Source organism: Talpa occidentalis, unplaced genomic scaffold (assembly GCF_014898055.3).
Source record: "Talpa occidentalis isolate TD23 unplaced genomic scaffold, MPIMG_talOcc4v2.1 talOcc4.16, whole genome shotgun sequence".
Lineage (NCBI taxonomy): Eukaryota > Metazoa > Chordata > Mammalia > Eulipotyphla > Talpidae > Talpa > Talpa occidentalis.
This window is the reverse complement of record NW_023601653.1, coordinates 35790291-35934469: the sequence shown is the minus strand read 5'-3', so window position 1 is coordinate 35934469 and position 144179 is coordinate 35790291. Positions and strand designations below refer to the sequence as shown.

Below are 144179 nucleotides of genomic sequence, written 5' to 3'. Positions count from 1 at the left end.
GCTCTGGTGAATTCTCTCACCCTCCTGCGCTTCTGACTGTACCCAGTGCATGTATAAACAAAACAAACAAACAAACCAGCAAACAAATAAATAAAGCATGCCTCTATAAAAAAAAAAAAATTTATTAAAAAAAAAAAAAAAAAAAGGTAAGATCCTGACTCTTCATCAGAAGTAAAATGAGTATATGTTAAAGATGTTTACTTCATTATTTACTAAAGCAACCAAGCAGATATTATAACCATTTCAAAGTCAAACCCAGAGAATAGGATTTATAGATCAGGAATATTGAAATGAATTTATGGGCCTCCCCGGTGGCGCAGCGGTTGAGTGCTGGGTTGCAAAGCTGCCCGCAGCCTCTGCAGCGCCAGTTCGATCCCCGGCTGCTCCCCGGCCACTGGAGGAGGGTCCCACATGGCGCGCAGACCTCTCCTGCCGCCCGCTGCTCCCCTCAGCAGTGTACTTCGGTCCTTCTGCCTGCTCTGCTCCCTGCTCTGGCTCTGGTGAATTCTCTCACCCTCCCGCGCTTCTGACTGTACCCAGTGCTTGTATAAATAAATAAATAAATCTTAAAAAAAAAAAAAAAAAAAAGAAATGAATTTATAAATGGATACAAAACTGACTTTTTCACATCAGGTGTAAGTTACCCATTTTACCAGGTAGAATTTGTTTGCAAATGTAGAGTCAAGAATAATTTGCATGCTCTTGCTTTATTACAACATACAGACTTGTGAAATATCCTGTTTACTTCCTCAGAGACTCCAGCATTCATTGAAAGGATATCCATTTGTCTCTTTCTTATATCAAAATCTTAACAATTCCCTTATTGTCTTATTGACTCAATTATTCAACAATCTATGAAAAGTTGACATCTCCAAAGCCATTTATAAGATGAAGTGGGGATAGCTATTACAGATACCTTGTATTATCTGTCATTGTAAATTATGTCAAAGATCTTTGAACTGAGCCAAAGACCTTTAGACTGGGCCAAAAGTAATTGTTTTAAGAACCATTAAGCAAACAATTGTTTGAGAAGTCACCAGGAACATGAGAACTGATGATTGGAGATTTTAGGAGGTAATACAGTCAGTTCCCTTTTCATCTTTTCTAGAGAATCAGTAATTATGTATGCCCAAGAATAGTTTGATGTTGCTAACATTAACTAATCAACACTTTATCCACTTAGCTTTTTCCTTTCCTCCCATAAAACCTCCCACTTTATCCCTCCTTGGGGTACATTCTAGGTTTTCTACTTGAATTTGTGTGCCTCCAAATTATAATTCTTTGATCCCAAATAAATGCTCCTTGCATTTTTAATGACCTTTTAAATTTTTAAGTTAACAAATTGTACATTTTTATAAAGTGAATGACTAATGTGACTTGTTAACTGGAATGAAAATCTTAATGATAGTTAGACAAAGATTTTATTAGATAATCAAAGTGAGATTTCAACCTAGGAAGCAGTCTGACAGATTTTTACTCTATGAGAACTGTTCCAATAATTACAAGTTTGAATTTAATTTATTTAAGTAGGAGCGGTAAGTCAGTGCCATTAAAAGTATAATTATTTTTGACAGGGGTCTTCTGGTTCTAAGTTATTTCAACCTAAAGATATGTTGGTACTATCTGTGTGAGGGGAAGGCAATGCTGGGGTTTAATCTCTTCATTTCTAAAGAATGCACCATGGAAATGCAAAGGCTGGGTCTCCATTGTTAGAATTTCTTTGTTTCCTTAGTTTTAGTGGGGGCTGAAAAGACTGACTTTACCCACAGGAAGCAGGTTTTGCATGGCCCTTTCACAGACTTCAAGTCTATGCAGATGGTTTTGCTCTCTTATCTGCTAGAACTCAGAGGGATTATTCCCAGAATATTTTACAGTATTATATTATTCCCAGAATATTATACAGTATTCGCAGGTTAAATGTGGGTTTGATGGAAGCTTTAAGTAGAAAGCGTAGGATGGAAGTTTCACAAGACCAGAAACCAGAGGTGGGGGGTAAAAAAATGATAGAGCAGTCAGTAAGGTGGGTATGAAAGTTTCACAAGGTCAGGAATTAGATGTGGGGGCAGAGAGGATTATCACTCATCACAGAAGACCACCCCAACCAGACACAAAGTGATATTCCCCAAAGTGAATTCCACCAAAGAACAGCAGATAGAACACCCCATACACTGATAAAATGCAGCTCTTGCCTCAAGACTGCATGTTTATGCCTATACAAATCTTTTTTTTTTTTTTTTAAATAAACTTGCTGTGTGCCTCTGAATGGATACTGCCAAATTCATTCTCAGAGGGACCCAAGTACTCCACACACTGAACCCCAACACATACACTCATGGGCATAATGCTGGAGTCCACCATTTTTTGCTGGGAAAGTGACTACACCAAGGATCAGCAAACAACAGCCAAGAATCAAATCCACTGCTTGTTTTATATAGGCCTTAAGTTCAGGTTTTTAAAAAAAATTGTAAATGATCAAAACAAAAGAAAATAAAATTTTGTGACATATGAAAATGATACCACAATTCAAATTCTGGTGTCCATAAAGAAAGTTTTATTAAAATACCACCACATTCATTTGTTTACATAATTCTACTGATGCTTTCGTACCGCACAGAACTGAGCAGTTGTGACAGAGACAGCATGGCCTGCAGAGCCTAAAATATTTACAATAGGGTTCTTTAAGAAGTAGGTACTGAAAGGTTCAGCGCGGTAAAGAAAAGGAGAGCCAGGCTACATTTCTCAAAGGGAGGGAAAGTTTATTGCGCCCCGGGGGGACCTCACAGACCCAAGGCGGGGGTCAGTGGAGTCGCGCACGTTGTTAGGGAGAAGCAGGGTTTTATAGGGTGAGGAGAGGTCAGGTGGGTAGTTGGGCTCGTATGGCGGGAAAAGTTTGTAGGGCAGGTGGAGGTTCTTTGTCTGAGATGAGACTCGTAGTGGGAGGGGGGAGGCTCATTGTCTGAGTCCTCCAGGCAGGTATCCGCATTCCTGCCCCCCAGGTGGGCTTCCTGGTTGGCTCCTGCATTCTGGCTTCCTGCATGGACCTTTCAGGTACTATTATTGCCCCCATTTTACTGATATGGAAATTGAACTCTAAGCAATGTGGAGAAGGGAGGGGGGATTCTCCCTTGCTCCTAAAAGGGAGAGCCTCTTTTGGTTCTTTGAGGCTGGCAGATAGTCAAATTAACATCAGACCGACTGACAAAAGGGAAAAAAACACTCAAAGTTTGTTGATAATATATACACCTCCAGTAAGCATAGGAAAAACCCAGAAGTGAGTAACCCACCAGAATGGCTTAAGTCACTTCTTTAAATAACTTCTCTGAAAGACAAAGAGTGTTGTTGAGGGAAAAGGAAAGGCCATTTATGGGAGATTACTAGGAAGGACATTAGTAAAAGGTCTGAATGTTATACAGATTTAAGTTGCTGCTTTCTCTATTGATAAATCTTCCTGGTAAGAGTTAAAAGTATCAGATCTTCCTGGTATCCTGAAGGAAGTTTTTCCTTTGTCCTTGTAAATGTCTCTTGCAAAAGGGCCATTTCCACCCAGCTTTCAGAGTCCTTCCTAGGAAATAATCCTAAACCAAAGAGACAGACTATAATCATGGGTCACTTACGAACTGCTTTCATGTCCCACGAATGGCCCCAATAGGCTATACCATCTAGGCTTGTATGATGATATTCAGTGACATTCACACAGTGATGGGCTTGCCTAAGGATGCATTTCTCAGAATGTAGCTTAAGACTGTACTTTGTGGAGTGCAGATTTTGTGCCCTCACAGTAGGTCAATAACTTAGTCTAGGTATCTAGGTACAGGGTAGAGTTGATTCAAGCCTCAAGGTCTGACTGAACAACTATCCACTTATACTGACTACTGTGTGGAGGGTACCCACCTTCAGTCAGGAAATAAAATCACTTTTACTGAAAGAGACCAACTTAGGAGCTGAAGGAAGGAACAAGAACTCCGCTAAGATCCCCACCTCCACTGGCCAGTTATTTTGTCTTGTTTTATTTAACTTAAGCTAATTTGATTTTGTTTTCTGCCATCAGAGACAGAAAATATACTGATGAAAATGACATCAGCATTTCCCACTAGATGTAGGGGAATATAGAAAAACTAGAAAAAAACTAGAAAAAAATATAGAAAAAGTAGAGAAAACTAGAAAGTACCAAGGACTAAAGTGAAAACAAAGGGAAGGAATTTTTAGCACAACATCAATCCAGGAATAATTGTTATCTGACTTTCAAGTGTCACCCACTCTACTGGATGATCTTTGTTTGATTTCTTTGTATTTCCAGCAGGTTGCGATAACTTGCATCTGTTGGATATCAAGGAAATCATTCTGTACCTCTTTTTTCTTTTAGGATGGCAAATAAGCAAGCATCAGACAGCTTGATATGAGACAAAAAAGAAGTTTAGTAATAACATGTATGTCTTGTATACGTGGGAGAGACCCAACATGACTGAACAACTCACCATGTGGCTTCAGAAGCCACTTTCAGTAGCTAACCAAGAGAGCTTGGAAGGAAAAAGGGGAAGGTGAGTTAAAGAGGATACCAAGAAAAGCACAGTAAACTAAGGTATGCAGATTTAAATGTGTCCTTCTCCAATGAAAAAAGAGGAAATTTAGGTCTTTCAGTGCAGTGAGGGAGAGACCCTTATAGAAAGAAATTTATGTAGGCCTACCCTGGTGGAGCAGGCAGTTGAGCACCGCACCGTGAAGCTGTCCGCAGCCTCTGCAGCACTGGTTCGATCCCAGCCGGCCAGCGAGGGTCCCACATGGCGCAGCAGACCTCTCCTGTCTCTCCCTCTGCTCCCCTCAGCAATGTATTTCATCAGTCTGCCTGTTCTGTTCCCCACTCTGTCTCTGGTGAATCCTCTCACCCTCCCGCACATCTGGTCTGTACCCGGATCTTGTATAAATAAATAAATAAATCTTTAAAAGAAAGAAAGAAAGAAAAAAGTTTATGTATATATGTCTTTTTCAAAAGCAGTTTACACCCAGCCTTCACGGCTCCTCTCATGAAATCTACCTTTTGCCAATGACATATTTTGGGATGGCAGAGTTTTGCTCCCCCATATTTCCTTTGACTTTTGGGTATTTGTGCCTTTTCCATGTTGGTTATAGAGTACCTGCGTGGTCTGGATAGGATCCATGGTTGGTCCATCTGTGATGTGGCATTTGCTACTTATAGTTTAATTATGATTGTACTATGTCAATGATGGTGCAAAGACCACAAATGGGCTAGGGAAAGCACTTGTTAAAATATAAAAATGTTATTAAAAGTCATGGGTGTTTCTCTTCTAATCAAATCAAATTATACACGTGTTTAGATTTAAAACACTAACTTATTAAAATGAGGCCCCAATTATATATCCCTTTCACAATGCAGGTAGTTCTCTAGCCACAATTATCTGTTGTTACAAAATTGCACACGCAAATAATAGCACCCACAATTGTCTAATTGTAGGCTGAAGACAGAGGGCAAGCGGTTATTTGTTCCTCAGATGTCTGATGTTGCTTGTTATTAGCTGGTTGAGGCACAAGCGATGGCACAAGCTGTATTGCGCCCACGGAGGGTGAGTGCCCAGGTGGCACGCCCACTGGGCCTGGGCTCCCAGAGCAAAACCCCTTTACCTCTGCAAGCTGTGCTTCTCCTCAGAGACACCTTTTATCTTCCCTCTCAACCTTTCACTTAGTACTAGCTTTCCTGCTTTTTAAGTCTCACTTCATCTGTTTTAACTTCTTCAAGAAATTAAAGCTCAGCTTTCAGCTTCTAGGATATGTTTGTTTTTAAACTTCATTTAATTTTAAGTTATTTTCTTCCTTTCTCTATTGCCACTTTTCTCACATGGAGTAAGATCAGAAACTTTCCCTTGTTGGGCCTTCCTGGTGGCACAGGGGTTAAAGACAATGCTATCAAGCTATCGCCAGCCACTGCAGCACAAGAGTTTGATCCCCAACCAGCCAGGGAGCTACACACATGGCTCAGCAGACCTCTCCTGCCTTGCCTGCTGTGCCCCTCAGCAGTGTATTTCAGTAGATCTGCCTGTTCTGCTCCCCACTATCTGTGGTGAATTGCCCCCCCCCAGATCTCTGGCCTGCACCCCAGTTCTTGTATGCATAAATAAATAAATCTGTTTAAAAAAAAGAAAAAAAAAGAAACTTTCCCTTGTTTATGAGAGTAGTGAATATGGAAGAGATACATTACTCTTTGGATGGAACCAGTATTAGGTTCCATTGGCTTTGAGGGGACCAAATTAGGAATCCAAAGGAAAAAACTCTAACAATAGAAAGATAAATCATATAGAAAACAAAACAGGGGTCTGAAAATCATGGGCATTCCTGTGGCAGAGTTTGTGTAAGGAGTTTTGTTTTTGAGGTGATGTCACTATTACTCATCCACACGGCTGTGTGGGAAAATAGAGGGCATGCACAAATAACAAGAAAACAAGCATTCTAATTTGAGCACTTTGTTTTTTCAAGAGTGTAATCATTTGTTGGGAAAAAAAAATGGCAGCAGCTCTGAATTACATGACTTACTGAACAGATATGTAGAATCACTGAGATTAGAACTTTGATTTTTTTACTGGCTTGTCAGAAAATGCATCATGACTTTTCTGACAGCTCAGTACCTTTGTTTCTGGAGCACTTGCTCCTTCCCTGCCTGCTTATCTCTAGCACTGCCAAGATATGGTAAATCCATCATAAAAAGTCACTCAAATGGTAAACAGTCCTCTTTCTTTTGATATACTCTTAAGATTTCTAGCTAGGAAGTCAAAATCCTGGCACTTAATTTTCTTTGCTCTCTACTCAGAATTATACCTCTTTTTCAATCAATTGCAATGAAATAAAAATGTCTGGGAGTGAAGTTCCTTGTGTTAAATGTGCTATTTTTTAAAAAAGATTTATTTATTTATGCACATAAGAGCTGGGGTACAGGCCAGAGGTGGGGTGTGTGTGAGAGGATTCACCAGAGACAGAGTGGGGAACAGAGCAGGCAGACTGATGAAATACACTGCTGAGGGGAGCAGTGGGCATGGCAGGAGAGGTCTGCTGTGCCATGTGGATCACCTCCCTGGCCAGAGATTGAACTTGTGTGGCAGTGGCTGTGGACAGCTTCATAGGTTGCATCTTAACCCTTTGCGCCACCAGGGAGGCCCTGGAGTCATTCTTTGTGCATAAATATCATTTGTGGAAAATAAGTCTCTTGCCTGTCTCCTGACAAGAGAGTCTAGGAAATGCATTGTATTTTTTATCTATTGCAGAGGTTGGCAAACGTTTTCTGTAAAGGATCAGATATTAAATATATTAGAATTCTTAGGACTATGGTCTCTCTCACAACTATTCAACTCTGTTGCTATAGATGATACAGAAACAAATGAGCAAGGGCGTTCCAATGTAACATAGTTGAGGATATGAGATTTGAATTTCATAAAATTTTCACATGTCACAAGATATTCTTTTGATTTCTTTCAACCATTTAAAAATGTGATGAAATAAACTGTCAGATTGTTGACAATAATCTAACAAGCAAGAGCTTAGTCTATAAAAGAAAGCAAAGTTTTATTTGGGGTCTTTAGGAGACTTGCAATCCTTCCCAAAATCACAGACCTGGGAAATGTTGTAGGTACTTTGATATGAGAAAAAAATTACAGGTTTATATAGGCACAGCTGCCTCCTAGAGATAAAACAATAAATTCTTTAAAGGGGGAAAAGCAGGTAAAAGGAATTGAATGTGCATGTCTGTGCAGTAATGGATTGCCCCAAATGAAGCTGGGATCTGAAATAGCGTTTGCTAGTTCCTGTGAGAAGTCTACTGTTTCTCCAAACTCTGCAGATTCTAAATGTTAGGGTACCAGTTTAAATGGAGTAATGTCTGAGGTTGTAAACCCAGGTTACTTAGTGGGCAGATGTGGCAGATAGCATAAGCGCCAGCCCCCTAATGGCCTCTCCACTCTATTTTGGATGTCCCTTCTATCAATTTTGATTCCATGATTACAACACTTTGCTGTTTTTTTCAACAAATTGTTGAAAAAAAACATTTGTTTTTGGGTAAAAGGGTATCCACATGCAAAGTAACAAAGTTGGACCCTTATATCATATACAAAAATTAACTCAAAATAGGTCAAAGATTTAAATGTAAGTGCTAGAAAACTTAGATAAAAACAAAGAAAAATCTTGAAGGTGCCCAAATTAGAAAACCCTAAGAGAGAGCACCTTAAGATACCTTTAAGGAAATGCAGAATTGGGGCTTCCCTGGTGGCACAGGGGGTTGAGATACAGGCTTTCCGCAGCCACTGACGCAAAATTTCCATCAAGTTTGATCCCCAGCCAGAGAGGGGACCCTTGTGACCAGCGGACCTCTCCTGACTCACCCAATGCTCCCCGCAGCAGTGTATTTCAGTCAATCTGCCTGTTCTGATCCCCTCTCTGTCTCTGGTGAATCTTCTCACCCCCTGCACCCAGTTCTTGTATGCATAAATAAATAAATCTTTGAAAAAAATGCAGAATATTTTGAGCTAAAAGCAATGAAGTCATCTGAGGCTGAGGAGAAGCTTCTACCTTTGCCTAAGTCCTTTGCCCTTCTCTAATCAAAAAAGAGATGGTCATGTACTAAACTACTGCCCTTTTCTTAATCAGAAAAATAATCACTGCCCCCCTGCCATGGCCTAGATGAATGTAGTTTTTTTTCTTTTTGGTGGGGGGAGTCTCATCTAGCTGCAGGTTTATCAGTGAACATGCTTTCTCTAGCTAAAATCTCACCTCTACTCACAGAGTAAGGATGAGGTAACCCTCTTGTTGTATGTCATGTAAAGCCCCCTTTAACATCCCAGGCCCCCAAATGTGGGATGAAAATACTCATGGTTTGCTCCATTACTCTTTAGAATTTACAACCATGTAGATTATCCAGATGTATTTTATTAAATTGTTTTTACTTTGCTGATCCATCTGATACTGTTTGATCACTCAGCCAGTCCAAGAAGAACCCAGAAGAGTATGGGATATTTTCCTTTGTGACCTGACCATCTTCATTCTATTAGATTGTCAATGAATTTTCAGGTGTGACACCAAAAGCACAAGCAACAAAAGAAAAATAGATGAATTGGATTTCTTCAAAACTAAGAACTTTTGTTCCTCAAAGGACATTGTCAACAAAGTAAGAAGGTAACCCTCAGGAAGGAGAAAATACATACAAATAATGTTTCATAAGAGATTAATACCCAGGGCCTCCCTGATGGGGCAAGGGGTTAAGCACTGCACTATGAAGCGATCCGCAGCCTCTGCAGCACAAATTCGATCCCTAGCCGGCCAGGGAGTTACCCACATGGTGCAGCAGACCTCTCCTGTCTTGCCCGCTGCTCCCCTCAGCAGTGTATTTCAGTCAATCCACTGTTCTGCTCCCCACTCTGTCTCTGGTGAATCCTCTCACCCTCCACACCTCTGGCCTATACCCCAGTTCTTGTATGCATAACTAAATAAATCTTTTTAAAAAGAGAGAGAGAGAGATTAATATCCAGAATATAGAAAGAGCTCCTAAAACTTCAACAACAAAAGGACAAAAGATTTGAATAGACAATTTGCCAAAGAAAATATACAAATAACCAATAAGCACATGAAAATATGTTCAATATCACTAACTCAAAACCACGGAGAGGTAGCACCTCACATCTATTGGGATGTCCACTATGATAAAACAAAACAAACAGGAACAAAACAGACAAGAACAAGCATTGGAATGCTTGTGCACAGTTGGGAAAGGAAAATGGTGTAGCTGTATGGAAAATGCTGTGACCACTCCTGAGAAAATTTAAAATAGCACTTATATATGATTCAGCAGTTCCCCTTTTGGGGGTAAAAGAATTGAAAGCAGACACTTGGGCAGGTATTTGCACATCTGCATTCATAGCTGCATTATTCACAATTGTCAAAAGTGGAAGCAACCCAGGTGTCTGTTGACAGAGGAATGAGATGAATGGATAATACATACAATGCAATTCAGCCTTAAAGAGGAAGGAAATTATGACACATACGACAATATGGATGAACCTTAAGAACAATGATTTAATCAGTCATGCTTCCATAAAGGAGGCACCATAAAAACCCAAATGGACAGGGTTCAGTGTCTCCAGGTTGGTGAATATGTGGAGGTGCAGGAGAGAGGTCACTCAGAGAGGAGGACATGGCAGCTCCACAGCCTTTCCATAGCTTGCCCTTTGCATCTCTTCCCTCTGGCTATTCCTGGGTTTATACTGTTTTTATTAAGCCAGTGATTTAAGTAAAATATTTCTGAAGTCTGTGAGCTGCTCTAGCAAATTAATTGAACCTGAGGTGGGGGTCGTGGGAACCTCTGATCTATAACTAGAAGGGCAGGAGTGCAGGCAAACACTTGAGCTGGTAACTGGCATCTGAAGTGGGGTTGGTGGGGATGTTGGAGCAGTCTGTGGGACTGAATATTTAGCTGGTGGGATTTGACACAGTCTCCAGGTAGAGAGCATCAGAATTGAGTTGTAAGACACCCAACTGTTGTCTGAGAGTTGTTTGGTTGTATGTGAAAAAAAACGCTGCATGCAGTGAATTTCTTGATCAGATAGATCTCTTTAGGTACTTACACTAGTCAAGTTAACGAGACAGGAAGTTGGGGAGAAGGATGCCGGAGTTGGGGGAAGACGGCAGTGGGAAGAGATTGTTTGACAGGGACACACTTTCAGTTCTGGAGATGAATGGTGGTGATGGTCGCACAACAACTGAATGAACTTAATGCCACCCAATACACTTAAAAATGGTGATGGTGGTAAATTTTCTGTTGCGTGTATTTTACAATTAAAATAAAACAAAAGATTCCACTTCATACCCATAAGGATGGCTATTATAAAAGCAAACAACAACAACAAAAAAAGGCCCACAGAAAATAAATGCTTGTGAGGATGTGAAGAAATGGGAACTCTTGTATACTGCTGATGGGAATGTGAAATGATGCAAACTATGGGAAACAGTTTAGAGGGTCCTCAAAAAGTTCAACATAGGGGCCTCCCTGGTAGGGCAAGGGGTTAAGTCTCAGCACTATGAAGCTATTGCCAGCCACTGCCGCACGAGTTTGATCCCCTGCCAGGGAGCAACACACATGGCGCAGCAGACCTCTCCTGTCTCGCCCGCTGCTCCCCTCAGCAGTATATTTCAGTAGATCTGCCTGTTCTGTTCCCCACTCTGTTTCTGGTGAATCCTCTCACCTACCTGCACCTCTGGCCTAAACACCAGCTCTTGTATGTATAAATAAATAAATCTTTCAAAAAAAATCAACATAGAATATGTTCTGGCAATTCTACTCCTAGATATGTATTCCCCAAAGAATGGAAAGCAGGACTTAAACAAGTACTGGTACGCTGATGTCCACAGCAGCACTTTTCCCAATAGCCAAAAAGTGAGAATAACCCAGATGTTCTTCAACAGCGGAATAAATAAACCAAATGTGTTATATACATATAATGTAATATTGTATCCCACAAACAGGAATGAAATGCTGATACATGCAACTAAATATGATGGAACCTGAAAACTTTATGCCAGGTTGAAACAAGTCAGACACAAATATTGTGTGATTCTACTTATCTGGGATTACCTACACTAGGCAAATTCAGAGACAAAGTAGAAGAAACATTGCTTGGAGCTGAGAAGAGGAGAGATTTAGGGAGTTATTGCTTAATGGGTATAGAATTTCTGTTTGGGATGATGAAAATGTTCTGGAAATAGTGGTGATGGTGGCACAAAATTGTGAATGAACTTAATGCCGCTGAAATGTATACATAGAAATGCTTAAAGTGTTTCTAGTTCACAAGCCAAACAAAAATAGGCAGTAGGTTAAACTTGGTTCATGGTTGTGTGTAACTTTCCAATATTGTTCTATATACAAGAAGACAAACTAGCCAAGGTCTAGAATGAGTGAGCCGATTTATTATGGTAGTGACCTCAATGGGTGAATTCTTCCTACTACTCAGGTTTTTGTGCTTTTCTGGAGATTAAAGTCCCCCTGCACAAATCCCAAGAAGTTCTTCCGCTTATCACTCCTCAAAACTTCTCCACATTCCTGGTGATTATCCTGTTTGCTTTCACCCCAGGCAAAGCATTCTTTTGTAAGATGGATTTTTCTCCTGATTCTATGTTCCCCCATAACTTCTATGATTCTTACTCCATTAATCATCTTTCCTCTTCTTTCTGTCTTTCTTCTAGCGGCAGTCTGTCCGTACTTCCTCTAATGGGAGAGAAACTTGCACGTCTCTCAAGCTATTACTTCATCTCTTATTCTTTACACTGTATAATTTCTTTTACTACAATGAAAGTGAATAACTAAAAAAAGAAGTAAAACAAAGGTAGACTCATTTGCCATTAGGTTGTTAGAAATAAATTACATTTTAATACATATAACCAGAACAACAACAACAAAAATGGGAAATACAAAAATTGAGCATCTTGCCCTTGAAAGTGTACTTACAAAGGATTAATTGAGGCAATCACTACTACTTTCATAATTTTTAGTTATTCCATGGTTTAAACAAAAATTTATGAATGAAATGTTATTCTCCATATTAGATGTCTATAGCCTCCCTGGCAGTGCAAGGGTTAAGACAGCGCTATCAAGCTGTCGCCAGCCTCTGCAGCACAAGTTTGATTCCTGGCTGGGCCAGGGAGAAACCCACAAGGCGCAGCAGACTTCTCCTGCCTAGCCCGCTGCTCCCCTCAGCAATGTGTTTCAGTAGATCTGACTGTTCTGCTCCCCACTGTCTCTGGTGAATCCTCTCACCCCCGCCCCCACCTCTGGCTTGCACCCCAGCTCTTGTATGCATAAATAAATCAATCTTTTTTTTTTTTTAAAGATTTATTTATTGATTGATACATACATACATACAAGCACTGGGTACAGTCAGAAGCGCAGGAGGGTGAGAGAATTCACCAGAGCCAGAGCGGGGAGCAGAGCAGGCAGGAGGACTGAAGTACACTGCTGAGGGGAGCAGCGGGAGGCAGGAAAGGTCTGCGCGCCATGTGGGACCCTCCTCCGGTGGCCGGAGAGCAGCCGGGAATCGAACTGGCGCTGCAGAGGCTGCAGGCAGCTTCGCAACCCAGCGCTCAACCGCTGCGCCACCGGGGAGGCCCAATAAATCAATCTTTAAAAAAAAAAATGTACACTCAACAATGCTGTTCATATCTACATTTAAGAAATGAACTAGCTTGTTAAGGCTTTTAATAAGACGAGTGAGCTTGCTTGCTAACTTTCTAATCTTGGTTGGGTTGATGACAACACAGAAACTGTAGAAGTAAGGCATAAAAACTGTTTCCATGTTATGTTTTAATAAAACTCATATAGTAGAGAAACCAGCCTCATAATGGTGTTTTAACAGAATGGAAAAAGATATTTCAGAGTAATTTGAGAAGCTTAAGTTATTCATTTTAAATTTTTATATGAAATGGAGCAAAATTTGTTGTATATCCTTCATCAGTAGCCAGCCCCAATAAACCTGTCCTCTGAAATCATAATGAAATTTAAATTAACTTTCTATGAAAGAAAGGAATTTCATACCCATGAATTTCCTATGTTTAGTTCAACTGACTTTTGTAGGGAAATTTCTTGATACAGGAAGTGGTATGTTGATTTACATTCTGGCACAAGTTCCTTAAATTGGGTAACTAATTCAGAATGTTTTCCAGTCATTGCAGCTGTGCCATCAAAATATAATCCTACACAAAATCTGAACCCCAGACATATTTATGAACAATGTAATCCTTTATAGTGTGATACAGTTCACAGTTGTGTTTATTGGCCACAACCCTGAGAAAAGAAAAGAACTGTTTCTTCCTATCACTGTCCTGTTTAAATCATATGCTACTTATGCATTCATTGAGTTAAATGAAAAAAAATTGCTTTCTCCCCCACCTTTTTCTATGAGTTAGCATTCCACATTACTAATTGCCCAAATATGTTTCACAGGAAAATGGCATTTGAACTATTATTAGCAACTTTGTCACAGCATCACCAAACATTTCTTTCTTTCTTTCTTTTTTTCTGTTAAGATTTAATTATTTATTTATTTATGCATACAAAAGCTGGGTGTAGGCCAGAGGTGCGGGGGTGAGAGGATTCACCAGACACAGAGTGGGGAGCAGAATAGGCAGATCTACTGATACACACTGCTGAGGGGAGCAGAGGCGAGACAGGAGAGGTCTACAGTGCCCTGTGGGTTAGCTCCCTGGCCGGGGATCAAACTCAGGCAATAGCCAGCGGTGATAGCTCTGAGACTTAACCCCTAAGTCTTAACCCCTAAGACTTAACCCCTCGTGGGCCACGAGGGAGGCCCACCAAATATTTCTAAGCCAGCATTCTGGCTTAGAAAGCTTTGCATTCTTGTCTTCCTGCTGTATGTATGCTTGGTCTTACCCTAAAGTTGGCTTTACGAGAAGTGGGCAAAACACCTGCTTCTGTCGGTTTTTAATTCATACTCTTTCTTTCAAATTATCTTTCTTCCCTGATTTCTACAAAAGTCACTGAAGTTTTGATGGTGTCATTGCTTCAATAGCTGGTATTTTTCTACGAATTGTCGTTTAGCATTTCATCAATTATGGCTACAAATTGAACACAGTATACAGGGATCAACTCTCCATACATTACCTTACTTTAGCTAATGAGTTAAACTATATATGTATATACAGTACTCAGGGGCCAAGTCTAAGATGTTCATGCTTATATAAATTATATGTATAATATTTTTATATTACTTTTATAATCATTATTTGATTAAAAATAATCAAATAATTTATCTGATTATTTCAGGTAACAATAGTAACTAATATACATAAATAAGTACATGAATAAAATACATAGGTACATTAAATAATAAAAGTATGTCTTTTCTAATGAAATCAGTCTATGGTTAAAAAAAAGTACTATACTCTAAATAGTGACCTAGATTTTCTAATAAAAACTCAGAGGACTTTTCTGTTTGTGTTTAATTGGGCTCGGATGACAGAGCTTTAAGTTTTTGTGGCTGAATATTTAGTAGTGTTGACAAAACTGAAGTTGATTTGATTAAAAATAAAGAATGATAATAAAAATAATGTTAGAAAAATAATTGCTTTTATGTATTTATATCTTACTCACTTTCAGATTATAGTTGACCTTAATATATCCTATGTTATAAGTGATCCTGCTGCCTGTGATGCATACAAGCTAGTAATCTGAGCTTCATGCTCAAAAGCTCTCACTCTCCAGAGCAGAGGGATTTCACTTATGACACAAGGCAAATGATTAGAACCACTGTCTGATTTTACTGGGGGGAATCCACAATTCAGCTGGCAGTGAAAGGCAGAGGGAATCTGAACCACTAAAATGAGTTTAAGGGAGACCAGTTCTCAGCAGTGGGTGGGTTGGGCCTGGATAGTTTTCACAGGGTCAATTCATGGGAGACCCACTTCTCAGAGCTAAGTTTCCAGCAGCTTTCACCAAAACCTGAAAAAGTCTTCTGAGATACTGTTATAGAGCAACCCCGATATTAAACGGGTTCCTGGCTGTGGGTCCTCACCCGCGCGCTTTAAAGGGACTTATGAATACTCTACTACAGACACACGCAAAAGGGTTAATAAAAGGTTTATTTACAAGAGAAAAAGAAATAAGGAAAATGTGCAACTCAGGGAGAAAATAGGGAAATAAAGTCTTTAATGCGTCCTACCCGATCCGACGACCTGGAAACCCCAAAGTCACTCTCAGAGCTAGACGGACGCCGCGAGCTGGCCGAGGGCCCCAAAATGGAGAGACCCCCAAAGCCCACGTGTCTGCCTTTTGTATCCACCTGGCTGCTTAACCCCACCCTCAGGTCCCAGCCACCTTCCCTTTGGTGGTGATGGGATTTGGAGTTCCCAGTGTCTTTGGCTTTGACCTGGGGTGGGGGTGGAGTCCACAAAGCCTGTATGGAATTTGCTTTGGGACTGCCTTTTCCCCCTAACAATACCACTGAGCATGGAGTCCATGAAGTCTCAAGTTGAATTTATATTTACACTACTTTTAGATGGTATATTATCGAGAGCACTATTGGCTAGGCTTTTAATCTGTCCTTGCTTTCACACATCTGTTTGTTCATCTAGTGGTTGTTTTTTAATTACTAAACCAAGTCACTCTGTCTCAATTGTTCCCACTGCTATATCAGTCAAGGTCATTACAAGATGAATATATGTAACAAATCTATACCACAGTGACACACCACTCAATTTCAAACATCCCTATCTGACCTTTATCCTGTTTTAATGAAATGATGCACCAATGTTAAATTGGTACATAAATTTCTGAATGCTTACTTTCAATTTATGTCCTTATCCCACATGGTCCAGGTTTGCAGACAGGCTGTGGACTTTTTGGAGGTGACCTTCTTGCCTACAATATTGCTCAAGGTCATTTCTGGTTTTGGTCACATTTTAAATTACAATTTAAAAAGCTTTCAACTTATAAATCTTTATATTGCATTTACAACCACTTCTAATAGAGTGTATTTGCAACTTAAATAACCCTGTAAGCATTTAAAATTGCAATTATACTTTAAATAGATTTCTTTTATTTTGGCTTTATGTATCTGGTTATCAAACAATCACATACTTACAGAATTCTTGTATCCTGACTAAATTAAATTAACAAAAAATGGTTAAATGTAAGTTCTTCTAATTATCCCATTATTGTTTATAATCTAAGTAAAATTCTCCTACTCCTCTGAGGCCTAAATCAAATGAACTCAAATAACTCTTCCTAAATTGGAACAACGACTTGCCAGATACCTTAACATGCCAAATTCTTAAGTCCTCCAAGTACTTAAAATACCGAATATACACAGATTATTCTAAGCTTAAAATTAAAGTATAAATAATTTGACTTTTATTTACTTCATCCTTTCTATATTTAATTACAAATCTTTCCAATGAGGAAATGATCATGTGCTTCCAAACCATCGTTGGTATTTTTGACTCATGCCCTGAAGTTTCCTACTGAACCCAGAAAGCTTCTGTCTAGATCTCAGGACTTGGTTCTGCTGAATCCTAATGGGTGCCCTAGAGTGTAAGTCATATGAGTAGTAGCCCTAATAGGTGTTAAAATAAAATTCATCAATTTAGAGATTTAATTGTCTTTATTAAATGAAACATGAATTGGGCAACTTTCCATCTAGCAGGGAAGTTAAAAATGCTGCAAGGGTTTGCACAAAGTAGAAGGTTTTTATAGTGAGAAAGAGGGTAGAAGGAGGTTGTTACCAAAAGAAAGATTGCTTCAGACAAAGCCACCTTCCCTATAGGGAAGGTAGCAAGTTAGCTTGTTAGTGCTTATTAGGAAACTCCAGATTAATTGATTTAAAATTACCCTTTTAGGAAAGACTAAAGCTATAATTAGGTTAGATATTAAGTCTGGATGGGGCCTCTACATTTTGAGCCTGCTTTTTCTATTTTTAACACAGGGTCCCATACATTGAAAAAAGAGTGTCATAGACCTGGTCCCTGGTTTTTCATCCTACCACTGTGTAAGTCTTCCCTCTGTTATTGGAAATCTGTAACTTTTCTAAAATTATAATGATTGCACAAGATCCTGATGTCATTTTATTTCATTCTGTTGATCTTGAGGGTTGGTCTAATTGGTCCTAGGTAAAATCATGCTAACAACAAAGCAAAGGAAAGTTTTAGAGGGCAAAAACAAAACATGAAACCATTTAAATTTCACAATAAAATAGTGGAATTAAATACAACTTTATGGAGATACCCTAGTTTTAAAAGATACTCAATTAGTTTTAGGAACATAAAATAATCACAGGTAAAGAAATAAGTAAAAGTTCAGTTAAGTGGGCACAATTTGAGACCACTTGAATTAGATTGTATCATCTAGTGAAATTATAAGCGTAAAATTAAAGGGTAAAGAGAAAGCAATGTTTACTTCCTGGTGCACCATCAAGGACATGAAACTCAGTATTTAGCTACATAAACTTACAGCTGTTACCTGAGCCCAATTTAAGTCAAATAGGAATTTGTTAGTAGAAAATTGGACTCACTATACAGAGTACAGAACATTCTAGTTTTCACCAGTTATTTCATTAGAAAGCACACATTTTATGTATTCGATATTCCTATTCATTTTATTTATCTACTTATTTATTACTCATTAGTTAGTATTCTTATCTGAAATAATCAATGACTTCATACAAGTTTAATTTGCAGATCTGTCACAGAACAGTCCAACATAGGTTGGGTTCTCCTCCACATTGTCGTTTGAGGATACAAGTTTCTTATATCCAGAGTATTCTATTGACTCCTCTATCCTTTGCCCTCTGTAAGCTTCAATGACCTTACCTGTAAAATGGAGACACTAAGGCATTTCAAAGAGATATGGGAAATAAATATCTATTTCCCTCATTTGAATTTAAGGTCAGTGAGGTTAGAAAGTTCTTTCTTACTTATTTTCATATTCCTGGCATATGCTAAGGGGTAAGGCAGCTTTATGATAATTTAATAATAGCTTCTATTACCATTATCCATACAAATGTATCCAGTAACAGCTAAAAATTAAGCATGTAAATCAGGAGAAATGAATCCTTAGACCCAGGCAAGAGGGCCCCTGCTCTGGCCTACGTTCCAGAGCAGTACTATTCAAGATCATTTTTCTTCTCTCTTTTTCTGTTGTCCTATAGCTGCCATTAACTCCTTTCTTTCTCCTAATACCAAAATACTATCAATTTTAAATAAAATGCCATAGTACACAATCTTTAAGCGATGATTTTGTAAATGTTTTATAAATTGAAAATGAGATATTTATTTTCTGCTGAATCTTTTGGTGGTTATTTACTCGCCTTGTGGACATTTGTCTGTCCATGTACAGAAGCTGCCCTTACAAGGCAATAGCATTTAAATAATATTGAAGCCGCGTTGAGTTCACTTTTCTGCTTGGATACTGCAGAAGAATAATAAATATGTGGACGATGATTCTTTTTAAGCTCAGGCTCCTTGAGCTTGCTTTGTCCTTGAGATAATGGTTACTGATATCTTTGATAAATTTCCTCTGCTTGTAGCAGATGATAATTTTCCCTACTCCTAGCACCCTTGACATTGAAATGTCTAATAGGAGGTTCCAATGAGTCTATCTGGAGTAGTGTAGGCTTAACAATGCTCTACATGCCTTGAATTTTCTTAGCAATGCCCAGGAGCCCAGAGGACCCGCCAGGGCTCCCCTCTTCAGACTAAGCAGCTTCATTCCTGTCTCTTTTACATTCTGGGCTTCTAGGCAGATTTCATTTGGAGAGTGGCTTCAACTCTTTGCAGATCTTGAAAACCCCGGGGTACTAGTGTGCTTCTTCCAGAAGCAGTGACAGCACAGCGCAAAGGCACATTAACTTAAAGATGGCAAGTCCGGGAGCAAAAATATAAATCACACGGTGGGGTGGTGATTTTTCTAAAAAGCAAAGAACTGCACAAACATAGACTTGAGGGTTTACTTGTACTTGAACTAAACTGTGGGGCAACCACCTTACTTTTAATTTATTTAATTTGGAAATGGGAAAGTTGTTGTTTGCTTGGATAATTTAAGACTCTCCCATGCATCTATTCAGAGCTCTCGCTGCTTTGATTTGGCACAGAGGAAGCAGCAACCACTGTGAATCTGTGGGCTAGTCAAGGCTGCTAATGAGGCAGAACAAGTCTTTTTATGCCTTCTTTCCTAGAACTTAAATACCGCTGAGGCTAAAGTAACAAAAGGGAGTTTTTAAAACTTTAAACTCAAGACCAGGAAGGAGATAAAAATTCTGAGCATACTAGACACTGGAAAAATGATACCAGGAAGTTTTGTTTTGCCTTTTTTTTTTTTTTTTTCCCCTCTCTTAAAAGTGTAAAAGTTCTGAGTGCTGTTTACTTTCTTCTGTGGCTACCAGGAGGGTCTCTTATACTATCCTGTTCCCTCTCCAAAGGTATTAAGGAACTTCCCACCCTCCTCCGCCCCAGCCCATAAATATCACCAGAGCCTGAAATGGCTGAGATTTACCAAGAGCTCAAGCTGGAGTTTAGCTATAATAGGAAGGAAGACAGGATATGGAAGAGAAAGGGTTAACGATGACTAAGGAACTGTCTTTGGGGGAAGAAGATGTTAGGGAGGGTGTTGGTGCTGTGCTGCATGGTGGGGAGTATTGGGATATACCCACGTGGCCCTGTCCTTGTGGCTGTAATATCCAGAATCACTTCCCTGTATTAGAACATAAAGTTTGACCTGTTACCAGAGAACTGAGTGAGCACCCTTCTGGATTCTCAGTGTGTGCTCGACTTACTAACAATAAAATGGTATTTGGTGAGGGTGAGGTTGGCAGGGAGAGAATTGAACCATCATCTTAAGATCTGGCACAATGCAGACATGAGTCTTCTCGCTGGGTTAGATCATACTTCATTTCTTAAAAGTCACAATGACACAGTTCAGGGACACTAATAAGAGTCCAGATGAAAGATTTTTATGGTCTCTTATTTTCCCCTTGACATTCACGGCTAAAAGATATTCAGATCTTAGCCCCACCGCTTGCAGCCCTGAAGTGAAAATAGAATTCTTCACTCATCTGAATGGATCTGAGCCTCAAGATAGCACTGACCTTTAGAGCTGCGTACCTCAGCGGAATGTTCTGTAATGATGGAAATATTCCTTATTTGCACTATCCAACGTGGTAGCCAATAGACACATATAGCTGTTGAATACTAGAAATGTAGCTAATGCAACTGAAAAGGTGGATTTTTTATTTTATTTTCTTCAACCAAGTTTTTTTTTTAAGATTTATTTATTTATACAAGCACTGGGTACAGTCAGAAGCGCGGAAGGGTGAGAGAATTCACCAGAGCCAGAGCAGGGAGCAGAACAGGCAGATCTACTGAAATACACTGCTGAGGGGAGCAGTGGGCGCCGCAGGAGAGGTCTCTGCGCCAGCCCACCGCTCAACCACTGCGCCACCAGAGGAGGCCCTTCTTCAACCAATTTAAATGTAAGTCGTCTCCTGTGGCCTGGAGCTAATGTGTACATTGCTGGAGTAGACAGACAGGCAGTATGTCCATGCATTTTGTTGGGGTTGTTTTTTTTTGTTTTTTTTTTTTGATTAGCCAAATTTTTTTATTTGCTCATCTCTTGCATTTGAAGTACTCCTCGATGACATCCTTGGCCTGAGACTCTTTGCCATAGTCCTTAACTACCACACAACTGCAGCCAACCACTTTACCGGGCTTCCCCTCTCTGTCAATTTTACAGAGGCCTACCCATTCGCCCAGTTTTTTGTTGTCATCAACCTTAATTAAGTTGATTTGGTGTTCAGCACAAAGGGCCTCCACCAACTTGACGTACATGGGTTCATCACAGTTGGATGCAAGCACACAAAGATGGGCTTGGCACTTGTCTAAGGCTTTGGCAGCTTCGCAAATTCCACGTGCGAGGCCATCGTGAATGAGGGCGGTCTTCAGCACCTCTTGCAAAGCAGTATTAACGTCCATTACCCCTCCAGCAGCAATGCCTTCCTCGGCCATGGCGGTGGATTACGGGTGGAGCCGAATCTTGAATGCACCCGAGCCTCCGCCTCCGCGCGCGCTACTCGGAGGCGGCAGGGAAAGAGCTGTCCATGCATTTTGGATGAACCCAGCGAGCCCAGTGAGCTGTACAGTTGCCCAGGGTTAGGTATTCTGACCCATTTAATGATTTTCTTTCAGGGAATAAATTATAGGCCCTTGGTGGCAGTAACTCATAATTTTCCTATCTCATTTGGGACACTGAAGGGCAAGTTTCAATGTATTTCTAACAGAAATATCAAACAGTGACTAGAGATAATTTCTAGAAAAAATTTCGAGAAGTATGGAGCCTGCCATGGGAAGGGTCATCTAAAGAACTTAAAATTTTGCTTCAGAACCAGAACCAATAGTCTTGTCTGCCTGCTTCCTGTGAGAAGAAACCATTATCACCTGGCGATGTCAGATGTACCAGAACCAATGTGATAGAATTTCTCTATCAAAATCATCCCTCCCTGCAATTAAATGGGTCTGGTGCAGAATAAAATAACTCTCTGGCCAGCAGAGCACTCCATTAGAATCCAGTTATTAGTACAATACAACTATGGTTTTGAACACCAATTTATTGGGCACCTCTTATGGGATTATCTCCTATAATTCTTATAACAACAAAATAACTACGATATTACCCAACTATGTAACCTAGGAAACAGAGGCTTCGAAGGGTTAACTACCTTGCCCAAGGTCAAGTGAGTGGTGGAGCAGGCAGGTAAAGCCAGGTAGTCTGAGACTCCAGTCCATGCTCCAATCATCTGGTAATAATTAATCTTCCTGGTAAATATGTAGCTGGAAAGCATGTGCTTGCTGCTTCTTTCTTACCACCCATCTGTTTATGAAGCATTATTTCCTGCCCATTTTCCCAAGTAGGTGTTACAGGAAATGGAGCACAGAGCATCTGAAGAGCAAGGAAAAGGCAAGATTCCGGATTCAATTCCAGAATATCTGCTCTTTCCACATCTACACTCCCACAGTTGGCCATGCTGGCTCAGTTTGCTTTCCTGCATCATCTAGCCTCCCCATGAGAAGAAAGCCTCCATTCACTGGATGAGCTCTTGCAGAGTGTGGGTGGCTGCTGTCCACATGAAAATCCATTGCTCAATTTTCTTCTCCTTGGCATTCCAGTGGCACCCCATTTCTGTTGAAACCCACAGGGCCTTACCATATGTCTGGGTGTCTTGATAGCAAACATATTTTTGAAAGCAAATATATCAGCATCATGTTGTTTTTCTTTCATTAGCTGTCTTGTGTGCAATCTTAGCAGATTGCATGATGTTGTGTTTAGTTGAAAAATAATGCTATTGTTTTTCTCTCCAAGAGTGTTATCCATTAACCTTGAGTGTGACTTGCTAAAGAGAGTTCTATAGTAAAACAAAAACTTTCAAGTCAAGCAGACCAGGCTCTGAATTCCATTCACTCATTTAAAAATATTTATTAAGGCTCTACTGTGTGCAATGAGCTAGTACTGAGATAAGTCATAGAATAAAACAAAGACCCTGTCATTAAAGTGGGATGAGATAGACATTAAATAAGATAAATGAGGGGAAATTATGGTTATATTAGCTGGTGAAAGAGCTAAGGACACAAAAAAGGGAAGAGAGCTAGAAAATGCTTGTCATTTTCTTGAGAAAGTATCATTTGAGTCAAGACTTGAAGGAGGTGTGGTAGTGGACTTGAATGCATTAGTTGTGGGATATTAGGTAGATGTTACCTAAATGGATACTTGATTTACTCAACTCCAAAATAGGACTAAAAGCTGTCTGGCTAATATGTTCTGAAGGATCAGGCCACGTTGTGAAAATCTCTTGCCTAAACATTGAATAAGACAATGACAGCAGCTGTTACGACTGTGTTCACTATCGTCATCACCATCACCAGTGACAATAGCAGCATGGCCATTATAGGAGCCACTTGCTGGAAGTGGAGATTGGTTATTTATACATTTATTCCCTCCAAATGATTTTGCTAAGGAAACTCAGGTAATGGTTTCACTCTAAAGATTGAAATTTTTTAGCCTTGGAAGAAGAACATATGTTTTAAATATTTTTATCAGTCAGTCTTGGCAGGAAACAGAAGACCCCCTCAAACTGGGTAATTTGAGGAGAGTTTAATAAGAGGACTTTTTAAGAGATGGGCAGAGTGTAACCACAAGGAATGCTGCAGTGCCCAAGAATTAGAAACAACAGAGCACTGTTATCCTTACCCTCCAACCCCTTAGTCCTGGCCAGAAGGGATGAGAGGAATGTCTGCTTACCAAATGCCAGAGACAGGGAGAGCCCCTGAGAAGGGCACCTGACAGGAGCTGTGCCTGTCAGTGGAAGGAGAGAGCAAGGGATCGAATCCTCCAGGGTCACTCTCTTTCTCCCAAACCCCATCATTGGCCAAACCCAACCGGAAGTCAGAGAGCAAGAGAGGATGGGAGTACCTGGCCTGGAACAAGCAGGTGGAGAAGTGGGAGAGGGGAGCAGAGTGGCCACAAAGATAACACTGAAGTTCAGGTTCAACATAATTTCCTGGTTCCTATGGGAGCCTCGTAGTCACTATTCTCTTTATGCAAGGAAAACAACCCTGTTAGTTCTCTTCATCAGATGTCCCTTAGATCATATTTGTTACTTTCCTCTGGGTTTTTTTTTTTTTTAATATTTATTTATTTATGCATACAGGAACTGGGGTACAGGCCAGAGGTGTGGGGGCTGAAAGGATTCACTAGAGAAAAAGTGGGGAACAGAACAGGCAGATTGACTGAAATACACTGCTGAGGGGAGCAGCGGATGAGACAGGAGAGGTCTGCTGTGCCATGCAGGTAGCTCCCTGGCTGGGGATCAAACGCGTGCTGCAGAGGCTGCAGATAGGTTCACAGCACTGTGCTTAACCCTTAGGACACCAGGGAGGCCCTCTTATGAGTTCTTTTTCTGCCCCTTGGAAAGGTCAAGATTTGCTTAGGGATTTTGAAAAAAATCCAGAATAATAAAGAATAAGGCCTACACCAAAAACCCCAAAACTCTCCTGAAGAAAAAAAAAAAAAAAAAAAAAGAGAATGGAGGTATCACACTCCCAGGCTTCAAGCTATACTACAAAGCCATAATAATCAAAACTGCATGGTATTGGCACAAGAACAGACACACAGACCAATGGAACTGAATAGGAAATCCAGAAATAAACCCACAGATTTACAGCCAACTAATTTTTGACAAAGAAGCAAAGACTATGCAATGGGGCAAAGAAAGTTTGTTCAATAAATTGTGCTGGGAAAACTAGGTCACTACATGCAAAAGAATGAAGGATGACTACTACCTCACACCATGCACAAAAACCAACTCAAAATGGACTAAAGAACTAAACATAAGACCTGAATCCATAAAATATATAGAAGGAAATATAAGTGAAACACTACATGACATACACCTCAGTAACATCTTTAAAGACACATCACCCAAAGCAGTGATAGTGAAGGCAAAAATAAACAGCTGGGACTACATCAAATTAAAGAGCTTCTGTACATCAAAAGAGACAGTAACCAAAACAAAGAGACACCCCACGGATTGGGAGAAAATTTTTGCACACAACACTTATGATAAAGGACTGATCACAAAAAATCTACAAAGAGCTGATGAGACTCGACAAAAACAAAGTAAACAACCCAGTCAAAAAAATGAGCAGAGAGCTAAAAAGAAACTTCTCCAAAGAGGAAATGCAAATGGCCAACAGGCATATGAAAAAATGTTCAACATCACTTGTAATCAGGGAAATGCAAATCAAAACGACAATGAGATACAATCTTACACCAGTGAGAATGGCACATATTAAAAAAACTAGCAACAACAAATGTTGGCGAGGGTGTGGAGAAAAAGGAACTCTCCTGCACTGCTGGTGGGAGTGCAAACTGGTCCAACCACTATGGAGAGCTGTGTAGAATTCCTCAATCTGCTAAAGATGGAGCTTCCATATGATCCAGCAATTCCACTCCTAGGTATTTACCCAACGGACACAGAATCATTAATTCAAAAGGGCACCTGCACCCCTATGTTTATAACAGCACTATTTACAATAGCTAAGCTATGGAAACAACTGAAATGCCCAAAAATAGATGACTGGATCAAGAAGATGTGGTACATATACACGATGGAATATTACTCAGCGATCAAAAAAGATAAACTCATGCAATTTGCAGTAACATGGATGGAGCTGGAAGGGATCATGCTCAGTGAAATAAGCCAGAGGGAAAAAGAAAAATACTGGATGGTCTCACTCATAGCAGGAATTTAGAAAAACTAAATAAGGGACCAGGAAAAAGACTAATTATAATAAAGTAAAAATCAAAATCCGCAAGCAACTATAAACCAGAGACATACTATGGGTTAGTGAGAAGGGAGTAGGATCAAAACAAGGGTGGAGGGAATTGTATGGGGACTATATTAAGATGAAAATGCATACATTGTGCAAAAATGAAAAATGATGTAATAAATATACAAAATAATAAAAAAAAAAGAATAAGGCCTACTTTTATGTAAAGCCAGAGAGTGTACTGCAGCAATCGCTTACTCAGGTTAGAGCATCGCAGACAAGACAGACCGTTCAGCTGTCACTCACCAAGGGGAACAGGGCCCTGCCAGAGGGCCCCGCTGACTAAGAGCACAGCAATGTCACAGTTTTATTTTTCTTAAAGACGTTTAAGCTATGACATTGAGTAGAAAATAGTAAGTTATGAAACCATGTAGACAATATAGTGTCAATCACGTGGGAAGTCAACTGTTTACAAATAATTATAGACTATAGATTATGATGGTTTTTTTCATAGGCCCTTTCCATATTTTTCCAAGTCTCATCAATAACTATGATGAATATTACAGGGATCTATTTTAAATCAAGGAAATATTGTTTCTCATAATTTGTAGCTGTACTTAAAACTATAGTAATCACTATAACTTTCATTTGTGGAAAATTTTAATACAGGATTTAAAAAAAAAAAAAGTCTCTAAACTGAATATTTGGCTGTTTTTTTTTTTTTTTTATAGAGGCATGTTTATTTATTTATTTGTTTGTTTGTTTGTTTTTTGTTCATACATGCACTGGGTATAGTCAGAAGCGCGGGAGGGTGAGAGAATTCACCAGAGCCAGAGCAGGGAGCAGAGCAGGCAGAAGGACCGAAGTACACTGCTGAGGGGAGCAGCGGGCGGCAGGAGAGGTCTGCGCGCCATGTGGGACCCTCCTCTGGTGGCCGGGGAGCAGCCGGGGATCGAACCGGCGTCGCAGAGGCTGCGGGCAGCTTCGCAACCCAGCGCTCAACCGCTGCGCCACCGGGGAGGCCCTCTAAACTGAATATTTGGCTGTTTTTAAAGAAAGTGATTTTATAGATAATTTCCAAAAAGAGAATACAAAGCAATTTAAAGATAATTCTTCTATAATGATTTAGTTTTGATTTGTGCTTAAATATAACACTAAAACTATACATTGAGCACTTCAGTCCATGGATGCCAAATTCATTCTCACCAGCTACTCTTTTTACACTGAAAAGATATAATTGCAAGATATTAACTATAATTAATAAACAATCACTTTCCCACGCTGGAGTAACAAAGTGGGTTAAGTGAGATCGCCATTTAAAACACCACGCAATTGTCTTTCCTCCCTTTACTCTCAGACCAGTTTTCTTTTGTTCAATAAACCCTTTCTGGGCACATGGCAGGTGTGTCTGGCTCTGAGTTAGGCTCTGAGTTGGGGGCACAGAGAACAGTAAGACCAAGCTCCTGCCTTTAAAGAGACATAGAGCAGAGACTGCCATGTGAGGAGGTGGCTTCAACACAATATGGCCGTTGCAAATAAAGCAAACTGCACAAGAACGAAAGCCTAGACAAGGAACTTAAAAGAAGAGCTGCTCAAGTTAAACAAACAAATAAACGCAAAGATCTAGTTGCTGCTGAGCTGGCTGAGTCTTTGGTGACTGGAACTCTGTTTTTGAATTTTTATTGGGCTGATCAAGATGGAGGCCTGAGTGACATCTCAACTGGCCTGATCCTGCTCAGTTGCCCACATCCTCAGCTCCCTGTCACAGATGCGGACAGTCACGTACATCAAGGGATAAGGGCAGTGACTCACTGAGGTCAGCTGCCTCCTTCAAGACACCTTACATGGAGCTTGACTTGCTTAGGGGAATTGCCTTCTTGTGAGTTGCTAGGTAGTTCTAAATTGTCTTTGATGAAAAATCGAACAGTCCCAAGGAATGTGGGTTTCTTTTTGGAAAACGTGGGCTCTTTGGCTGCAGGCTGAGGAGCCACTGAGTGTGATGAGCAAGAGCTGATGGGTTGGTTATAGGCAGAGCTGGTCTTCGGGTTCATACTGGTTCAGCCATATGACAGTCATGGGAAAACAGAGTTTTCTCAGAGTTTCTAAGATTGTTTTTCGCAGTGACCTTCCAGCACAGGTGGCCTAGTAGATAACATGTAGCCTTGTGACATAGTCTACATGTGCAGAAAGCAGTAAATAATATGTAACCTTGATGTATAATTTGCATGCGTGAAACATACTTCTACAAACTAGATTTAAACTTGGCCTTGTGCCGGCTTTGTCTATAAATCATATAAAAGCTAATAGGGCTCCTCGGGAGGTGGAGCCCTCTCTTGGGCCTCTCACAGGGCATGGGGTCACTGCTGCAGCCGGCATCCCCGGGGGTTGCCACTGCTGGACACTGCTGCTGTTGCTACCTGAGTATCTCCTGCTGCCTCATAATAAAGATTTGCTCCTGCTCCCCACAGATGGGCTTCATGACCTGTTTATTCTTCTGACACCAAATTGAGAACTGGGCTGAGGCCCCATACATGATGGTGAGGATGGGATAGCATGCAGATGAGTAGGAGGCCTGACAGTGCCTTGGCCATGCCAATTATTAAATATTTTAACCATCCACCCTACAGGATGTTTGTGTACCCTAAGTAGCATAGGGCAGATACCTTTTTCATTCCTCTCTTAAGCCTGTTTATGTTTAGGCACTGAAGTAGAAATTCTTATCTTAGTGGAAGTTAATGTAATAATTTTTAGTTCAGATATGACTTGCTTAAATTTGATAGTTCAGATTTGTAATATTTGTTTGTAGTAGAATAATTCATCATATAGGCCCTTTTTCAAATATTCTCCTTGAGAATTTTGGTAAATTTTACCTATATCTTATAACCAAATCACAATCTTTCCATCGCAATTAAATCATTTTCCCTAAACATGTAAATTCTTCAAAAACTTTAATCTTTTGTAATTATATGAAACTTGACTTCTTTGAGAGGGCTTTCATCATTGCTTGTAATGAGAGCCCCTAAATATTTTAAAAACTTCTTTGTCTGGTAAAATGGAAAGTCAGGAATCAAAGCCTCTTAAAATTCTACCAGACTGTCCAGCTGTCCAAGCCACTCTTTTAGCTAAAATCCTAAAAGCTATCTGAGATCTAGAGGAGATCTGGAACAACTGGAACACAAAGAGCCATGGAAATCAGCAGATTGGCCACACTGTACTCTGGTTTCATTCTGTTCCAATTATTCCAAAACTGTCTGATTCAGCTCAAGGCCAAAATCTCTGTTGACTGCCCACAGACACAAGCCACAGCAATGACTTTTTCTGCCAATTCTCCATCCTACATTAATAAGTGAGAAATTTTAGGTCTCCTGGGATAGTATTCTCTATTTGGGAGTGAAAATGACTTTTTATAAGCAGCCTCTGTCTTACCTCCCCACCACCCTCTCATTCTTCTTTCACTGGAACATAGATTTAGATCACCAGGATTGCAGAACTTGTTATCAATTTGCTAGTCATAAGGAACTTGATGAGTAAAGGGGAAAATGTAATGGCAAAGAAGGAAAGTGTGTCAAACTTTGGGAATGCTTATGTAATAGCTAATATTTATAAAACACAGTTGTTTTAGATATATAACTTTATCAAATCCTTGTACCAGTCCTGACAAGGGGTTGTCCTTCCTTTCCTTACAGGGAAGGAACTGCAATTTAGCAGTTAAAGCCTCAAGTCACACATCCCATCCTTGGCCTCTCAGACCCAGTTCCCCTAATTTTAGAACACTATGCGGACCCACAGCTGCTCCATGGGCTGTGGCGCCAGTTCTGGGGAAGCAGAATTAGGAAAGTCTGATTTGATCAATGGAGTGTAGGATCTGGAAGTATGGTGCTGTGAGGAGGTAGCAGAGCATGCAGGTTGATGGTTTCTAGAACCTCTTAACCGTCACATTCAAGTCTGCATTCTGGTGACTGACAAATGGTACCACTCACTAATTGGTACCTTTGCAAAGGTTAAGGATGTTAATGCACTCAGTGGTTGGCATTTGTAGAAAGCCATTAATACTACTGGCTCTGAAGGGGCAAGAGAAGGAGCAGTTTTCACACCTAGTGGGAGTCTGGCTGGTGAATTGGGGCCACCCTGACAGGGGGCTGCTGTATCAGGTAGGAAAGGTAGCTATGATTAGACCACAGCCTGACCACAGCTTAGCCCACAGGCTGCTCTCTCCTTGGCCAGCAGATTTTTTGCTGATGCTTCCCATTGGCTAAATCCAAACAGAAGTCTGAGTCACAGGAATCAGGTAAAGAAAGAGTCAGCATCCCAGGATCCAACGCATGGTGGGGATATGAAAAGTCAATCTGTACATGTGGAGGGAAAATGGAGAATATGTATGACAGAGGTAGTTTTAAGACTAAAGTCATTATCCTGCCCTCGAGGACTCTATTTCCTGATACAGCCCTTCAGTTTGCCCCCTCATTATCTCAGTTCCTTTCTCAAGCAATTGAGAATCTGGAAATTGCTACATGCTTCGGGAGATTGGACGCAAAGGTAGATCCAAATTGCTTGTAGTCCAGTGGAAGAAAAAGATATCATAATGATGTAGATTGCACTTGGTATTGCACTCCACTTTCTTTTCAGTGTGACCTTTATACTCTGAAGTCTGCAAAGCTTAAAAAAAAATTAAAACAATAGCTAAAACTACATTTTTAGTTTTTACAGATTCTGTTGCAGTTAAGTCTGAATATGATTTCAAACACTCACATACACTTGAGAGAAATGAAGATATTAGAGGCAAACTAGAAGCCATAACATCATCTCCCTCTGTGCTTTCTGCTCTTAACCATGGTCATCGAGTTGTGGATATTCAGAAATGGGGTTCTTGGGCAGCTCTCTCTTTTTTTTTAAGATTTATTTATTTATACAAGGACTGGGTACAGTCAGAAGCACAGGAGGGTGAGAGAATTCACCAGAGCCAGAGTGGGGAGCAGAACAGGCAGACTGACGAAATACACTGCTGAGGGGAGCAGCAGGCGCGGCAGGAGAGGTCTGAGCACCATGTGAGACCCTCGCCTGCAGCCGGGGATCAAACCGGTGCTGCAGAGGCTGCGGGCAGCTTCGCAGCCCAGTGCTCAACCACCTGTACCACCAGGGGAGGCCCTCTTGGGCATCTCTTTTGCTGGTGCAGATTGCAATTAAGATAGTGTGGTTCTGGGATTGGAACAGTCACCAGACCTTGATGCCTTCCTTATTGTCTTGGCCTCCTGATTGTGGTGATGGTGATGTGATTCGAGAGGCCAGTGGCTTTTTGATCACAGAGGAGGCAGCAGCAAACTTGTTGACCTGGCTTTACTCTATGGTTCAACCTAGGTTCTGTCCGGAGATTACTCACGACAACTTGGCAAAGTCATATAATATCCTGCAGAAAAGTTTCATCCTGCTTAAAGTATATTCTGCATTTGCAATTAGACCCTGATTATTATAAAAGGAATCTTAAATATATAAAATGCAAAATGGAAAAGGGTAAGCACTTGTAGTGATATAGATTAGGTACTATGCAAATCTTGGAGATTTGGGCTAGATAATAGACTTATGAGAGATACAATGAAAAATCCCTTTCATATAGCCCTAGATCTCTTGGCAATCTCAAGTAATGAGTTTTCCTTTTCTGGGGAAGCAGATGGGATTAACAGACACTGTGACTATTGTCTGTTACATTTAGGTAAGCACTCAAGTCTGTCTTCATTTCCAGAAATGGCCTGCCAGTTTATAATGAGGAAAGAGAACATACTACATTTGCAAATCCCCTGGCAACAGTCCCTTTTAATTTTAGAAATCATACTTGGTTGCTATTTAAGATTCTAAAAAGAAAAATAAAGAAAAAGGCATTTATCGGTCTCCTCAATTATACTATAGAAATTCAATATCTCCCTTAAGGAAAACAGAAAGAGGAATTTCATTGTCTACCTCTGTTCCTGTTACCTGTCTTAACTTGACAAATTACCCCAAAACTCAGTGATGTGAAACAACAATCATTTTATTACACAGTGGTCATATATGTGGATTGGGCTCAGTTGGGAATTTTCTGTTCCAGATGAGAGTGATGGAAGTCACTTGGTAATATTCAGCTGGGGGTGGATTGGTCTGAAGGCTGGACTGTCTATTTACTGGAGCATCTAATATTTGGCCTCTGCAGCGTGGTGGCCTCAGAATAGTCACAGTTCTTACATACTGACTTAGAGCTCCAAGGGCGTCTTCCAGTGAACAAGGACGAAGCTGCTTGGCCTTTTATACTGCAACCTCAGAAGTTACACAGCATGGCTTTGCAATACTTTATTGGCCGTAGAAGTCACATGCCCCTCCAGATTCAAGAAATAGGGACCTAAACATCTCTTGAGTGTCAAAACATTTGCAGCAGTTCTCTAGAACCACCACGATCTCCCTACCTCACTCCCCTTTACCTGTGTCTCAAGGAAAAGCCCCCATTTCAGTTCAGAATGGTTCAGACACTTGATGAGTCCCACCTCAGGTCAAGGTCTAGAAGTGATACGGATATGGATTCTCCTAGCATTAAACTTAGTAGGGAATAAATGGGCCTCCCTGGTGGCATAGGGGTTACAGACAGTGCTGTCAAGCTATCACCAGCCACTGCAGCACGAGTTCGATCCCCAGCTAGCCAGGGAGCAACCCACATGGCGCAGCAGACCTCTCCTGCCTCACCCTTCAGCAGTGTATTTCAGTAGATCTGCCAGTTCTGCTCCACACTCTGTCTGGTGAATCCTCTCACTCCCCGCCCGCACCTGTGGCCTACACCCCAGTTCCTGTATGCATAAATAAATAAATCTTAAAAAAAAAACATAAACTTAGTAAAGAATTGAGAATTAAAGTTTTTGGCTATTTTCTTCATGCTTTGCAATTTCTATTGCATTAAGAGAGGGAGGAACCTCACTTTTGGTAGTCTTCAGGACAGCATGCTAACCAAACAGAAATTTGCACATGAAAAAGTAAAATGTGCATCTAGTGAGGCTGTGTTCCCACGACCAAGCCCAAAGTCCAGGTACTAAACCTGGCATATAAGTTCAGAGCAGATTGTGTCAACATTCATTTAAATCTAAAGAAGCCAGGAAAATGCCTGCAGGAGAGTCAGCTTTAAATACTTTCCAAGGCTGCAGAAAACCAGCATCATATGGAAGCCAATTAAATAGAACCTCCCCAACCTTGTCCCCTGCTCTGCACTGGATAGGGTAGACCTGAGCAATATTACCCTTCTGGGTAACCACATGGTTGACCTCAGAATCCAGCCAGACTAAGCCCAGTGCAGTGTATTTTGCTTCTGGGTCAGAAAAAGGGAGGTTGTTCAGCAAATTGTTGATCCTCAATACTCATTTGTTGAGTAAATTCTTTGCGCCAGGCATTGTTAGATCCAGGGCAAATGTAGAGAATGAGTTATTGTCTTTGTCCTGAAGGAGTTCAAGTCTAATAGTGGAGACAGACTGTGAGTAAACAAATAACCATAATACCATGTACTAGAATAGTATTATTTAATTAAGAACTAAGTGTTACAGGAACACTAAAGGGGGAGTGACTGGTTTTTAAAGCCTTTCTTTTTTAAGAAAGTCACCTTTCTTAAAAAGGTGACTTTTGAGTTAGGTTTTTTTCAGGTTGAGAAAGTAGGAAGAGCCTCTTTGCTAGAAGAGACATCCTGTAAACAGCATGGAGGTAGGGAAGACACATACAGGAAATAGAAGACTGTTCTAGAAGATCGGAATATAGATTTTTCAGGAGAATAAAGTGGGACATAAATCTGCAAAGAGGATTCAGGTTGGGTTGTCAAGGTCTTTGTGTTTCAGGTTAGGGAGTTTGGCATTTTACTCATGGAAAATAGTGAAGGATGAAAAAAGGGTAGAAAATATGACAAGGCATAAATGCTATATTAGCTGTTTTTAATCAGGGGAGCCAAAACTGTCCCGTGACTCGAAGCTTTGCTATCTTTGATATTTTGCAAATCACTCTTGAAGCCAATTTCCAACTGAAAAATTTGGACTTTCTCATATGTTTCTGACCTTGTGTTTTTCAAAAAGTTTAAAGTTTTATATTGCCGTCGTGTTCCATCCAGTTATGACAAGATTACCTACCAAAAATAATCTAAAAGGCAAATAGTATAGTTTTATGAGTTTCTACCATAATCTCCACTACCAAGTAAAGAACAGATCAGCAGACAAAATCCTTTTTGTTCCAGGTAGAGGAATTAAACTGTTAGCTTTATAAATGTTGATGGATTATTCTTTTCTACTTGTGGTAGAAACCATCTCCCAGAGGCAAATTATTTAAATCACCCCCTGAAAGCACACGTACAGAGCTGTGCAGCCAGCAGTGGGAGGAGTGGGTGGCAAGAGATTCCAGGTGACTCAGTGCATCTGGATCTGGGTCAGGAATTTCTCTCAGTTGATGACAGAGGTAGCGGCGCCATAATCGTCACTACACAGGAAGTGCCACAATATCGTTCATGTGGTCTGTTGTTGACGCAGTTACAGATTTGTGTCAATGTTCATCCATCGTGATAATGAGACATCTTCCTTAATGTTTTTCCAGCTCATTCAGCAGGGATGACCTCAAGGATTTGTTTTGGTGCTATCTTCTTTTTAAAAGATTTATTTACTTATGCATACAAGAACTGGAGTACAGGCCAGAGGTGTGGGAGAGTGAGAGGTTTCACCAGAGACAGAGTGGGGAGCAGAACAGGAAGATTGACTGAAATACACTGCTGAGGGGAGCAGGAGGAAGTCAGGAGAGGTCTGCTGCACCATGTGGATAGCTACCTGGCTGGGATCGAACTTGTGCTGCAGTGGCTGCAGATAGCCTCATAGGTTGCATCTTAACCCCTTGCACCACCAGGAGGCCCTGCTGCTATCTTCTTAGAGGTCTAACTCCTGGTTATTTGGAGTAAGTCTAATTGGAGTTTCGATCTTCCCAATATTGACATGAATCACAGTAACACTTCGACATTTTTACGTGGTTCAACCACATGTGTAGCAAGATGCCTAATGTGGAAGAACATGAATTTTCTAACTCAGTCCCCTCTAAGTGAAACTGCCATGCAAAAGTAAACCATGGACATTATTTTAATGAATATTTTTTTCTCTTGCTAGTTAGGGCTATATCAGCTGCCTTACACAGGGAAGCTTTATCTACTTTGCCCTTTTTAGTAAAGGAGCCCAGATGTTGCTGGCCCGTTTCTTAATGGGCAAAGAGGTACAAGGTGCCATTTCCTAGGCTCTAACCTAAACTCCCTTGCTCACGAACAAATCCTCCAGCCAAACTTTTGGGACTAGGATAGAGAATTCAGTGGCATCAGCATGGCAAATATGTATGTGAAGAAAAACCTGCTGTGCTGACTTCATGAGATGAAGTCTGTGGGCAGTTTCACAAACTGTCTAGTGGAGTTTCCCACTGCACCTTCTCCCCAATCTAAATTTCCACAAACAATAACTGGAATGCAAATTAGCTTTTCTTTTTTTATTTATTTATTTATACAAGCACTGGGTATAGTTAGAAGCGTGGGAGGATGAAAGAATTCACCAGAGCCAGAGCGGGGAACAGAACAGGCAGACTGATGAAACACACTGCTGAGAGGAGCAGTGGGCGCAGCAGGAGAGGTCTGTCGCGCCATATGGGACCCTCGCTGGCGGCTGGGGATTGAACCAGCGCTGCAGAGGCTGCGGGCAGCTTCCCAGTCCAGTGCTCAACTGCTGCGCCTCCAGGGGAGGCCCCAAATTAGCTTTTCTTTTGGACATTCCCCTTAGTGAGCTTGGGTTCCCCTCCCCACCCCCACCCACTTAGTAATAAACACTTGATGAGTGCTTACTATGTGCTAGGTGTATACAAAGTCATTTATAAGCACTACCCCATTTAATCCTTACTTACCCTACCCTTCACACAAAATTGTAACTTTTATTTATCCTGGCAACATAATTCCAAAAATCTTTTGCCCTAGTGCATTCAGAATCAGTGTGGCTCTATCTCTTTCCACAGTATCTCCTGGGTCCTTTTACTGCAGAACTCTTTGTGACCCTTCATCTTTGACTGGCCTTATAAAGATCTTTATAGCAGGGCTATAATTTTGCTTGAATTTTTGTTAGTCACCCATAGAACCCAGTCTCATATTTTAATGTTTGATGGTTGAATTCTTTTGAATTACTAAAGTATGTCCTTTCATATAGCTGTTCTGCTTACTCTGGTATTACAGATTCAGACAGAATTTGACATCTTTCGATTCACAACAGCTGTAATTTTTTTTACAGAAAAGATTCTTCAGATACTTCAGTATAATACTTTACAAAATCCCATTTTAAGAGCATTCTTTAACTACCTTCATTTTTTACATACCAGGAAGTTACATGTACGTGCCGGTAAAAGATATCCAATTCTCGCAGCAAACAGAGGAACTTGCCTGGGTCCACACCCTGTTACGTGACTATGCTCATATCATTTCCCTTCTCAAAAGATTTCCCTAATGATCCAATACCTAGAACATTAAATATAAACATCCTAACAGGATATTGAAGACACAAAACATGTCTCCAAACTTCTTTTCAGAGTTTTTGCCAGCTTTCTTGAGATATCATTGACATATAACATTGTAAAAGTTTGAAATAATTTGATATATGATGATTATCACAGGAAGGTTAGCAAACACCTTCATCACCTCATATAATTACCATTTCTTTTTTGTGGTGAGAACATTTAAGATTTATTCTCTTGGCGTTTTTCAATTATATTGTTAACTATAATTACCATGTTGTACAAAAGCTCCCCCAAACTTATTCATCTTATAGATGGAATTTGTACCCTTTGACCAACCCCACCTCCCCACAATAACCTCCACCATCCAGCCCTTGCAATCACTATTCTCGTCTTTGTTTCTTCAAGTTTGGCATTTTCAGATTCCACATATATGTGACACAGTATTTGTCTTATCTCAAGATCCATCCATTTTGTTGCAACTGTTGTGATTTCCGTCTTGGGTTCTTTGGTAACTCAGTATAAATTTTAGAATTTTTTTCTATTTCTGTGAAAAATAATATTAGAATTTTGATAGGGATTGTGTTGAATTTGTAGATGACTTTGGGTAGTAGCGACATTTTAACAACATTAATTTTTCCAATCTGTGAACATGGAATATCTTTGTATTTATATCTTATCAATTTCTTTCATCCATGTCTTATGTTTTAATGTATGACTTTTCACCTTCTTGGTTTAATTAGTTCCTAAATATTTTATTGGTTTTGGTGCTATTGTCAGTGGGATTGTTTTCTTCATTTCTTTTTTCAGATACTTCAGTGTAAGTATATAAAAACACAAATGATTTTTTTATATTGCCAATTTACTGGATTTGTTGATTAATTCTAAAAGTTTTTGGTGGAGTTTTATAAATTATCTAAATGTATGATAATATCATCTTCAACTTTGTTTCTTTTCCAACTTACATGCTTTTTATTTCTTATTTAAAATTAATTTATTGATTTATTTTTGCGTTTAATTCCTTCTACTTGCCTCATTACTCTTCGAGTACTCTGTTGAATAGGACTGGTGAAAATGGTCACCCTTGTCTTATTCCTATCTTGGAGAAAAAACTTTCAAACTTTCACAGCTGAGTATGATTTTAGTTGTGTGTTTGTTATATGTGGTCTTTATTATGTTTATGAGGTAGTATACTTCTTTACTTCAACTGGTTAAGAGTGTTTATTATGAGAGAATTGTGTGCTTTGTCAAATGCTTTTTCTGCATCTATTAATATGATCGTGATTTTTAAAAAAATCTTTCATTCTATGAATGTGGTATATCATATTTATTGATTTGTATGTTTTACCATCACTACATTCCAGAGATAGAACTCACCTTATCATAGGATGTGATCCTTTTAATATGGTATTGATTTCATTTTGCTAATATTTTTGGAGAATTTCGCATCTTTTTCATCAGGGTATTGACCTGAAGCTTATTAGCTTTTTTTTTTTTTCTTGTAGTGTTCTTATCTGGCTTTGGTACCAGGGTAATACTGATCTCATAAAATGAGTTTCAGTGTGTTCCCCACTCTTCAATTTTTTGGAAGAGTTTGAGAAGTATTGGATTAAATCTTTAAGTATTTCATAGAATTTGCCAGATGAAACATTTGGTCCTAGGCTGTTCTTTCTTGGGAGGCTTTGGATTATTGATTTATCTCCTTACTAGTAATCAGTCTGTTCAGATTTTCTATTTCTTCATGATTCAGTCTTGGCAGGTTGCATGTTTCTAAGATTTTATTCATATTTTCTAGGTTATTCAGTTTGTTCATATGATTATTTATAGCAGCCTCTCGTGACCCTTTGTATTTCTGTGCTATCATTATTATGTCTCCATTTTTATTTCTAATTTTACTTAAGCTTCCTTCTTTTCATAGTTTGTCAGTTTTTTTTAAATCTTAAAAAAACAGCTTTTAGTTTCAGCGTTCTTGTTTTTATGATCCTTATTCTATTTATTTAAGGCCTACTCCTTGTTTTTCCCTTCCACTAACTGTGGGCTTACTTTGTTTTTTTTTGTATTTTCTCAAGTTATAAAGTTAAGTTCTTTATCTCAGCTATCTAGTTTTTCTTAATGAAGGCATTTATCACTATGATTGTTCCTCTTATGGTTTTTGTTACATCTATAAATCTGGGATATTGTACTTCCATTTTTGTTTTTTCCAAGACATGTTTTAATTTATCTCTTGATTTCTCCTTTGACACATTGGTTGTTCAAGAATATGTTGTTTAATTTATGAATTTTCCAGTTTTCCTCCTGTTACTGACTTCTAGCTTCTTATCACTGTGGTCACTGTGACTAGTTTCTTGTCACTGTGCTATGATTTCAATCTGCTTAAATGTGCTAACACTAATTTGTGACCTACCATACGCTCTGTCTTGTAGCATGTGCTGTGTGCACTTAGGAAGAATGTATGTTCTGTAAATGTCTATGCATGTTTGTTAGATTCGTTTAGCCCAAAGATGAGTTAAAGCCAACATTTCCTGATTCATTTTCTGTCTGAATGATGTATCCATTATTGAAAGTGAACTATTAAATTCCCACTCTTGGGACTCCCATGTGGTGCAAGGAGTTAAGACACAGCCTATGAAGCTATCCATAGCCACTGAGGCATGGGTTCGATCCCCGGCCAGGGAGGTGGCCCTCATGTCGCAGAAGATCTCTCCTGACTCACCCGCTGCTCCCCTCAGCAGTGTATTTCATTCAGTCTGCCTGTTCTGTTCCCCATTTTATCTCTGGTGGGTCCTCTCATTCCCACACCTCTGGCCTGTACTCCAGTTCTTGCATAAATAAAAAATCTTAAATTCCCACTATTGTTGTATTGTTGTGTATTCATCCCTTCGAATCTGTTGGTGTTTACTCAATATATTTAGGTGCTCTAACAGTGGTTGCATGTATATGTGTGATTGTTATATTGTCTTGATCAATTGACCTGTTCATTGTTATACAATGACCTTTGTTGTCTCTTGCTGCAGATTTTGAGTTAATGTCTATTTAGACTGAAAAAAGTACAGTGATCCCTGCTCTCTTTTGGTTTCTACTTGCCTGGGTTATTTTTTCCCATCCCTTCACTTTGAGCCTATGTGTCTCCTTAAATTCAAAGTAAGTCTGCAGTAAGCTGGATTTTTTTTTTCACCCATCCATCTACTGTATGGCATTTGATTTTGTCACAGGGCAACCTCAGAGAAAAATGGAGGTGTCTTGGGTCGTGAATCCTTACCCACAAACTATAAAACTCAGGACAAGATCCTGAAGCAGATGCTCAGAGAGAATTTATTTTTTATTTTTTATTTTTATGCATACAAGAATTGGGGTACAGGCCAGAGGTGCGGGTGGTTGTGGTAAGAGGATTCACCAGAGACAGATTGGGGAACAGAACAGGCAGAGTGAGTGAAATACACTGCTGAGGGGAGCAGCGGGCGAGACAGAAGAAGTCTGCTGCACCATGTGGGTTGCTCCCTGGCCGGGCATTGAACTCATGCAGTAGTGGCTGTGGATAGCTTCATAGGTTGCATCTTAACCCCTTGCTCCACCAAGGAGGCCCTCAGAGAGAAATTTTTAAAAATGTTTATTTGCAAGGGAGATGAGAAGAGAGAAAGAGAGTGAGAGAAAGTGAGAGATTAACTGACTGACACTTCATGCCAGCAGCACCATCTGAGCTGAGACACCAGGATGCAAGTCAAAGCTGGAGAAGCAGGAGAGCAAGAGCACACATGTGTTCAGGTTTTAAGCCAAGCATGGCTGCTTAACTGCACCCCTCGTTCCCAGCAGCCCCCTGATCAGGAAGCCAGGTTCGTGGTATGCAGAGAGTTATAGTCTCGGCTCCTGAGATCCTGTTAGCATGGGGCGAGGGGTAAAGTTTATTCAAAATGTCATTCACTGACTCAGTGTTTGCTCTTTACTATTCCTCTAACAATTTGAGAATTTAAAATGTTCACATTTAGAGTCATTAACATGTAATAACTTACCAGTGGCCTATTACAGTTTTCTGATTATTCTGTAGTTCTTTGTTTCTTTCTCTTCTTTTTCTCTCTTCCTTTGTGAATTAATGATTTTCTGGAGTGGTGAGCTTGATGTCTTCTCCCTATCTTTTGTGTATCTACTGTAGCAACTGGTATTTGGAGCAACCCTGTCAGTGCTCTGCCCAGCTCCCTCTGAATCCCTTTTATGGGTTCTGTGTATATTTCTGAAGGAAAAATTCTGAATGTTTTTCTTATAGTTGTATTCACAGAGCCTGATTCAATAACTGGCGCTAAGTAGGCACTCAATAAATGTGTCCTGACTTTACATGGGAGTCCTGTGAATATGAAGTTAGGTCTCTAGAGTCTGATCATGATCTTTCTAGGACTAAATATAGATTAAAGGATTCTGGAGTTCAGTTGTCCCCACTTTAGGAATAGTGATCACACACTAGAGAAACTGGCTGTTCCAGTTCACTGTTGTACTGTTTTCACCTGTTCTTCCAGCTAAGTGTTGGTAAGAAGCCTTGTAGAGAAGCTAGGAAGTTTTGAAGAAGGCTCATGAGTCAGCCTTAGAGTTCCCAGCTCAAAAAAGAAATTTGGCATGGTCTGAATTCACTGTTCTGAAAAACTACGATATATTGAATTATAGCATATTATAGTAAGACTGTTGATCTATCAGTCTTTTTTTTAAAAAAAATTTAATATATTTTTTTACAGTCTTACTATAATAGAGATAACTCCCTGGTCCAGGAGAATGAAGTCCAGACCCCGGGAGGAGAGTTCTGCAAGGTTGTCTCTACCTTTGATTCATCTTTTCATTTCAACTGCCTGTAGATTAACTGTATTAAATGTCACTTGAGTAAGATGAGAGCCAGATTGTCTTGTCTCCTTCCCATGTCCATGTTTGTGATTCAGGCCCTTTGTTGTGGGGTAGACCAGTAGGACCTGTTTCTTTCTCCAGTACCCAAAGGAGGATTTATAGAAATTTGATGAGTGTTGTCAACAAAATAACAATTTTCCACCAGGGTCAAATATTTGGAAAATGATGCCAAGGGCAAAGAAGTAAACTAGAGCTGTCTGTTTTCATTTATTTTTCAAGCTAAAAATCTGTCAAAGGTTTGTGAAAACTATTTACTATTTTTAATATTCTTCCTGGCTCCATCTCATACCTTGAAAGTTTAAGCAATCTTTGGTTGCCAGAGGGTAATTGGAAGCAGTCTGTTTATCCCTCTGCCCAGTTTCCCAGATGTTGGGAGAGTGAAATATCGGCTAGAGGAAAGATTACCAGTGTTTTGTATTTTAATTTATTGCTAAAGAATTGATATATTGTGAACAGATTCTCTTTTTTAAAGATTTATTTATGCATACAAGAACTGGGGTACAGGCCAGAGGTGTGGGGGGTGAGAGGATTCACAAGAGACAGAGTAGGGAACAGAATGGGCAGATTCACTGAAATACACTGCTGAGGGGAGCAGCAGGCAAGTCAGGAGAGGTCTGCTGCGCCATGTGGGTAGCTCCTTGGCTGGGGATGAAACACATGCTGCAGTAGCTGCAGATAGCTTCATAGGTTGCATCTTAACCCCTTGTGCCACCAGAAAGGTCCCCCTGTTAACAGATTCTATAAGTGAATTATGTTCCCTGATTTGTCTTTCAAATATCTTGAATGATGCTTCAAAATTTAGATCATTGTGTTTTTTAGAACTACTGCCCACATCAAACTTCATACCTTCCTTAGTATGTTTATCTTTTTTCCCATTAACATGTAGACGAAGGCATATAAATATAGACTATACCTGAGTCAAATTTTGTGGGACCCTTGCTGGCAGCGCGGGAAGGAACAGGCACTGCAGAGGCTGCTGGCAGCCTCGCAGCCTAGCGCTCAACCGCTGCGCCACCAGGGGAGGCCCCCTGAGTCAAATTTTGAAAACAAGTCAACATTTAGATGTAGTTTTAGTCTTTTAGTTTGTTTAACCTTGGCACCAAAGCCTCAAAAAAATTTACATGCACCAGTGCTCAAAAATCACTGCCATAAGTTTGTCACTAGAGGCTGCTTTTGGCCCTAAATTGCTAAAGGGAAAGAAGCCAAACATAGGTTTCCTGTTGAGGCCCTTGAACAATATTAGTTTTTGCCAAATGCACATTTTTTTAAGTCATCAACTAGAGAATGTCCTATGTGAGTATTTTGAAACAACTCTAAATATAACAAAGTTATAAATGAGGTGTCTGTTACCACATTCATCAGTCCTTAATCCAATAATATTTATTAAACACCTATTATCTGCCAGAAACTACATGCTGATTTAAGACCATTTAACTTGAAGATAAATTAAGTTTACTTTTTGCCTTTCAAACAGGAAATATAATAAAGGGATAAACTTTAAGTTTCAAGAAAATTACCTCTTTATATTTTATTCTAATAGTTTTCAAATTGGTTCTATTAAGAATAAAAGTTTTTGATAAAGAATTATGCAGCATTTATTTTCATTTGCAATATTTATATTTAAAAATTTTCTTCCTCATAGTCACTGAAGTAGATAGAAGATGAAAATATGAAAGAAGAGCTGCTAACATCCCATACTTGGTATGAAATAAATATTGTATATGAAATTTTACCCAGTGGAATGCCTTCTATCTGGAAAACAACAAATGAAAATTTTGTCAAGGAGCAAGATCACCCCATGGTGGTGGCCATCTAAGAACTGTGAGGATCAGTATCAATCTCATTTCATATTCTCAAAAGTACATGCATCATACAAGTAAGCATTTCATTTTGGGTAAGAACTTAATGTCTATAAAAACACCCATAGGTTCATGCACTGAAAAAAAAAATCCCTTTATGGAATTCAAAGTCTATGGTGAAATTAATGAATGCTTTCCCCCTAAACCATCTATTAAGCATCATAAATATGCTTTGCTGTCAGTTCATTTAGGAATATAGAATTAACTCGATCTTTCACCTTCTGCTAATTCAAAGTCATTGCAGCACTATTTACAATAACCAGGTTATGGAGACATGTAAGTGTCCAATGGCAGCTGAATGGTGTTCAAGTTGGTATATATACATACATACATACATACAATGGAATACTATTCAGCTGTAAAAAAAAATGAAGTCTTAACATTCGCAACAACATGGATGGAAGTGGAGGGGATTATGCTAAGTGAGTAGGTCAGGAGAAAGACAAATACCAGATGGTTTCACTCATATGCAGAATATAAAGAAACTAAACAAAGGAATAGCCAAAACAAACCCTAGAAATTCAACCAGAGAACTGAGGTTACCAGAGGGGGAGGGTAGGCATTGTGCACAAAAGAGGTGGAGGCGCAATGAACTATGATGGAGGATTATAGGTGTTTTGATGGTGGGTATACTGTGGTAACATACATTTGAAGAGGTGTGAAGCTGTACCCCTAAAACATACACAGTGTTTTAAACTGTTACCTCAATAAAATAATTAAAATTGTTTTAAAAGTTAAAAAACTAGATGTAAAGTAAGAATTTGCAGTGTTTGGTGCTGGATTTAATAAAAGTGATAGGATACGGATTCTGCCTTCCAGAAGCAGTCCAGTGGGCAATGATAAGTATGATGCAATGCACTAAGTTTGTCTGGGGAGAGAGAATTACCTCTGCCTGGGATGGAAAAGTGAAGAAAGGATGGTTGATATATACACAAACTGATTTATTAGTTTGAGCTGATTCTGGAAAGTCGAATGTGTTAGTCAAAAGGATTAGATGAGAGAGAAAGGTAAATGGGAAAATATAGACATGTATTTTACATAAAATTAAAAATTCATGATAAAAGAATAGTGAACAGAATTGATAGGTAATTTCTAAATCTAGAAAAATTAATCTAGAAAATTAATCCAAATAATGGTTTTAAAGATTGTCAGCATTATTTTCTACAAACACTTATTTTAAATCTACTAGAAAAAGAGTTCTTTAAAGAACAATGAGGTAAAATCCACTGAAAATGTATGTATGGTTTAATCCATAATCTTACTCCTGGGAACCTAACCTACATAAATAAAAGCAAAAATGCATATTATTATATATTCTCCTGGGTAGCAAAAATCTAGAAACAATGTGAATGCCCAACAATAGGGGAATGATCAAGTAAATTATGGTACTGCTCACAGCATGGAATATTATGAAACTTAAGCTTTCAAAAGACTGAAATAAAGCTGTACAAGTTGACTTAGAGGGATTTTCACAGAACGTGCTAAGTGAGGAAAGCATAATGCAAAAAAATGCATGTAATATGATCCCATCTTTTTTAAACAATGTGTATGTGTATTAACATGCGTATGTGTATTTTTATATAAATATAATTATGTGAGCATTGATAAAGCTATGCAAGTGCACAGGCTTGGAAACAATGTGGTTTCTTTTAGAGGATAACTCATGTGAAAAGACAGAGAAGGGAGAAGACATTGGGGGAAAAAAGGAAACAGTAAAGAAAGGCCTAATTACATTTATACATGTGTATATGTGTGTGCATATGTGTGTACAATATATGTATATGTTTGTACAATGTGTTTATATATGATCCATGAATCATGAATGTGAAAGAATGTTCTATAAGAAAAGAAAAAGAAGTATAAGTTGAGGGGAAGATTGGGTACCTTGTGATAAACCACCAGCATCTTAGGGGATTGCAAAGAGTTACCCCATAGGGGACAGTTGAAATAAAAGATATTTATCTTTATTTCTGTGGTACCTGATACTCCTGTCAGATACACTGAATTGTTTGCAGGTGGATGATTTTCATTTCAAGCTGACTGTTGTTTCTTAAAGGAAATTTTGATCCATATCTTGGTATGGTTATTGGCAATAAGGAAGGTTTCCATTCTAATGGAAGATATTAATCTTCAGGTCTAGGTTGTCAGGTCCATTGTATCTCATGACAGCAAAAGCAAAGGAACCAGACTGGCTAGGTCTGTGGACCAGCAGCTGAATCAGCAGTAAGAGAACCGCTATGCATGTGACGTGCCTCCCGACAGCCCCACTCCAAGCCTCAGTAATCCCACTTGCAAAATTGAACCCCTACTTTGTGTCCTGGAGGGAGGACATGCCCACAAATAAGAAATTTTCAGAAGGCCTTCCTGGTGGCTCATGGGTTAAAGACAGCACTATCAAGCTACTGCCAGCCACTGCTGCAGGAGTTCGATCCCCAACCAGCCAGGGAGCTGACCCACATGGCGCAGCGGACCTCTCCTGCCTTACCTGATGCTCCCCTCAGCAGTGTATTTCAGTAGATCTGCCTGTTCTGCTCTCCACTTTCTCTGGTGAATCCTCTCACCGCCACCCGCCCAAAACCACTGGCCTACATCTCAGTTCTTGTATGCATAAATAAATAAATCTTGGGTCTCCCTGATGGCACAAGGGGTTAAGCACAGCACTATGGAGCAATCCACAGCCTTTGCAGGATGAGTTCAATCCCCGGCCGGCCAGGGAGCTACCCACATGGCGAGGCAGACCTCTCCTGCTCCCCTCAGCAGTGTATTTCAGTCAGTCTGCCTGTTCTATTCCCCACTCTGTCTCTGGTGAATCCTCTCATCCCCACACCTCTGGCCTACACCCCAGTTCTTGTATGCATAAATACATAAATCTTTTTTAAAAAATAATAAATCTTTTTTTAAAAAAAGAGAAATTCCCCTAAAGAAACTTGATACTAGCATGCCAACTGCAAAATGTTCTACTCCTTGCTTCCCTCAAAAAACCTCCAAGAAAAGTCTCTTCTGTGTTTTTCATGGATGGAAATACCCTTCATGGTTTTAAAAATATGTCCATTATATCAATTCTATTAATTTTCTCCTAACATCACACCTGCCACTGTCACAGTCATTATTAAATATTACTGCAATTAAAGTATAGATTAACTATCATCAACCTGAAAACTGGGCTGAGGTGAACCACCGATTTCACAGGTTTCTAAACACAAGTGAGAGAAGCAAAAACCCATCCAGACAAGGACAACAGAAAAATGGTCTTAAATAGAAGAAATGGATAGACCAAAAAGAGAATAGAGACAGATTTAGATGAAGGTAGAAAGATAACCCTTTCCACTAAGTCTATGTTGCTATTAATGAAAAATAAAGGGTCTGCCTTGGGTTATCTCAGTCAGGATTTTGGGAGGTATCATGGCAGAGCTGCATGGGGCAGCTCCCTGGCTGGGCATCAAACTCTGTGCTGCAATGGCTGTGGATAGCTTCATAGTGCTGACGCTTAACTCCTTGCTCCACCAGGGAGGCCGATAATGATATTTTTATTGACAACAGCAGATTATTAAGATAAAGTGAATAAAGGCATACAACATTCATTACCTAGCTGATACACAGTAGGTGCTATGTAAGTGTTAGTCACTATTATTCCCTTTCCTTCAGAAGAAAAGTAAGCAATTTATACTAGGATCTATGAATTCTTTTCCATGAAGGTAGATAAATTATTTACATATTTAGAACTAAAGAAGAAAATAAGACATGCAATGTTTGCAAAATTCCTGGGAGAAGTCCTTTTTGTCCAGAAAGTTTGCTTGTATTGTTTAATCCCTTGTATGTTTGTTTTAGAGAGAGTAGTATCTCAAACGAGCTGACGAGTTGCTATTGAGCATAAAAAGGAAAAGAACTAAAAGTGGACGTCTGCCAGGTCTACCATTTCTCCCATAGGTTGAGTAACCTAAGGGCTCAGAAGGTCACCCCACTGCGCTTGGCTCTGATTTGTGGGCAACATTCTTTCTGTCCTTCTCTTTCTCCAAGAAGTCCTGGATGGCTTAGCCATTCAAAGTTATGTCACCTCAATGGAGAGTGAAAAGAATGTCTGAATTTGCTCAGCTCTGTCTTGAGTACAAAATAAAGAAACAAGAAAACCCCTTAGATTCTGCTCTGTTTTTTCCTGTGTGAAAACTCCACTTCCTCATATCTGAGACATGTATCACCTCCTGATTAAAATAGTCAAGCTGAAGCATGGATTAAAGAAGGAGGTGACTTCTAAATTTTGCCAAAAGTAAAATAGGGTCCAACTCTAACAGGAAGTATTAAACATTAAAATGACCTTTCTGGAGTTCATTAATTCATTCCTTTAAAGAGTTTACTTTTTTTTTCATCCAGCAATTTTATTTCTAACATTTTAGCCTAAAAAAAAAAACCAATAGAAATGCACAAATATTAAATTCTTTTCCAGGATGACATTACAGTAATGTTATTGTTTTTATCCATATTTATTGAAGTAACATTGATTTAGAGCATTATATAAGTCAGGTGTACAGCATTATACTTCAACATCTGTGTACACTACATCATAATCACCACCAAAAGTCTAGTCTCTATCTGCCAGCATGCAGTATTGTTTTTAATTGTAAAAATCTGGAAGCAACTCAAATATCTAAAAATAGGATTTTAATTTTAAAAAGTATGATTCATACATTTTGTGCACTCTTACTGAGAGACTGAAAATCAAGCTATAGAAGAACATTTTTACTGATATGGAAAAATGCTCAGTTTATTAGCAACTAGATTTTCCTTCTTTTATTTTATTGAGGTATCATTGGTTCTGAAGCAATTGTGCTAACTTTTGACTCCCCCATAATTTTACTATAGTCTGTTGTTGACCAGAAGCCTTACTGATAACATAATTAATTAACACATTTTATTTTTTAAAAGATTTATTAATTTATGCATACAAGAGCCGGGGTACAGGCCAGAGGTGGAGTGGTGTGAGAGGATTCACCAGAGACAGAGTGAAGAACAGAACAGCAGATTGACTGAAATACACTGCTGAGGGGAGCAGTGGGAGAGGCAGGAGAGGTCTGCTGCACCATGTGGGTAGCTCCCTGGCAGGGGATCAAACTTGTGCTTTAGTGGCTGTGGATAGCTTCACAGTACTGACACTCAACCCCTTGTGCCACCAGGGAGGCCCAACACATATTTTATATATTATATGTGCTATATGCTGTATTCTTTTTTTTTTTTTTTAAGATTTATTTACTTATTTATACAAGCACTGGGTACAGTCAGAAGCGCGGGAGGATGAGAGAATTCACCAGAGCCAGAGTGGGGAACAGAACAGGCAGAGTGATGAAATACACAGCTGAGGGGAGCAGCGGGCACAGCAGGAGAGGTCTGTCATGCCATGTGGGACCCTCACCGGCGGCCGTGGATTGAACTGGCGCTGCAGAGGCTGCGGGCAGCTTTGCAGCCCAGCGCTCAACCACTGCGCCACCGGGGAGGCTCTATATGCTGTATTCTCACAATAAACCAAGAAAAGAACATGGTCTCAATATACAACCGAAGAGAACAAACTAGCAAAACAGCAAGAACTCTTGGACTCCATGAACAAGTAATGGTTATCAGAAGGAAGTGGGGGTGAGGGAGGGACAGGGCAGGTGGTGACATGGTTGTGGCTGGAGCACTGGTGGAGGCTGAGTGAGGCACAGTCACATATGGAGGTGTGAAGTTGTACTCAAAATTATACAGTTTTGTAGTCAATAAATACTAAAAAAGATCAAGAAAAGCATAAGGAAGGTCCTCCCTGGTGGCACAGGGGTTAAAGACACAGCACAATCAAGCTACCACCAGCTGTAGAAACACGAGTTCAATCCCTGGCCAGGGAGCTACTCACATGGCCCAGCAGACCTCTCCTGCCTCGCCCACTGCTCCCCTCAGCAGTGTATCTCAGTCATTCCACCTGTTTTGTTCCCCACTCTGTCTCTGCCTCTCATCCCCACACCTCTGGCCTACACCCCAGTTCTTGTATGCATAAATAAATAAATATTTTTTAAAATGCTTTATATTAAGAAAAACAAAAAGGATAAGAAAGAGGAAATGCATTTACAGTACTGTACTGTGGTTATTGGTACAGTAGGTTTATGTTGTCTGCTTAAAGTTGTTTTATGTGTTTTGTTTAAATGGACCCACACAGTTCAAAACTGTGCAGCTCAAAGGTCAACTGCATACATGTGATTTTTAAAATTGTACTTTATATACTTTCCCAGAAGAGCTTAACTCTTATTCACTTACCTTAAGTGATTTGCAAGCTCTAGGAAAACCTGAAACCGTCATCTGCTACTAAAATTCACCCACTAGTGATTTGATCTTTTGCACAAAGGCTTCCTTGCCTTTCTTTCAGGTGATAGTTTAGGGAAAGCCTATATTTTTAATCTCTAACAGCAATAATACTAATTGGTTTTTATTGGCTCACTTTTTCCCCCTTCCTGGTAGAAAGGTTAGGAAAAGAAAGGAGTGCTGAGGGGAAAGAGAAATGGGAAGAACTGCACAGATGCCTGGAAGCACCAGCAGCAAATGCAGCCTGATAGGGTCACTGCTAAGATTCAGGGGCACCTATTTTTTATTTTCAGTTTATTTATTTATGCATACAAGAGTTGGATATAGGCCAGAGGTATAGGGAGTGAGATGATTCACCAGAGACAGAGTGTGCAGCAGAACAGGCAGACTGACTGAAATACACTGCTGAGGGGAGCAGCGGGTGAGACAGGAGAGGTCTGCTGTGCCATGTGGGTCACCAACTTGGTCGGGGATCGAACTCGTGTTGCAGTGGCTGTGGATAGCTTCATAGTGCTGAGACTTAACCCCTTGTACCACCAGAGAGGTTAGGGGCACCTATTTTTATCTACATTTTCAGGTGAGTAGTCACAGTGGGTAAGAGACTAGCCAAAAGTCAAAATGCTAGCCTGTAGTGTAGTCAGTCTGAGAGTTTATGCTAAGGGCTCATTACATTGATGTCTCTCTCATCAGGCAGCTATAGCCAGTCATCCAGGGCCCCCTCAGCTCCCACAGTTGGAGGGTGAACTCCATAAATCAGCCAAGAAAAGTTCCCAGGGGTCAGCCACTGGCTGTTTCCGGGACAGTACATGGCTGCCACGAACTTTCACTCCATTTCCCATCAAACTAGAAAGTCAGGTTACTCTTCCTCTGACACCTCCTTTCGGGGACAGACTCATCCTTTCTCTTGTGCCCACCCCAGCCCCGCCAGAGAAAGAGAACAGAGAAGTTTGTGAGCTTTAGGGAACACTGGGAGGTGGAAAAACATGCGTGGCAATGTATGAAGCTCATGGGGCCTGGAATATTCTCAATGGCCGTGACTCCAGATTCTCTGCTCAGGGGCACAGCTGGCCCAGATAGAATCTTCAATCCTATGGGGGAAGGGTGCCCTCTCTGGCAGGGGCTGCCCTGCAACGTGTGGCTTGGCAAGTGGATCACAGGCTGGATTTCTGCCTCACGTTATCCCTTTGGCTACGGGTCTCTGTGCAGTGACTGACTTATACGACTGTAATTGGGCACCTACGGTATCCACCCTTCACTATTGGGTGACTTGAGCAAGTATCTTGGTCTCCTGAGTCTTTGTTTCCTCATTTATGAAATGGACAAACTAGCACCTCGAAAGTTATTAAGAAGTTCAATGAAATACAGCTTGTGAACCGCCTAGCATAGTACAGGCATTCAATGAAAGGGTAGAGTTATTATTAGCTGTTTAAGTTGCGGCTTGGCTTTCTAAAACAAGAGAAGCCTGCTTTTTTTCACACTCTCTTGAGAAGCTTGATTTGCCTAGAACTGCATTTTGTACATGGAAAACAATAATGAAAAAGGGAGATGAGATTTATAATAGATTATGTTATCATTTTAATATAAATATTTTTGTTATCATCCTTGTTGGTTGCCCCATCTGAAGTAGCCATTATCTGATACAGAATTTCTAATTACAGGTTTAGTGCAAGAGAGGATCGTTTATAAACCCACACCCTGACACACCTATGCCTCTGGAGAATACTTCTAATTTTGTTGGCTGTCTTGGGCATTGGGACAGACAACCTCATTCAAGTTTTCTTTGGTGAATTCTTGTTCTACTCCTGTATTGGTAGAGTGAGTGATACAAGTGAGTAATTTAGGAGCAAGCACTGAGGAATGTCTAATTTGCATAGACACAGAAATGAGTCTCTTAGGCTGGGTTTAAAAAGGAAAAAAGAAAAGAAGATTCTAGTAGTTCTTAGGCCTTGTGAGGTCCCAGCCTGCTTGGTCAGCAGCTCTGATGTCCACCCCTGTGAACAGATATACTGGCTTCCTTTATTTAATCATCTTCTTTGCAAGGGGCCATTTATAACTTGGCCCTGGGAGCTTTAAAAAAAAAATTCCTGACAATTTATAAATAGAATAGTGTATTGTGTGTGTGCCTTTTTTTTTTTTTTTTTTTTAATATAGTCACTGAAGGGCGGGAATGAATTCTCAGCTTACCTAAAAGTGGAACGCTTGCATTTTCTAGATGAAATCATATTATCTTCCAGGGAGTACATCTTTCATAATTTAGCATAACTACTTTGAAAGGAAGCTTATAATCCTTAAATAACGCTGAGGCTCTCTTTGCCTGAAGTCTTCCTTTCAACTTTATTCAAGGAATATTTATAATCAAGTAATTACACTGATTTTAAAACAAGCAACTATGAAAATATTGCTCAAGAATTCACTAATGATTTTTGAGGCAGTCCATTTCACTCACAAAACAAGATAAAGCAACAAAAATCAGTATGATAAAGACCTTAACTGAAAGAGAATAATGATAGATTCAGTGCTAAAGTGATAGAAAATCAGGTCATTTCCAATTACTAGGTCCTTTACTTCCTGTTTCTCAGACTCAAATGAGATGGGGAAAAGTCAGGGGATGAGGATGATGACTCAGAAGTACTTGGTGTGTGGCAGGGTGCCCAGCCTGAGCCTAGACATTGCTCAGACTTAGCCCCTTGCAGGCCGCTGACCCCTTCAGGTGTCTACTTGCAGAAGCAAATGCTTGAGAGCTTTTGTTTTTGAGCAGAAAGATAAGAGAACAATTTTGTGTTTGGGAGAGAGGTGAAAGAGGTTAGGTAGGAAAACAGAGGGGAAGACATAATATCCTTCTGCCTCTTTTGGTCTCCCCTTTCAGCCACTATTCACCCCATTTCTACTGGTCAGAGGAGCTAGTCTCCAGCCAGAAACCAAAGGGTATGGTTTTCAAGCTGGGGGTTTAGGAACCCGGAAAATAAGCACAGTGTGGGGTTGGTGAGAGTCAGCCTTCCCACCTCTACTTTGCTTCAAAACCCATGTAGCTTTTGCATCCAGACTCAGGGCAGCCTTAAGCTACGAGCTTTGTGCTTAAGAAGAGCACGCGTAATGAAGGCATAGGGAAAAGTGAAATAAATCAGACAGAGAAAGACAAATACTATATGATCTCACTTCTAGGTGGAATCCAAAAAAAAGCCAAACTCATCGGAACAGAGAACACAATGTCAGTTACTGGGGCTGAGGGGTAGTGTAAATGGAGAGATGTCTGTCAAAAAGTATAAACTGCCACTTATAAGGTGAATAAGCTCTGGGGAGCTAAGTACAGCAAAATGTATTTTGCAGTGTATGAGTGCATCAAGTCAGCACTTTGTGCACCTTAAACACAATGTAATATGTCAATTATATCTTAATAAATCTGGAAAAAATAACTAAAGTAAATGGGAACCTCTGAAAACAGGCAATTCAATTTGCTTTTCATCATTACTTACCTATCAGCCACTTGAGAAACGTTTTAAAATAAATATAGAGGCCCATGTTCATTCCTATTCCTACCACATCAAAAATTAAAATTTTTCCCAAGTGATTCTAATGTGTACCAAATTTAGGATTCAGTGCATTAAACCCACATTTGTATAATAGTTAAACCCCAAGAAACAGGGGCCTATGCAGAAAGCAGGAAATGCCCTCTAGTGGCCAAAAGAGCCATTTGCCATTCTCCATTCAGTTGGGTCCTGGGACCATGGCAGAAAGACTGGAAGAATTGTGTTGTAAACCGCATTAAGGCCCACACATTCCACCAATATGCCTCTGAAACTTACACTGTAAGATTCATAAGAGTAGAAACCACTGTCCTTGTCTGCCCCATTTGCTCTGAAGCCTACCATCATGGCTCAATGTCATATGCTGCCTTGACATCTGGTGAAATCAGGAAGACCTTGAATAGCTTTGATGCAAGTTCCCCGCCCTAGTCAGCACTCATAGATAAGGTCCCCTAGCAAACAACACTCCTTACCAAATGGACCAGGTATAGTTCCTGGTTATCCCTGAGTAGCAAGTTCTCTGCCTCCTCCTCAGAATTCTTCAAAATGAGTCATCACTTCCTCCCACAGGAACCACAGGCTTCCCTGTCCTCTAATCCTACAATGCTTGCCTCCACCATACCTGCTTGTTCACTCTGTTCCTAAGTGTGTCGCCTTGTGGTGTCCTCTTCCCCCACATGTGACTAATAAATTGCCTTTTTTTTTTTTAAAGATATATTTATTTATTTATACAAGCACTGGGTACAGTCAGAAGCACTCAACAGCTGTGCCACCAGGGTAAGACTTACTGAGGTAAGACTTAATTGCCATGGGGGCCAGAGAGGATTGATTGCAGGATCAGCCCTGTTAGATATTAAGTCCTATGAGAACAGGGACTCTGACTCTGCATTTAGCACAAAGCCTGACTCATAAAAGATGCTTGACCTATGTTTATTGAATGAAAAGAAACTATCCACAGAAGTTGTTATTTTCCCCCTGACATTTCACATATAGGACATTTCACCGCCCAACCTTATAAAATTTTGACATTTTTCTGTATTTAGTTCATATCTTATTTCCTTTTAGGAAATAAATTACAGATTTACTTCAGGCGTCTATAATATATTCCCTGATCAGTTTCTCTCTATACACTGTCTATATGCTGTCCAAACCCCCGTATATCTTGAATTTGGTGTTTGTCAATTCTACTCGCATTTTATACCCTTTCTAGATAAGATTGTATTTATAAATAGCATCAATGTTTGTTTTGCTTGATTTTAAATATAAATAGTATTATAGTGTAAGCATCTTTCTGCAACCTGCTTTTAAGAAGTTTGCTTAATAAACAGCCCAATCAAAAAATGGGACCTAAATAGACACTTCTCCAAAGAAGACATTCAGAGGACTACAGGCACATGAAAAAATGTCCAACGTCACTTATCATAAGGGAAACGCAAATGAAAGCCACAATGAGGTATCACCTCACCCCTCTGAGATTGGCCCACATCAAAAAGAAGGGAGACAATGAATGTTGTTGAGGATGTAGAGAAAAGGGAACTGTTCGTCGAACTGTAATTTGGTGCCACCTCTCTGGAAAATGGTATGGATATTTCTCAAAAATAATTAAAATGGAAATATCATGTGATCCAGCAATACCACTTCTATTTATCCAATTAATATGGAAATTCTAATACAAAACAATTTATGCATTCCTTTTTCATAGCAGCACGATCCACGATAGGTCAAGTCATGGAGCCAAATTATGTTCCCAAATACAGCTGACTAGACAAAAAAATTGCAGAATATATACTCAATGGAATACTGCCCAGCTATTAAAAAGATGGCATTGTGCCTTTTGGGACAAAATGGATGGATCTTGAGTTTATTATGTGATGTGAAGTTAGAAAGTGAAAGACAGATCCAAACAGTTTCATTTATTTGTGTAATATAAACCAAAGAAAACAAACTGGCAAAGCACAGCAAAAGTAATTCTTAGACTCTGCGGAAAATATACTGGTTATCAGAAGGAATGGGAGGGAAGGAGTAGGGAGCAGGGGAAGGGGATCAGACGTTGGCACGGGAGTTTTGGTGGAGGGTGAGTGACACATATGGAGGAATTAAACTGTACCCCTAAAGTTATATAGTTTTGTAAATTGACTAAGTACAAAAATTTGAGCAAAAAAAGAAATTTTGTTTAATATTAAAGATGTGTCATTGTTCAAATATGCTGCTCAAATGGGTATTTTATTTGCTGTATTTTACTGTGTTAAATGTACCACAATTTATCTATTCTAGTTTTGATGGAAATTTGTCCTGTTTCCAATTTTTACAATTACCAATAAGGATGTAATAAACATTCTTATAAGTGGTTTCTTATGCAAATATTCAGAATTTATTCCTAGAAGTGGTACAACTAGGTCTGAGACTTTGTACAACTTTAACTATACTAAATATTGACAAATTGATTTCCAATGGGATTGACCAATTTATATTCCCATCAGCACTGTATGAATGTTCTCATTGTTCTATGTCCTTGTCAACACTCAGTGCTGTCAAGCTTTCATGTTTTGCCAATCTGATAAAGTGAAATGATGCAGTGTAGTGTTTCCTAGGAAGTTAAAGACTGAAGAACAAGATTTAAAAAAAAAAAAAAGTACCTACCCTGTTATAATCCTGGTATTAAGGTACTAGTAGGGGAGCAGTTATTGGCTTTTCATGTTGTGATGAGAAATTTGGCACTAGGAACAAAGTGTTGACTGACCTTTAAGATAAGCAAAACTATGCAAGAGTTTAAAATAGTGTTGCCATCCTATACCTTCTAGTCACTGCTAGGCATCAGGCCAAGAAACTTTTAAATAAGATTTGGAAATCAGAACATGTTAAACATGTTTGCAGGGTGTCATATGGTTTTCCTAACATAAAGAATTTTATTTTCTCATATATCCCATTAAATGCATTCCAGTTTCCCTAACTTATCACTTCTTTGTCTTAAGCCAATTTCTAGCAGAGGAAATTACTGGAAAGTGAGGAGCTGTGTAAATTAGCTATCTTTTGGTGGGAAGTCTGAGTGATCTGAAGGACTGTCTGCCTAACAAGAGCCAAGGTAATGAGTATAGACTATATCTTGAAATATGTGCTCTAGGCTAATTCATGTAGATAATATAAATGCTTAAAGCCCAGAAATTAATCCCATAATTTAGGAACATATTACTATTTGATCTTGTAGAGATTTTCTAGTATGATTTCGCTAATACTAGAGGACCTAAAATGAACCTGTTTAGAAGGGCTTTCGACCCTGGGGCAGTGGGAAACACCCATGGATCCATTTGCCCAAAGTGGTTCTTTGATGGAAATAAAGTATTTCTAAGCAACCTTTCATTACGGCTGGCATACTCATGGGAAATTTGAGATAATGCTGATTCTACCTCTGTGTAATAACTTGAATTCTTTTAAGTGATACAAGATCTGAGAATGTTTTCCTTGCTTCTTCATGTGAACCAGAGTTGTGACAGAGAAAGGAGATCATTTAGACTTTGAGCAGCTAGCTCAGACCAACAGAAATATTTGAGATGAAAGCTCAGATGAATCAATTGTGTTCCATTTACTAATTGGAATCCAACACTTGGTTTTCTTTTTCAGAAAGGAAGATTTATGTCACCTTTGGTGTTCTTTCCTGAAACCTATTTATGGATGGCAGCATTTAGAAAAACTATTATCGTCTTAAAATTAAATCTGCCCTGCTCATTAAAAAAAGTTGGCTGTCAATTTCCTCCATGACTTCTAGAAGTAGCAATGAAAATGCTGCTTCCAAAGAAGCTGAGATAACCCTGAAACATTTTTCTTGGGGGTTGAAGAAATAACTTCGTTTAAAATGTATTTCCTTGGGAGAAGCATGCAATCTAGGTGTTACATATACAAATTAAAGGCTAAAAATATGGTAGTAAAGTTAAGGGTCTTAAGTTGCAGTTAAACTATGTAGGCTTGAATTTTTTGGTTTTAGTTTTGTTTTTGTTTTTTTGACCACTGAACTTTGTCGTTTATCCTTTATCATCTGTCCAAGGAGGAAAAACTGTTAAGAGTAAAGAAATTCATAATTTAATAAACATTTATTAAATTCCTCTACTTGCCTGGCATTTACCCTAGGTGCTGAGGATGGAGTATTAAATAAAGCAATATGCTGCTCTCTCAGACTTACATTCTCATGGAGGACTGGCCCACAGTAAGAAGGAGTAGTCTGAGAAGGTGACATTTGCAGTGACGTGTGAAGGATCAGGAGCCAGCTCTGTCAGGAGGGTTGGGCAGAGGGAAGAGCAACATAAAGCCTGAGGCTGGACCCAGGTGGCATGTTAAAGAACAAAAGGTCGGTGGGGCTAGAGAGATAGGAGACCAAGTAAGCGAGGCCATTCAGACCGTGGTAACGAGCTCAGGTTTATTAAATGTGCCATGTGACACTAAGAGTTTTTAGGTTCTTGAAAGACCATTCTGATGACTGAAAAGAATACATTTCAGGAAGCAAGAGCAAGAAGCAGGGTTGGAAACAATTGCAGACACCCACCGTTGCCAGTGGTGGCTTGCGGGTGGGGGGAGGGTGAGATGGAGAGATGTGAGCAGATCTAGAATTATTTTAGATGCAAAACCTTGAGGATGTGAGGATAAATTGATAGGAAGAATAAAAAGAGAAAATAATCATCCCTGCTAGACTTTTGGCTTGATCATCCAGGCAGATGGCTGGGAGAGTCGTTGGGTTGTATATTGTCTCCAGCTCCAAAGTCTCCCTTTAATACTCGGCTTTGTGATGCTGGGTTTGGAACTCTGCAGAGCACTGTTCCGCTCTGCCAGATGGCTCCCGGCTAGGCTGTGGGTGCTTGAGGGAGATGCAGGGCGTGGGGATAAGGGACTTGCTCCTCCCATCTGTTTCCGTTTCTGAGCATCTCCTCCTAACAAAGCTTCTTCCACCCGCTGCGGTTTGTTCCTTCTGGTGGCAACAGTTGAATCCAGGACACAGGTTTTCTGACTTGCAGAACTGAGCACCCTCCTTGGAGAAACCACAGCACTAGCCAAGCAGAGGCCCTCCTCAGAGGTCAGTGTTTCAGATCTGGATGCGTGTGTTGGTGGGGGGAGGGGTGTTCTTTTATTTTTCCAAATGTTAATACTTCCATCTCTTCCCTCTACCTCCTCAGTCCTAACGGTGACATCTGCTTCATGCAGTTGCGCCTCCATACACCTCCAAGTCTCACTTTACCTTTTAGTTTGCAGTTTTATAACCTAGTTAATAGTAAACCTTATGTCTAGTTAACAATTCTGTTCCCACAGCTGATGTGATTTTTGATTTTTGTCTTCTGACAGGACTTTTGAGGTTTCTGTTTGGCTTTTAGTCTCAATTTGGGAATCCACTGACAGGATTTTGAGTGATTATTTAAGTTTCCATTTACTGAGATCAGCAAGTCTGGGGAAGTGAAGAATTTGGGGAGACGGGGAAGGAATCCAGGGCTCTGATCTGGCTGTAGCACTGAGATACCTACTAGATGTTCCAGCAGAGGCTGGCGCGGCTAGCTGTTAGACCATCTGAAGATGAGGGGAAAGTCCCATCTGGAGACAGAGATGTAGGAGGCATCAGCAAACAGATGTATGTAAAGTCACCTGTGGGGCCTCCCTGGTGGCGCAAGGGGTTAAGACGCAGCACTACGTAGCTATCCTCAGCCACTGCAGCATGGGTTCGATCCCCAGCCAGGGAGCTACCCACATGGTACAGCAGACCTCTCCTGTCTCGCCCGTTGCTCCCCTCAGCAGTGTATTTCAGTCCATCAGACTGTTCTGCTCCCCATTCTGAATCCTCTCACCCCCCACATCTCTGGCCTGCACCCCAGCTCTTGTATGCGTAAATAAATCTTTAAAAAAAAACAGTCACTTATGGAGAGATGGTGGCATAATAAGGGAAAAGGGCCTAGAACCACACTTTGTGATGCCATGGCATTCAGAGTTGAAGTTGAGAAGTTGTGGCCAGTGAACAAGAGAAAATTCAGAAATGTGTGTGTAAGGTCAGGAATGGGCACAGTGCAGGTTTTCTGATCCCATGCAGACCGGGTAAAGGAGGAGTCAGAGTCCTCAGTGGCTTTTTGAAGGTCTTTTATTGGGATTTACCCGGTACACAGCAGGCAAGGGTGCTGCCAGCCTTCCGGCCCCCCAGCAAGTCTTCACTCTATCTGAGTTCTCCGGCGTTCTCTCGGCTTCTGCTTCTCCTGCTTCTCTTTCGGCTTCTGTTCTTCTCAGCTTCTGCTGGCATCCCCATGACGCTGCCTTTAAAAGCACAGCCTCAGCCCAGGTGAATCCCATCTACCTATGCCCACACCCTATTCCAGGTGCCCGCCATCAGGCATACATTCAGGACCGCAAGGATCCATCATCTATCCTGATGGCGGGAGGACAGAAGAGCCTGACATTTTTCCTTACCCTACAGTGTGGGATCCTGAAAGCCAAAAGAATTGCTTCGGGAAAAAGGAAACTACCTAATTCTACTGAAAGAAGGAAGAAGATGGAGAGACAGCCAGAGCCTCGAAACGCAGTAACCACTGGAGTTAGCAATATGGAGTCTGACCTTGCCGAAACTTCCTTTGGAATGGTGGGCCTGGAAGCTGGCCTGGAGTGAGTCGAAGCACTCAAGGGAGTTGAGAATTAGATAAGGTACTTAAGTAACTCTTTTTGATTGAGAAGGGCAGCAGAAAACTGACTAGAGAGCAAAGTGGGGAAGTAAAGAGGAGATTGGGACACGGATGCACACCACCAGCGTGACAGTGGAGGCAGAGAGAAGGGAATATAGCAGGACAGTCTCAGAGGGAGGGAGAGAGGCTGATGATAGCTGGGAACTTGGGAGCACTTCATTTGTAACTGGAAACTAGGCAGTAGTTTGTGATTAGATGCTGGTGGGTTTGTAGATATAGTACTAGAAATTGTGGGAAAGTTGGTGGGATTTTGCCAGGCAGCAGACAGAAAGGCAAGGGAATTGGCATGTTGGTAAGGATGCCATTATAAAAATATACATGGAACTCTGCTGCTGGAGGCAAGGGACAGCCTCAGGGGACTGATGAGAGGGGCAGAAAGATTGTAGGTTTGGATGAGCCTGAACAATTGTAGGATTTGTTGTCCTGCAGGGAGAACGGGAGGTGAGGCTCAAAACATAGATGCCCAAAGTCAAGAATTGGGGAAATAGGGAGGTTAATGGTAATAATGGCACAATAGGTGCTCATATGATATTAACCACTATTATTGTTTTAAAGATTATTTTTCAATCTGTGATATAATCATGCAAGTAAAAATTTTTTTTAATTAACAAAATATAGATGAACAACTTTCTTTTTTTTTAAAGATTTATTTATGCATACAAGAACAGGGGTACAGGCCAGAGGTGTGGGGGGGCAGTGAGAGGATTCACTAGAGACAGAGTGGGGAGCAGAACAGGCGGATCTACTGAAGTACACTGCGGAGGGGAGCAGCGGGCAAGTCGGAAGAGGTCTGCTGTGCCATGTGGGTCACCTACCTGGCCAGGGATCGAACTTGTGCCGAGCTGCAGACACCTTCATAGTGCTGTGTCTTAACCCCTTGCACCACCCGGGAGGCCCTTTTTCTCTCATTCTTGTGCCAGTGTTCTTACATTTAGCATACTGTTCTGCACCTCCATTTTCCCTCTTAGCAATCTATTTTATAAAGAACTTACTCTTTTTTTAAAAAAAAAATGAGCTTTAAAGAAGATGCTTTATAGCCATCAATTGTACGGATGAACTATTTTTTTCTTTTTATACTTGTTTTTATTAAGGTGACATTGGTTTATAGCCTTATATATGATTGAGAGGTATAAGATCTCACCACCTTGGATGTATGTTACCACACTACATCCACCACTAAGGGACCCTTAGTCCTCCACTGTAGTCCACTGGGACCCCTTGCTGCTTTGCTATCCACCCTCCCCTTTTGGAGGTCTCAATTTTATAGTCAAGATTCTAGGGCTTGATTTTGTTTGATCCTTTGTTTTGTTTCTCTACATTCCACATATGAATGAAACCATCCAGTATTTGTCTTTCTCCTTCACTTATTCATTAGCATTTATCCCTTCCAGCTCCATCCAGGTTGTTGCAAATGGCAAAAGTTCCAGATGAATTATTTTTATTTACCAAGTCTACACTGATGGATAGTTAGTAAAAAAAGGGTTTGGAAACTATTATTAAAAATGCTGCAGGGCCTCCCCGGTGGCGCAGCGGTTGAACACTGTGTTGCGAGGCCGCCCACAGCCTCTGCAGCACTGGTTCGATCCCTGGCCCCTGGGCAAGGGTCCCACTTGGCGCGCAGACCTCTCCTACTGCGCCCGCTGCTCCCCTCAGCAGTGTACTTCGTCACTCTGTCTGTTCTGCTCCCCGCTCTGGCTCTGGTGGATTCTCTCACCCTCCCGTGCCTCTGACTGTACCCAGTGCTTAAAAAAAAAAAAAAATGCTGGGCCTCCCCGGTGGCGCAGCGGTTGATCGCTGGGTTGCGAAGCTCCCCGCAACCTCTGCAGTGCTGGTTCGATCCCTGGCTGCTCCCCGGCCACCGGAGGAGGGTCCCACATGGCGTACAGACCTCTCCTGCTGCCCGCTGCTCCCCTCAGCAGTGTACTTCGTCCATCTGCCTGTTCTACTCTCCGCTCTGGCTCTGGTGAATTCTCTCACCCTCCAGCGCTTCTGACTATAACCAGTGCTTATATAAATAAATAAATAAATCTTAAAAAAAAAAAAAAAATGCTGCAATATGTATCCTTTAAAGACATCATTTTACTTACCAGTGAGTAGTTATTATTTGAAGGAGAAACACAAATTAATAGAAATATAACCATGTTCGGGCCTCCCCGGTGGCGCAGCGGTTGAGCACTGGGTTGCGAAGCTGCCTGCAGCCTCTGCAGCACCGGTTCAGTCCCCGGCTGCCGGGCGAGGGTCCCACATGGTGCGCAGACCTGTCCTGCCGCCTGCTGCTCCCCTCAGCAGTGTATTTCATCTGCCTGTTCTGCTCCCCTCTCTGGCTCTGGTGAATTCTCTCACCCTCCTGTGCTTCTGACTGTACCCAGTGCTTGTATAAATAATACATAAATAAATCTTAAAAAAAAAGAAATATAACCATGTTCAATTTTATTTGTTAATGTGCAAAGAAATAAAAATATAAAAGGGATATTAGCTTTTCTCCTATCAAATTGTAAGGATGAGAAAGACATACTATATGATATTACTTAAATGTGGAATCTAAAAAAGCTAAACTCATAAAAACAGAGTAGAATAGTGATTACTGGGACCTTTGGAGTGGGGGATGGGAGGATGTAGTTTAAGGGTACAGACTTGCAACGAGTAAATAAATAAGTCCTGGATAGCTAATGCACAGCACAGTGATTACAGACAACTGTATTAAAAACATCAAACTTGCTAAGAGACTAGTTCTTATTCATTCTCACCATAAAAAGGGAAATGATAATTAAGCAATGGGTAGAGGTGTTCAAATAATATTAACACATGAATACAGTGGTGATCATGTTTGTAATCTATAAATGTATCAAAACAACACGTCACATCCCTTAAACATTCTTAATGTTCTATGTCAAATACATTTCAATTTCAAAAAAAAGAAAAATTATCAAATATTTGTAAAAAATATAATGCTGAGTGTTAATTACAACATGGGGGAAACAGGCACCCTCCCCACTGCTTTTGGGAACATAAATCACTTAAAATTTTTTTTAAATGTTCAGATCTCTTGACCCAGTAATTTCACTTTCACTGACATTTTTTCCTGAGGAAAGGATCAGAGACAACATTCAAATATACAAATGATTTTGGCACAGGATATGTAGCATAGTTGTTTCTAATAATAAAAAAAATAAGTATTCCGCTATAAGGGATTGATTAAATTATGGCACATTCCTTTGGTGGATTACAGTCACATAACTGAATATTTCCCCCTATTCTTTGCTTCCCAAAATTTATTCATCCTTCTCATCTTGGCCTAATTGTTAGTTTCCAAGGGTAACCTTTCCAGGCCCAGCAAAGGAGATTAGGGCATGGTGTCACTCATAGACTTTGGACCCTTTTGTTCCCCTCTATAGCACTTAGTAACATTGTAGTATCATACCTATGTGTGTAATTACGCATTTGATGTCTGTCTCCACACTCTGAAGTTTTATGAGTACAGATACTATTGTGTGTGTGCTTAAACCACTGTGTTCCTTGTGCTTCCTGGCATAGGCAAGCATTCCTTGTAACCTGAATTTATTTAGTCTCTACATTTGGGTAGCGATGCATATTGTGTTACCTAAATCAGTTTAATTTCTGAGTTTCAGATAGTGAATAATGAGAATTTAGATGTTATGGTAGTTATCAAAAATTTTTTACTGGGCCTCCCCAGTGGCGCAGCGGTTGAGCGCTGGGTTGCGAAGCTGCCTGCAGCCTCTGCAGCACCAGTTCGATCCCCGGCTGCTCTCCGGCCACTGGCGGAGGGTCCCACATGGTGCGCAGACCTCTCCTGCCGCCCGCTGCTCCCCCTCAGCAGTGTACTTCGTACCTTCTACCTGCTCTGCTCCCTGCTCTGGCTCTGGTGAATTCTTTCACCCTCCTGCGCTTCTGACTGTACCCAGTGCTTGTATAAATTGAAAGAAAGAAAGAAAGAAAGAAAAGAAAGAAAAGAAAAAGAAAGAAAAAGAAAAAAGAAAGAAAGAAAGAAAGAAAGAAAGAAAGAAAGAAAGAAAGAAAGAAAGAAAGAAAGAAAGAAAGAAAGAAAGAAAGAAAGAAAGAAAGAAAGAAAGAAAGAAAGCACAAATGTTTAAAAAAAAAAATGTTTTTTACTCTTATTTTGTTCCCAAGGTTAAATTACAGAAGCAAAAGTTAGATAGTGAAGGATGCATTCTAAAAATGTATTTGTATCTAGTAGGTTCCCTGAGATAGTGAGAGTTAAAGTGCAAATTATATTGAAAGTGAATAAACAAGTAACATAGGTATTACTGTTACAGGGCAGGGAGAGGGGCAGCCCAAACCCCGCAAACCTACCTATTCTATATAGGGTTCTGCCATCCACCGCATTAACACAAAACATGAAACTTTAATGGGAAGGAACTTTAATACAACCAGGAAACAATACAGGAAAGGCAAAGAATCTAGTTTCTAAATGAAGCACCCAAAGTTACCCGTCCCCTCGTGGGTAAAACTTCATCCAAATGGGATTGGCCCAGAGAAAGGCCCCAAAGCCTGCCACAAGTCTAAAGCATCTTCCAGTGGGGACCCACAGAAAAGGGTCAGAAACAACCAGACAAGCCCAGAAGGAAAAGAGCAAAATCAACATCAAGATAAAAGCTGCCATGGTCACCTCTCCATGGGTCTCACCCACATCTGTGTCACCCAGTCCACGACCAAAAGACAAGCGCAATTTCTTCACGTGTCTCTAGGCTCCATGTGCCTCCTCCAGGTCTCCTTCTGGCTCCATCCTGCTTCCTCCCTCAGTCTCCTCTGCAGCTTCTTCTCTTCCTGCTCAGCTCCACCCTCCATTTGGGTGGGGCAGGAAACCTGGAACCTCCCCCTTTCCTGGGGACCACCCTGTTACATTATTAACCATATTTTAGAAGAAAAAAATGGAAAAATGTTCATAATGTGTCCTTCAGTAAGAAAATAGGAGACAAAGCGATATTAAAAAAGATGTGGAGGGTCTTCCCTGGTGAAGCAAGGGCTTAAGACGCAGTACTGTGAAGCTGTTCACAGCCACTGCAGCAAAAGTTCGATCCCCGGCTAGGGAGGTAACCCACATGGCGCAGCAGACCTCTCCTGTCCCGCCCACTGCTCCCCTCAGCAGTGTATTTCAGTAGATCTGCCTGTTCTGCTCCCCACTCTGTCTCTGGTAAATCCTCTCTCTCTCTCTCTCTCTCTCTCTCTCTCTAACACACACACACACACACACACACACACACACACGCCCCTACTGGCCTGCACCCTGGTTCATCTATGCAAAAATAAATAAATAAAATCTTAAAAAAAAAAGAAAACACTCATTTATCAGTTATATTCTTATTTGCAGGATCCAATAGAAATCAAGTATTTAGTCATGGCTGAATTTATCAAGTTAGAGTTAAATTGCAACCATAAAAGTTCGGCAAAAATCAATGAAAGCATTCTGTGAAAATCAATTGGTTAAATAAAATCTACAATAAAAAGTGCTGTATATATTATTTGAAAATTGTGAGCTATACAGACTGTATAACAGTAAAATTTGTGATAAATTTATGAATATATATATACACACATACTTGTTCTCCCAGTGAGCCAGTTAAACTTTTCCCAGCACAACACTAACACACAGCCACATAAATAAGCATTTCATAAAATAATATTTATACTTATTATATATGATGCCCTCTGTTATTTAATATTCTACTATTTCACTTTAAAAATCCATGTTGCTACATTCTATTATTTTGATTTCACCACTCACTAAAGGCTTATGAACTGCAGTTTGGAAAACTTGTAAAGGTGCTAAACTTACTTTTTTTTTTTTTTTTTAAGATTTATTTATTGATTGATTGATTGATTGATACATACATACATACAAGCGCTGGGTACAGTCAGAAGCGCGGGAGGGTGAGAGAATTCACCAGAGCCAGAGCGGGGAGCAGAGCAGGCAGAAGGACCGAAGTACACTGCTGAGGGGAGCAGCGGGCGGCAGGAGAGGTCTGCGCGCCATGTGGGACCCTCCTCCGGTGGCCGGAGAGCAGCCGGGGATCGAACCAGCGCAGCAGAGGTTGCGAGCAGCTTCGCAACCCAGCGCTCAATCGCTGCGCCACCGGGGAGGCCCTAAACTTACTTTTTGATGAGATGTTCAGAAGGATGGTGATCAAGTGTCCTTTTTATACTCAGAGCTCAACAACAACAAAAACTCAAGAAATATGAAGCAGAAAATAAAAAAAAAAAAAAAAACCACATCAAGGCAGAATTGGAAATCCAAAAGCTTAAGCTTTGCAATATGTACTCTAGAGACAAATTATGCAACTTTGTATTGGCACTAACAGTATATTCCTGTATTTCAGCTTTTCAGATGAAGACATTTTCTATAATTAAAAGCTTTGTCATTCCTAATGATACCTACTTCTCAATTATTTAAATCCGTGGAAATAACATTATTGTGGATAAGATTTAAAATGCTATTCATCTCCCAACTAGGTCAGGGACATTGCTGGCATACTCACTCTGTATTTGGTAAGAGAGAATTCAACATTTGTAGAGGATGACAGTTGCTATGAGTCTACCTGATCATGTTGCTAAAAATACCTAATTTGTTTGATGTTCACGGTTCATAAAAGGGATGAAGTGAACCAACCTTTTGCAGTTCATCTACATCAAGCAGACATTCTGCCACTACATTCATGTGTAGTGCTTCTGAAAATGGGCTTACTGCTCTTGGAGGTTTTTACAAGTCCTTGGGAGAGAATCAAATAGTGTCTTAACAGTTGATATTTCACTTTGCTGACAATGTTAACAACAAACCCTTTAGGACTCCTATTGCTGTAACAACCAATAGAAGTCCTAGACCAACAGAGAAGCTGGACTCAAGCAGAGATCACTCACTTCTGAGGTTGCCCAGGGCAACGGGACAATGGTAATTGAGTAGTGCAGGCAGGGTTTCTGAGTTTTTCCTAAATGCTGCCCAGAAACCTTGATAGGAAACAATGGATCTTAACCTTTAGGGAGGGGCAAAGGAGCATTTGAGATTCTATTGAAAAATGTAACTTCAAAAAGAAAAGTCCTTCTTGATAAATTTTACCTACAATTTCAGAGAATCCACACCGTTAACAATCCCTTCTTTGAAAATGATGATCTTCCTGAGAGAGAATTTAGAAAGAATGACAAATAAGGTAGACCCTTCTGATAACTTTAAAGACCCCCTAATCAAGGAATATAATTTGTGAGTGCTGATTGATTCTGAATTAACTTGATCAATGATTCCTATGCACACAGATTACAATTCACAGTCAAGACCATCAGCTGAAGATACTTGTGTATTATGGCCTGCCTCAAATTATTAGAAATCAGTAGGATATAAGTAACCTAATAATAACACTAGTAATGGTCTCTACTCCCTATAGTTCACTCAGGCAAAAGCTCACCTAATTTCTGTGAGAGAAATGGCTGAGAGGAAGTTTATTAAAGAAACCCAGGTGCACAGGAGAGACTGTGAGAGTCCACCCATGTGTGGTCCTAAAGCCATGGCAGAGTCTTTGAAATGGACAGGTACTTTCTACATTTTACAATTTTGAGATAAATGCCCAGATTACTGCCTTTTAAACCTCCCCCATGTAGTATATTGGGAACCACTACTATCAAAAATTGCCAGCTGAATCTTCAACCCTCCTCCATTGACCTGAGACTTATTAAGGAGGTGAGCCATTCCCTTCTACCCTTACCCTCAAAGGAAGAGTTTTATATGACACAAGCCCAGGTTCAACTTCCCAGCTATCAGCCAACAAATTTAGTCTAAGTGAAAAGAATTCTCAGAGAGTAAAACATTTTGTGACAGTAGAAGCCATTGAGACTTTTTGGTTGTTTTCATAAAAATCAGAGGAAACTGTGTTTCAGGACTCTTTCCTTAGGAGACCCCAGTGCTGCTTCATAAACAATTCACCTCAATTGGGAAAGAAAGCACAGTAGAGCTTAGGAATGAGACACACCTGACAGAAAAGCTGCCATCATTATTCTTTGGTTCTGACCTACTGATGCATGGTGACTTCCATTGTCTCTGGTTTGTTTGGATGTTATAACATCAAATAACCACTTGGCACTGGGCGAGCTGAAGTTTTAAAAACGAAGGTATTTTAGACTTCTAAATAAGTTGCCCTACTGGTTGTAAACCACAGAATACAATGTGTGATGGCATCTTCCCTCTCACTTATTGTTTGAAGTGTCATGTTTTGGTTCCATTCCATGAGTCTCAAGAAGGGTAGGAGCTGTGTGGTAAGTGGATATATCTGGGAAACACCAAGAATAAATGCTAGTTGAAAAGTACATGCCTTTTATCAGGAATTGCTGTTTCTGAGGCTCTGGGATGATGTGAAACACAATGGAACTTTGTTACCCTATAAATAAATTGATTCTTTACATTCCCAAACAAATGTACCAATAAAAAATGGATGGCTTATGAAAAATTTTAATGATTTTCTATTACTTCTATTTTTGTGCTTCTTTGTGAGTGTTAAAGGTCAGTGAATACATTGAAGTATGAATAAGGAAATGAAATGGTATCTGGGATTTGCTTTAAAATACTGAAGGAAAGGAAATTGTGTGGTGGATAAATGAAACAAGATTGACAATTTGTAGATAGTTGTTAAAGTTGGGGGATAAGTTGACTTTCCAAATTAAAAGTCAAAGACCTGGAAATTTTCCGATGGGAAAAATATTGACATAAAAACACTCCTTAAATAAACTAGAAGACATGAAGAAAGTCAACTAGTCAATCTTGATGCTATATTCCTTTTAAAATAAAAAAATAGGTTACGTATTTCTGATAAAACCTGTATAAATAGGGCCTCCCCTGGTGGCGCAGGTGGTTGAGCTCCATCCTGTTAAGTTGTCCGCAGCCTCTGCAGCGCCAGTTCGATCCCGGCCGGCCGGCAAGGGTCCCACATGGCAACGCAGACATCTCCTGTCATGCCTGCTGCTCCCCTCAGCAGTGTATATCATCAGTCTGCCTGTTCTGTTCCCCACTCTGTCTCTGGTGAATCCTGTCACCCTCCCGCGCATCTAGCCTATACCCCAGTTCTTGTGTAAAATAAATAAATAAATCTTTAAAAAAAAAAAAAAAGAAAACCTGTATAAATACAGAGTCAACGTAAATGGCTCTCAAAATTCTATGTATGTGCCTGGTCAAGTTGTGAAATGGAGGCAGGTTAAGGGAAATAAAAGAGGGATAGACTGGTCTAGCTCTCTGACAAAACTAAATAATGCTGCAGGAAAGCTTGTTAGGAGATAACAATGGATGGGAGAGACTCTATTGAAGTCCAGTGAGAAAGTAGGAAAGGTATGTCAGAGAAAGAAACTGAGAGAAAAGGCAGGGAAGGAAGCGGAGACTGGCAACAAAAAAACAAAAATCAGGCCATCAAAAAAGAAGAAAAACTTCAAGTTCCTCTCAGAGAAATTTCACACAAGTTTCTGCTCAAAACTGAAAGGTGCTGCTCCCATTTCAGACATTAAAATGATCCCTCACTCTGTGGTGACATCCACTCCTGGGAATGGAGCGCATGAGGAAGATATTATGGAATTGAGGCAAATCCCTCAGAAAGTAGTTCACTCTCATTCTCATGGAGCTTAGATAGAGGGGCTCAAGAAGCTTAGTTATTTAACCTGCATGGAGAAACAGGATCCAGATGCTTTGGAGATTAATTAAAAGGGCCCATCCTGAGGTTCACAAAGAAAGGCTAAATCTGCCAGAAAACTCACATTAAGCACCCGTGATATGACATGGCTCCAGCAGAGAGAGAATGTGAGGAGAGACTGTACTGTAGGCATGCTTAGCTATTGTACCACAAAGGATACTGTACATGCATCTCCTTAGGGAGACACTACAGATGAGGAAGAGTGGTGCTGGCCTCGAGGGCCCTTTTGATTACCTCCTTGCACAAAGCACTCTCCTGTCAAGGAACAGGAAGACAAACGTAGAGAACGCCAATATTTCTAGCCAGGACAGGCTCTGAGCTAACGAACATGCCAATGGGAATCTTTTTCTGTCCATGCAACATCCCTGAAGCACAGAGTAGAACATGTGCCAAGTGTGCTCTTCTCTCCCTTGCCATCTGCACACCGTGTTGCCGTACATCATAACACCACTCTGCATCTAGACCCTGCTTCCAGACAGTCCTGAAGGGAAAGTCCTGCTATTATTTGTTCTCACGGTTTATCAAGCCAAAACATGAAGAAGAAAAGTTCTGAAAAAAGTCATGGTATCAGATTAGAATGTTTGAGTAACCATCAAGGAAAAAACAGAAAAGATTTCGATACCATTCTCTACAGCCCTGGAGAAATCTTACCAAGGTTTTTCTGTGAGGAGAGAAATAGATACATACTTTTAAATTTTATATAACTTACATACAATAAAAGCAAAATAAAGCACATTTTCTTCAGCAATGCAGTTTGAACAAACCCTCAGATTGAGGTCTAAAATATTTCTGTCAAGCCATGAGGGTCCCCACAGTCAATAACCCCTCAAAGGAAACTATTGATTTGACATCTATAATTCTCATACTTCATATAATTAGAATCATGTAATATAAACTTACAACATATATTCTTTTTCGTTTTAGCTTCCTTCACTCAGTATATATCTATGAACTGTCAATGTTGCATGTAGTTCATTCCTTTTAATTGCTATGTAGTATTCCATTATATAAATACTCTGCATTGGGGCATCCCTGGTGGTGCAGGAGTTAAAGACAGTGCTATCAGACAGTGCCAGTAACTGCAGTATGAGTTCGACTCCCCAGCTGCCAGCCTGGGAGGTGATCCATGTGGTGCAGCAGACCTCTCCAATCTCACCTGCTGCTCCCCTCAGCAGTGTATTTTAGTAGATCTGCTTGTTCTGCTCCCCACTCTGTCTCTGGTGAGTCCTCTCACCGCAACACCCCCCCCACACACACACCCCTCTGGCCTATACCCCAGCATTTGTGTGCATAAATAAATAAATCTTTAAAATAAAATAAATAAATATTCTGCAGTTTATCCATTCTACTATGGTTGAACAGCTAGGTTATTTACAGTTTGGGGAATAAAGCTTCTAAAAGCATTCTTATACATATTTTTTTGGCGAATATATTCACTCATTTCTCCCAGTCAGATACCTAGGCATGAAATTGCTAGCTCATAGGGTAGGTTTATATGTAACAAGTTCCAATTTCTCCACATTCTCACCCTCATTGAGAGTTGTCAGTCCCTTTAATTTCAGTCATTCTACAGGATGTGCAATGATCATTTTTGTGACTTTCTTGTGCATCTCCCTGAAGTCTAATGATGTTGAGTATATATTTGTGTGTGGGAATAGCAGTTGCCTTGGAATCACTGGGAATAATTAAAAAGGTCATTGGAAAGGAAAGACTATGAATATCAAATACTATCATCCATGCTTTCCACTCTTATTCAATTCCTCTCCTTCACTGCCACCTTTCTATTTTGTTCAATAAATATTAGTGTCTGGATATTTTGTGTCAGAAATTTCAGTGGGCAAACCAGTATTCATTTTCCTCTCTCCACTCAATAGTTCTCAGAGCTGAAACAAGAAGTAAAAATTAAGGCATTGGAATATAATGGATAGCTTTTGGACTTTTTGCCCCCACCAAATCCCCCTTCTCGAAGAACTACTCCATATAGCAATTGTGGGTCTCTAAAGTTGAGCTTTTACCAGGTGTCTACTGCCTCTTCCTCTGACTTCAACTGATTGGACAAAATGGGAGACCCGATTCAGAGGGCAGACATTTTTGGGTTTATGTGCATCTGAAAGCTTCTTTTTATCCAGAATGTTTGCAGTTTGAGTATTGAGTTGTTAGTCATTTTACCAGGGACAGTGAGACTGAGCTGACACAGAGAGGGACCCAGTTCTGAGGACAGAGGAAGCTGGTCTTCAAAGAGAAAATGAAACAAAGCAGAGGTGCACAGATACAAGGGGAAAACCCACATGGATTGAGATATAAGGAGCATGGGTGAGAGAGTAGGAGACATCTTAACATCTAGTCAAGTGAATTTCCCTTTTTTTTTTTTTAAGATTTATTTATTTATTTATTTATTTATTTATTTATTTTTATTTATACAAGCACTGGGTACAGTCAGAAGCAAGGGAGGGTGAGAGAATTCACCAGAGCCAGAGGGGGGAGCAGAGCAGGCAGAAGGACCGAAGTACACCGCTGAGGGGAGCAGCGGGCGGCAGGAGAGGTCTGCGGCCATGTGGGACCCTCCTCTGGTGGCCGGGGAGCAGCCAGGGATCGAACCAGCGCTGCAGAGGCTGCGGGCAGCTTCGCAACCCAGCACTCAACCGCTGCGCCACCGGGGAGGCCCAAATTTCCCATTTTTGGTAAAGCTAGTCAGAATACATTTTTGTTACTTACCCACAAAAGTCAAGGGGTAAAGGAATTTATATCTGATCCCTCTAAGGACATATTTTTCCCTTTGGCTGTGGATAGGGATAGGAGTTAAACTCCTTTGGCTTGTACCTGCTCCAGAGAAGCACATGTCTCTTACGCAATCCAGGTAACTGTGCAAATGGTAAATTTTTTATACTAATCCAACAAATAATAAAATAGAATCAAATACAGAAAGCTCTAAAAATAAGACACCGTGGGATGTCCTGCTGAGTCTTCGCTTCTCTTGCCTTTTCCTTGCCCTACCTTTTTCTCTGATCCTCATCAGTTTTATCTTCTTTCTTCTTTACCACTTGTCTTCTTTTTGCCCCTGCTATTTGAAAATGTTGTTTTCAGAGTAAAGGCAGTCAAAAACAAAAGTATTTTGATTGGGGATGATGTTGTCCAAACCCTGGGGTGCTATGTTTTTGCTATGTTTTTGTTTCCTCATGTATCCCCATGAAATTTTGGGGTGCATCGAAAAACTATTGACTAAAGAAAAAAGTGCCTGGGACGTGGGTTCATAAACTATAGAGATCAAGGAGAAGCCGGGCCCCATGTCAATCTAGTCAGTCTTCAGAGCTGTGTGGATTCCAACTTGATAGTGATTTCAGATTTGTGAACACAAAAAACCAGGAGGAACAAGTATCTCTCCTAAATAAAAGGGAGAATTTAGTAATTACATGAACAGGAAACGAAAGCAAATAAATAGAATAGTAACTTCAATTTTTATAAAGCATTATTTATGCATGTAAGAACTGGGGTACAGGCCCAGAGGGGCAGGGGGTGAGAGGATTCACCAGAGACAGAGTGGGGAACAGAACAGGCGGATTGACTGAAATACACTGCCGAGGGGAGCAGCAGGTGAGGCAGGAGAGGTCTGCTGTTCCATGTGTGTAGCTCCCTGGCCAGGGATCAAACTCGTGCTGCAGCGGCTGCGGATAGCTTCATAGGTTGCGTCTTAGCCCATTGCACCAGCAGGGAGGCCCTGTAACTTCAAATGTTAAGAAAAGTGTCCCTTCAAACTATGTAACTAGTGTAATATCTGTGACCCAGATTTAGAAGACGTCACAACTTTGTATTATAAAAGGGAATTAATATTTCATGCATCTGTTACCCCCATCCTATAAAAAGAAAAAAAAGACCAGTTATGAAATTGCGGTGAGAAACAGCCTGAAAGATGAAAAGACAGCTTCCCAAAAGATCCGTGATAGATAAGACAGATAAGAACTTAAAAAAAATTAGAAAGTAAGATGAAAATGCAGAATGATAAACATAAGCATGGTCTGTCTTTCTCACGTGTATTGTATTTGCTTCCATAATTCATTTTTTTAATTCCAATTCCAGCCTATATAACTACTTTATGATTAGAACATTCTTTTTACACAGTGTCAAGGGGAAAAGGGTGTATCAAATTTGCTTCCATAATTCATTTTCTTAATTCCGGCTCATGCATACTGCTTTATGATTACAACATTCTTTTTACACAAGGTGTTAAGGGAAAGAGAGGAAAAAAATACTTGGAGGGCATAGCCTCGCAGTTAGCCTGAGGAAAGCCTTGGAAAGTTCTAGCATCCACAGGAAAAAAAAAAGGAAAGTTCTAGCATCCACAGGAAGCCTCTGAATGGTTGAACTGAACAAGCACCTAATAAGGCACAACACCTTTGTTTTCCAACACACTCAATTACGTTGCAACCGGATCCTGTGGTTTCTGCTGGGAAATTCCATCTCATTTCTCTAAGCATTATTTTCTTTTAAAATTACAAAAGTGAAACACGAAAAAACGCTTTTCTCACGTTCTCCCTTTAATCCTTAACCTACTTAGCCTTGTGTCCTTCAAGTGGCAAAGAGAATTAATAACATTGAAGTGTGTGAAAACCCAGGGGTTGAAAAAGTTACATAAAGGGGAGGTATCAGCCATGGGCTGAAGTCTCTCGCCTGATGCCAAACGTGTGCGCTATTCTCCCCAGACAGGAAGGAGCCAGATGCTGGATTAGACAGGCTCTGAGCTCAGGGGTCTCCAACTGATATTGTCCCAAAGACATGCCCAAGTGTATGACATAGGGGGGCAACTTTGTAATTGTGTGAATGGAGCTAAAACTTTGCATGAGTTTTGAGTCTTTTTCTGAGTAACTTTCAAACTCAGGATTTTAACATTACTTCCTTTAATTAGGGCTCTCGTATGCACCCAGTGGTGACCAACCTGCGCAGGGTGATTTAAGGAATCTTTACTAGTCTTCTCTTGCAGAAAAGGATGAGGTTGCCCAGCATGCTGAGTCTGGAGCAGCCCTTACTTCCTTCCTCTCCCCCAGAAACTCTATTGTCAGAATCTCTTCACTGGATGAATTAGCAGAGGCCGTCAGTCACTACTGATAAGAATTTATTGAACCTCCAACCACTCAGCCAGTCTAGATCTTAGTTTAAGTGTCACTTTCTTAGAAACTCATTCCCTGACACTCTAGACTAGCTTATACACTATCAGGTTAGTGATTGTATTGTTGGGATTATTTAATTAATGTTTGTCTCTAAACTCCCACCCTCCAACTCTAAGCTCCTAGAGCAGTGCTTATTTTTATCATCAATGTATGCTCAAACACATAAGTCTCAGCACTATGAAGCTATCAGCAGTCACTGCTGCACGAGTTCAAACCTCGGCCAGGAAGCTGACCCACATATGGGGCAGGAGATCTCGCCTTTTTGCCCGCTGCTCCCCTCAGCAGTATATATCAGTACATCTGAACTGTTCTGTTCCCCACTCTGTCTCTGATGAATCCTCTCACTCCCACACACACACCTCTGGCTTACACCCCAGCTCTTATATGCATAAATAAATAAATCTTTAAAAAAAAAAGAATATTGAGTGAGTCAACAAGTCAATGAATGAATGAAACTCATATATACTATTAAAGATATACAATTCAAAAAATGTTTATCAAGTACCTACCACTCGATAGGGCTGAGCTAGGCTCTGGCAGAGCTGATCGATGATCCAGCCTGTGCTGGCCTTGCCTGGGCTCTGTGCTCTGTCCCCTTCCACCTGCTCACTCTGTCTAGGCAAGCTCAATCTTTGCAGTGTCTTTCATCACCACTTCTGTAAGTAGGGAGCACAAAAATTCCTGTGACCCTCAAGATACCTCTTCCCAAGTTATAGCCACTTTACCAAGTCAGAATAAGACCAATAGGAGAATTTTGCAATTTGGGAGACTCAGTATCTGGAAGTCATTCAAAACTCCAGTTGTCTTCTGGAAGCCTCTGTCTTGGACATTTCAAGACCAGAATTTAGAGGAAATCTTCCAACTGTCAGTTTATGGGGAACCCATACAATACCCCAACTATAACTCTTCTTTACAGTGACAGTAGTAGGAGAAGATGGAAGAATGGAATAAAATAAGAGTTGGTGAGGAGTGAAGCAGGAAACAAGATGTAATTTGTATAGCTCTTTGAGATCCTGCCCAACAGCTGGCATGTTATGTGTAGTCTGAGCAAGGGCGGCTGGACTGGAAAAAGTCAATTTGGACTGGACTCAGGTTCGATGTCCTTTAGGCAGCAGGATGGAGGGAACTAGAATTGGAGCGAAGTGTGGGGCTGCAAATTGGCAGCCGAGAAGTGGTCGCCAAAAAATATCAGAACAAATGAGCTTTCAGAGCAGAAAATAACAGAATGGAGACCAACAACTCATTGTAGACCCTCAAGAGAGATGCTTTCTGGACATGCGATTCCACAGGCACTATGGCAGTGAGCCAGCCAGGAGAACGGGAAGAAGTCCCCCTTGACACACAGAAGGCTTAAGGACTCTCTCCCTTCATGCCCAGGTCCTGCATGGACTCTTGACCCCAGAATTAGATAAAATATCAATTCAGGTGAATTCCCACATACACACCCCCTGAGACCCAATTACTGCCTCAGGCGAGGAGCCTTGTTTCAGTCTTTGCTTCCTCTCCCGTCTCTCCCTGTCTTCTCTCCCTTTGCCCTCCCTTTTTTCTTCTTCAGTATTTTTTTTTTTAAGATTTTATGTATGCATAGAAGAACTGGGATACAGGCCAGAGGTGCAGGGGATGAAAGGATCCACCAGAGACAGAGTGGGGAACAGAACAGGCAGACTGACAGAAACACACTGCTGAGGGGAGCAGCAGGAGAGACAGGAGAGGTCTGCTGCGCCATGTGGGTTGCTCCCTGGCTGCGGATCGAAAGTGTGCTGCAGTGGTGGCTGCGGATAGCTTCACAGTGCTGAGACTTAACCCCTTGAGCCACCAGGGAGGCCCTCTTCTTCAGTATTTAACGACTCAGGAAGGGCGAGTACATCTTACCTGCACCCACAGACCTTAGTTAAAAGTGACTTTCTGGGCCTCCCCAGTGGTGCAGTGGTTGAGCGCTGGGTTGTGAAGCTGCCCGCAGCCTCTGCAGCACCGGTTCGATCCCCGGCTGCTCCCCGGCCACCGGAGGAGGGTCCCACACGGCGCGCAGACCTCTCCTGCCGCCCGCTGCTCCCCTCAGCAGTGTACTTCGGTCCTTATGCCTGCTCTGCTCCCTGCTCTGGCTCTGGTGAATTCTCTCACCCTCCCTTGCTTCTGACTGTACCCAGTGCTTGTATAAATAAATAAATAAATCTTAAAAAAAAAAAAAAAGTGACTTTATGCAACCTACTCTAGAGTCCCTGCTGTTTCTCAATCCTCAACTAGGATTCCTGCCCCAGTTTGGGATAGGAGGAGGGTGAGAAATAGGGTGTTTTTGAGAGGATATTCCAACCTTCAGGATGCACATTATTTAGAATCCTGTCCATCTTCTGGGTAAGGGTGGGAAAGGGATCATTATGTTTCAGTTCTTCAAAAAGTCTTGGAGCTTCTCCCTCTCCTTGGGCAGTGTCTGGTATACGTAGAGACACAACTTAAATCCAGGTCCTGACTGATGTGGTAATGGGAATGTTAAAAAGGTCATAAGAAAAGTAATTGGCTCATTTATTTGGTATACTGGTCAGAGAGATAGAGCCAATGGGATGGGGGGTCGGGGGGAGGGGGCAGAGAAGAGAGAGAAAGAGAGAGAGAGTGATTTTCAGGAATTGGCTCTTGCAGTTATGAGGGCTGGCAAATCCAAAATTTGTAGAGCAGACCTGCAGTTTGGAAATTCAGATAGGGCTTCTATGTTGCCAGAGTTTCTTTTTCTTCGGTAAACCTCAGTCTTCCCTCTTAAGACTGCCTACCGACTGAGTGAGGCCCACCCATATTAGGGAGGGCAATGTGCTTTGCTTAAAGTCTACTGATTGTAGATGTTAAACATATCTTTAAAAATAACTTCACAGCAACATGTAGACTAGTGTTTGACTAAATTACTGGGCACCGTAGCCTAGCCATATTGACACATAATTAACCATCACACCAGTAAGAGCATTCTCGGTAACAATCCCTTCAGAAAGGGTGGCCTCACTTCCTGAGCCAAGAGGAATGATATATTGTCCTTTCCAGCATGCACAGAGCAAACAGTGCCTTGATAACATCTAGCCAGTGGAGGAATTCAAGGAAGACTATATGGACCAGGTCTGGAAATGACAATCATCACTTCCTCCCACATTCCATCAACCACACCTGACAGCAATGGAACCTGGGAAACTAGTTATTTTCCAGAAAAGTGAGAGATAATTTATGGTTAGTATCTGCCATAGAGAAGCAGAGTCAACATTTCTAGCTCCAGGAACTAAGTGGACTAGTGGTGGTTATATTACCCAAGGTGAGGCACACTGAAGAGATGCAGATTAGCAGAAAGATCCTGAACCTGGTTTTCAGCATCTAGAGTCTGAATGTCTGTGAAATACCCAGGCAAAGATTCCTGCCAGCAGCCTGAAATGGAGATCTTGAGTTCAGGAAAGATGCTGGCATTTAATTAAAAACAAGACAACAGTCAGAAAATGGAGATACTTACTAAGCCCTACACCACCAAACAGAGATTTAAGTATAGTTTCAGCTCTCCCAGAAGTGGAATCATCAACCAGTCCATCAAGAATCGCCTGATCAGCACTAATTAGACAATGGTCTGATAGACACCTGCCTCCGTAAAGGAAAGCAGCCTTGCCATCACCAGCCGGTTCTTTGCTAGCATAACATTCTGTTCCCAACCCCTCTGCCCTTCAGTCTCATTTTGTAGAGCTCCTTAGAGCTGAATGGCTGTACAGAATGAGGCTTTAATGTCTGCTAGATGGGAGGCTGCCTAATTCGTGAGATCCTTGAATAAAACTGATAAGATCTTTAAATTTTACCCAGTTGGATTTTGTTCTTTTAACTCATGGAAGACAAAGATTTGGAGTCTTTGGTCTCTGAATATCAGAACAAGGGAGAGAGAAGAGAAAAAAGAGGATGAGTCTTTAAAGAGACACGTGGAGAAAAGGGAATTGGTGAAAGAGATTTTAAATTGAGAAGAGAGCAAGGAGACCAGGATCCCAAATGCTGAGGGAGGAGAGCTTTTCAAAAAAAGGAGTTGTGGATGGGGGAAAGGAAGGATGTAGGGGGAGGTGAGGTTAGGAGGGGAAGAAAATAGAGGAGGTGAGGGGCATAGAGGAAGAAGGATGAGTAAAAGGGGAGGAGGAGAGAAGGAAAAGCAGAAGGGGAAGAGGATACAGGTCTTGAAGCTCTCAACTGCCTCTTTTGAGAGGCCCCCAGGTTCTGCCCACCATCCTTGAGAAGGAATTACATACAATGGCAGCTGCTAAGCTCTGTAGGAACACAAGTTGCTTGGACATAACATAGATACCGTAGATACTGTTTGCAGTTTCTCAGCTTCTAAAACCAACCCACAGATCAATCATGGTTGAGTGTGATGACATGATAAAATGTGATGATATCAGACTTGGCAAGAAAAGACTGAAGGAGCTGTGCTGTGGAAGAAGGGGCATGCTAAGTGGCCTTGTCACTACCTTTCAAAGCAGGGATTCAAGAGAGGCACTCTATGCTGACCCACAAGCCATGGGGGCTGAGTTGGCAGTTTAGGGTGTAGATATGACCTAGTGGATGGGAACGTGGTGCTACAACTTCACCAGGTGGGAGAGCAGGTACACAGGGGGCCATGAGGAGAAATAAATCCTCACCTATGAAACAGGAAGTTAACAGGCAATGTTTTAGGTGATAAACAAAAAAAAAATTTATAGATAGAAAATAATTGTCAGAAGAATTTAAAGCAGAAGTCATTAAAAATGGTTCCCTCGGTGATGTGGGACTAAGAGAAAAGAGTAGTAAGAAGCATAGCTGCTTATATCTTTTGGGTTCTTGGATTTTTTAAACTAGGAGTAAAATTGGTTAAATGTTTTTTTTTTTTTTTTAAAGATTTATTTTTATTTATTTATACAAGCACTGGGTAGAGTCAGAAGCGCGGGAGGGCGAGAGAATCCACCAGAGCCAGAGCAGGGAGCAGAGCAGGCAGAAGGACCGAAGTACACTGCTGAGGGGAGCAGCGGGCGGCAGGAGAGGTCTGCGCACCACGTGGGACCCTCCTCCCATGGCCGGGGAGCAGCCAGGGATCGAACCGGCGCTGCAGAGGCTACGGGCAGCTTCGCAACCCAGCGCTCAACCGCTGCGCCACCGGGGAGGCCCGGTTAAATGTTTTAATATATAAAAATGTATACACTGATATAAGATCTCCTTCTAAATGGTTAAGTTTTTTAAAAGGACCTTCTCATGGAAAATTTTACGACCTGTTTCTAGGTAGAAAAGGAGAGGTCAGCGAGGCCTTCCTGAATCTGCTATTTCTAACGTGCCTTCAACTCAAAATAAGCAATATGCCAAAGGGGCATATTTTGGTTGGCTTATTCTGAAGCCCTTCGATGGCAAATCGTCACTGATCTATTTATTCAATCAACAAATGTGCATAGACTATTTACCAGGAATTTGATGTGCACTGGCATTTAAGTGATCGTGCAAGCATTGCTAATTGATCACCACACTTTTTTCAGAGCACTTTTCAACATGATCTTCCAGGCAATGAATTCTATTTGTGGTTCCCAGACTTAGGTGTTCCCTTTAAATAGTTCTCCTTTAATGTATTAAAATGCAATAAAAATTGTTGGACTGGTTTCAGGAGCACCTTAATTGTTCCAAGGAAAGTACCTCAACCATGACCCCAGCCCAGATGGAGCTTTTGTGGTGCTGCAAGTGGTCACGCCTACCATACTCATGGCCCAACTACCACGCGCGAGCAGCTTGGCACCTTTTTATATAGCTGTTGCAGATGTTCGTTTTCACATTTTACTTCTCTAAGACCCTGAAGCTCAGCTGGCCTGGGTGATGGTGTGCCTAAGCCCAGGTCTCCACTCCTAATAAGTTCTGTCTCCCTGAACCCTGAAAAGAGCAGCTCAGCTTGGTCCATAGACAAAATTGTCTGGGTCAGTACCAGGTTGCCTGCTCAGCTTACGGAATCAGGAATCAGGTGAACAGAGATCAGTGTGGTCAATCAAGCATTAAATCAGCTTACAGCTCAGACAGACAGAAGTGGTTGAGGAGGAGGTAAGCAGGGAGTGTCCAGAATTAATGACCCCTTTGATGGTGAATTTGATACTAAATGTGGCACTATCCCAGTAGTCTGTCTCCTTGGCTATGGGAATATCCTTGAGGCCTCTTTTAGGCATCCAATCATTCAACAAATATTGTCTGGCCACTTATGATATGTCAGGTACTCTTCTAGTCCCTGGAAAAGACAGATAAGAAAGTCCATGCCTTTAGGAAACCTGCAGTCTAAAACTGGATACAGACACATAAATAAATGCTTGCAAAAGAGGGGCATGGATTATTTAAGACATGACCCTAAAATTACAGGGGGCTCAGCCAGAGTAATCATATTGCAGACCAGGATGAGATACATAATTTGCAGAACGCAGTGCAAAATGAAAATACTGGTCCTCTTATTTTAAATTTAAAAGAATTTCAAGACAGTGGCAAGAGAATATTAAATCAAGCATGGAGCCCTTCTAATCATAGGTTCTATGTGACTATCCAGGGGGCATGCTTATGAAGGCAGCCCCGTTGGAGATTCTAGACTCTAGAAGGATTAGGACGAGTTCTAAGAATACCTAGCTCAACATTTATGTAAGTATAAGTAGTCAGATAATTCAGAATAACCTGCACTGAGAATGACTGCTCTGAGGCTGAGCGTCATGGTAATTCTGCCTGTGGACACCACTGACTGTTGTGACTTTGTGGGGCCCAGTCCTATCTATACAGCTCCTGACCTCAGCAGATCCTCATCTTTATCTCTCTGTGCAGCTCCTCAGGATTCACAGACAGATGGTTCCAAGTCAGCTCATTCTGTGTCTGGCCTTGGGGACTGTGGGGTAGCTGAAATCAGTCCTGAGCAATAGTTGAGTGTGGCCAAACACCCTGGGCTCTGAGGCAGGTGCACCCACTGGAAGGGAGAGAAATCAGTGTTTGAAAAGCAGTCAATTATCCTTCTTGCACCTGATACACACTGTTCAAATAAACAACACCAACTTATTCCTGAAAATGCATGCCTGGGTCCACTGGGACACAAAGAGCATCAAATGTTCTTTTTATGCTAATAGCTCTAATAAGAGTGAAGAGTGCTTAATTAAAGAAGTGATTAGTTTTGTCTGCAGGAAGGAAAAAATGGATGAACAAATACACAATAAACATATATATCAATAACTTTTAATTTAAGAGCTTGGGATTTGAAAGGAAATACTTATTTGTTGATTTGTAGGGAGAAACTCAATGCCCCCCATCCTCTTACTCCACCCCAGGGAGGGGAGTATTGACGTGAGTGAATGTCAAGGATATAACTGGGCCGTGGTGTGAAGTTGTGGAACTTTTTACAAGATGAACAAAGAGGGGCCTCCCTGGTGGCTCAGTGGTTGAGCACTGAGCTGCAAAGCTGCCCGCAACCTCTGCAGGGTTCCACATGGTGTGACAGACCTCTCCTGCCTCCTGCTGCTCCCCTCAGCAGTGTATTTCGTCAGTCTGCCTGTTCTGCTCCCTGCTCTGGCTCTGGTGAATTCTCTCACCCTCCCACGCTTCTGACTGTACCCAGTGCTTGTATAAATAAATAAATAAATAAATAAATAAATAAATAAATAAATAAATAAATAAATAAATAAATCTTTAAAAAAAAAGGATGAACAAAGAGGTTTAAAGCTCTGCCTTGGCTAGTCGCTGGATTTCTCCCTCTTTTTGCTGTTGCCTCTCTTGGATCCTTTTTCTTATCTTTGCAGCTGTTGTGGTAAGAGAGAATTGGGGTGACAATTCATTTGGGAGGGACGCCCACCCTGGTGAAGACCAAAGGGTGGTGATTAAGGCCAACTCTGCTCTCATTCCTCTAGAATAAAGCTCTTTCCTTGGCTCTTTTCTTTGGGTTTGCCCTTCCTTCTTCCCCTTTTCATGGACTTGGCAATATCTAAAGGCCAGGATTCAGAGGGTAGCCCTAGTGGAAAGGAATGAAGTCTGCTTTTGTTTTAGTTCTTTGCCAGAGCTACAAAAGGTAGGTCTAGACCATCACAAGGTTGAACCCAGCTAAAAGGGGCGAAAGGGTTTGAGGTCCTATAGTCATAAACCTGACATTTGCATGAACTCCCTTCCCCCTGGTTTTCTGATGATGCTCTGATTTAGCTCTTGCATGGAGCTGAATTCAAGGTTTCCAGCACTTTGTGACTTACCTTAAATCAAATAAATCCAGTGAGCACTTATGAACCTGATAAGAGCAAGACACTCTAATCAGAAAGAAAATTTTATTTGCAGTTTCTCAAATCTGTTTTGACATGCATATGACAGCTATTAATTAGTCTCAGTCCTTTAAAAACCAAAAGTGGGGCCTCCCCGGTGGCGCAGCGGTTGAGCTCTGGGTTGCGAAGCTGCCCGCAACCTCTGCAGCACCAGTTTGATCCCCGGCTGCCCGGCGAGGGTCCCACATGGCGCGCAGACCTCTCCTGCCGCCCGCTGCTCCCCTCAGGAGTGTACTTCGTCACTCTACCTGTTCTGCTCTCCGCTCTGGCTCTGGTGAATTCTCCCACCCTCCCACGCTTCTGACTGTATCCAGTGCTTGTATAAATAAATAAATCAATCTTTAAATAAATAAATAAATAAATGCCAAAAGTTTTATTCTGGAATTTGTGTAAGACCAACAAGGCAGTCACTATGCATCAAAACTAGCCAGCTAAACTGAAGGGAAAGACAAAAAGTATTTGATTAAAATTTCTGAATAAAGTTAGTTATCTCTGGCCTTCCTTTCCCTCCCCTGTCTTCCAGCCTCTGACTCCCTTTTTCCTGAGATTCTCAGTCTTGGTCCATGGTATGTGCCCAGCATGTTACCCTGGGGGGGTCACAGATCCTGTTTCATGTTTTTATTCCTTTTCGATTTGGTCTCCCAGTGACCTGACTTCTAATTATTTACATTGCGCACTTGGAGAGTCTTGTTCTAGTGCCAAAAATTAAAATAGTCCCCTACATTCTTAACCTTTTCACTCTGCCTCCTCTACTTCCTGGCTTTACCCGAAACTTGAATTTCCCTGGGGGATTCTGTGTCCCTGAGCCCTTTCAAGTAGAGACAGCTTACTCTGGCCCACTGCTCTCTGCTGTCTAGGAGTAGCTTCTGCTGCCCACAAAGCACTGCTCCTTCATGCTCTTTCAAAATCCTTTCTGTTTAAAAGCTTCCTATCAACTTGGCCTCCCTGGTGGTGCAAGGGTTTAAGCACTGTACTAGGAAGCAATCCACAGCCTCTGCAGCACGAGTTTGATCACCAGCTGGCCAGGGAGTAACCCACATGGGGCAGCAGACCTCTCCTGTCTCGCCCGCTGCTCCCCTCAGCAGTGTGTTTCAGTCTGTGTGCCTGTTCTGTTCCCTGCTCTATCTCTGGTGAATCCTTTCACACACACACCCCCATCTCTGGCCTGTACCTCAGCTCTTATATGCATAAATAAATAAATCTTTAAAAAAAAAAAAAAAGCTTCCTATCAACCACCATCTCCATCAGTTTCTTATTACTGCTCTAACACATAACCACAAACTAAGTTGCACAAGACATCACAAAGCATTGCCTTACAGTCTGGAGGCCAGAAGTCCACTCCACAGTGGGTCTCACGGGACTGAAGTCAAGGTGTTGCCTGGGCCCTCAGCATGGGACCCCTTTCTGGACCCCCTTTTTTCACCTTCAAAGCTGACTGTCACCTCTGCTCCTGTGTGAGCACATCTTTCTCTGATTCCTTTGCTTCTCCTTTCTCTTGGCAGGACCCATGTGATCACCTTGATCCTACCTGGATAATCCGGGATAATCTTCCCATTAACTTAATCACCTCTGTGAAATCCCTTCACTATGTAAGGTAACATATTCACAGGTTCTGGGGTTGAGGACATGGACATGATATTCTGCCTCTTTCTAACCCTATAGCTCCCACTTCAGAAAGCCCAGTCATCCCCCTAAAACTTGGGGTTCTCTGGAATAGAGATTTCTGTTGCTGGCCCTCCTATCACCCGTTATGCTGCCTAGTCTTGATCTCTTGAGAGTCTATCACTTTTGTATCATTCACCTCATCCCACTAAGCTGCTCTTTCAGGGGCAACCCTGGGCCTGCATCACTCATACTGGTGTCTTCTTGGGCTATCCCTCAAAAACTTTGCTCAGGCCATAGTTTCCTTTCTCTGGGAGTTCTTCCCACTGGCCATGCTCTCTGACCTCATTAAAACCTGGACTCTCCAAATTCCAACCTGTAAACCCCCACCCCCTCAGTCTCTAGTTAATCCCTTCAGAGACATGTTTATCAGCAACTCCATTTGCTTCAATTCCTTGACCTACTTTCTCTCCTTCCTCAGCGAGGAGGCCCTGGCCGAATCAGACTATGAGGGCTTCAGAATGAAAGTGAATCCTATTACTGTTCTGCTCCTGCCCCTGCCAGCTTGATTCACCAAAGCAGCTCCTAGTCCTTTATTGTATCTCTGATGAGCTCCCTCTTCAGGCTCCACATTGAAAATTCCAAACATAGGGCCCTCCCTGGTGGCGCAAGGGACTAAGGCATAGCACTTGAAGCTGTCTGCAGCCACTGCAGCACGAGTTCGATCCCCAGCCAGGGAGCTGACTCACATGGCACAGCAGACCTCTCCTGTCTTGCCCACTGCTCCCCTCAGCAGTGTATTTCAGTCAGTCTGCCTGCTCTGCTCCCAAATCTGGTGAATCCTCTTACCCCATCACACCTCTGGCCTGTACCCCAGTTCTTGTATGGATAAATGAAAAATTATTTTTTTAAATTCCAAACATAAGCTTTTCCTCAAGTCTCCCATACAATCTCCTCATTCCTCACTCTTGGCATATGTTGTTTTCTCAGAATCCAAACAGAAAATACACTATTTGAGTCACAGCCTCTTGTATTTGTTGATCTACCTAAAATACCTCTTTTCTTGTCTCCTCTGTTAGCTTAGAGGGAGATGGTCCTCCTTCCTTTTGAAGACCCACTTACTCTCCTGTGTGCTAAATCCCCTATCAATCCCCCCCACACACACACTTTTAGACACCTTTAGTCTCCCTCCATTCATTCCTCTTCACAAACACTCTCAAGTTTTTCTAGTCTAACAGTTAATTCCCTCTTCAGACTCACCTTGAGTTAATCATCAAGTCTTTCTTTCCTACAAAGTTGGTACAGGATTAATTGACATCATCAAACCTGAGACAAACTCAGTAGGAGATGGGGATAAAGAAAACTCTTGGTAGTCAACTCAGCCTCCTCTAAAATCATGCACAAATAGGAGACACTGCAGTTTGGAGGCCTAAACCTTATACACATGGTAGTGGTAGGGTTCTCTTTCTAAAAAGAACTCCAAGTCAAGTACAGACAAAACAAGGCCTTGGAAAGAACAGGTAAAAATAATGGATCCTGAATCTCAGACTTCATTCATTTCATGCTAGACCTGCCACTGCCCGGGCATTTGTATGGGGCCATCCCTGTAACAGAGCAAGTGGTTGAGAAAGTGTCCCCTGGTGACCACATTGTGATGTTTCAGGGCAGTGTTTCCCAGAGGACAGTAAGTAGAGCATTGCTAATAATCCAGAAGAGTTAGAGGAACAATAGATAATAAAATTTTATATCCAGTGCCATCTGTTTAGCTTAACAGTTGCTTTATACTTATGACAAGGGATACTGGTTTTCCAGTTGTGCTCATAACACACAATTTTCTGTTAAAATAAATATCTTTATCATTAATATTTAGGTAATTTAATTATTTTTTAAAAATTTATTTATGCATACAAGAACTAGTGTGCAGGCCAGAGGTGCAGGAGGTGAGAGGAGTCACAAGAGACAGAGTGGGGAGCAGAGCAGACAGATCTACTGAAATCCACTGCTGAGGGGAACAGTGGGTGAGACAGGAGAGGTCTGTTGCACCATATGGGTTAACTGCATGACCCAGGATTGAACTCATGCTGCAGTGGTTGGTGATAGCTTGACAGTGCTGAGATTTTAACCTCTGAGTCACCAGGAAGGCCCTAATTTAATTTTTAGAAATTAAGCTATTAATAGTGCATACTGCTGGGCAATAGAGATAACAAATATTATGAAGATAGTATGAGAATGAGTGTGTTTGGGAAACAATGAACCAAAGGGAGGTTGCTTTACAAGAAAAATCCAGGTAACATTTGTCAATGTAACTCTGCTGTGCGAGGGGAGATGGTATCATGGTAACCAAAATCAAGGTGTCCAAGTGTCGGTTCCTTCTAAAGGTCATGAATATTTGAACTATGTGGCAAGTATAGTCCATGCAATGACGGGTACATGGTGTCACAAAGTGGTGATACCAGTGAGATGATCTCAATGATTCTTCTTGCAAGCTCTCCTGCTCTCATTAGTCAGCATGAACATTCGCTTGCTTGACAATTTATTACTCAGTAGCAATCACTTGATTAATCCATTAACATTTTGGTTTTTAAACAGAAACTCTTATAGTTGGGACACCTGTGCTGACAAACTCAATTTTTGAGCCTGCCAGACTGAAAGCTGGAAATAAATTCGCCAAGGTGATGTCACCTGTATGAAGGAGGGAAGGTGACCAGCCTTCCCTCTTTCCTCAGGTACCATCTGACCTGTTGCACAGCTTTTCCATCAAACAGCTGCCTCATTTGCTCCTCTGCATTTGCAGTCAACTCTGGCCTTGGCATTCACTCAGGAAGTACAACTATGGTCTTCTAATAATCTCATTTGGGCTTAAGTTTAGAGCTCATCCCTCTGACCCCTCTAATCTCTGGGTGCTTTTGAGCATTTAATAACTTCCCTCTAGTTTACTGACTCTGTCAAATAAAAAAAGCAATAGTTTCTTGTCCGAATTCTACATTTACTTGCCGCTTAAACAAGATGTTTTCATGGCAAAGAACAAATTGCAGAGCACTGGCATCAGCCCACTCAGGTTCAATCCCACTTGTTAATGATGTACACTGAGGCAAATCACTTCACACTGGGGCAAAAAACTCCAGACTATTCACCTGAAAAAACAAAAACAATGATATTTTCTAAATAAAATTGCTATCCTCAGTAAATGAGCAAACCACATAAAGTGTGGTGGTTGGCATAGGATGAACACTCTATGAGGCTTTCTTTTTCTCAGCCACATCCCTGTCTTCAATTACTGCCTGAAATAATCAAATGGATTTTTCCAGCCTTGAGCTCTCTCCTGAATTCCAAATCAATGCACTAACTGCCTCTGATCCCATCTCTGCCTGCTTTCTTGCTGTGCTTCAGATACATTAATGTTCTTGCACTTCCTTGAACATGTCAAACAATGCCTGCCTCAGGACCTTTGCACTTGCTGTTCCCTCCCTCTGCTAGGAATCCTCTTTCCCCAGACAGCCAGTTTTCTCCCTCACTTTATTCATCATAAGTATCATATCCTCAGAGAAGTTTTCCCTAAACTGCCCCTGCAATCTAAATGGCATAGACCATTCATTCTTTGCCACCTTACTTTAGATTTCCTCACAGCATATATCTTGGTTTCATACATTATTTTATATCTACTTATGTGCTTGTTTATTGGTTCTAATGCTAGAATATGAGTCCCAGAAAGACTATCACTGCTGGTTGTATTCACTGCCATGGCCCCTGCACCTAGGACACACAGTACTGCCTGAATTAAGGACAATGGACTGGGTGGTTTGAACAACAGTAAATGACTGTCTCACAGATCTACAGCTATAAGTCCAAAATCAAGGTGTCCAAGTGTCAGTTCCTTCTAAAGTTCATGACAGATGTTAAGTTCCAGTCCTCTCTCTATGGCTTAAAGATGTCTATCTTTGGGCCTCCCTGGTGGTGCAAGGGGTTAAGACACAACTTATGAAGCAATCTGCAGCCATTGCAGCACGAGTTCGATCCCCGGCTAGGAAACTACCCACATAGCGCATGAGACCTCTCCTGACTTGCTCACTGCCCCCTCAGCAGTGTGTTTCAGTCAATCTGCCTGTTCTGTTCCCCACTCTGTCTGGTGAATCCTCTCACCCCCCCACACACCTCTGGCCTGTACCCCAGTTCTTGTATGCATAAATAAAGTAAATCTTAAAAAAAAAAAAAGAGGCCCTCCCGGTGGTGCAGCAATTGAGCGCTGGGTTGCAAAGCTGCCCACAGCCTCTGCAGCGCTGGTTCGGTCCCAGGCTGCTCCCCAGCCCCAGAGGAGGGTCCCACATGGCGCGCAGACCTCTCCTGCGGCCCACTGCCCCCTCTCAGCATTCTTCGGTCCTTCTGCCTGCTCTGCTCCCCGCTCTGGCTCTGGTGAATTCTCTCACCCTCCCATGCTTCTGACTGTACCCAGTATTTGTATAAATAAATAAAAATAAATCTTTACAAAAGGAAGAATTCTTTAAAAAAAAAAAAAAAAAAAAGATGGCCATCTTCTCTCTCTGTCCCTCCACATCATCTCCCCTCTGTGTGTATCTCCATTCAGTTCTCCCTCTGAGAACTGAATACACTGAGAACTGAACACACTAATGACCTCACTTTGCTTTGATTACCTCTGTAAATCTTGGTTACCTCTGACCTATTTCAAAATAAGATCATATTGTGAGATATTGGAGGTTAGGATTTCAAATATAAATTTTTAAGGGACGTAACAGATGTTTTCATGCTTAAAACATTTTTGTTGAATTAATGAATGTAAGAAGGCTGATTGACTAGATAAATGAATCCCTTAAATAGTCCTTTATATAATAAGGCTTCTCATCCTTGGCTGTCAGTAAAGCATATTATTTTCCCCAAGTTATTGTTTATTTTTTTTAACTTTTTAAGTCCCACTAAGACATGGTTTGTTATTCAAGTCCAATTCAATTTTCAAAAGCTTAGCAACTTCACATATTTTAAGGTTGATATATATAATCCATTCAACATGAGAGTGGACTAATGTCAACTTTATCAAGAGGTTCCAACTATATATTGTTGACAAGAGCCTTTGAAACCCTGTGCAAATCAATCAGAGTCCTGCAGCAACACAAATATACAGTAGAGGCTAAAACAGAGAGAGGAAAGGTAAAGAAATAAACTGAGAAATGCAGAGCAATCTTTTATTTATGAATCCTTAGAGATAATAGAGAAAAGGCTACTGGATGTGAGAGTTAAATTAGTTAGAAAATAATCAAATAGTTTCAACTTTGTCCTGCTGAACACCCTTCTTGTACTGGATTCTAAAACATATGCAGAGGAAAAAACAAGATATGTAGTATATCTATTAAGGTCCTCCTGGGGAAAAAGACAGACAGTCAGCACATGGGTTAGATATGGGGATTAGAGAAGTATCCTTCTGCATTTTATGGGACTTTGATTACATAGTGGATTGTTTAAACTTATAAGTAGACAGATAAGACAGTAGCTGAATACAAGACCCATGATTTTTAACCAGCGCTTACAACTTTGCAACATATCAGCTTGCTATGTGAACAGCCCACTGAGAAGTTCCTAAACAGTTCAGTGTCATGGTAAATTAAAATTTAGAGCCAAGCTAATCTGACACATTTAATAATATGCATCATTATTTTGATGGTGCTTGAAAATTAAGAGTAAATGGAAAGTGGCTCACTAGTGATTTTAATTAGCACCTCACTGTCTAATCAAGAATATCTAGAAGGAGGTGAGGCAAAATGTGACTGAACAGCCTCCCATGCTGGCACCTTTCTGAGATGACTGACTTTCAGGACCCTGGTGTACCAGCAAAAGATAGCTTCTTTGTTCCAGCAGAGGCTCTCAGGGGCCTCTGGGCAGTGTGGACACTGGAGTCAGGGATTTGCCCTCTGTCTGGAACGTTTCTGTCCCTCCTCTACATCTGGGTAAGTCCTTCTCATGCTTCAGATTTCATCTAAGTGATCACCAGGGCCTCAAGGAAATAATACCAACTGTCTGGATATGAGAACTGAACTTCTAACACATATTACTTTGTCTTTCTGTCTTCAACAACTGCTTCCATTCCAGTTCTCAGATCAGGATGGGAACTTGGCAAACAGCAAAATCAGCTATAACTGGAGGGTCTGAGACACAGGTACAATTCCAGATATAGTATAGGGTGTTATCTGGATATTTAGTGACAGGAGATGGCCCAAGATGACAGACTATTGGCTGAAGAAGTCCAGAAAAGGGGGAAACCCCAATAGGTGGACAGACAGTGACAGGGAGTCTGGGAGACGTGCATTACATGCAGATCTAGGCAGGCTGAGTCCAAAAGGCCACCCCAAGACTCTCAGGACACACTCTACAGGGGCAGGGGGTGCAAGGACAAGCAGCCTGAATCCAATCCTAGAGTAAGTGGGGTCTAAAGTCAGTAAACCAGGGGCCTCCCTGATGGTGCAAGGGGTTAAGTCACAGCACTATGAAGCTATCTGCAGCCTCTGCAGCATGAGTTCCATCCCCAGCCAGGGAGATACCCACATGGCGAGCAGACCTCTCCTGTCTCCCCTGCTGCTCCCTGAGCAGTGTATTTCAGTCAATCTGCATGTTCTGTTCCCCACTCTGTCTCTGGTGAATCCTCTCACCCCCAGCACCTCTGGCCTACACTCCAGATCTTGTATGCATAAATAAATAAATCTTTCAAAAAAATAAAAATAAATAAATGAAAAATAAAGTCAGAAACCAAGGTAGCGCTCTCGTCATTGGAAAGGGAGCTGTAAGGTCAGTGAAGTCCTTAAGCAAGACTGACCAGATGACATACAGCCTGTTCTGAAAACATGGAAGCCCTCAAATTCTCCTTGACAGAGGGCCTCCTGCACTTGAGACAAGCTGAGGGGAGCCCCGCGCAAGGCTGGAGCACTATGGAAGGAGTCGTTGCCACTACGTTTTGTTTGTCCAACTCCTTGTCCTTGTCACTACAATAAAGGATAGTAGAGATTTCCACATCACAGAGATACACTAAATGTGTTTGCCTTCCACTTTAAACAACATTCTTTTTCTTTTATCTCATCTTACCTTGCTAGTAGCTTAATAATTTACTAGGGGAGAGATCCTTGAGACTCAACAGTCAGGAAGTAAGTTACCCCAGAGAAGCTGCCGGGAGTTTGTGTGATGGTTTTGTGCTCATTCTTTAGCCACATACAATGCACTGCATTCTCTGCTGTAGAGGAAACTAAATTTGCAGAAATCCCCCAGGAACCGGTGAAATCATGAGTATTTTCTCCAACTTAAAATGGTGTGATCATTTCATCCCTCTTCAGTATCTTATTTAAGTTTCACTACTTGTTTTACTTTATGAAAGTGGTATGTGGGGCCTCCCCGGTGGCGCAGCGGTTGAGCACTGGGTTGCGAAGCTGCCCGCAGCCTCTGCAGTGCCGGTTCGATCCCCAGCTGCTCCCCGGCCACCGGAGGAGGGTCCCACATGGCGCGCAGACCTCTCCTGCTGCCCACTGCTCCCCTCAGCAGTGTACTTCGGTCCTTCTGCTTGCTCTGCTCCCCGCTCTGGCTCTGGTGAATTCTCTCACCCTCCCGCGCTTCTGACTGTACCCAGTGCTTGTATAAATAAATAAAAATAAATCTTTAAAAAAAAAAAAAAGAAAGTGGTATGTGGGGTATGGCTGTTCATAATAACAAAGTATGGACCAAACAACATCAGAATATGATGTTCTTAAAAAAAAGTCTAAGTGATGGCTGTTTCAGGTAATTGTATAACAAAAGCAAATGCCTACTTTTTGGTGTAATTAAATTTAAGTGACAAGGAAAGAATAATGTGAAAAATTAAAAAAAAACTTTAAAAAATCTTATCATCTGAAGAGTGTATACCTTCAGAATAAACCAAGGGATACAGGAGGAGCCATTCTTGTTGCATTTTGCAGCAGCCTCTGGCCTTGAAAGTGGTACTGACATGTTCCAATAAAGTTGAAGGAATAAGACAGGAGAGAACAGGCTCATGTCTTGGGTATGAGCCCCGCGAACCCCTATATATTCAGGCATAGAAACACATCTTGCTCTTCATGAAGCAAAGACTCCCCTCCGCCCTCTCCCCCCACCACAGACACCACCTTCTTTTTCCATTGTGCCAGGTGCTGCTCTAAGCACTTTACGGAAACATTTAATCCTCTCTATAATTCTATGAGGTAGGTAAAATTATAAATTGGGAAGTCAGAGCAGAGAGAAGTTGATTTGCCCTCGGCCACACGGAGAAGCATTAACATGAACTAGGAATCTGTTCCAGAAATTTTGGCTCTAGTGCTGAATGCTTACCTGCATTTAATACTCTTCACATTTACGAAAAGAATGCAGAAGCCTCCCTGGTGGTGCAAGAGGTTAAGCACTGCACTATGAAGCAATCCACAGCTTCTGCAGCAGGAGTTCGATCCCAGGCCAGCCAGGGAGGAAGACACATGGTGTAGCAGACCTCTCCTGTCTTGTCCGCTGCTTCCCTCAGCAGTGTATTTCAATCAGTCTGCCTGTTCTGCTCCCCACTCTGTCTCTGGTGAATCTTCTCACCCCCTGCACCTCTAGCCTGTACCCCAGTTTTTGTATGCATAAATAATAAATCTTTTTTAAAAAAGAAAGAAATAAATAAAGAAAAATATAGAACAGAATCAGAAATAGCCAGACAAACCTTAGAGCAGAAACTGGGAAAAGTTAAGGAAAAAGAGAATGCTTTTCACCTAAAAACCACCCCCACCCCCTTTGGCAAGTAGAGAGAACTGAGAAACTTCACATCTACCGCCCTCTCTCAATTCCCCTCTTCTTAGTCTCTTTTCCATCGCACCCATCACCTGACATTCCACACAATATATTTCCTTATTTTGTTTACAAATGCCGTCTGTCTTCCTCCACCCAGATGTAAATGCCTAGGAGGCTGCATCATGGTCTGTTTTGTTCCCAAGCTATTCCCCTGTGCAGAAAGGGCCCAGTCCATGGCAGGCACTCAGTATTTGTTATTAAACGAATAATACCTGCCAATCATACTCTTAATCAGATATCTGGGAAGATTAAAATCTTCCCATTTTTAACACACTTTTAAACAGTGTTTCATGAATGGGTAAAGCATTAAGAGACAAGTAAGACCCCTCAGGATGTAATCGAGTTCAATAACATTGTAATAACTATTTTTAACATCCAAAGAATTGTTCTCAGGGTTAGAACTTCGCTCAGTGGAGGTGACAGCCCTTCTTGCCAGGGAGGATTATCATGAAGTAAAACAAATAAGACTAGACAAAAAGGTGCTATGGAAATGAGACAGCAGGAAGTGGAAAGAGAGAGATTTTTGGGTTCAATTTTCTTTTCCCTCCAGGTTTATTGTTTTACTATTTGTCTCCACTTATTTTAAATATCCTTTTTGATCCATTTTGTTAAATCATATGTTCTGACACTCTATCCTAGTGAAGTCTTTAGTTGCATACTTTTAAAAAAAGATTTATTTATTTATGCCTACAAGAACTGGAGTGTAGGGCCTCCCTGGTGGTGCAGCGGTTGAGCACTAGGTTGCGAAGCTGCCTGCAGCCTCTGCAGCACCGGTTTGATCCCCGACCGCCAGCGAGGGTCCCACATGGTGCGACAGACCTCTCCTGCCGCCCGCTGCTCCCCTCAGCAGTGTACTTCGTCAGTCTGCCTGCTCTGCTCTCCCCTCTGGCGCTGGTGAATTCTCTCACCCTCCCGCGCTTCTGACTGTACCCAGTGCTTGTATAAATAAATAAATAAATAAATCTTTAAAAAAAAAAAAAAGAACTGGAGTGTAGGCCAGAAGTGCAGGGGGGTGGTGGTGAGAGGATTCACCAGAGACAGAGTGAGGAACAGAACAGGCAGATCGACTAAAACAGCTGAGGGGAGCAGCGAGGAGACAGGAGAGGTCTGCTGGGCCATGGGGTCAGCTCCCTGGCCGGCCTCTGCCTCCAGGGGATGGAACTGGTGCTGCAGTGGCTGGCGACAGCTAGACAGCGCTGTATCTTCAACTCTTGCGCCACTAGGGAGGCCCTCTAACCGCATACTTTTAGAAGGTTGTTCAGGATTAAACTGCACTGTGGTTTAACTATGGGTTTACTGTGTCTGTGCTAAATAAGGATCCTTTACTTGAAATCTGACCTTAGTGATGATCAGAAACTGTGAGGTGCCTCCACGGAGCCCAGGCTTTTCAGTCCTGTAATAGGGGGCCCTGCCCTTCTTTACTATCCTCCTCCAGGCTCTTTCTGTTTGCTTGATTCAGGCCTCTCCCTGAAGGCAAACAGCTGTCATCACCTTTCTACCTGGTCTTACCACTGAATGGGCTGACATGGAAGCAGAGAACTCTGCAGGAAGCTGTGTGAGAGCTGCTGCTGAAGGATGTTCTTTGTGATCCTGCAATCTGCGCAAGGACCTGCACTCACAATGACACTGTAACAGGAAGTTGCTAATTCTGCTGCTTGCTGGAGCGGAAAGTTCCTGCCGGTGAGCTGCTTGCCCACAGTAGTAGCTATAGCTATCTTGACCCCCTTCCCAAACCATAAAGAAAGTCTGTATGGGGCCTCCCCCGTGGTGCAGCAGGTTGAGCGCAGCGCTGTGAAGCTGTCCACAGCCTCTATAGCACCGGTTTGATTCCCGGCCAGCCAGGGAGATTCCCACATGGCGCGGCAGACCTCTCCTGTCTCACCCGCTGCTCCCTTCAGCAGTGTCTTCCATCTGTCAGCCTGTTCTGCTCCCCGCTCTGTCTCTGGTGAATCCTCACCTTCCCGCGCCTCTGGCCTGTACCCCAGCTCTTGTATAAATAAATAAGATCTTTTAAAAAAAAAGGGGGAAGAAAGTATGTGATAGGTGGGGTGACAAGCTTCCACATACAAACTGTATAAAAACTTACCATTCCTGCAACTTGGGCTCAGACTTTTTGGGAGCTATCCCACTGAGCCTGCTGGTGTGACAAATAAATCTCTCTCTACCTCTCTTGTGCCATCTGATATCTCTGGGAAATTGCCATAACAATACTTCAGATCAGGTACCCTTGTAACAAGGTGGTCCACAGGATAAGGGGAGGTTCCAGGTTTCCTGCCCCACCCAAGGGAGGGTGGAGCTGAGCAGGGAGGAGGAGAAGCTGGAGAGGAGACTGGGGAAGGAAGGAAGCAGGATGGAGAGCCAGAAGGAGACCTGGAGGAGGCACATGGAGCAGAGAGACACGTGAAGAAACTGCGCTTGCCTTTTGGTCGTGGACTGGGTGACACAGATGCGGGTAAGAGACCCTGGGAAGGTTAACAATGGCAGCTTTTATCTTGGGTCTAGGGCTTCAAGGGGAGGACGGGGTCTCACATGATGAGGAAGAGTTGACCTCAAATGACAAAATTTTGCCTTTACATGTGTTTGTCTTGTCTCAAAGATAAGTTGCTCCGATAAAAAGGTTGTTTCTAAAGATGTCCTTAAATCCAGGTAATTTACATTCTTTAAGTAATTATAAGTTTCTCCTAAGGCCCAGAGGGCTTTGATTGACATTAGTTCCACATACCAAGGTAACACACATAGGAAAAAGTCTGCTCTAGACATCTTGGAAAAAGTCTGAACATTTGAGGGAGGCCTATCTGACACTATCTTTCCAGCTTTTCTATTAATCTAAAATTACTCCAAAATAAAGTTTTCCCAAAAAAATCCTATCAGGTAGGTTCTAAGACTTTTATAGAGAGCTGTAGTTGAGAGAGGTTAACTTGCCCATAACATTACAGCTACAAGAGAATTCATCCTGCAAGGGCCCTAGAACAATTCTGATAGCCTTGTATGTGAGTCACTTATTCTTTTAGATCCTTTTCTTGGTATCTTAGGAGTCTCAGTGCTTGATGATCTCCAAAAGAGTGGAGGTGGCTTTGTCCCACTTCTCTTATCCTGACCCAACAACAGTATCTTATTTATTTATTTATTTATTTAAAGATTTATTTATTTATGCATACAAGAACTGGGGTACAGGCCAGAGGTGTGGGGGGTGTGTAAGAGAATCCACCAGAGACAGAGTGGGGAACAGAACAGGCAGATCTACTGAAATCCACTGCTGAGGGTAGCAGCAGGCAAGTCAGGCGAGGTCTGCTGTGCCATGTGGGTAGCTCCCTGGCCAGGGATCAAACTTGTGCTGCAGTGGCTACAGACAGCCTCATAGGTTGTATCTTAACCCCTTGCACCACTAGGGAGGCCCATCTTATTTATTGAAGGCTTAAGGACGTTATTTTCTTTAATGCTCAAAACAACCATACTGAGTATTATTACAGACCAATATTTTATAGACCAGGGAAATTAGGCTAAGGGAGGTTCAATAACTTGCCCACAATTACCCAGTAACTCATTGGAACTTGAACTTGACTGAACCCAAATCTGTCTAAAACTAAAATACTGGCAAAACCACTTATAACTATTCACTCTATCCTGCCCCATGTTGCCTTTTTTTTTTTTTTCTTTTTTGGCTTTAACTATAGCAATAATGAAAAATTATGGACAAGAAATGTTTGTTATATTGAATGGAAACTTTCATAATCCACTTCATGTAAAATATGACTGTCATCAGGAAATGATTAACTTTATACTCAAAGGAACTATTCCTGGTGTGTCTTCAAGTTGTATTTGCTCACTTTACTAATGAAGCTGAGATTTTCACTGCCTTTCTTGCTGCAAGAGTTAATATAGCTGTGGTGCAATGAACTGGAAGCTCTTCTCTCCCATGTATCATAAACACCAATTGTCAAAGAAAATATGTTGTCTACATTTGTTATTGAAATGAGCAGAAAGCACATAACTTCATTTCCAGGTTCCGGTGTGATTTTATAAATTATGCAATTGAAACTCAATCTCTTAACTTCGTTGGCCTGGGCTTTGAGAGAGAAAATTCTTTGTAATTCCACACTGTTTCTTAAACTTAAGATGATCGAAGTTCCTTATGAATTTCAGACTTTCCCCCTCCCTTAAACACATGTGTGTTTCCTCCTTTCTTTATTTGCATGCAAAATAAGCATTACAGAAAACAACTTATTTTATTTTTCAAATTCTCATTTTGAGAGTAACTGTTGAAGAAAATTGTGCTTTGTTCACTTAACAGAAATTTGTTAGATTGCAGCTCTGCTATTTCTTTGCAATTGAAGTCAAGGAAAATGTCGTGTTTACTCCCTCCAGTCACCAGATGAGACAAACCAGAGTTATGTTCTCAGTCAAGAGAACTGAAAGTTTAAACATGGCCATTTGAGGTCTTGTAGAGAACAAAGCAAAGAACTTTGACTCTCCCTCCCTCAAGTCTAATAGCCTGTCCCAGCTTTGGACCCACAAAAACATCTTCCATTTGAAAAGCTCAGCTGAGGCCAGGGTTCACTAGGCCCTCAGGTGAGCAGGAAAAATAGAGGCAGAAATATATGTTACAAGCCCACTGTGACTCACCAAGCTTTATACTGAAATATTCTGAGTTTTTCTTTCTTCAAAAAGATTTTATCAATAATAATAATACTAGAAGCAGTTGAAGTGTATCAAACATCTAATGTGCCAAGCATTGGGCTGAATGGTTATACTCAGATTGTAACAGGGTGGTGCCCAAGGAAAGGGGAAGTTCCAGGTTCCCTGTCCCACCCAAGGGAGAGTGGAGCTGAGCAGGGAGGAGAAGAAGCTGGAAAGGAGACTGGGGAAGGAAGGAAGCAGGATGGAGAGCAATGAGGAGACTTGGAGGAAGCCCATGGAACAGAGAGACATGTGAAGATGCTGCACTTGCCTTTTGGTCGTGAATTGGTTGAAACAGATGTGAGTGAGAGACCCATGGGGAGGTTAACAATGGCAGCTTTTATCTTGATTTTGGTCTTTTCTTCCCAGACTTGTCTAGTTGTTTCTGATCCTTTTCTGTGGGTCCCCACTGAAAGGTGCTTTAGACTTATGCAGGCTTTCAGACCTTGCTCTGGGCCAATATCATTTGGATGGACTTTTACCCATGACGGGATGGGTAACCTTTGGGTGCTTGATTTAGAAACTGTATTCTTTTCTGTATTGTTCACTAATTGTATTAAAGTTCCTTTCCATTAAAGGTCTTATGTTTTGTCTTAATGTGGCAGATGGCAGAACTATTTAGAGCAGGTAGGTATGGGGGTCTTGGGGTGTCCCTCTCCCTGCCCTGTAATAAGATGATTAAATTTAATCCAAAATCAAGCTCTACTATCTGCATTTTACAGGTAAACACATATAAGGCAACGATTTTGAAACTATCCTTAGGGTTCCCTTGAGGGGAGGAGGTAGGAGCTAGGAAAGGCAGGTGCTGCACCTCCCCCTGCAGTGACCTTTAGGGCTAATGGCTTTCGTCACGGTCCCTAGGTCCGGCTGGGCAAGGAACAAGCTCGCAGGGGAGTACAGCAAAGTTCCCTGAAGACATAGATAAGACAGACGCTTATCAAAAGATAACGACCACCAGGAACCACTACAAGAATGCTACTACAAAAAACCTTATCTCGTCTTTCTAGAACTACAAACTTTATTCCCTTATTGTCTTTCTAAACTTCCTTCTTTCTTCTATAAAGGTCATTGGTTGTTAATTAAAAAATCATATGAAATCCTTAAACAAGGCTGACTCAAATGAAACATTACTAAACCCTGTGTAATAATACTAATTAAAATATAGTTTAGGTGATGCACCCCTATGTTTATAGCAGCACTGTTTACAATAGCTAAGCTTTGGAAACAACCCAAATGCCCAAAAATAGATGACTGGATCAAGAAGATGTGGTACATATATATCATGGAATATTACTCAGCATTCAAAAAAGATAAACACATGCAATTTGCAGCAACATGGATGGCGCTGGAAGGGATCATGCTCAGCGAAATAAGCCAAAAAGAAAAAGAAAAATACCGGATGGTCTCACTCATAGCAGGAATCTAGAAAACTTAAATAAGGGACCAGGAAAATGAATAACTTTAAGAAAGTGAAAATCAAAATCAACAAAAAACTATGAACCAGAGACACTTTTAGGGGGGCGGGGCGGGAGGGGAGGGATTGGGGTCAGAATGGGGGGGCTGCAATTGTATGGGGAATATAACAATAAAATTTATTTTAAAAAAATTAAAAATAAATAAATAAATAAATGATTAGATCATTACTGTAAAAAAAATATATATAGTTTAGGTGAAAAAGTAGTTAGTAAAACAAAAAGCGATTATACAGTTTAAAAACAAAACTAATAGCCTAACTACTTAGGAATGCGGCTAGATCCAGATGTAAATCACTGCCCTGTCAATGATAAGCTAAACCCATGAGCAAGCTAATTTCGTTGATATTCACTGTTCCTATGCTTTTAAAAAACATATATATATATATATATATATATACTGGTCACAAACTCAAAGAAAATTACACTCAGATTTACACTCCCTCTTAAAGTGTGTCTGTTTGTCATTTCTTTCGCCAAATCCCTGACCACCCTGCGCAGTCTCTCAACCCTGAGACGGCCTCATCGCTCACTGTTGTGCTGGTCCGCAACAGGCAGGAGACCCACTCCTAATTTAACGAAGACATGTCTACTTTTATCCATTTTCCTGTTTGTCGGTTTTACTAGGCATAATGGAAACTGTCCTTTAAAGAAAGCTCCAAGGTGTGATGGCTAGCTAGATGGGTCACCTTGGCTGGGCTATAATTAATTAAACATTAATCTAGGTGTGGCTGTGAGGCTATTTTCACACTGGTTAACCTCCATCATCGGTTGACTTTACATAAAGGGGATTACCTTCAACAATATGGGTAGGCCTTGTGCGAGCAGTTGAAAAGAGCCAAAACTGAGGTTTCCTTAAAAAATTCTGAATTGAGGGCCTCCCCAGTGGCGCAGTGGTTGAGCGCTGGTTTTGTTAGGGGGAAGTGATGTCCTGAGTTAATCCCATACAGGATTAACTTTGTGGACTCCACCCCCACTCCAGACTAAAGCCATCAAGACTCTGGGAAAGACAAATCCCATCACCACCAAGGGAGAGTGTCTGGGACCTGAGGGTGGAGTTGGGCAGCCAGGTTGGATATAAAAAACCAAACACGTGGGCCTTGGGCTCTCTCTGGCTCGCAATCGCTCGCCTCCCGGCTTCACCACTCCTGGCTGGCGGCCAGCTCTCAGAGCGCCATTTTGGGATTCCTGATCGGCGGATCGGGTAGGACTCATTTAAAACTTTGTCTCCCGCTTTTCTCCCAGAGCTGTACATTTCCTCATTTCCCCTTCCCTTGTAAATAAACCTTTTATTAACCTTTCACGTGTGCCTGCAGTAGAGAATTGATAAGTCCTTTTAAGCGCGCGGGTGAGGACCCACAGTCAGGCACCCCGTTTTGTATCGGGGTTGCTCTACAACAGTTTGCGAAGCTGCCCGCAGCCTCTGCAGCACCGGTTCGATCCCCGGCCACTCCTTGGCCACCGGAGGAGGGTCCCACATGGCGCGCAGACCTCTCCTGCCACCCGCTGCTCCCCTCAGCAGTGTACTTCGGTCCTTCTGCCTGCTCTGCTCCCCGCTCTGGCTCTGGTGAATTCTCTCACCCTTCTGCGCTTCTGACTGTACCCAGTGCTTGTATAAATAAATAAATAAATCAAAAAAAAAAAAATTCTGAATTGAGACTGTAGCAAAGAATAGCCAGTGGACTGTTCTTGGCTTCCCTCTGAGAAAGATTTCAGCAGTTTCCTGTTCAGGGCACACAGTGAATTAAGACACACCAAATTTGTTAGGGAAAAATTTTTACATAGACACAAACAGGTTGTAGGGTAAGGAAAAAATGTCAGGCTTTTCTGCCCTCCCGCCATCAGGATAGATGATGGATCCTTGCGGTCCTGAATGCATGCCTGATGGCGGGCACCTGGAGTAGGGTGTGGGCATAGGTAGATGGGATTCACCTGGGCTGAGACTGGGCTTTTAAGGGCGGCATCACAGGGATCCCAGTAGAAGAGAAGCAGGAGAAGCAGAGAGAACACCAGAGAAGGCTGGAGAGCCCAGAAAGATTGGAGACTTGCTGGGGGCTGGGAGGATGACAGGCCTCCCAGCCCCCCAGCATCCCTGCCTGCTGTGTACCTAGTAAATCCCAATAAAAGCCTGAAAAGCCACTGAGGGCTCCAGAACTCTCTCCTCCTTTACCAGGTCTGCTGGATCAGAAAACCTGCCCTGTGTCCTGTCCGGCCCCTTACACAGGTGAAGGCTGCATTTTAAAAGGGCAGGTTTATTAGGAAAAATGTCTGTGTAGGTAGAGCATTGATAAGTCCTTTTAAGTGCGCTGGTGAGGACCCACAGTCAGGCACCCCGTTTTGTATCGGGGTTGCTCTACAACATAGGCACAAACAGGCAAATAATTGCATTTTGGAAGAGATAGGTTTGCTAAGAAAAAGAGAAGCCTGAGTAGAAGCAGGCAGGCCTGTATAGATATGGGATAAGATCTGCATTTTGCCAGAGCAATAGTTGTCCTTAAAAAGTGTTCTTTGGAGGGATTCACTTCTTTGGAATTTTATTGCTTTGGGGTCAGGTTGGGGTTGTTTTCTGTAATGACAGATAATCTTTTCTGATCCCTCCTCTTCTTCCTGGAAATTTCCATAGCCAATTTAACAATCTCTACCCCTACCTCTGTTTTTTGACCTTGAGGAAACACCCATCCTAAATTTTCTACTCTAAGCTTCCATCAGCATTAACTCCTGCATAAATGGCCTGCCTGTTTGTCCTTACAGATTTAAGACAGACCAACCCCCACAATTGTTATGAGCCAAGTTCTAAAATTAAATAACTCTTAAAACACGCATGCACACACACGTGTTTATATTTCTGTCTGTCTTATTGGTTTTGTCTCTAGAAAAGCCTGATATGTATGGTTTAAATAGAAGTTTGATAGTCTTGTACTCAGTGAAGTTTGTAGGCAGCAGCATCAACATCAGCTGGGAGCTTGTTAAAAATGCAAATCTCAGCCCACACATCAGACTAAATCAGAAACTGCATTTTAATGATCGCCCCTGATGATCCCAAAGCACATTAAATTTAGAGAAGGGTTAAGTACAACAAAGATTATAGACAGCAATATATTTTATCAGATAAAATTCTCAAACATTTTAATCCCAAGGGAGATATAAGGAATTTCTGAAATAGAGAAACACCATCTTGTACCCTTTGAACTAGATAGCCCACTGACTGTCTTTTGTCAATGTCATCAACCACATGAACTTGTCCTTAAGCCTCCGGATCACTAAAGTGGTCATAACCCCGGAAACAGGCCTATATGGTTCTATCAAAGACAACTGCTCAGCTCTTAATTGCATTTACATTCCAGTTCTTATCTTTCCTTAAGGAAATCAAGCATTTTTTTAATTAAAGTAACATTGGTTAAGCATTTCTTTATTCCTTTTAATTAGTAGGAAAATAAGTCCAAGGTTGAGAAAAATGTTAATTAACTGATACACCATTTCTTCCAACAGTTTCAAAAAATAACTCCATATAAAAGACAAAGACATCATGCAGGCTGAACTTTAGATGGAATCCAGTAAAATCTGGTGAAATTTAGCAATTTCTTTAACCAAAAGCCTTCCTGCCACTAATCAAGCTTTTTTCTCAATTACCATGTGCTTCTGGAGAAAAGGATGAGATAATTTAACTGTTAGTGCTTAGCCCATTTGTCAGCCCAGGGATCCAACACACCTGACAACACTTCATGTCATCCTCTGCTACTGGGCTTCACATTATCTATCAGCAGGCAAATAAGTCACCGCCTGCCTTGGATAATACAACTCAGAATTATTTAAATCATTCCTTGCTTCTGCTACGACTATTTTCATTTAGTATTCTAAGTAGACTTGTGGAATTCCACTTCACATTCCAAAAGTCAAAATGAATGACGTGCTCTGGCAGGAGACAGTGAACACCTTCATCTCAGGCAACACAATTCTCAAAGAAATTAGAGCCATCGTGAAATTCCCTCTGGTGGACGATGGCCATCCTGCCTTGTCTTTGTGTCCCCCCCACCTGTGGGTTCCAGAAGGGAAGGAAAACCAAACTTGAGTGGTGGGTTCCCACGGTGGGGTGGGGGGGCTTTTCTCAATCATTTGGTAAATTGCCAATGGATGACTTCATCTTAGATTGCCCTAAACAGGACTGGTTCTCAACTGGAGAGAGAGATTACATAGCAGGGTTGTATCCGATGCTTTTTCTGAAATTGCAGCCACATATAGAGATCTAGGTTCACTAGGACTGGATGGATGTAAGGTCAGGAATGGCCACAGTGCAGGTTTTCTGATCCAGCAGACTGGGTAAAGGAGGAGTCAGAGTCCTTAGTGGATTTTGCAGGTCTTTTATTGGGGTTCACCAGGCATATGGAAGGCAGGGGTGCTGGGGGACCAGGAGGCTGGCAAGCCTCCCAGCCCCCAGCAAGTCTTCACTCTTTCTGGGCTCTCTGGCATTCTCTCGCGTTCTCTCTGCTTCTTTGCTCTCCTGCTTCTCTGCTTCTGCTGGCATCTCTGTGATGCCACCCTTAAAAGCCCAGTCGAATCCCATCTACCTACGCCCACACCCTACTCCAGGTGCCCGCCATCAGGCATGCATTCAGGACCGCAAGGATCCATCATCTATCCTGATGGCGGGAGGGCAGAAAAGCCTGATATTTTTTCCTTACCCTACAAAGGAGCAAGGAAATAGTGGGAAACACTGTATGGGTGATTGGATGGAAGTCCTATCTTAGCTGGATCATGTTCTTATCTAAAGGTGTGTAGCGGCAGGAAGAGTACAGTGCAGGATTTTTATGATTCGAGCAGACAGGATAAAGGAGAGTCCTGGAGCCCTCGGTGGCTTTTGCAGGCTTTTATTAGGATTTACCAGGTACACGGCAGGCCCGGGGCCATCAGCCTCCTGGCCCCCACCAAGTCTTTGCACTTTCTGGGCTCTCCGGCATTCTCTTGTGGCCTTACTTCTCTGCTCCTTTTGCTCTGTTGTTCTGAGGGAAGCTCTCTTTCGCTCTGCTGGCGTCACTGTGATGCTGCCCTTATAAGCCCAGTCTCTCAGCCCAGGTCAATCCCATTTACACATGCCCACACCCTACTCCAGGTGCCCGCCATCAGGCATGCAGTCAGGACCTCAGGGATCCTGCTGGTGTTTCTATTTTTCAGAATTCCTTATATCTCCCTTGGAATTAAAATGTTTGAGAATTGTATCTGATAAAATACATTGCTGTCTATAATCTTTATGTTGTACTTAACCCTCCTCTAAATTTAATGTGCTTTGGGATCATCAGTGGCGATCATCATCAATCCTAATGGCAGAAGGGCTGAAAAGCCTGACATCATTTACTTACCCTACAAGGTGCCACACTGGTCACGATTTCACACCCAATTCCGATGTGGGAAATGGTGTTTCCTTGTGAGAAGTTGACATCTGTGAAGCCATTTTTAAAATGGAGCCACGGAGTCATTACAGGAAATTGCATTAAGTATCTGCCTGAAATGGACTGGAGGTGATCCGACTGGGCCAAAAACCACTGTTTTAAAATATCAGCTAGCAAGGGATTATTTGAGAAGTCATCTGGCTAGAACTAATAATTTTGGACATTTACCTAAAGTCCATAGAAAATCAGTCAGTTCCCTTGTTATCCTTTCTAGAGAATCAGTAACCAATTACATAAGGCCAAGAAGAATGTAAGCCTGTTAACACTAATCAACTTTTTCTTTACCAATTACCTCATCTTCTCCTTGCCTCCACAACCCTGACTTTGTCCCTGCTAAGGGCACGTATTAGGTTTTCTACCTGAAATTCTACCCAAATTACAATTCTTTGATCCCAAATAAGTGTGCTTTGACTTTTTAATTGCATTCTGAATTTTTAGGTAGACACCCCTGTAGGGTAAGGAAAAATGTCAGGCTTTTCTGCCCTCCCGCCATCAGGACAGATGATGGATCCTTGCGGTCCTGAATGCATGCCTGATGGCGGGCACCTGGAGTAGGGTGTGGGCATAGGTAGATGGGATTCACCTGGGCTGAGACTGGGCTTTTAAGGGCAGCGTCACGGGGACACCAGAAGAAGCCAAGAACAAACCGAAGCCGAAAGAAGAAGAGAAGCAGAGAGAACGCCAGAGAGCCCAGATAGAGTGAAGATTTGCTGGGCCTCCCAGCCCCCCAGCACCCCTGCCTGCTGTGTACCGGGTAAATCCCAATGAAAGACCTGCAAAAACCACTGAGGACTCTGACTCCTCCTTTACGTGGTCTGCTGGATCAGAAAACCTGCACCGTGTCCATTCCTGCCCCTACAATTGGCGTTAAGTCAGCAGGATGATCCATGCAGACGGGTATGGAGCCCTCCGAAGACCTGGAGGGACTAAGGAGTAACAGACTGTTTGCTTGTGACCACGCTGGAGGCGTCATGGCGGCACAGGAGATGGACGAGGTCTGGAAGCTACAGGACGAGACCTTGCGTGAAGGAGAAGCCCGAGAGGACCAGCCAACGACCCCTGTGGCAGCAAGAATCATTGGCAAAGAGGACCACGATTCGGAGCTCACCAAGTGCTGATGCAGGGACAGGCCAACAGACTTGGACTAATGGCCTTGGACTGACAATCCCGCCACAAGGTGGAGGACCTTGGCAGCTTATGTTTTTTTGAGAATCTGGGGGTGGCCAGTGGGCCTTGATGGCCAAAAGCAGCCTGTGTATGCCCAGTAGCTAGCGGAGGAGAAAAGCCAACTGAGAAGGCAAAAGCTGGTGCTGATGCTAAGTTTGGGAAGCCCTGAGCGGCTGTTAAGCACTAAGTAAGCTGAGGAAGGCCAGTGAGTCTCGTAAAATCACCTATGGGTGATGCCCTGCTTGTTGTCGAGTGAGGGTGAGGAACTGAAGAACTCGTCCTTGGGGGACGGGTGGGGAATGTGGCTTGCAGTGGAGCCCAAACTAAATGTAGAGTTTGGATCCAAGGATCCCCAACCCATGTGCTTGTGCAGTGGGTTGGCCTGAGTGCAGGGGTCTGCGAGTCGCATGGGTGGCCATGAAGGCCGAGTGTTGGAGCGAGAGCAGACAGAAACCCTGAGGATTGGTGATTACCCCCAACAGAATAGAATCGCCAATCCCAGAGCGAGTGCATCCTGGAAGTGGATGCTGTATGTGGCTTGTAGCCGAGACTACAGCCAGAGAAGGCCAGGAAGCCTGACAGCACCTGGTGTGTTACAGTAGGTGCTGTGAGTGGTTCCCCTCCCTCGTATGAGCAGTGCCTTCAGCAGCAGATTTGGTGGCTCATCTGCTGGTACCAATAATTGTCTTTTGCCACTAGGTTGGGGCCCTGCCTGGACTTATTTGTGTTCTGTTGTATTTTGTTATATTGTGATGTATTTCATTTACTTTCTGGGCCATGCCTGCAGTGTTCATATTGCCAAGAGATATGTGTTTATGACTTGTATATAGAGACTGATAAAGACTATATGGCAGAAAACCCTGAGCAGGTGGACTGTAGGGTAAGGAAAAATGTCAGGCTTTTCTGCCCTCCCGCCATCAGGGTAGGTGATGGATCCTTGCGGTCCTGAATGCATGCCTGATGGCGGGCACCTGGAGTAGGGTGTGGGCATAGGTAGATGGGATTCACCTGGGCTGAAACTGGGCTTTTAAGGGCGGGGTCATGGGGACACCAGAAGAAGCCAAGAACGAACAGAAGCCGAAAGAAGAAAAGAAGCAGAGAGAACGCCAGAGAGCCCAGATACAGTGAAGATTTGCTGGGCCTCCCAGCCCCCCAGCACCCCTGCCTGCTGTGTACCGGGTAAATCCCAATGAAAGACCTGCAAAAACCACTGAGGACTCTGACTCCTCCTTTACCCGGTCTTCATGGGATCAGAAATCTGCACCATGTCCATTCCTGCCCTTACCCCCCATACCAAGAAGTAATTTTCCAACACCAACTGGGTGTCCTACAATTTCCAACTCAATTCTGACACTATCTACCTGGAGATAGAGTCAGATCCCACAGATTAAGCATTCAGACCTACAAGACTGCCTCCCACCTTCAAATGTCAATGGCAAGTCCAGGTTGTTACCTACATGAATGACTTCATGGCTATAAATTTACTAGAGCAGCTCACACAACTCAGGAAACCTTTTTCAGTTTTATTATAAAAGATAGAAACAGCCAAGTGAAAGAAATGCAAAAGGCACAGAGCTTCCACGCTCTCTAGATGTTCCACTCCCAGCACCTCCCCACATTTACCAACTGGAAGTTCTCCAAACCCTGCCCCTTTTTATGAAGGATTCATTACATAGGTATAGTTACTTAAATCATTGACCAATGGAGACTGAATCAACTTCTCCCCTCCTGATGGTGGGGGGAAGAGGGTAGGACTGAAAATTCCAGCCCTCTAATTACAAGTTTTGTCCCCCTGGCAACTACCCTCTGTCCTTAGTTGCTTTCCAAATATTACCACATCGACATTAACCCAGTTGTGCTAGAAAGGCACTTGTCATGAGTAACGAGACACCCACTTCACCTTTACAGCTCGAATTTCAGGAACTGAGAACAAGATACCAAATATTATAATGAAAGATGCTCCCATTGCTAGTAACACTTAGGAGATTCCAAGAGTTTTAGAATCTGTGAGTTAGACCCACAGGAGAAGATCAAATATATATGTATATTTGAAATATATGAAATATATTTTGGTCTTCTGAATGAACAAATTTACATTTCTTAGAAAATGCAAAACGATAGCTATATATTAGAATCATTTTTGTAGAGATGTGAGGTTTTTTTTAAGATTTATTTTTATTTATGCATACAAGAGCTGGGATGTAGGCCAGAGTTGCAGAGTTGGGAGGTGGGTGCGGTGGGCAGTGAGAGGATTTACCAGAGACAGAGTAGGGAGCAGAACACGCAGATCCACTGAAATACACTGCTGAGGGGAGCAGCAGACGAGACAGGAGAGATCTGCTGTGCCATGTGGGTAGCTCCCTGGCCAGGGATCAAATGCATGTTGCAGTGGCTGGCGATAGCTTGATAGTGCTGAGACTTAACCCCTTGTGCCACCAGGGAGGCCCAGGTGTGAGAAATTCAAAATATGAATGTTTATTTACTCTGTGCCTCAGATCAACTAAATCTCCTGCCCTGGCGAATGAGCCCAGGCATTTCTAATTTTAAAGCTTCCAGGTGATTCCAAAATGAAATCCATGTTGAAAACTATCTTGTCAGGAGTTCTTTTTATCAGAACTTTTCAAACTTTAACATGGGATCTTGTCACATGGAGAGCTGAATACCAGGCAGATTCCAACTCAGTAGGTGGGTGATGGAGGCTTTGGTTGCATTTCTAGTAAGCTTTCAGGTGATGTTCCTATCTAAGCTCCTATCTATAGACCACATATATAGAAAGGCATTTCTCACATGTACTCCAGAGCTCCAGTGTTAATAAATCCGAGTAAGGTTTTTGATAACAGGATGTCCAATTTCATAAATAACAGTTTTTCAAACAAGATGTTGCATCCTACATCTTTGTGCTAAAAAGAAGTTGTCTATTGTTGATCTGAAATTCACATTTAATTGGGCATCTTGTTCAGCTTGGTTTTTTGTTTTTGTTTTTTTGCTAAGTATGGTGACAGATTTCATGATTTTTCTGCTTTGTTTTGATGACAAAGTTAGTTTAGGCAAAAGAAATGGATGTCAAGGAACTGGTTTTAATTTATGTCCATGGTTCTATATTTTTTTTCAGGATGTGCCTTATAATATATTGAGTGTTATGAACCCTTTCTCCAGAAATACAGTACATATATGTATAGAAACTAAACACTGTCCACATAACTTGCAGGATTTGTGGTGCCCGTGGACCAAAAATGACCACTAATGATCCATCGGTCTATAATGAGAAAGTCATGTCTTCATCTTTTTTGTTTTTAATTCTAATGTAATTATGTCATCATCCTACTCATCAAAAGAAAGACATTCCCAACTACCTATGCTTTCCAAAAAGATACTGTGAGTTGCTAGTTTCACAAAATAATTACAGATTTTGCATGAAAAACATGTCCCCAAAATGGGAAAATGTTGAATTAAACAAAATTAATCAGGTTTCTTTTTTCCTGGATCTTGCAAATATTTAATATGCTGTTGTGTTTGGGGACTCTTTCAAGAGGCTGTAGTGTCTAGTATTTCCCAAATGTTTTGGGTGACCTAGCTTATTCCCTATAAGGTATTGTAGGGTAAGTGAAAATGGTATCAGGCTTTTCTGCCCTCCCACCATTAGGATAGATGACGGAACCCTGTGGTCCTGAATGCATGCCTGATGGCGGGCACCTGGAGTAGGGTGTGGGCATGTGTAAGTGGGTACGCCTGAGGGACTGGGCTTATAAGGGCGGCATCACAAAGACACCAGCAGAGAGAGAACCACAAGAGAACGAGAGAGAGAAGCGGAGACCACCAGAGAAGGCCGGAGAGCCTAGAAAGAGTGAAGATTTGTTGGGGGCTGGGAGGCCTGCCAGCCTCCCGGGCCCCCAGCACCCCTGCCTGCTGGGTGCTGGTAAATCCCAATAAAATCCTAAAAAGCCACTGAGAGCTCTAGCATTCCTCCTTCACCCATCTGCTCGGGTCATAGAGATCCTGCTCCATGTCCTCCTGCCCTTACAGGTATTTCCTAGGATAATATTCTTAAAAATCCTCTTTGCATAATGTTGCCTAAATATGCTACTGCCTTGCTTTTCTTAGTATGTTCATAATGGAAAATTTGGTAGGTACAGAGAAATATAATAAGAAATATTACTCTTAATCTTATGATCCTGAGATAACCACTGTTAAAACTTAAGCATTTTTCCTTCTATGAAAGTTGCTGGGCCAGGAAATGAAGTGTTTTCATGAGGAAAATAGGAATTTTTAATGTAAAAAGGTAGTTTAATGGGTTGGAAAAGAGAGGGTAGAGTAAGAAAAGATTGAACCACTTGAATGTTCATAAAGATATAGAAGGGATCAGGAAACAATTTTCTGATTTAGTGCCTGTTACTTTAGATAAGAGACCATATAATTAGATTTCCAGATATCTATTCCAATTTCCAAAAAACACACTACTGAGATGTGGCCCAATTAGCACAGAAATTGCTCCATAACTTCAGGTTCTCCCCGATCATCATTTACCACTTCATCTGCTCTTGGAGGCAAACATATTACTAGAGTTCAAGCAATTGAGTATTTTGCAATAGCCATTAAACTAGAATTATTTCCTCCACCAGTCACAAAGCCACATGTTTCCATCCTTAATCATTGGCACTGTTATTAAGCACTTTCAAGCTCACTATATCCTGGCATCTAACAGCCACCTTGGGAAGAGCAGTAAAGTTGGTATTTTTGCCTTTTTAATTTTTAACAGCTAAAGAAAATGAGACTTACATAGATTAACTGACTTAAACTAGTAAAAAGCGAGTTTGAACCTGAACTACCATCTTTGATGCCATCATCTATACTATTGCATAAAACAGTCAAGAGAATAGTCTATTTAATGTTTAATTTTATTTTTTTTTAAAGATTTATTTATTTATTTATACAAGCACTGGGTACAGTCAGCAAGAAGCGCGGGAGGGTGAGAGAATTCACCAGAGCCAGAGCAGGGAGCAGAGCAGGCAGAAGGACCGAAGTACACTGCTGAGGGGAGCAGCGGGCGGCAGGAGAGGTCTGCGCGCCATGTGGGACCCTCCTCCTGTGGCCTGGGAGCAGCCGGGGATCGAACTGTTGCTGCAGAGGCCTCTTGCAGCTTCGCAGCCCAGTGCTCAACCACTGCGCCACCGGGGAGGCCCTAATGTTTAATTTTATAAGCACTCCAGTAGCTTCATGTTTTCATAAAAGACAAAAGAAAATATTTCTTGGGGTTAGCAAGTATAGGCATTCCTTGAGCATGAAATTACTTATAAAAGAATTTCATATTTTGTTCTTCTGTTATACTCCAGGCCCTGCGGTCTGAGTGTTTTAAAATAATATGTTCTTGTAGGGTAAGTAAAGTATCAGGTTTTTCTGCCCTCCCACCATTAGGATTGACGATGGATCCCTATGGTCCTGAATGGATACCTGATTGTGGACACCTGGAGTTGGGTGTGGGCGTATGTAGATGGGTACACCTGGGCTGGGAGATCCATAGGGGCGGCATCACAGGGAAGCCAGAAGAAGAGAAAACAGACCAGAAGGAGAACAAGTGAAGTACTGGAAGAGAACCAGCAGAGAAGCAGAGGCCACGAGGGCACGCTGGAGAGTCCAGGAAGATTGAAGACTTGCTGGGGGCTGGCAGGCCTGCCAGATTCCCAGCCCCCCAGCCTGCCGAGTACCTGGTAAATTCAATAAAAGTCTGAAAAAGCCACTGAATGCTCCAGAACTCCTCCTTACCCATCTGCTCCGATCATAGAGATCCTGCTCTGGCCTTCCTGCTGCTACAGTTCTTAACACCATAAGCACAAACTTGAACAAACTCTAGAAATTTTCATTCAATAGCTATATATTGGGAGTTTTTCTGGGCTTTACTGGAGACACATCCAGGTATCCGGGTCTCTAGTCACCAGGCTATGAAGACTACCCAAGCATTCTTTTGAAGCCATTCCTGAACAGTGGTTTTTTTATGACTTTTTCCATCTTGAAAAATGGTTTTATTTATTTATTTATTTAATTTTCTAGAGGCATGTCTTATTTATTATTTGTTTGTTTGTTTGTTTTATACATGCACTGGGTAGTCAGAAGCGCCAGAGGGTGAGAGAATTCACCAGAGCCAGAGCGGGGAGCAGAGCAGGCAGAAGGACCGAAGTACACTGCTGAGGGGAGCAGCGGGCGGCAGGAGAGGTCTGCGCACCATGTGGGACCCTCCTCCGGTGGCCGGGGAGCAGCCGGGGATCGAACCGGCACCACAGAGGCCGCGGGCAGCTTCGCAACCCAGCGCTCAACCGCTGTGCCACCGGGGAGGCCCGAAAAATGGTTTTAGACAACTGTTTCTGATGAGCAATTCACACATAATACACTTTCCATCATTTTACCATATTTACTGAGCACTTACTCTTGCCAAGTAGGAAATAAGGTAAAGAGGATGCCTGCACGTAAGGACATCCTATAGAAAACAAAAAAGATTGGGCCTTCCCGGTGGCACAGCTGTTGAGCGCTGGGTTGCGAAGCTGCCCAGCCTCTGCAGTGCCGGTTCGATCCCCAGCTGCCAGGAGAGGGTCCCACATGGCGCGCAGACCTCTCCTGCCGCCCGCTGCTCCCCTCAGCAGTGTACTTCGGTCCTTCTGCCTGCTCTGCTCCCCGCTCTGGCTCTGGTGAATTCTCTCACCCTCCTGTGCTTCTGACTGTACCCAGTGCTTGTATAAATAAATAAATAAATCTTTAAAAAGAAAACAAATAAGATAATTTCAGATGATATGTGATATGTGCTGTGGGAAAAAATGCAAAGGATCTATGATGAGATCAGTGACACAAAAGAGAATGACTGAGAACCAGGCAGCTGGTTTCGATCAGGTGGTCAAGGAAAGGCCTCTGAGGACCTGGTATTTGAGCTGAGGATCTCCAACTTCCATAAAGTTAATGAGTACCTGTTTGTTTCCAATTAACGCTCAATCCAAATATTCCTGTTTCATGCAGTTTCATTGCTTTGGTTTAATATTTCCAAATATTGGAAGCTTTTTCCTTTTGGCAAAGTTTCTTTGTGAATAACTATATTAACTTGATGCTTGAGAGGCAGGTTGGTAAGATTTATTTTTACATGAAATTGTTCTTGTCTCCCCTTTTTCTTCTCAGAACGTCCATGCCAACTGCATCAACAAATTGGCCTTAAAAACACACTCACTCCTGGTGCATGAGACCTCAGTTGGGGTGTGTATGATTTCCTACCCTGGTGAAAAGGAGAGCATGTATTCAGAAGCGGGCATATTATTTTCCCTCACTCTGAACTCCTGCAGGTATACACAGTTGGAAAGAATTTATCTCCATTCTACCCCCACTCATTTTGCTGCCATCCATCTCTTAGGAGTCTGCAAGCAGCCTAGGAACTGGCGTCCAGAGCCCACAGTGAGAATGCCTGGAAATTGTGACTTTTGAATGTGTTCCTTTCATCCCCTAGGAAAATGGGAAATATGTATATTAAGAGCACCTGGTGGGGGTCTTTTTGAAGTACACCCCTCTCAAACCCACTAAGTGAATAGGGAGGAAAGAGCAGCAAAAGAAGACTTTCAATGAACCCCAAGAGTCCCCCTACTACTGTGCTTTCACACAAAGCAATGTCAGAAGGAGCCAAGTCTGAAGACTAACTTATGGACTGACAGTGATGAGTTAATTATCTTTTATTCAAAAGATAACTATTGAAGCAGAATACTATACTCAGCAGTTGGGACTAGAAAGATAAATAAAACATGATTTCTTCCTTCAAGGGGTTCATAGTTTATTTGCCAAGCAGATTGGAAAAGAGATATGTTATAATGAAGTGAAATAAGTGATTATATAAAGAGTTAGCCTGAAATCAGTATCATATTTCCTTAAAAATGCAGTAAGATCTAAATGATTATGCAAGGCTATGAGACTAATACATGCTACATTTAAGAGGGGTAAAGTTATAATGAACAAACAACTTCAAGAACCCTCCACAAATGTTTCTTTTATGGAGATAGGGGTATATTTGTCAAGGATCAGATTACAGAATGCAGAAACATTTTCAATGTGAAGGAAGGAGGGAGACATTCCAAACAGAAACCATCTATTTTAGACCTATGTTCTCTACTACAACCGATTTACTATCTTTTACTATAAATATCATTCAAGGCCATTGCCACACTGCATTTGGACAGACACAAAAACCTCAAGTGAATTTTACAGGTAAGTTTGCCCTGTAAATGTTAATTAACATTGATAAGGACCTTAAGAGTCATCCTTTTATTTTTAGAGGTGAAACTTAACCTTATATACACACATGCTGATTTCCAACCACACAGACCTGAAACTTAATCTAATGTTACAGTGCAATATTATTTCCTTAAAAAAGAAATCCTCCTTTGACAATTGACTAATCCTTTTACTGATAACACATGTGAGACTATAAGTGATTTGATTCATTAGATTTAAGTGATTAAGTTTTACTGACCACAAACCTAAGAGTCTAAGTGACTGGTTCGAGGTCCCACAGCTGCTTAGAGACACAGGCAGAAAACCTGCCATCTCCTGATCTCCCTAGTGCTGTGCTGTAGATGGCATCTCTGAATGAGCTGGAGATTTTTTTTTTAAGATTTATTTATTCATGCACACAAGAGCTGGCATACACACCAGAGATGCGGGGGGTGAGAGGATTCACCAGAGACAGAGTGGGGAACAGAACAGGCAGACTGACTGAAATACACTGCTGAGGGGAGCAGTGGGCAAGTCAGGAGAGGTCTGCTACACCAGTGGGTTGCTCCCTGGCCGGCCGGGGATCAAACTCGTGCTACAAAAGCTGCGGATTGCTTCATAGTGCAGTGCCTAACCCCTTGCGCCACCAGGGAGGCCCCAGCTGGAGATGTTTTTATAGAAGGAAATAGATAACAAAAAATTCCTTCTCAGCCCACCCATACAGTAAGATCTAATCAAGAATAACAGGCTGTTTAAAAGGGGGGAAGTGACAGGCTAAGGGATGTAATAGGTATTTGGCAGCATGCCCTGTCCTTCTCACTTAACCTCCCCTAAATCCCACTCTGCCACCCTCCCACACACACATTCATGACCCTGGCTGCAAGGACACCCTCTGCTGGGTATTCAGGATGGAGGGCCTACTAGTGACCCTCTCATACCCACTGGGATTGATATTGAGTTCCTATTCTTGGTTGCTTTTCCTATGTGGAAAATCACTAGGGGTCAAGTCAGGACTTGATAGATGTCATTACAAAGAATAACCTGCCAGGGGCCTCCCCCGTGGCACAGGGGGTTGAGCTCAGCACTGTTAAGCTGTCCACAGCCTCTACAGCATGGGTTCAATTCCCGGCTAGCCAGGGAGATAACCACAAGGCACAGCAGACCTCTCCTGTCTTGCCTGCTGTTCCCCTCAGCAGTGTTTTCAGTCCGTCTGCCTGTTCTGCTCCCAGCTCTGTTTCTGGTGAATTCTCTCACTCTCCCGTGCCTCTGGCCTGTACCCCAGTTCTTGTACAAATAAATAAATCTTTTCAAAACAAAGAAAGAATAACCTGCTGGGACCTCCCTGGTGGTGCAAGGGGTTAAGTCTCAGCACTATGAAGCTATTGGTAGTCACCACAGCACAATTTTGATCCTTGGCCAGGGAGACCTCTCCTGTCTCACATGGTGCACCAGACCTCTCCTGTCTCTCCCACTGCTCCCCTAAGCAGTGCATTTCAGTCAATCCATCTGTTCTGGTCCCCACTCTGTCTCTGGTAAATCCTCTCACCCTCACACCTCTGGCCTGTACCCCAGCTTTTGTATGCATAAATAAATCTTAAAAAAAAGAATAATGTGCCTCTGACTAGGGATAGCCTTCAGTCCTCATGGACACACACACACACACACACACACACACTCCTGTACATAGAAGCAGGGCCAGTTTCTCACCAGCCCTCTTTCCCTAACTGATACTGACCCACATAGTCTGTGGCAAGGCCCTGCTCACCAATTCCGTATCATCCCACATTCATCCTACATTCCAAACCAAATGTTAAATATTTCTTTTACTTCTCCTACTCAGGGTGACATAATCATAAACAATTCTCTGTAAAACATTCCACAGGCAGACATCTGCTTTCCTTTCTTCATCTCCCAAAAGGTGGTGATCATAAACAGAATTTCAAGAAATTTCTCCTACAGCTGTTTCCTTTCTAACACTACTTCTCTAGTTTCAGTCCTGGGGGTGTTTTCTACCGTCTATTTATATTTGTGTTACCTAAGATATAAATCCTCTTAATTTAAAAATAAATAAACAAGGTGTAGTGGCAACGTTCTAAGCATAATACAAATCTCCCCAAATTAATCCTGTTCACTAAGATCTTCCCCAAATGGCTTCAACCCAGTCAATTCTGCTTCTATTATAGAACCATCTGGCCACAGCCACTGACATTAAAGTGTTTCAGTTCCCTTTTTTCAAGTGCCCATGTTGAAAACAGAAAAATTCTCTGCGTTTGCTCAACAAACGGGGGGTCTTTCTAAATAAAGTCTCTTTAAAAATCCAGACAAAGGAAATCCCTCTACTTATGAAAGGGATTTATGGTTCTGGAGATGTGCCTGATAGTTCCATAAACCATAAGCTCTATTACTGAAAGAAAATAAAGAGTAAATCTGTCACAGGCGACTCAGACCACCAGCAGCGGCTCCAGGGCAGTGCAGCTGTGTCATAGAAGCCCTTAACTGCAGTGTGGTCTGGGGCAAGCTCATAAAGCTGGGCTAAAAACACTAGTTCTGGAGTTACACCGATCTGGATCCCAGGCCAGGTCCTCTAATAGTCTCTATGAGAAGGTTCTATTTTTTCGTAAAGATAAAATGGGGTTTAATTATATTACTTTTGTCATAGGATCCCAAGATTGATTAAGACGATCAAGGTGACGTGCCTAGTCCTCACCCTGGCAAACAGCAAGTGTGCAATAAATGTTAGTTAATAAGTGAATGTGCTGACCTGTCAGCTCACTGGTGACCAGTGAGCTACCTGTGGAGGAGAAAACCAAAGTCATCCCCGTGCATTTGGGTACCTCAGCCATAGTTCATGCTCCACAGCTTGTCCAATAGGGTCAAAAGTTTCTTAGCTAATTTTAAATTTGCTCAATTTCAGCCTTGAAGGACAATCAAGCATACTTTGTTTCAACTGGCAAGGTTGTATTTGGGTGACAGAAATATTCCAAAGTTCTTTTCTTTTTTTTAAGATTTATTTATTTTATTTATACAAGCACTGGGCACAGCCAGAAGCGCGGAAGGGTGAGAGAATTCACCAGAGCCAGAGCGGGGAACAGAACAGGCAGACTGACGAAGTACACTGCTGAGGGAAGCAGCGGGTGGCTGGAGAGATCTGTGCACCATGTGGGACCCTCATCGGTGGCCGGGGATCGAACCTGCGCTGCAGAGGCTGCGGGCAGCCTCGCAACCCAGCACTCAACTGCTGCGCCACCAGGGGAGGCCCCCAAAGTTCTTTTTTTTAAGGAAAATTATTTTAACAGCAAAAAGGGAAATACATGGACAAACTCCAAGGTTCCTTTCAGGCCTCCAAGGTTCATTTCAAGTCTCTAAAAGCAGGGAGTGAAAGGAATATGCTCAGGCTTCAGTGCCAGGCAGACCTGAGGGAGAGCCTGGGAGTTATAGCCTATAATTTGGTCAATGTCTATCATCTCTCTGAGGCTCCGTTTTCTCATCAGCAAACATGGGAATGGCATGTTTTGTATCCTGTATGGTTGTGAGAACTGAATGACTATTCTATGTGAAAGTGCCTGGCATGGTCCTATGGTAGATTGTGAATCAACGAAAGTACCTCTATCCTTCCTCTCCAAAGTCACCCAGCAGAGTTACCCACAGCTCCATGAATCTCCCTGCAGAGCTCCTCCTTAGAGGAATGATAGCCATGCATGAGGCTTTGCCATTTGAGCCTGTTCTCTGTATGACCTGTAATTGAAACAACCCCTTTAGAATTTCCTTAAGAAGAAATTCTTTAAGAGGGAGGGGAATGAGAAAAGAAGTCAATAGAAGAAATCTACGGGCTTGCTGCAGACAGGATGGCTGATGAAGTTCTCTACCATTAACAGACTCGGAGTCCAAATTAATTTGCAATGGGGGGAGGCTGGGGAGAGCCATTGAGAGCAGCTCTGGCTTTCACTCTCCCAGCCCAAGCTTTTATTAAAGATATGAACAAAGAAACAAGAAAATAACATGCAGTGGTGTTTTTGCTTATACAGATTACTAAGTTATTGCTGAAAACAAGTTTTCCTTTTTAGTAGGAAACGTGCACAGAAGCCAGCACGTCCTCAGAGAACAGGAGTCAATTCTGGGAAGAAGTTCTATTTGCAGAACTTCTAATGTCCTGGAACTCTGTATGCAGAGTAAACAGGTATTCTCCAAAAACTCCAGCTCCCTTTAGGGCAGCAGACTCCCAACATGGGCTGGAATTTTGGGACTGCTTTGCTGGCTGCTTTGAGGACATCCCTTCTGCCCTAGATCCATCTAGCCACCCACCCATTCAACAAACCCGTACTGAGCATGGACTCTATTGGCATTGTGCTGGGGGCCAGCGAGGGAATGGTGAAGAATCAACAACCTTTGCTCTTAAGGTTCCCAGTCTGCTTGGGGAGTTGGAGAAAGAAAAGCACCCAGGAAGTTAAAAACAGCGTGATTGGTGTCAAGGAAGGGGAAGTCAAACACCAAGGGCAGGGCAAGAGCAAGGTGTGTGCTTCCTGGGGGGCTCTGAACATGACATTGCTTTACATTTACTCAGGGAAGGTTAAAGAAAAGTAGATTTTTAAACTGTTTTTTAAAGATAATATAATAAAACACTGGCACATCCATTACAACACTTAGGAAACAAAAAATGAGGAGGCAGGGGAAATGGTTAAAAGGGATAGGTGCCTCCCTGGTGGCACAGGGGTTAGGCTCAGTGCTCTCGAGCTATCACCAACCACTGTGGCATGAGTTTGATCCTGGGCCAGGGAGCTGGGGTACAGCAAGATCTCTCCTGCCTCTCCCGGAGCCTCCCCTCAGCAGTGTATTTTAGTCAATCCACCTGTTCTGCTCCCCACTCTGTCTCTGGTAAATCCTCTCACTCCTTACACCTCTGGCTTATACCCCATTTCTTCTACACAAAAATAAAATATTTTTAAAATTAAATATAAATAAAAGGTACAAACTTCCAGTTATAAGATAAATAAGTTCTGGGGATCTCATATACAGCATGGTAATTATAGTAAACAATAATGTATTACATATTTGAAAGTTGCTGAGTCTATCTCTTAAAATTTCTCATTGTAAAAAGAAAAATTCATAACTATGTGAGATAATAGCTGTTAAAACTCATCATGATAATCATTTCACAAAATATGCATATACCAAAGCATGTTGTATACCTTCAATGAATGCAATGTTAAATGCCCATTGTAGCTCAATAAAACTGGCTTTTAGAAACTTAAAAAAAAAAACTACAAATACAGTGGAAACCTCCTGCATGTTCCTTCCTCCCCGTTCATGTCTTTATCCTTTTAATATATAGGTTTGTATGCCTTTGTGAAGCAAATATTCTAGTCATAAAAATTGCGTTTAGAGACATTTACTTAACTAATTTACTTCTACTCACTGAAAACCAAAGCAAATCAAACTTCTGAAAATTATTGCAAAGAGTTGTATTTTTCATATTTGTAATTATCCCCCAACTTTGCTTTTGGGTTTCTGAGTCCCACACATTCTTGGAAGCAATATCAGTATTTTTTAAATTTTAGATAATAGGATAAATCACTCATTCACTGTAAATGTCACTATATTCTGTTATTCAGTGTCAGAATTTCTCTGCCTTGACTGCTACTGGATATACATGCTGTAACAATTCCCAAGTTATTGAACCTAAGCATTATTTTACAAAATATATAAATCAAACCATTATGTTATACATCTTACACTTTTTAAAATGCCCTGAGCTCAAGTATGCAGGGTGCTTTTGGAAAAGCCCAGGGCATGGTGGCCAGGGTCCATATTGGCCAAGTCACCACATCCACACGCACCATGCTGCAGAGTAAGGAGCAAGTGACTGAGGTCCTAAGTGTGGCCAAGTTCAAGTTCCCTAGACACCAGAAGACCCACATCTCCAAGAAGTGGGGCTTTTCCAAGTTTATTGCAGATGAATTTGAGATATGGCAGCTGACATGGTAGCTCATCCAGATGGCTGGGGGGTCAAACACATCCCCATGGTGGCCCCCTGGACAAGTGGCAGTGAACCCTGAGCTCATGAGAGCCTCAGAGCTGCCCTCCTTGGTCAGATCCATCAATAAATCCTACTTCCTCTGCAAAAAAAGAAAGAAATTGGCCTGTGCTTAAGAGGACAGTTACTTAATAATGAAGAGTATTGTTCGCTGCAGAAGGCGTGAGGCCTGTTTACATCTCCTCAGGTATGGAAGGGCTCGGGCTTCCAGTAAAGCTTGACCACACTCAAGAGGGCTGCCTAGGGGGTCTGGTTATGAAAGCACTTGAGGAGGGTACTCCACCTGGACTTGAGTTTAGGGATACTTTTTGGTATTGTTACATGGAAATGTAAAGAATTAGTAGAAGTTACCAGACCATGATTGAGAGGTAGGGACTGTATTTTAGGTAAATGAGGCATGAATCAGGAGAGACAAACAGGGGCCTCCCTGGTGACGCAAGGGGTTAGGCACTGCACTGTGAGGCAGTCCACAGCCTCTGCAGCACGAGTTCAATCCCTGGCCTGCCAGGGAGTAGCCCACATGGCGCAGCAGACCTCTGCTGACTTGCCCGCTGCTCCCCTCAGCCGTGTGCTTCGGTCAGTCTGCCTGTTCTGTTCCCCACTCTGTCTCTGGTGAATCCTTTCACACACACCCCCCGCACCTCTGACCTGTACCCCAGCTCTTGTATGCATAAATGAATAAATCTTTAAAAAGAAAAGTGACAAACAGTACATTTCAGATAGTAAATGGATGACATTTAGTATTGCCAGGCATAGAATCTGAGGTGGGAAGTGATGTGATATAAGCTAGAAGAACGTGGTAATATAGGAGAAGCACTATCAGAACGTCCTACACTGCAGGATACATTTATGGCAAGTAAATTAAATAGAGCACACAGAGTGTTCTATAGCTTGGAGTGGTAAATTAATGTAGAATTTGAATGCATTAGGAGTAGCTACATAATTCACCCCTAATATTCCTCTATAATGCCAAAAGTACATTCATTTATCCGATTCATTGTTTATCTAATAATGGAGCAAAACAATTAAACTGAAGAATAAATTCAGTGCATTACATTATACCTCCTAGTGACTCATGCAAGAATATCATGGTCATAACTTGAATTATTGTGACAGGAAAATGCAAGTGACCTCCTCCCTGACACTGCCGCAGTGGATCGCCAACCTGGGAGGAGAGATTACATCTAAACAGGGACTCTAGTCAGATTGACTTGAAGTACAATTTTTTTTTCTGGTACTGGTCAAAGTTTGCCACAGCAAGGGTTTGGAACAGCAGCTCTTCAGCATGCCTGGAGAAGGGAGGAGAGGAAGCTGGGGATGGATCTACATGGACAATGGGAGAAGGTCAGCCAGGTACCCTTTCCAGAACAAATGATCAAAGGTCAAACATGAGCAAAGGGATTCAGTACAGTGTTATACCTGCCACCCAAGATATGAACAAAAATTGGATTCTCAAACACAGGACACAGAGACCATAGACAGTTAGATATCTGTTGAAAATTATGATTCCAGGTTATTCAACTATCCAAAATGAAGCAAGGGGGCCTCACGGGTGGCACAGGTGTTAAAGACAGCACTATCAAGCTATCACCAGCCACTGCAACATGAGCTCAATCCCACATGGTGCAGCAGACCTCTCCTGTCTCACCCACTGCTCCCTTCAGCAGTGTATTTCAGTCATTCTGTCTGTTCTTTTCCCCACTCTTGTCTCTGATAAATCCTCTCACCCCATCCCCTGCACCTCTGGCCTGTACCCCAGTTCTTGTATGCATAAATAAATAAATCTTTTTTTTTAAAAAATGATGCAACGAAGACTAGAACTGGAAATATCCCCAGAGAAAGCAGGTTTCTGGCAGTCTCTGGGGGTATCTGGGAGGTGGATGATGCAGGGAAGAGCTGCATGGATTATTGAAGAGACCCAGCAAGAAGGGGGCTTGGCATGGCACACCCTCCGGGAACATCACCAGAGTGCTCACCTGGCTCTGTTCTGGACCCTGGAAACAGCAGGAAGTGTCATGGTCTGTTCACAGGGGAGATGGTAAATTGTTTCCCAAGCACTTGGAAATAAATTTTCCCTCTGAGATGTAAACTCATTACATTAACTGCTCATAGTATACTCTCAGCTAGGAGAGACAAGATGGTTCTGAAGATGGCAAGACTTGACTGGATGAGATCTAAATGTTAACATTAAGAGATTAAAGAGATTAAGAGATCTAAATGTTAACAATGTACAAAAAATCAAGGCAATCCTTCACTTTCCTGTGTATGTTGCACAAACTACATTTTCATATATGTAAACTTATATAATACATATGTCACAAAGACACTCAAACCATCATATTTTTTTAAAGATCTGATTACGGGCCTCCTGGTGGCACAAGGGGTTAAGTCTTAGCACTATGAAGCTATTGGCAGCCACTGCAGCACGAGTTCGATCCTCAGCCAAGGAGCTAACCCACATGGCACAGAAGACCTCTCCTTTCTCGCCCTCTGCCCCTCTCAGCAGTGTATTTCAGTCAATCTGCCTGTTCTTAACACAAAATTTACCCTCTCAACAAACTTTAAATCATATGATATACTATTGTAAACTATAGGTACTATGCTATATAGTAGATATCTGGGACTTACCCATCAGAATGATCTTTAAACCATTAGGTCATATCATTCCCATCTTAAAACCTATTCAGGGTTTTAAGTACATTGCACTTAGAATAAAATGCAGATTCCTTGCCACAACCTATAAGATTCTGTAACAGCTGGTCTTTGCCTCAAACCACAATTTTGGGCATGGAACGTGCCCTTTAAACTCAGCTGACCAGTGGACATTGGAGCTACCACAAGGTGGCACTGTCTGCCACCCAATCCTTTATTCCATCAATGTCAACCTTGTTCTACCAGAACTTAGAGAAATCATTTATGTATTTTATTGCCTTTTTCTTTATTATCTTCTAAAATGAGAAAAATTTGAAGTTTCCATAAAGGAGAGAAGATGCAGGCAAAAATGCTGACATATTTAGTTCTTTCATAGTTACATTTCTTCTATGAAATCTAGTCATTCTTGTTTATAATTTTCAATGCCTTATAAAATTTCCTAGTTCAAGCCAATATCCCTCACTATAAAGAACTCACAAGATCACAAATGGTAACCTACAAGTCAGACCTTGGACCAAGGATATCCATTAGGTAACTATCACTTTGTAAGTCTCCTGGCAGATTTTTTACTTTTCCTGTTTGCACAATTCTCATTTTCAATCACGGTGTGCTGTTTCCTTTGAACTTCTCCCAAAGTATTAAAAACCCACAGATGTATGCATTACATTCTTTTGAGGCTCTTTGTGCCACACAGGTTAGGATCACAGATAGGAGAGTCACTGTCAAGTTAGAGGAGACACAGGGGCTATCACATTGTGGGCAATGAATCCTTGACTAGGCACCCACAGCCAAGATCAGAAAGATCTGAAGCAAACAGCAAGATTGAGGAACAGAGGGAAGATCACAAAGAAAAGATGAAAACAAAATTTGGGGATGGAACAGAGATGACTATGGAGAGGAAGTAGCCCCAGAGCTAATAAAAGAATCTGGGATGTTATTCTATTAATACAGGTGGAGTTTTGCACCTGATTTGGTAGGTGTTTGGAGTATGTATCAGTCTGGATTAAAGCTCTCGATCAAGAAAGTTTATTAAATTTCTAATTCATGTTCTCACTAGTTGATTGGGGAACACTGCAGCAACTGGGAACTAATGAAAACCTATCCTCATGAGATAAGTTTGAGCTCAGAAACTACAAAGACTCTGATCCTTTATATTTGTGGGCTTTGTGGGTTTTTTCTTCTCCGTAAGTGTTTAGTAGTTATGTGCCCTCCTCGGGTGCCAACTGTGTAAGAGGTATGGCTGCCAGTATCATTGAGTATCAAAGTTGGAAGGTTGAACTGAGAAACAACAAAGGGAAAACTTGTGGCAGCTACCACTTTTGTCTGCGTAATGCACTCCCTTCATTTTCTCCCCATTTACAACACCACCATCCCATCCCTGACTCTGGGGTTTTGTGGGTTGCCAACCCCAATCCTCTGCTGAACATCCAGCTGCCCACAAGGGAGGGGACGACCAAGAATGTGACTATCATCGTACAGTAAGTCCTCACTGAACATCATGGACTATTTCTTGGATATTGTAACTTTAAGTAAAAGGATGAATAACAAAAACAATTTTATCCTAAGCTAACTGGTATTAATGACAGTTACTACAGCCTATATCTGATCAGGAAACACCAGACTTCTAAATAAAGATGGAACAACACTTCTAGTATTAAACAATAATTTATATTCATTTATTTTCCTACCCACTTATTCCAGGTCAGGTCATGAGTGGCCAGAACCCATCCTGGAAGCCCAGGGCACAAGGTGGGAACCAACCCGGAACAGGACTGTCCATCACAGGGCACACTCACACACATACCTACCTTCACTCCCGCTGAAGTAATGTAGACATATTTTTGAACCTAAGAAGCATGTATTTGGGATGAGGGAGGAAACCAGAGTATCCGGAGAAAATCCGTGCAGCTGTAGGGAGAACATGCAAACTCCACATGGTCAGTAAATCGCCAGTAACCCATTTTTTTCCTCATTGACATTAATAAACATCTTGAGCATTCAACTCCATGTCAGGGCCTTTTTTCCAGCCTGCAACACCCAGCATATGGAGAAAAATGGAATACAAAGAGAATCTGAATTAGAGAGAGAGCAGAGAGTAAGAAAACTGACTGAATGCAGTCACCCAGAGTGAAGGGGACATTTCTCCCTTCTTCTCTGGATTCTCCTTGGGTCAGTCAAGTAATCAAAACTGCACCAGACAGATCAAAAGAAAAAGATGAATTTAATTACATAGAAATGGGTAATATACAGAGCTTGAGGATCCCATTTTCAGTGGGGAAACCTCAAATTTCTCACTTAACCTTAACTAGAAATAATTTGCATGCCAAACGGCACATCTTGGGGAGGCCAGATCTGAGCGCCCCCAGCATCCTGTGGCTTGATGGTGAGCCAATTCACCCACAACTTTTATGTTTTATTTTAAATCTAGCTTTCTGATATTTGGAGCAGAGAGAGTTCTTATTAATACAAAGGTCAACTGAACAAACTGCTTGGGTTGTTTATCTCAACATTGGTTAAATAGATGACTTGTGGAGGGTACGAGTGTGATATTACGTAAGTTACTTAACTTCTCTCAGCCTTAGTTTCTTCATGTGTAAGATGGATGTTATTGCTTATTGCTTTGGATTTTTGTGAGGATTAACTGAGTTAATACATAACCACTTAGAATAGCATCTTCTGGCACATCATTGCTATAAATTGACGCAAAGGGGGACTTTCTCTTTCTTCACTTAAAATCAATACTACCACACTCATATTGTTACAGGACAGGGAGAGGGGCACCCCAGACCCACCCCCCCAAACCTGCCTGTTCTAAATAGGTTCTGCCATCTGCCGCATCAACACAAAACATATGATACTTTAATGGGAAGCAACTTTAATACAATTAGGAAATAATACAGGAAAGGCAAAGAATATAGTTTCTAAATTAAATACCCAAAGTTACCCATCCCCTCATGGGTAAAAGTCCATCCAAATGGGATTGGCCCAGAGCAAGGTCCCAAAGCCTGCCACAGGACTAAAGCATCTTCCAGTGCGGACCCACAGAAAAGGATCAAAAACAACCAGACAAATCTGGAGGGAAAAGAATAAAATCAAAATTAAGACAAAAACCACCATTGTTGGGCCTCCCTGCTGGCACAGGGGTTAAGACGCAACCTATGAAGCAATCCGCAGCCACTGCAGCATGAATTCAATTCCCGGCCAGCCAGGGAGAAACCCACATGGCGGGACAGACCTCTCCTGTCTTGCCCGCTGCTCCCCTCAGCAGTGTACTTCGGTCCGTCTGCCTGTTCTGTTCCCCGCTCTGTCTCTGGTAAATCCTCCCACCCCCGCATCTCTGGCCTATACCCCAATTCTTGTATAAAAATAAATAAATCTTTAGAAAAAAAAAACAAAACCACACCATTGTCACCTCCCCACAGGTCTCTCACCTGCATCTGTTTCAATCAGTTCACGACCAAAAGACAAGTGCAGTTTCTTCATGTGTCTCTCAGCTTCATGTGCCTCCCCCAGGTCTCCTTCTGGCTCTGCTTCCTGCGTCCTTCCTTCCTCAGTCTCCTCTGCAGCTTCTTTTCTCCCTGCTCAGCTCTACCCTCCCTTGGGTGGGGCAGGAAACCTGGGGACCACCCTGTTACAATCCCCCCTTTTAATAAATTACATACTGCATGGATACCACAGTCTACTGGACAAACTAAAAAAATAAACCACACCTTAAAGAAACCTTGGTGGGCCTCCCCCCGTGGCACAGCGGTTGAGCACTGGGTTGCGAAGCTGCCCGCAGCCTCTGCAGCACAGGTTCGATCCCCGGCTGCTCCCCGGCCACCAGAGGAGGGTCCCACATGGCATGCAGACCTCTCCTGCCGCCCGCTGCTCCCCTCAGCAGTGTACTTCGGTCCTTCTGCCTGCTCTGCTCCCCGCTCCGGCTCTGGTGAATCCTCTCACCCTCCCTCACTTCTGACTGTACCCAGTGCTTGTATGAATAAATAAATAAATCTTTAAAAAAAAAAAAAAAAACCTTGACAAAGCTGTGCCAAGAAACCCAACTGCGTTGGGACCAGGTACTATCCCTTGCCCTCCTCCAAATAAGAGTGGCACCTAAAAGTGGGCTACAATTAAATCCCTTTAAAATTGTGTTCGAAAGACCTTTCCAGGCCTCAATTCTAAAAGCCACTCCAAAAATAGCACAAAATTGCCAAATCACACAATACATAAAACATATCCAGGAGTTTCTGGCAGTAATCCACAACTTTGCAACCTCGAGTATCTGTGCCTCATAATCAACCATTACATCCCTTCAGACCTGGAGATCAGGTCCTACTGAAGACTTGACAGTAAAAATGCCCAAAACCAGCTGTCAAAAAAATGGACTGGTTCATATAACATTTTGCTGAGTACATACTTCTTTAAAACTTACAGACATAAAACCCTGGTACACCATTCCAAAGTTTAAAACAAAACAAAACAAAACAAAACACCCTAAAACCTCCCCTTTTCCTGGGGACCACCCTGTTACAATATCAATCCTGGATTAGTGATTCTTATGTAAATTCCTTTTTTCATTTTGTAACTGAGGATAACTTGGTACAAAATTAAATAAATATTATTTCCATAAATCTGGGGTTGCAATTCTAATACTGCCAGGGGGAAAAGGATGTCCTAAGCTAATTCCATACAGGCTTTGTGGACTCCACCTCCACTCCAGACCAAAGCCATCAGGACATTGGGAAAGACAAATCCCATCACCACCAAAGGGAAGGTTGCTAGAACCTGAGAGTGGAGTTAAGCAGTCAGGTTTGGTATAAAATCAGGCACATGGGCCTTGGGGAGCACCCTTTTGGCTCTCCGCCAGCTCTCGGCTCTTGGCCAACTCTCAGAGTGCCATTGGGTTTCCAGGTTGGCGGATTGGGTAGGACTCATTTAAGACTTTATTTCCCTATTTTCTCCTTGAGTTGTACATTTCCTCTTTTCCCCTTCCCTTGTAAATAAACCTTTTATTAACCTTTTGTGTGTGCCTGCAGTGGAGTATTAATAAGCCCCTTTTAAGCGCGCGGGTGAGGACCCACAGCCAGGCAACCGGTTTTACATCGGGGCTGCCCTATAACAATACCTCTAGGAGCAAACCAAAAGCTAAATAAGAAAGCAGACTTGGGGCAAGAATTCGCAAATGTAGAAGAGTGGTGGAGATTGTGGCAAAATAGAAAATACTTTGTCTAAAGTGGATGGCCAATTCAAGCACATCTGGTGTGAGGACTTCTTGTTGCCAAATCTGATTTTTCTGGGATAAATTTTAAAAATTGCTTTCATACAAAATATTACACTTTGGTAATATTGGCCATTAAAAAAATACAATGAAGTCTAACAAAATTCATCTGTTGACCACCAACTTGACACTTCAGTTATGTAATTTATAGAGTAGAACTCGATAATGCTATTTTTTCCATTCCATTCATGAATATTTAACCAAAATAATATATGATTATGGATTTCACAAAATAGTATTTTATAGTTTACAATAAAATGCAGCATTCCTCTGTTCCACCTCTCTTCAGGCCCCACTCCAAGAGAAAAATCTCAATTTTTGTAAATAATATTACTTCTTAATGTATCCATCTTAGATACTTTAGATATTTTTACATTTAATTCATATTATGATACATGAAGATTAAACTCATTTATGGTTAATTATATCTTTTATATTCAACTATAGATTAATTTAAGTTTCTTCTATTCATTCAATTTCTTTTTTTTTAAACATTATTGAGAATTCAATAACTCAGGATTCAGTCAAAAGCCATGACCATTATGCGATCTGAGAGTATTTAATATAACTACTTGTTTATGTATAAAATTATTAACTAGACAGGGCAAAAAAGTCTCTAGTTTCTCAACTTGGACACTGTTGACATTTGGGGCTGAATAATTCCCTGTAGTGGGGCTGCACTGAAGGATTTAGCAACTGCGGACCCTCTCTTCACTCCAGGACAAGTAGCGCTCTGCCCCTCTCCTCTGAATTGCGACAACCCACAATCTCTCAGATGTAGATTGCCAAATGTGGCCTGGGGGCAAGCCTGTCCTTGATTCAGAACCACTGCTTTAAGCCAGCTACCACAGCTGGGCCTGTGGGAACAGAAAACTTAGAAATGCAAAGAAGGGGACTTTTAACCCCTCAGACTGCCGCAGAAGGCGGGGTGGGGGAGAAGGGGACATTACTGAAGCTGGTACTGCTACCAGAGAAAGGACCTGCTGTTGCGGAGCTAACTTTGCAAGGATGAGGTTTTCTACAGCAGGTAACTTTTCCCTCCTTCAGTCTATCAGTCTCTCTGTTGGGGGAAAAGGATGTCCTAAAGCTAATTCCATACAGGCTTTGTGGACTCCACCCCCACCCCAGGCCAAAGCCAAAGACACTGGGAACTCCAAATCCCATCACCACCAAAGGGAAGGTGGCTGGGACCTGAGGATGGGGTTAAGAAGCCAGGTTGGTATAAAGCCAGACACGTGGGCTTTGGGGGATCCCCATTTTGGCTCTCCGCCAGCTCGCAGCGTCCGGCCAGCTCTGAGAGTGACTTTGGGTTCCAGGTCGGCGGATCGGGTAGGACGCATTAAAGACTTTATTTCCCTATTTTCTCCCTGAGTTGTACATTTTCCTTATTTCCTTTTCCCTTGTAAATAAACCTTTTATGAACCTTTTGTGTGTGCCTGTAGTGGAGTATTAATAAGTCCCATTTAAGCACGCTGGTGAGGACCCACAGCCAGGAACCCGTTCAATATCGGGGCTGCCCTATAACATCTCTAGTGCCCCCTATAGGCAGAGCCCAGCAGCGAGCCAGGTGGCAAAACAGCTAAGTGGTTGCAAAGTTTCAGCCCTAGGTTTGCAGTACTAACAGCAAAGGCGGTTTGGAACTGAAAAACAGACGCAAATGTCAGGTATCATTCGTATACTTACGAATCACTAAACTTGCCTGTGCTTACTAATCCCTGGGAATCTGACGTGAAATTGGAAAAGCAAGTAGGGATAATGGAAGGTCACCGTGAGAGGTTTGAACTTATTCCCAAGGACAACAGTCATTGAGGGAGTTAACCAGAAAAAGCACGCACGTCCATAAACAACATATTGGATAATTTTTCCTGATGGCTAAAATTATCCACTGTGATTTGATTCTGGGTTTGTTCTCTGTGTAACCCTCTACAACACTCATCACCCTGGGTGCTAGTTCTCTCCAGTGGGTGCCCAAGGATTGCTGCATTAGCCTTTTTGTCTCTGTTGCTGCTGTTTAAGTATCTATTTCTCCCCTTAGACTGTTAGTGCTTCGACAAGAATAGTATTCTATTGATTTATGTTTGCCCACAGTCTAATGCAATAAGTGTCCTTAAAGGCTTATGGAAGGATGAACTGGCAGGAAGGGAAGACGAAACAAAAATATAAATGTACTTGAAAACCTACACCTCCTACACCTAATGATTTCTCAGGTGACGAAGAGATATTTTGAAATCATACACCAGAATTACACATTTAATAATGTGGAATTAGCAGCCAGATGGTAAATCCTTTTTAATTATACACAGATATTCAATAATATCTGTGTAATAAATTACTCTGGATTGGTGGCAAATCTAGACTGTAAAAGCTGATTTTCTAAATGACAAAAATACATTAAAATTATTGGATGCTGCCAATATTACCCTTAGTTTAGCTCCTTGGAAGATATGTCCACCCCAGTGACATACTCCAGGAGCCACACAGAATTCTGAGTTGGGAAACAAAATCATTTTTCCTTCCCTATTTTATTTTTTATTCTTCTCACCTATGGAGTGTCAATTTGGGACTCTTTATGTGGTTGGGGGCTGGAGTTGTCTTTTATGCCTCTGCACCTGGACTCTTTTCTCAGTTTCTTTCTTCCTCACAACTCAGCAATTCTTTTTTTTTTTTTAAGATGTATTTACTTATGCATACAAAAACTGGGTACAGGCCAGAGGTGTTGGGGGTGAAAGGATTCACCAGAAACAGAGTGGAGAACAGAACAGACAGATTGAAATACACTGCTGAGGGGAGCAGCGGGCGAGACAGGAGAGGTCTGCTGTGCCATGTGGGTAGCTCCCTGGCCAGTGCTGCAGTGGCTGCAGACAGCTTCATAGGTTGCTTCTTAACCCCTTGTGCCACCAGGGAGGCCCCCAGCTCAGTAATTCTTGACACCCTCCTGACCTGATCTGAAACCCAGTGTCTCCCTTTCCTTTGATTCCCCAGACTGCCCCAGGCTCTGGGTGACACCACAATTAAAACAGCCAGTAGTTTGGGGTGTCCTACTGTGAAGAGCTTAATTTGGAGTTAAGTGGGCTTGAGTCAAATCCCACTTCTGCCACTTAGCTCTGTGATTTTGGGGAAATTATTTAACTTCACTAGTTTTTAGTAACCTCTTCTCTGTTAAAAATATCTTACATCTAAAATACCATATTGCCTGAGGTCTTAGGTGGCTTCCTGGAAACTGACATGGAGTGAGATTTTCATGTAGGCGCTTTATTAGGGAATACCCTTGGGATCAAGAGCAGGGGGGCATAAAGAAAGAATAGGTAGAAACAAGTTGAACTTAAGGTGAATGCTGTCACCTTAGGACCTGGACTTAAGAAGGTCCTTCAGAATAATACTGCCTTGCCTTCTGTAGGGGAGCAAAATTCATCACCCTCAAAATCTATCCCTTTGGCATAAGACTTATTTCATAGGAGGGTTGGGTGGAGGTTGCCTTTTTTATTATTTTGTAAGACACATTTGTATATGTGTAGGGTAAGTGAATTAATCAGGCTTTTTACACTACTAGCCTCTATGGCTATCACCTGCTGCCCTGATCATGTTAATACAGAAGGCGCATGGGAGCATGGGCGTGGAGTATGCATGCCTGACTGTGGACACCTGGAGTATGGATATGCACGCAGGTGTAAATGTGCACACACCTAGAGGCCAGGGATACAAGAGCCACATCGCTCAGAGATAGAGGATGGCTATGAGAAGACCAGTGGCATGACTACAGAAGAGGTGAAACCACGAGATGATGCCAGTGCATGGGTACCATTTTCTGTAGCGGGGAGAAATATTGGTGTGAGGCCAAAAGCACAGGGGTGAAAGAATTCATCAGAGACAGAGTGATGAACACCACTGCAACAGGGTGGTCCCCAGGAAAGGCGGAGGTTCCCTGCCCCACCCAAGGGAGGGTGGAGCTGAGCAGGAAGAGGAGAAGCTGCAGAAGAGACTGAGGAAGGAAGCAGGATGGAGCCAGGAGACCTGGAGGAGGCGCATGGAGCCTAGAGACACGTGAAGAAACTACGCTTGTCTTTTGGTTGTGGACTGGGTGACACAGATGTGGGTGAGACCCATGGGGAGGTGACAATGGCAGCTTTTATCTTGATGTTGATTTTGCTCCTTTCCTTCCGGGCTTGTCTGGTTGTTTCTGGCCCTTTTCTGTGGGTCCCCACTGGAAGATGCTTTAGACTTGTAGCAGGCTTTGGGGCCTTGCTCTGGGCCAATCCCATTTGGATGGACTTTTACCCACGAGGGGACGGGTAACTTTGGGTGCTTCATTTAGAAACTAGACTCTTTGCCTTACCTGTATTGTTTCCTAGTTTTATTAAAGTTCCTTCCCATTAAAGTCTCCTATGTTTTGTGTTGATGCGGCGGATGGCAGAACCCATTTAGAATAGGCAGGTTTGCGGGGTTTGGGCTGCCCCTTTCCCTGTCCTATAACAGCACCAGTTTGCACCACTTACCTATTGGGATGTCTGGTCTCAGGCACTGGCCTTTGTCACAGAGACAAGTCCTGGCTTTTGCTCCTAGATCCTCAGTAGCCCCACCATTTCCTACAAATGGTGGTAGAGCTTATGGCCTTGTCCCCAAGGCAATCTTATCAATTTCCTTATCTAGTCAAGCCTCCCAAACCTGCCTGCTGAAGTGAGGGCTGTTTTTATTTTTTTTTTTAAAGATTTATTTATGCATACAAGAACTGGGGTACAGGCCAGAGATGCAGAGGGTGAGAGGCCAGAGACAGAGTGGGGAGAACAGGCAGATCTGAAATACACTGCTGAGGGGAGAGCGGGCGAGACCGGAGAGGTCTGCTGTGCTTTGGGGGTCAGCTCCCTGGCTGGGGATCAAACTCATGCTGCAGAGGCTGCAGATAGCTTCACGGTACTGTGCTTAACCCCTTGCACCACCAGGGAGGCTGTTTTTAACCTTATAAAATGGTACCTCAATATTTTCCCCACCCCCACTTAGATGCAGTCACCTTGGATTGCAAGTCCTAGCATGCCATGAACTAAACTTCCTAAATGGGGGCAGTCAGGATGGAGCAGGGGGGCTATATAAACAGCAGTGGCGAAGGGGAGAAGAGACATGCAGAGACACTGGGAAGAAACACTCAGTAAGAGTCACGTGGAGAGGCTGTTGCTGATCCTTGGCAGAGACAATGGCAGTTGTTATCCTGACCTCATGGTGGATTATGTGGTATATTTTGAATTTTGGGTCTTTCCTTCTATCCTAGTCCTGGGCCCTCCCTAACCCCTTACTCGGTATTCCATGTAAGAAGGTACCTTAAGACTTATGGCGAACTTTTGGACCTCAGTAGCTCCGCCTTAGGCCTAGTCTGTTTGACTGGGCATTTTCTCATGAAGGCATGTTTAAGTTTTAGAGTTTCATAGGGAAACGTTTGAAATCTAGTCTTTCTCTCTCCCTGCACACCAATTCTATTAAAAATCTTTTGCTCTAAGCGTCTTTGTCTTCGTGCATATAAATGGCAGAGCCTCTACTAAACTGTATTAACTTAACAGTGTGTGGGCCCTGGGCACCCCTCAGTTACCTGCTGAAGTACCCATGACTGATCTCTCCACCCCCTTACCCAATATTCTTTGTTTCTAAGTAAAGATATTTAAGATGGTGAATCAAGCCATGCTGTTGAGCTATTCAGTCAGACTGGGTTTCCCCCCATATACAGGAGATACATGTCATTCAACTTCTTTTCTCTTGTCAATCTTTCTGATGCTTATTCTATAATTTGCCAGCCTAGAAGGCCCCAGAGAGGGTACAGGAAGAATTTCTTCTGCAATGATGCTCCCATAGGTCAGTCATTGGATGCAGACTCCCCCAGGGAAGGTATATAACCTGGAATTGGTGATTGTCCTTTGCAGGAGGCAATTTGAGAATGACTTAGCTGAGAGCTGTCAGCTGCAAACACTTCCTGAGTGATCAGAGTGTCTTGTTATTCATAACAAGCTCCTTAGTCACACCTGGGTTTATACTAATACAGGGATTTAGGGTGAGGTATCTAGGTAACCTGAGGATGAGGATGGTCACCAAAAAAGCCAAGAGATCAAAATTACAAATTTTATCCCCACCCACCGGAAGGGAAGGGATGATTTGAGATTGAGCTCTTGAGTGAGATTCAAAGAACTTCAGGATTGGTGAACACATGGACATACTGGGTAGGTGCGGTGGATGGCATTCCTGGGAAGGTATGAAAGGTCTGCATCCCCCCATCACCCTCTCTGAACCCCAACCTGCATCTCTTGGATTGCGATCTCTGTCAGACGGTTCCTGAGTTTTATCCTTTATCATCAAACTATAAATGTTAAGTATTTTCTTGAGTTCTGTGGGCTATTCTAGCAAATTTTGGGAGCTGAGAAAGGGCATCAGAAACTCTGACTTGTAGCCAATTGGTCATCTGTATGTAACAGGGTGGTCCCCAGGAAAGGGGGAGGTTCCAGGTTCCCTGCCCCACCCAAGGAAGGGTGGAGCTGAGCAGGAAGAGAAGCTGCAGAAGAGACTGAGGAAGGCAGCAGGATGGAGCCAGGAGACACGTGAAGAAACTGCGCTTGTCTTTTGGTTGTGGACTGGGTGACACAGATGTGGGTGAGACCCATGGGGAGGTGACAATGGCAGCTTTTATCTTGATGTTGATTTTGCTCTTTTCCTTCCGGGCTTGTCTGGTTGTTTCTGGCCCTTTTCTGTGGGTCCCCACTGGAAGATGCTTTAGACTTGTGGCAGGCTTTGGGGCCTTGCTCTGGGCCAGTCCCATTTGGATGGACTTTTATCCACGAGGGGATGGGTAACATTGGGTGCTTCATTTAGAAACTAGATTCTTTGCCTTACCTGTATTGTTTCCTAGTTTTATTAAAGTTCCTTCCCATTAAAGTCTCCTATGTTTTGTGTTGATGCGGCGGATGGCAGAACCCATTTAGTATAGGCAGGTTTGCGGGGTTTGGGCTGCCCCTCTCCCTGTCCTATAACATGTATGATTGGCCCAGGTTTAGCAACTGGTGTCTGACGTGGGGGAAGACTTGTGGGGCTGAGCCCTTAATCTGTGGGATCTGTACTTGTTACAGGGCAGGGAGAGGTGCACCCCAGATCCCCCCAAAACCTGCCTGCTTTAAATGGGTTCTGCCATGCGCCGCATCAACAAAAAACATATGAGACTGTAATGGGAAGGAACTTTAATGCAATTAGGAAACAATACAGAAAAGGCAAAGAATCTAGTTTCTAAATCAAGCACCCAATGTTACCCGTCCCCTCGTGGGTGAAAGTCCATCCAAATGGGATTGGCCCAGAGCAAGACCCCAAAGCCTGCCACAAGTCTAAAGCATCTTCCAGTGGGGACCCACAGAAAAGGGTCAGAAACAACCAGACAAGCCCGGAAGAAAAAGAGCAAAATCAAAATCAAGATAAAAGCTGCCATTGTCACCTCCCCACGGGTCTTACCCACATTCTGTGTCACCCAGTTCACGACCAAAAGACAAGCGCAGTTTCTTCACATGTTTCTAGGCTCCATGTGCTTCCTCCAGGTCTCCTTCTGGCTCCATCCTGCTTTCTTCCTTCCTCAGTCTCCTCTGCAGCTTCTTCTATCCCTACTCAGCTACACCCTCCCTTGGGTGGGGCAGGGAATCTGGAACCTCCCCCTTTCCTGGGAACCACCCTGTTACATACTGAGTAGCTGGTGTCAGAATTCAGCTGAATTGCAGAATACCCAGTGAGATAATTGGAGGATTGATTGGCTTTAGAAAAGCACACCAGGTGGGTACTTGGTAAATATAACAAATAGATAAATATAATAAAAGGTGTAACAGGCATCTCCATCTCTCCCCTTGTGTCTCCCTTCCTATTCTACATGAGCTTCCCTTGGCTGCTCAGCTCCGCGTATAGTTAAATGGGGGTGGAGATGCCTGTTAAAGTAGTTCTAGAAAAGAAAAAGCAGTACTAAAACATAGTGGGGGCCTCCCTTGTGGTGCAAGGGGTTAAGCACAGCACTGTGAAGCTATCCACAATCTCTGCAGCACTAGTTAAATCCCTGGCCAGCAAGCTACCCACATGGTGCAGCAGACCTCTCCTGTCTCACCCGCTGCTCCCCTACGTTGAATGTTTCTGTCAGTCTGCTTGTTCTGCTTCCCACTCTGTCTCTGGTGAATCCTCTCACCCCCTGCACCTCTGGCCTGTACCCCAGTTCTTGTATGCATGAATAAATCTTTAAAAAAAAAAAACCATAGTGGACATTCAGTAAATACGTACTTAATGAGAGAGTAAATGCTCATCTTGCATGCACATCAAAATCTTGGCAACTCTTAGTTCCACCCAGTTGCAGTCTATCTTTAATCATACCTGAGAAGGGATTCTTCAGCTCATGATTTTATGAAAATAGCAAAAGAAATAAAGATTGAACACTCACAATGGAATAAGAGCTGTATACGAAACAGCTCTATATGAACCAGCTGTATATGAACCAGCTCTAACCTCTGTGTGCATGTGAGTGTGTGTGTGTTGTCCTAGCTATAAACAACCCCACTCAGGAAGGCACTAGTGAGATCATTAGGTGGGGCTGAGCAAGACACCCAAGAAGCCTAGAAGCATAATTAAAACTCTACACCTGAGGCCTGGAGGCAGCAAAAGGAAACTTCTCATCCCCTATGAGGTGCGGATCCTCTTCTCCAATATGTTCGGGGACTGTGGGGGAAGAAGGAAATTCCCTGTTCCCTTCTCTGTTCTTCTAGGCTGACAAATAATAAATTAACATCAGACAGATTGACAAAAGAAAAAAACAAAGTTTAATAAGAGCATGTGTATCTCCTGCATATGTGGGAGAAACCCAGTAAAAATTGGAGTTACTTACTGAAATGCTTAAGTCATTTCCTTAAGTAATTTTAGCTAATGACTATTAAAAACAAAGAAAACAGGCCCAAATGGAGTCCTTCATATCAGTTCCCCACTTAGACTTTACCTACTACTCTTTCAACCTACCCCAAAAGTATAATCTCAAAGCAGTCAGTCAAGTCACCAGGTCAGCATCAGTGAAATAATCTCCTTTGATGAAACCTCCAGATGGTTCTACCTGAAATAATCTTTTCTCTTGCTAATAACCTTGTCCCATCTTTTTTCTGTCTATAAATACCCTCCATTTTGTGTAAACTCTGGCAGTAACTGACAGGATGCTGCCTGATTCATGAATCATTTAATAAAGTCAATTAGATCTCTAAATTTGTGAATTTTATTTTTCAACAAGACAAAGGATGTTGAGGGAAGGTTAGTTATGAAAGGTTATCAGGAAAGTCACAGTAAGCATGGGTGAAAGTAGCAGTGCAGAAGAATATCCTTTCCTACTCCTCTGGATTCTTCTAGGCTGTAGTGCCAGGATGGCACAGTGCAGGAGGGCCAGGGGGCCTCCCAGCCCCCAAGAGTCTTCACTTTTTCTGGGCTCTCCGGCGTTCTCTCCTGGTCTCTGCTTCTCCTTTGCTTCTCTGCTGGTTCTGCTCTTGTTCTGGTCCCCTGCTGCTCTGCTGGTGCCCCCCTGACACCACCCTACTCCAGGTGGCCGTCATCAGGCATGCATGTAGGACCGCAGGGGTCTATCATTAATGCTAATAGTGAGAGGGTGGAAAATCCTGAAAATTTTCACTTATCCTACATAGGCTAATAATCAAATATCATATTGACAAGAAAAAAAAAACACAAAGCTTAATAAATCTGTCTCCCGTATGTATGGGGAAAACCCAGTAAGACTGAGTAAATCAACAAAATGACTTCGGTCACCACCTTAACTATCTTTAGCTTGAGACAAAGGACATTAAGTGGGACGTCAGCCATGAGAGGTCACCAGGAAAGGCACAGTGTAGGGTAAGGTAAAAGGTATCAGGCTTTTCTGCCCTCCCGCCATCAGGATAGAAGAGGGAACCCTGTGATCCAGAATGCATGCCTGATGGCGGGCACCTGAAGTGGGTGCACCTGGGCTAAGACTGTGCTTTTTAAGGGCGGCGTCACGGGGACGCCAATAGAAGCCAAGAAGCCAAAGAGAAGCCGAGAAGGCTGGAGAGTCCAGATAGTGAGGATCTGCTGGGGGTTGGGAGGACTGCCAGCCTCCTGACCCCCCAGCACCCCTGCCTGCCATATGCCTGGTGAACCCCAATAAAAAACCTGCAAAACCACTGAGGACTCTGACTCCTCCTTTACCCGGTCTGTATGGGATCAGAAAACCTGCACTGTGGCCAGTCCTACTCTTACACACAGCAATAGTGCATGACTATTACATACATTTAAATCACTGCCCTCTACATTGGTAAGAGACAAATTAGGTCGTCCAGGCACAGCGAAGAATCCCTTACCAAGGAAGATTTTCCTTTTTATGTGTAAGTAACTCTTACAAAAGGGCAACCTCTACCCAACCTTCAGAGTTGCTCGAAAGCAATCTTTATGCTACATAGGCATATTTTGGGGTGCCAAATTTTACTCCCCTTCAACATCTTCCCTTCTTGCCCTGGATTTCACCCTCTCCCTGTCAAGATTTTTTGTTTGTTTTTTTAAGATTTATTTATTTATGTATACAAGAACTGAGGTGTAGACCAGAGGGGGTGGGGAGGGTGAGAAGATTCACCAGAGAGTGGGGAGCAGAACAGGTGGATCTACTGAAATCCACTGCTGAGGGGAGAAGTGGGTGAGACAGGAGAGGTCTGCTGCGCCATGTGGGTTGCCATGGGAGTTGCCATGGGAGTTGCTCCCTCGCTGGCTGGGGATCGAACTTGTGCTGCAGTGCCTGCTGATAGATCGATAGAGCTGTGTCTTTAACCCCTGTGCCACCAAGGAGGCCCCCTGTCAAGTTTTTGAATTGCTTCTCTAACACCAGGGATTTTGTTCACTTAGAAGGGGATTCTCAGTTTCTACCTATGATTTTGAGAGCTCACCTCCAAGCACATCATTTGCTGTGGTTGCCTGCCTACAAATGCAATTGTTGCAGGGCAGGGTGAGGGGCACCCTGGACCCCTCAAACCTGCATGCCCTAACTGGGTTCTACCATCTGCTGCACCAAGACAAAACATAATCCTGGTGTCTAAGACCTTCAATGGAAAAGAACGTTAATATAATTAGTGTGCTTTGGTGAGAAGAGAAAGACCATTGTTTCCAAATCAAGCACCCAAAGTCACCAATCCTTTAGTGGGCAAATGTCCAGCCAAACAGAATTGGCCCAAAGCAGGGCAGCTGATGGCCAAAAACTTACCACAACTCAAAGGCACCTTCTGGTGGGGACCCATAGGAAAGGAGTAGAAGGGACCAGCAAGCCTGGAAGGAAAAAAAACAAAATTGAAATCCCAAGTCAAGATAAAGGCAACCATTGTCAGCCTCCCCATGGGTCACTCACCCCCAACTCTTGCAAGCATCTCCTTCCATGTCTCCCAAGTCCCTGGTACAAGCCCAAAGCTAAGAAGCAAGTGTAGCTTGTTCTTCATATATCTCTCTGCTCCAAATGCCTCCTCTAGTCTTTATAATTCTTCTCACCCAAGTCCTTTTTACCTCACTGCTTAGCTCCACCCTTCATTAGGTGGTACAGGGAAACTGGAACCTCCCCTTTTCAGATTATGCTGTTACAGACCTGAGTCTAGTCTCAGAGACTGTGAGTATTTCAGATGGAAGTATTTGAGTGGCTTTGGGTGTTTTGGAAAAGCAAAGAATATATACAGTCCAGGTTGGTGATTTAGGATAGGAATTTTTTTCCCTTTACCAATCTGAAAACTCAGGAGGTAATTAAAGAGGAAAATGTGTTTATTTGGAGTCAAAGAATTGCAATTCAGGGTTAACAGTTTGAGGTAGAAAATCTAAAAACATCAACCCTCCCAGGGACAAAATCAGGCATTTTATATCAAGAAAAGAAAGATGAAATAAGTGGTTAAAGAAGAGTTGACGAGTTTTAACAGTCTTAAACATTCTTGGCTACACATAATTGCTTCCTGATTCTCTGGAAATGGTGCTTTACAAATTCTTTCCTTTAAAGTCCGTAATTATCAGTTCTATCTGGATGATTTCTCAAACAATTGTTTGATGGTCTCTTAAAACAGTTGCTTTTGAACCAACCTAGAGGTCTTTGGCCCAGTTCAAGAAGACAAGTAGGGACTCCCTGGTGACACAAGGAATTAAGTTTCAGCACTATGAAGCTACCGGCAGCCACTGCAGCACTAGTTTGATCTCCAGCCAAGGAGCTGACCCACATGGCACAGCTGACCTCTCTTGTCTTGCTACTGCTCCCCTCAGCAGTGTGTTTTAGTCAATTTGCCTGTTCTGCTCCCTACTCTGTCTCTGGTGAGTCCTCTTACCCCCAGAACCTCTAGCCTATGTATACCCCAGTTCTTGTATGCATAATAAATAAATAAATCTTTTTTTAAAAAAGGACAAGAGGACCTACCTGTTGGTGCAAGAGGTTAAGACACAACCTATGAAGCTGTGTGAAGCCTGTGCAGCGTGAGTTCAATCCCTGGCTAGCCAGGGAGCAACCCACATAGCGCAGCAGACCTCTCCTGTCTCGCCCGCTGCTCCCCTCAGTGGTGTACTTTGGTCAATATGACTGTTCTATTCCCCACTCGATCTTTGGTGGGTCCTCTCACCCCTAACACCTCTGGCCTGTACCCCAACTCTTGTATGCATAAATAAATAAATCTTTAAAAAAAAAAAAAGACAGGTAATACAATTTCTCTATAATGGCTCCCAGGTTTCATTTTTATTTATTTATTTATTTTATTTATTTATGCATATAAGAGCTGGCATATAGGCCAGAGGTGAAGGATAGGGTGTGTGTGAGAGGATTCACCAGAGACAGAGTGGAGAACAGAACAGGCAGATCTACTGAAATACACTGCTAAGGGAAGCAGCGGCAAGACTGAAGAGGTCTGCTGTGGGTAGCTCCCTAGCTGGGATCAAACTCAGGCTGCATTGACTGCATATAGCTTCATCGTGCTGAGACTTAACCTCTTGCGCCACCAGGGAGGCCACCCAGGTTTCATTTTTAAAATGGCTTCACAAATGTCAACTAGCAGATTTTTCTTTCTAGGTTCTCTGACTGGTCTAGTAATTAAATTGCCATAAGACAGATTAACAGCAGGGGGAAAAAAAACCCAAATGTTTAAAGATTTTATTATTGAAGTAAAATGAAATTTAATTTTGTACGTATGAGAATCCCAAAGAGATAAGGCTCAAAGAAGTGATCAAATCAGCTAGTTTTTATACCTTTTAGACAAGTAAACAATAAATTTGTGGAGACTGGACAGGATGAAGGGGTTTGGGCTTGGGTAAGTGAGTGGTGAAGAAATAAAATGTTTGTTTATACATTCTTCTAGGCTCCACATCCCCTCTCTCTGGTGATGAGGATGCCTTCTGTTACCCTGTTACACAGGGACACTTTCACAAGGACAATTTATGTCTTGCTTTCAGAAGACAAAGAAGGATCAGAATGTCCTTGTACTTGCTGTTTCTTAGTAACTTAAATTCAAAATAATCAATATGCCAGAGCGGCACACACTGGGGAGACATATTTTTCTTTCCTTCAATGAGAAATTCCAGATTGAAAGACTGACTGTAATCCAGGCTGAATAAAGACCCTAATGTAGCAGGAAAGCATCAATATTCCCAGTAAAGGACAAAAGTTTCACTAACTGGAAGTCTTCAGGGTAGGGAATATAGTGTTTGGAAGATAAATTCAATATAAAATAATCAGAAATATTAAACAGTGATGATTTTACAAAAACTAGCTTTTACTCACATATTAAAAAAAATTCTCTTGACCACATTTTCCTTCTAGCTGACTCCCAACAAAAGCACTCCTCAAAAGGACAGTCTCACCTGTCTCTAATTTCTCGCCTTACAGTTTCTTGCATCCACCACAGTCAGGCATGATCTCTGAAAATTCAAGGGCACTAGTGACCTCCGCATGGCTTACTTCAGTGGCAGATACTCTGTCATCAGCCTTTGACATCTTTGATCATTCCCTCCTGGAAATGCTTTCCTCATTTGATTTCAAGATGCCATTCTCTCTTGGTTTTGCTTTGATCTCTCTAGCACCTCCTTAGTCTTTTGCTAGTCCTGGCTTTCCTTCTAAATATCTGACTTACAGTGACCTGAGCTTAATCCCTTGGTTGTCTTAATTAATCTTATGACTCTAAATACATCTATTTGTCCTACAACTTTCAATTTTATGCCTCCAGTCCTGACCTCTTCCCTAAATTCTAAACTTGTGTATCTATCTGTGTTCTCTTTCTCTACTTGTATTTCTGATAATTGCTATATTCTGCTTCTTCAGCTTTACCCCCCAAACCCACCCATCTACAGTCTCCCCCACCTCAAATGATGGCATTTTCACTGTTACAGTTGCATAAGACCAAACCTTACATACCTTTTTGTCTCTGAAGAATAGGCCTCCCCAGAGTTTCAGGATAAGCTCTTAACCCTGCCTGCATTTTAGAATCACACAGAGAATGCTGGCAAAAATACTGATGCTCAGACCAAATACATCAGAATCTCTGCAGAAACCCAAATGTGTGTATTTTTTGAGCTCCCCAGGAAATTGTACAGCAGCCAGGATTGAGAAGAGTTGGGTAAAGACAAATAGCAGAACTATGACTTAAAATCATTCCTGGCTTTTTCTCCCCAAACTCCTGAGCCCCCTTTACTGGGTCAGATCAAGTTACCCTGACACACTTTCAGAGTATCCTATACCATTCTATCTATCAGCCTCTAATTATTTGTATGTGCATTTGTGTGACTTTTCCATTAACATCTGCTCCCCACTAATCAGTCAGCTAGGTGACTCAAGGACCTTGATGTTTTTGTGCAGTTCCTAGCACAGGCCTGGCATACAGTGGGCGCTCAATCAATATGTTTTGGATCAATCAACCAGTATCATAGTATTTACAGCTTATATAATGGGTCTATTTCATACTCGGGAATTTTGTCCCATCTTCACTTCCTTGTGGGCTGGAAAATGGAGCCAAAGGGAGCCGGGCATGGGATAAGGGGAAAATGAATGGAATACAGGACCAGGAGAGGGCACCCTGGCAGGCCAAGGTGCAGCTAAAGCTTCAAATATTGGAGATGATGGTAAAAGCAATAGAAGCCTGGAGTCTGCAGAATGGACTGAGGAAGTAAGTTCAGAGGCAAGTGAGAAGCGCTCCCATCCCCAGGTTTGAGAGCCTCTCACTGACTCCCAAGGCCAAGTGCCTGAGCTCAGGGTACATTAAGGGCACCTGTGTTGTCCAGACAAGTTCCAAAGAACCCATGGAATCCTGAGATTCCTTGGCATTTATTTAAACAGTAACTGTCAGATGAAAAAAAAATTGGAAAGACTATGAGAAAGTGCAAGCTTTTCTTTTATAATAAAGACCTCAAATCAGTGAATTGATTGTTTTTGTAATGAATTTATGTTTGTAACTTGCAGCTCAGAGGAAAGATGGCTTGAGATGGGTGGTATATAGAAGTCTTATTTAAAGACCATGTTAAGGGCCTCCCTGGTGGTGCAAGGGGTTAAGACCCAACCTATGAAGCTGTCCACAGCCACTGCAGCACGAGTTCTATCAGCAGAGCTCTCCTGACTCACCTGCAGTGTATTTCAATCTGCCTGTTTTGTTCCCCACTTTGCCTCTGGTGAATCCTCTCAACCTCCAGACCTCTGGCCTGTACCCCAGTTCTTGTGTACATAAATAAATAAATCTTCAAAAAAACAAAAAGACCATGTTAAGACTGTAATAGCTCCCACAATTATATATGGAGGAATAAATGTGTTATATAGCCATAATTTTTTAAAATTATATTCTTTATTCTTTTTTTTAAGATTTATTTATACAAGAACCAGGGTACAGGCCAGATGTGCGGGAGGGTGAGAGGATTCACCAGAGACAAAGCTAGGAATAGAAGAAGCCGACTGAGTGAAATACACTGCTAAGGGGAGCAGCGAGCGAGACAGAAGAGGTCTGCCGCGCCATGTGGGTATCTCACCGGCCAGCCGGGATCAAGCCCATGCTGCA

The 144179-nt window shown here is 42.0% G+C and overlaps 1 protein-coding gene and 1 long non-coding RNA gene across 3 annotated transcripts; one reads left to right on the top strand and one right to left on the bottom strand.

The window, feature by feature from the left end:
* Nucleotides 1-21135: 21135 nt before the first annotated feature.
* Nucleotides 21136-21602, bottom strand: LOC119248291 (40S ribosomal protein S12-like). Its single transcript, XM_037515252.2, has one exon. It carries the CDS (start codon nt 21547-21549, stop codon nt 21151-21153), a length of 399 nt encoding a protein of 132 aa, XP_037371149.1. The 5' UTR covers nt 21550-21602; the 3' UTR covers nt 21136-21150.
* A 36063-nt stretch (nt 21603-57665) lies between these two features.
* On the top strand, nt 57666-113740 carry LOC119248290 (uncharacterized). Of its 2 annotated transcripts, XR_008552208.1 has the most exons (4): nt 57666-58016; nt 59394-59617; nt 94670-94890; nt 113126-113740. It is a non-coding gene; the product is annotated as an uncharacterized LOC119248290 (long non-coding RNA). The 2 variants fall into 2 exon arrangements; XR_005125895.2 differs by lacking the exon at nt 94670-94890 and having other exon boundaries at nt 57670-58016.
* Nucleotides 113741-144179: the final 30439 nt, after the last annotated feature.

What these genes read in the sequence shown, in the direction of transcription:
- LOC119248291 (XM_037515252.2), bottom strand. Translation starts at nt 21,549, where the DNA reads ATGGCCGAGGAAGGCATTGCTGCTGGAGGGGTAATGGACGTTAATACT.